Source organism: Dermacentor silvarum, chromosome 11 (genome assembly GCF_013339745.2).
Source record: "Dermacentor silvarum isolate Dsil-2018 chromosome 11, BIME_Dsil_1.4, whole genome shotgun sequence".
In the NCBI taxonomy this organism is placed as follows: Eukaryota; Metazoa; Arthropoda; class Arachnida; order Ixodida; family Ixodidae; genus Dermacentor; species Dermacentor silvarum.
The window spans coordinates 20,401,678-20,505,402 of record NC_051164.1 but is presented as its reverse complement, the minus strand read 5'-3'; the positions used below and the strand labels follow the sequence as shown (position 1 = coordinate 20,505,402).

Genomic DNA, 103,725 nt, shown 5'->3' with positions numbered 1-103,725 from the left:
CCAAGTTAAGTCGTAGGCTCGGTTTGAGCGGTGAATTAAATTTTATGCGTAAGTTTCAATGCAGCTCCACCAGTGGCGCACCGACGGGGGGGGGGGGGGGGATTGGGGGGTTGTAACCCCCCCCCCCCCTGAGGCCGGCTTAACCCCCCCTTTTGTTTAACCCCTTTTCTTTCCTTACGCATTTGAGTATTGCAACTAAGATGTAAGACGCGCAATCGTCTGCACACTCGCAAAAAGCTCATTTTTTTGACAATTTCCCGTGAAGAAATCGAAATTAGTGCTGGTTAGATGGTATTGGCAAACTGTCAACCCCCCCCCCCCCCCCCCTGGCAGAAATCCTGGGTGCGCTACTGAGCTCCACTAACGTGAAACCTGGGGAAGTGCAAAGCATGCAGTGATGCACCTCTAATGGGCTCACTCAGGCGCGGATCCACGCGGGATGTCCTGACCCCTCCCTCAGATTTCTGCATGGCCCTTCGCTGACAGGGTAATGGACCTGTCGCGAAAAATATGGCCACCATCATTCTTCAAAAGTAGTTTTTCGCGAGTACCAATGGTAGCAGCCACGTACAAGTAAAGCTAGCTAGCTCGCTCACAAGCTTAGCTATTTTCCATAGGGGTGGTGTCGCGAAGTTGCCGTAGTTATTTGTTTTTCATGAACACCTTGGATCTCCTGGCGCCGGCCGTACCTTACTCGTACAGTCGGCGGCGTCGAGCGAACGACGGGACGTCCCTGCTGTCAAGCACGGCGATGTCCGCGCGAGCGCCTTCGCGCCTGATTACCTTAGTCCCCCTCGGGGCATCATCGGTTGCCTCTTAAGGCTCATTCACACTAGGCCAACACGACATCGATTCTGGTCTACCAACTGTTGGCGACAGCATTTTCCAATGTGTTCCTGTAAACTGCTGTCGGCAACAGTCGGCAGACCAAAATCGGCGTCGTGTCGGCCTAGTGCGAATGAGCCTTTACCGTTACATGAGGGGTGCGGCGTAGCGCGTTCACGCTTAAGAAGAAAAAAATTCGCAGTTTCGCCCGAAAGGCGAAGCATCGATTGCGCTAGCAAATTAGTGGACAGCTGTACTAAGTGCGGATAGTAGTTTTATTGACCGCGTAAACTAGTAAACATGGGTACACGAACTAAATTAACAAGCATGGTGTCACGCGCGCACAAGCAAACATGAACGCATCTCCCTCGATGACTGCGGAAAGTGGCTGTCGTTTTGGCAGCGACTTTGACAGCGACTGATTCAGCTGGAGTGAGTCAGTGCAGCAGCTGCAGCGAGCGAATTGAGCTTCGGGCCGGCGCCCGCATCAACGCGATCTTAGCCGCAAAAACACAGGCAGGGAGGGCGGACTCTGCCCCCCGCCGCAGATGCCTTTCCAGATACAGCCGCTCGGGCGGAAACTCGCAGCGCAAAACATGCCTACGCCCCCCCCCCCCCCCCTTCGGAGCCCTCCATCCCGGCGGGGCCGCGCGGCCGCAGTAATGCGCGACCCCGCACCCTCCTCCCAGAGACTTCCGGCTCGGCGGGAGCGCACGGCCGAGCAAAGCGCGGCTCCTCCACCTCCCTACCCTTGCTCCGGAGCGTTGTGCGTGACTGAAGGACTGCGCGTTTCCTTCCCGCTTCCGACCCTTGTGTGCGCTAGCCGCGATTGCCGGCTCACTGCCGCATGCTTTCACTCGCACATATAGCGCACGGCGCGCGGCGACAATTTTATCACCCGGGGACTTTATACATAACCTCACGGCGACGGCAGAAATTCGCCTAGACTGTCCATATAATTGCTATCGCAATAAAAAGCTAACAAAGAGGAGAGGCGTCGACAGCAGCAACGTGAATACAGAAACGTGAACGCAGAGAGCGAAAGCGGGTCTGTGCAAAAGCGTAGAATGCGTCGAAGGACCATGAGTCCGAGGAAGAACGTCACCGGTCTGCACTCGTTCACGCCGGACTTCAGGTTGATGATGATTGTGATTTATTTGCATCCCCTTTGAAACGGGGCGGCGACAAATAGTCACCTAGCCTGCTTGATTTAATCAGGTATATTATACATGTTTAGCATTTTTGTATACCTCTCATTAATCTTTTTCTTTTTTTCTAAATTTTACCTTGTACAACTGCCTATGATATTAAGAGATAAGGTCGTATGAATCTTTTCCCTGCTTTTTTTTTTTTCCACCACTACTCTAATCGTCTCTTGCTGGAAATGTTAGCGGCGGCGCCCGTAGAACGTTCCGGAAACGGCGGCAGAACGCTCGCAGGGCGTTGCGCGCCTTGTATACGTCGTCGCGTGGGCTCAGAGCTTCATTGCACATCGCTATGGGTAATACTAGGGGCGCGATCTTCTACGCGTTCCAAAATGGAACGGAAGCGGTCCGTTCCATCGAGCCGCACACGATTGGTCAATTTGATCGTCACGGTTCAAATTGACCAATCGTGTGCGGCGGTCCATTTTGGAACGCGTACAAGATCGCGCCCTTGGCTTTCGCCTTCACATTCTTAGAATGTTCTAAGCATCCCCCGTATTTTCTTTTTCTCCTGTGTCCAAGCGTTCGTTTCAAGACACTGAAGCCAGCAAAAGTAAGTATGCATACCAAAAAACCGTATAACTACGCTCTTTGTTTTACAAGTTTTCTGTTCCTTCGTGTAAGTCCACACGAATGTATATGAAAAAAAAAAAAACAGAAAGACAAGTTGCCGTTCTCCATTTTGAATTTCACTTCTCTTCTGTCGTAGTAATGGGGAGGCCTCTGTGTTGCGTGCTGAACAGCTTCACTCGTCATCTACCTTCAAAGATTGAATGACTCGTGCTGTTTTTTCTTTTTTTTTTTTTTTTTTTTTGGTCGTTGCTTCACGCGAGTTCTAGCCAGTTTTGCACCAATAACTTCATACCATGTTGTTACGCAATCTGTATGTCACATATAAATTGTATCGTGCGTTTCTACAATAATGAACGAACTGCCCAGCCGTACCTCAAATGTATGATGAGCCTTTGTCAATGAAATATAAACGAAGCGAGGTCCACTCATCACCTCTCGTTGTTGCTCTGCGTGGATTGTCAAGGAGTGTCAGGGAGCAAACAGTGCACAAATGCAGCAGTAATATTTTGTTATACATTGTTTTATTCCCGCGTTGCTTTCATTTTCTGTGATAAACTGAATAAAATATTAAACTGTTAAGCTGTGCACCCTTTATTTTTAAGAGTTGGGCGTTTTGTCTGACTTATTCAAAGAAGTAAATCTCCCCGTACTCGTTTTACACCTCATCTGTTCTTCGGGAGGAGTATGCAGCTTTTAATTTCACAATTAATAAGGTGATTCCGAGACCAACCTGCTTAATGAAAAAGATCTCTCGCTGAAATGTTCATATATAAATAATAACAACTAAACTAAGAAGTACGCATAGGCAAATTTTATAACTGTAACCCTCATTGTGATCACTGTTACACGTTGACGTACAATATCCACTACAAGCACAGTGCCGTTCATACGCTATACAAGTTTTGCATTATAACTTCGCATTGTTATATTGTCTTACATTATAAGCATCAGCTCAAACCCACCGCATTTGTTTGTCAACAGAGTGGACGTTCTCGCGGAGCGGGCGAAGCCTAGCTCGAGCCGCGGCTGCGCAGTATGGGGCGTGACGTCAGCGGCCAACGCCAGCGCGCGGGCCTAGGATGGCGTCGCGTGGTAAACGAAACTTAAATGAAACGGGAGCAGATGCGCGTTTTGTGTAAAAGGGTGATGTCGCGTGGGAAACAAAACATCCAGTAAAAGACGCTGGCTCGCGCTCTCGGCTACTACGCCACATCGTTCTTGTAGGTGGCGTCGTGAGTCTTCATACGCGGTGATTCGCATATCGTAAACAACCAGCGCAGTGGTTGGCGCGTTGGAGCGGAAGCGTTAGTCCTCCAAAGCAAACGAAGGTCTCAGCCGAACACAAAGAAGCTTCTTAAGGAAATAAAAGTGTCCCAACAGAACTCGAAAGACGGACCCGTGCTTACGCACCTATAACGAATCTGCAACAGCTCATCCCAAATTTTATTATCAGAAACAATACATACTTAGAGAAATTATGAGGCACAGCCGCGAAGCACATGGCTGTGTTGGGCAACGTTATTTAATGCTGTTATTTAACACTCCGTTATTGCTGTTATTTAACACTCAACGTTATTTAACACTCCGCCCCCCCCTCCTTCCGCGAACGGGCAACGCGGCGGCGTCGCTTCAACGGAAACTGAGCGGCGAATGCACAACGCATACAACGGTCAGAGCCGTGAGGAGATCGATTTTAAGAGACGGTGCGGGCGACCGCCACATCCGGGCAAAGTACAAGCGCATTGTTGGCAGAGTAAAAGCTGCCCCCCTCTCTCCCTCCCGCCCTGTCTTCCCGCTTTCTTGCTTTCGCGTAGGAGATTTAGTGACCAGCTCCCCTTGCGACCGGTTGCAAGATACGCATTTGGTGCCGCACATGGTCCATGGTGCCGCAGCACAGCGTCGCCCCGCCTCCCTCCCTCCCATACCCCCACGGCCTTTCCCGCGACGGTCGCGTTTGCTTTCCGCCGATCGTTCGCTCTCCATGATAGCGCAAGTGGGAAGCGCGCTTTCACTCGCGCATACGGCGCGCGGCGACGATTTTATCGCCCTTGGACTTTATCGGAACCTCACGGCGACGGCGACGGCAGAAATCCGGTTAAGTTTCCATATAATTGCTATCGCAATAAAAAATTGGCTCTGGCTTAACTCAGTTATGCCTGGGTGTGCGTAGCGAGAGGTACGATTATGCCAAAGTCTTTCGCAAACGCCACACGCAAAATAAATCCAAACGGATTGTCTGTAAAGTCCGTTTGGAACATGCGCGTCGCACTTGAACTTTGAGCCAGCCGAATCACATGGTCCGTCACACGGCAAGCCTTCACGTCCTCCAACTGCGTTGTATCGGCGGCTAGGCGGGGCTGAGCTGCATCACTCTGCCGTCTCTGTTCGATACGCCGAGCACGTTCTTCTTCTGTCCCTGCAGCTCGTTGCCTCCTCTTGGTTTCATTCCGTCGTTGATCCGCGGCCCTGGCACGAGATGCCGAACTATAGACGACGAAGCATCCTCATCTGAATGCACTCGCCTGGCCGCTTCGTACTTACGACGCTTCTCGAGGCGTGCGGCTCGTTCTTCATCCATCTCCTCGGCTCGCTGCCTCCTCTTGGATCCGTTCCGACGACGAAGCCTGGCTTCTTTAGTCTCTCCGACTCACTTTCCATATCCGCCGACGAATCCCTCCGAGCCGCCCCTTCTATATATACGATGCAACGCCGGCTCCTCCGGCGATACAACGCCGGCAACGCCGATGCAACGCCGGCGCTTGCTAGGCAACGGCTCAGCTTGCGGTCCTCCTCTGACGTCATGCCAGATGGCGCGGCGAGCGGCGCTGCCAGCTGCGGCGGTAGCTAGGCAACGGCTCAGCTCGCGGTGCGGCCACCGACCACAGCGAAACGGCGAGAATACGGCCAATGTAGCTCTCGCTACAAAATTGGTCGTACTCGTCTCACGCTGAATGTCGACGTTAATTCGATTAGCAGTGAAGCAATGTAGCGACGACACCGCTTATACAGGGTTTGTCCGAAAAGTAATGTCAGTGTGTGAAGCGACTATACATCGCAACGCGCTGGGGCCGCGGTTCGAATTGTTAGAGGGGAAACTTAGCGTACGCATGCGCGGTCGCTCAGTCGGCTGCGACTATCTGGAGAGTAAGGACGGGCTTTTCCGTGAAACTCGTTTTCATCTCCAGTGCAAGCCGTAATTCAGCGCTCGTTGTAACAAAAAGGGTTGCCATCAAGTTTTGTGTGAAACTATATAGGCAAGTCCACAGTGGAAACTTTTCCTATGATAAGGGCGGCCTTTGGTGATAATAGTTTGTTGGAACGTCAAGTCTACCGGTGGCACAAGGCCTTTTTAGAAGGTCATGAAGAGGTCAGCGATGAAGCCCGCGCTGGGCGGGCATCAAGAAACCGTCACCAATGAAAATGTGGCGCGTGTGAGAGATCTTTTCAACTCAGACCGGCGTTTGAGTGTCCGTTTAGTGGCACAGACATTAAATATTCAAAAAAGTACTGTTCACGAGATTCTGACAAATAATTTGCAGAAGCCAAAAGTGTGCGCCGGGATTGTGCCCAAAGTGTTCATGGACGACAAAAAAATGGCGCCGAGTTGAAACATGCTAAGAACTTTGGGACTTGTGTGAAAGTGACCCCCACATGTTAAACAATGTCATCACAGGTGATGAGTCTTGGGCGTTTAAATACGACCCCGAAACAGAAAAGGCAAAGTACCGAGTGGCCCACCTCAACCTGCCCTCGTCCCAAGAAGGCCAGGATGAGCAAGTCAAAGGTCAAGACCATGCTCCTTGGGTTCTTTGACATGAGAGGGCTCGTCCATCATGAGTTTGTGCCACATTGTACAACCATCAATGCCAAATTCTGCGTGGAAGTGCTCAAGAGACCCAAACAAAGGGTTCATCGCGTCTGGCCTGGCATTGCAGGCGATTGGAAACTTCATGACAATGCGCCAGCCCACACCGCCTTTCTCGTGACCCGCTTCCTGGTCGATTCAAACGTGCCAGCGGTTCCCCAGCCGCTCTACAGTCCCGAAGTGGCTCTCCCAGACTTCATTTTTGTTTCCACGCTTGAATACTGCCATGAAAGGGCATCATTTCGGGACAGTTGACAAAGCCAAAGAGGCTTGCACCAAGGCTCTAAAGGACATTCCGGACGAGGCTTGCTGTGACGCCTTCAATCCCTGGAAATCTCGCTGGAAGCGCTGTATCGACGCAGGAGGAGTCTATTTTGAAACTTTTCAATGTGCTGTACTAATCTGTTTAGCCATTTCTTTTTAATTTACTCACTGCCATTAATTTTCGGACAAACCCTGTATTGCCACTGCCGAAGCGCGTCATGTATGAGCCGCGCGTACTGCAGCCCGACTCCTCTCTCGCATTTTTTTTTTTTTTTTCTGGACACGGTGCATTATCTAGCGGCGCGCACGTGAAGTCTCCCTCCGAGACCGCACCGATGCATGCTAACGCTGACAATTAAGCCCCTCGCTTTTGTGGCGCAGCGCTAAAGCGTCGGGCTGCTATGCTTGAGCAACCCGTGTGACGCGGTTTTGAAACCACCCAGCGCCGGATCAATTTTATATGGACCCTGAAACGATTTTCTACAAACGTACTGAGTCATTAGGGTAGGTCTTTCTGATACGTGACTCATATATTGACCCTTCTCGTGGAGCAGTTTGCTCGAGAGGAACGAGATGGCGCTTTCGGTGGCGCGCCATACGTTGCGTCAGCGAATACGCACGAATACGAAATCATTACTGCTGTACTGTGCGATCAGCTGTCGGAAATGCAACTGGGTGTTCGCTAACGCATTGTGTCCTATTCGTGCTGCAAAACGTGTAACGATAGAGGGAAGACGTGTGCGGTAGTTAGCTGCAAAAATAGTGATTCGCATATTAAGGAATGGAATCAACCTGTGCCGCCGCTGCTACATAAGGACTGCCTGTGTTTCTGGCCCTTCGCGATGCATGGCTTTCCTCGAGAACAAACAAAAGGTAATTCCTCCGCCAGTGCTGTATCGCTAACCTCCAAAGAAATGACTTTAACTCTGGAACGTCGGCACTTACCGCTCGTTACAAAAGGAAGTAGCGCCACTTACTGGCATAGTAAGTTTCTCGCACTTTATACACATCCACCCCTACTCGCACGCAAACTTACGCCCACTCTATCAGCAACGTATCAATAATACGTGAATAGGCGCACACTTGAACCACAATGTGCCGAAGCATGAGTTGGAAGCTGAACGTTTCGTGACGGTCCACAGAGTAAGCGACGTACTAGCGATAATACGTCTTTGCTACAAGCCACCACAAAATACAGAACATTTACATCCCAAGCCTTGTGGGCAGCAAGAACAAATCTATCGCAACAGAGCACACCCTCGAGCGATTAGGCTGAAAATAAACAATCAGATAGTGGCCGCACCGAGGAACTTTACTGAGTCAGATACATGACAAGCCGCGGCTTCAAAATTTTTGCCAAATAAAGAATGAAGAGCACACTGACCTTGATTTAATTCATAAGCGGAAAGTTATTTGGACAGTTTGGAATACATTTCTAGCCCCGCATTTAGAACAAGTACCGTATACACTTATTCTCTCGCCGTTTGGACAAAGCGTAATGCGCTCTGAAAGCACTTACATGTCCTCTGAAGCTGTGGCCAAAGCTTCGAGTCGTCCACACAGTCACTGTCTACGATATCCGTCGGAACGGAGGTCTGCTGCGCCGCACCGGCGTCACGCGCTTGCATTGCAAACACAAAGGGAGCTGAGGCAAGCAATGGGCGCGTCACCACGTGATCAAACATGGCAGCGCCCACGGGATCGCCGGGAAAAGGGTCAATAAGCGCTCCGCATAAAGCGTGTAATTATAAGGTTTTCAAAATGTGCATCGCTACCGATCGCAGCGGCGCCGCTCCCTCCCAATTGACGCTGGTAGCCCAATTGACGTCAGTTTGGCGAGCTATCCGATTGGCTATCCCAGATTGCGTCTTAGATAATTTTTTTTAACTTTATGGTGCACAAATGTTGTTCGTAATAGATGGAATGTCAGCTAATTTGCTGTGATTAGAAAAGTAACAAAGAGAATACACAACGACAATTTATCACTACACTCAAGCGCTTCCAGCGCACAGCAAGCTTCGCCTGCTTAATTGTGTTACAACGTTCTCCGTGGTGACGCAAGTGTTGGTCTCGAGCTTTCTTTTCGCAAACACCATGGATCGCCCTGTTAGGTTGTGGGCTGCAAATCTAGCGATCGGCGACATGTCCAGCTACGACATTGTGTCCCTCTGCGAGGCAAAATGCGAGCGGAGTGGCTGCAGCGCATCGGGCGACGGCTACGTGCTATTATTAGAGCAAAGGCTGACCAGTGACAACTATAGATTAAACAAAGTGTTTTAATGATGAAGCAGTGCACAATTGCCAAAGGGCTCGCAGACCGCAGATAGAGTTCACAGAAAACACTCAAGAGATTGCGCCCTTTTAATTGCTGCCAAATCACGCTTGTCGCTATTACAGCGTTTCGAATGTGCACTTAACCACGACAATGCTTCTCCTCAGCTGGTCCTGCAGTGCGCTTCTTCCTGAAGCAGGCCACCATTGAGTGGACGCGCCCATATGCACGAACTTGATAACCTTGTAACTGTGTACGTAAGGGCCACTCGATATCCATGCGACACGGATTAAAAGAACGCATGCGAAAAAAAAGAAAAAAAAAAAACGCGATTTGACTGTCTATACAGCTCGGCACTTGTCTAGCTGTCTCAAGTCTGGTCTCTGTGTTTTGTGTTTTCGAGTAAAAAATAATGTATACCAAGCTGGCGCGATGACGAGGCCACGCTTGTTATCATAGGAAATGCAACTGGTAGCACATACGCGCTGCAACGCAAACGGGCGTGCGATCGCTCCGACGGGTCAAGAGGTGACCTTCGACATTCGAATCTGCCCGCTAGGGGAGCAATGGGCACTGGTGTCGCGGGCAGAAACTTGAGGTTGCCTCGTCTATATTTCAGTAAGGCCAGATGTCAGCGTTTGAGCTTTCCCACGTACGGCTTCAAACATCAGGGAAACAGGCTCGTTGTTGCTGAAAAACCGATGTCACCTTCTCAGTCCTTGGGTGGACGTCCAGCTCTCCATGGAAACGGTCAAGGCATTCAAATATTCTCCTGGTCTGTTCTGTTAAGGTCAGGCCAGCGTCTCCAACTCGTTTCTCCCGACGTCATCTAGCAATATATAATCCGTTGTTGTACTTCCCTCATAACTTGACTTCCTCGCATTTCACTATGGCATCACTCAAATGGGGAGATGCCTGCTACGCCCTAAGCGCGTCCTGCAGGACCCAAATAGAGTTTGTCCAGTCAAATCACCCAAATGGGTGATGGCCTTTTGCACTACTTCAATATGTTGCCTCTTGCAAGAACATCCTTTATGATTTGAGCTTTAGGGTGCAGTGCTGGAGGTTGATTCCTGCTGTCTGCACATACTTCTGCAAGTCAACCAAATTGCCGAACTGTCCCTAGCCCATCTGCGCTGGGGGCAGTTCAGAGAAAATTAGCACGAGGGATCGAGGGGTAGAACACACAAATGGTTTTGAATAGAAGGGCTGTGTCCCTCCTCAAGATTCCGGATATCACCTGATGGGTCTCCCCCATATAGCACTTTCTAAATCAAGAATTCAATCACTGCACATGCTTTCAAATCCTTAATTATGGCTTTACTTTCCGCATCACCACCTCCTTGAGGCTGCCGTAATCAGCGTCAGATTTATTTCTGTAGGGCACCGAAACCACTAAGATGTATTTGGTGTCACTGCACGATATTTTGACATTATGCAAAGGATTTGTGGGACAGGCCTCGCACAACACAAAATGTGCAGTGAAATACATTATGTTCATTTGTGCAGTTCCTATTACTAAAGACGCGCCAACTGATCAGTCATATATGTGATTGCATGGTTAAAGCCATGAACAAGACGGCAGACCTGTAGTGCAGTTTTTAGTTAAAAGCGCACATTGTGTAGTTTCATAAAGCGGCATACTGTTCCAAAGCCTGTCTTAAATGTTTGCAAGCTGTAGCATAGTGTATAAAGGTACACAACAAAGCGTAGAGACAAGAAAGTAATCAAAAGTCATACCATAAAAGCACTTTATTTTTTTTTCTTACTGGTGACTGTGTCTAAATTTGTCAGCCCATTTCGTACAGCTTCCAAGTACACACATAAAACCAAAAGCTACACAGTGCACTCACTATAACAAGACGACAAAAAAACGCAGTTCTCCCTTTCCACAAAAATAAAGTTGGCAAACCAATACTAGAATTGGAAACAGTGAGAATACGTAAAGAAGAGCTGGCTTTTTACATGAAAAAGAAAGAAAAGATGTCAAGGATATGAAGGAGCTCTGACAGAAATTTTCGAAGTTGTTTACGTCATGCTGTGAACATTATTTTGCACCTGTCAGTAATAAATTACGATCAAATTATACGGTGTTTAACATCGAAACATGACACACAGGCAATTGGGAAGCAGTAGTTGGGGTCTCCAGATTAATTTTAACCTTCTGGTTTTCTTTAGCATGCACCTAAATCTATTCGGCCCCCTTCAGAAACCAGCGGCCACAGCCAGTAACTGAACCTGTGACCTTGTGATAATCAGAAGTACGCCCGAGCCATTACAGCATCTTGGCAGGTCACCTATCATATTTAAGCACAACATGGCCTGTTTCCAGCAAAAGTGGACAGTAAGAATGTTAAAGATACACCAAATGGCAACACTAAATTAGTTTATTCTGGTGAGGCACATTTTACAAATTCTGAATTCGTGTTTATTTGATGGTTGGTTACTAAACAAAAAATATGAAGGGCAAAGTTTCCGTTTTTGAATAGCATCATGCCTCAGCCACAATGCTAGCACATAGGTACGACATCACCAGCTTCGAAGTATTTTTGCATGTGTGGCCTGTTCTTTTTTTTAAGAAAAGTTGTTGAAATTGCTAAGATGAGTGTTTGGTTCCTATAGAATGAAACATAATCTTTGCTTATCGATAAACTAATAACCATAGTCCCAAGCAGAGCCTGTCCCAATCTCACTAACCAAGACTCAACGCAGTAAGACTGCCATTTCTTGTATTCCAGAAGTATAATGTACCAATTCAATTTTCGTCTAATGTTCCTCCTTAGTGTCCATTTGAGCTGTTATTTCTGCCAAATTAAAATTAAAAGCTGTTACGGCTGAACCTCATTAAATAAAAATTGCACCTGACACAAAAATACTTTCGTTATATCCGAATTCATTATAAGCATATTTATTTATTTATTTTATATATTTTTTGCAAGCCAATATCAGCAGAAAACATTTTAAAATCACTTTGTTACATCTGCTCATTTGTTATATCCATGTTCATTATACCGAGGCTTGACAATGCTTAGAGGAAACAGTGCAGTGCCATTGTACACATTGGTATGCCAAGGAAAGGGAGCTTTGGATTTCCATATTTTGGGGGGGAAGCACGACACCCTGAACACATGTTTGCAAATGGTTTTCTGTCTGTCACAATTATTTTCTTTCTCCTAGAACAGTGTGTAAGATGGTATTCTTGCTGCTTTATTATATAAGGATTAATTTGTTTTTGAAGCTTAAGCTGTCATACTAGGGTGTACCAATTACATCAAATATGAATAGAATCACTACCAGGTAGTAGATAAGTTTGGAGAAAGGAGGAGAAAGTCTGTGCTCATTGTGTGGCACCTTCAAGTACGTCTATCCGTTTTCATTGTTTACATGTTCTAAGTGAGGAAGCATAAATGTGAGATGTATTATGGGGCCACCTAGACTTTTAAAGAAGACTTGATGACAAAAAAAGCAGGCCATAGGCATGTTGCTCAGGCTGACCTCTCCACTTTTCAATTCCTCACTCTCTCTCTTAATGGCAAGAAAGTTTGATTGCACAGGCCATCAACATGCTTTAGGCTAAGCCACGTTCAAGACAAGCTGAACATTCCATACCGTGGCTTGCCGTGGGGTAACAGTACACTTAACGAATTTGCACGGATAGTGGGGCCAAGTTTTCCTCCAAGTAGTATTGTAAGAAACTCTCTGGCTTGTACTATGAGAACAAGATGGAGGCAAATGCTCCCTGCATTGGACCTAGACGACGATCCATGCCTATACCTTACTGGTACAGCACACCAGATATGGAAAGAAGCCTGTTTGCACAAATTTACATTTTGATTCTTTGATATGTGTGGTTTGACATTCCAAAGCTACGCCTTGGCTATCAGACAGAATCTTAAAAGAGCTCCGAGTTAATTTTGGTGATCAGGAGTTCTTTGATGTAAATTTCTCAATATATTCAGGCATCCACATGTTTCACTTGAACATGGTTACCATGACCACAAGTGGAACTGGTCACCCCATGCACAAGAGCAGAATGCCATAACTACTGAGTCACTGTAGCAAATGGGATCTCTCATACCATTTACTAGTATCAACATCAGGAAATTTAAATGTTATATATAAATGCTAATCAGTTAAATAGTTGAGAGATATCTATGAAAAATTATTCGCAATGCTAACACATGTAAACCACCCACAAATGAACATATTTTCACTAAACTTATAGCTCACAGTATGATGCCACTCCTATAGTGATGTATAACAATACGCCATAGGCTGGTATGATCCCTTCAAAAAGGTCAGTGCTCAACATTTGTCCAAGTTTAACACAGCCTCCCACAGCAAACAGACCGGACACACTCAGTAATGACTAATTTACCAAAAAGAATGTGCAAAATTTGATGTCAGAGCTCCCTCACATCCTTCAGCGCTCTCCGCAATCTGTATTGTACAGGCATGGCCAACATTTTCGCAAGAATGCAACGAGCAAGAAACGCAATGACAGCGTGGTGTCACTTAACAGGAGTGCAAAGAAGACAGCAAGTACGTGCCGCTGAGTCGGGACATCACTACAGAAGGAACTGCGGACTAGGAAGAACCGAGAAGCACGCCGTAGCAATCACAAGTGGCTCGACACTACTATCACCGTCCCCCAAAACCCTCTTTGTGGCGCAAACCACTCACATGGCCGGCGGCGATTCATGGGCACATGAATCGAATCACAGACTAGATTACCACAGCACAAAAGGCGCCCCAACAAGGGTGCGATCTGGCATCGAACAAGGCGTGGCCACAACTACATGCATCCATCTACTATCACTTTGCGCTGGGCCGACAATCATCCAGTCAAAAAGGCTCCCATTCCGCAGAAAAAAAAAAGCGTATGTATACATATAATATTTATATATATAAGTAAAATGCTGTATAGAGTTGCAAAGGCACAACTGATCCCCTTCGGCTAAAATGGGATGGTCAATATTCAAGGCACGGACATCCGCTGCATTCTAGCAAGCGAACACATGTCCAATGTAGCAGGAAGGCAATGTTTTCACGTTCATCAAGAGAACAGGTACGTTTTCAACAAGTTCAGGCATGATTTAGGGTGCACATTTGTAGTTCAGCAGCCATATACCGGTGCCACGCAGACACTTTTGACCGCGATCGAGCCCGATTGGGATCAAGTTTGTAGATCACAATTGGCTCCTTTGCACAAGCAATCGGGAGCCAATGGGGCTTGCGGATTTCAATTGTTTTCAGGGTAAACATCGTCTGAAAGCTTGAGTGTGACAGAGGTATTAGAAGACTGGTCTTTTCAACACAGCAAACAATGCAGTGACAAAACTCTCTAGCACGCTGCAAATATATTTCCAAAATCAGCATGCTGTCAACTCTCTCTTGTTATCGAAGAGCAGTGTTCTCTCCCACTCCATTGAAAAACAGAGCAGCAGTGACAGATATCTGTCATCAACAGTAAGAGAAACGTTAAACGTTGCTTTCTGTTGCTTTCACGCAACTTTGAACTACAGTTTTCTTTAAAACTCAGCATTTTTCTAAACATATGACACACCGTGCTCTATACGTGCAAACAACACAACGTGGCTGAAGTTTCAAAAGACATCAAACACCGGTTCGTGAAGAGAATAAAATAAATATGCCAGTTAGATACGGCCAGTCAATCGAGGAAATAAAACTTGGCCGTCACTCTCCCTTTAGCAAGAATATGCACAACTACTATAACTTAAAAAAAAGACTTCGTTACCGTCATGTACAGAAACAATCACACTTCGTACAATGACCAGCCTTCAATGCATCACAAAACGTCCACCAAATTCAGGTCTCACCGACAAAAAGGGGCACTGGGCCCACGTTGAAAGTCATGTCAGCACAAAATGAGCATTTTTTCATTGTCATTTTGTCACCACTACTGCATTATCAGCAACACAATTGTGCATCATCGTACACACTTTGATGGCTCATCACAGGTAAGCTGGGCAGCCATCTATGCACACATCACACCTACAGTTTCATTTCTAAAGAGCCTGTATGGATGGGTATTTCCAACGTTTCCTACATTTTTCGTACATGGTGTAGCCTTCACGGCAATGAAACGTTGCCATGGTGCCAATGTTTCAAGACCCACTGACACGCCAAGTGCCAATCAATACCGACGTTATCGGCATACAAAACCAAAGATGATTAAGAAATAGCATGCAAAGAAGCACAATATAAGACAAAGACAGAGGGTTACAGGCCAACGACATATCCTGTCTGTGTCTATATACATGCGCTGCCGAGTACTAACAATGAGAAAAGTTGCAACGTGACAGACTGAGATATAGACAGTTTATCAGGCCATCTAATTATATTCAGAATGAACTGCGAAACACAAAGCCACACTAGACAGTTTTAAGGACATCTAACGAGTAATCACTGACCAACTTCCAACGTCACTTTTCTGATGGGCTTAGTGATGGACTTACAGGTGGCCTCTTTAAAAGGCTGTTCAGGTGTCTGCACGGATGAGTGCGGACAGAAATTATGCCAATTAACTTTCTGATCTTGTTACTTGAGAATGAAATATATTAAAGGTAAAACATAAGCAACACATTTCTGCGTCAAACAATACTATAATGATACTTTCAACCTGTCCCATAAACTTACAGCGGACATCACAAGCACATTTGCACCACAAAAACAGTTATGCAGCTAATAAAAATGGTAGCGTAATTAAAATGAAAGATCTCGGTTGAGAGACAGAGACCAGACACTTTGGAATGTTGCTCGAGCAGCGACAACACACCTGTCAGGCAGTCAAATGTGGATAAATCAGCAGTTGAGGGCACTACGTCGGCGCCCCTTTTTACTATGTCTTATACCATAAGCTTTGCAATTCAGCACCTGCATTGTGAGCCAAGACCAAGCAAGCGCAGGATTTGCAAATTAAGCACCCAGACTTAAAAGCAGGCTTATCTTCCAAGATGCCTATCAAGGAACACCGAAGAGAAACACCAAATCAGTTTAGATTGATAATGGTTCACAACTCTTTTTCGCACTTCTGTGACAGAAAAATGTCATAAAGAAAAAAACAAGAAAAAAAGATGTCATCGGTGACACTTTTAGCTGGCATTCCGCATGGTGAACGAATGGCACTGATGATGATGATTTATTGGCATCCCCTTTGAAACGGGGCGGCGACAAATAGTCACCTAGCCTGCTTGATTTAATCAGGTATACTATACATGTTCTTTATCTTGCATTTTTGTATACCTATCATTATTTTTCTTTTTCAAAAATTTACCTTGTACCGCTGCCTATGATTTTAAGAGATCAGGTCGCATCCATCTTTTCCCTACTTTTTTTCCACCAGTACTCTAATCGTCTCTTGCTGATCTCTACGGCTGATCTGTTTATGTTTCCTTCCACTTTAAACCCAAGCGCTTCTGGGAGTTGCACGTTACCTACGGTTCTCGCTGGGTGGATCCCGTCGCATTCCATTAGGATGTGCTGAGTGGTCTCTGGATCTTTACTGCAGCATACACATGTCTCATCTAATTCCGAATATTTGTTCCGATATGTTTTCGTCCTTAGGCAACCGGCTCGAGCCTCAAATAGCAAGGCACTGCCCTTTGTGTTATCGTATAGATTTTCCCTTCTAATTTCTTTCTTCTCATTCTTGTAAATCTCCATTGTCCTTTTCGTTTCCATTCTTTGCATCCAATTCACGGTCTCTATTTCTCTCACTTTCTTTCTGATGACCCCTGGTTGCCTATTTACAGTTTCGATTATCCTGTACTTGGTTGCCAACTTCCTTGACCTCTTCCTCCATTCTGTGTCCACGCTTTTCATGTAGAGATACTTGTGCACTTTAGCCGCCCATTTATTTTCATCCATGTTCCTGAGCCTTTCTTCAAAACTAATTTTGCTTTGTGCTTCTCTGACTTCAAAAGAGGCCCAACCCATGTCTCCATGCACTGCCTCATTTGTCGTATTACCGTGTGCTCCCAAAGCCAACCGGCCTACTGATCTTTGGTTAACTTCCAAACCCGCCAATATATCCGATTTTAAGCATATAATGGCATTTGAGAATGTTAGCGCTGGCACCATTACTCCTTTCCAGATTCCACGCACCACCTCATACTTATTGTGGCCCCACAGTGCTCTGTGTTTCATTAATGCTGCATTCCGCTTCCCCTTTATTTTCAGAGCCACTCACAGATTGTGGTGGCGCCATCTGGTATACAAAAGCCAAACTACTTTCCCATCAAGTGCCTGTTAGGCCTGGCAGCACTAGAACACATGGCTGATCTCAATAATCACGACAAAACATCACCAATGCTTGGTCCTCGAGAAGAGATAAGACTAAGCAAAAGATTATTTCAACATTTATGTTTTGCTGGAATGACAAAGAGCAAGTAACAAGACCCATTTCGGATAATAGTGTGTGACCTCGGTGCTGAGATGTTGTAACATTAGCCACGCTAACTAGGCAAGGCCTGCAATGCTAAATCCAAAAGTTACCGTGTATATGTAACCCGCAAAGCTTTTCATAGCATTCTGCGCATGCCTAGCATACACGAGGGTATTGTGTACGTCATACTAAAACTGTTCATTGATAAACAATTTGCCAGCACTGAAGAAACGCTGTGAAAATCTACGACATCACAGCGAGTTGGCATGACAATTTCAATATGGTGTTGATACCCTTCTCGCTTTTGTGGCTTCTCTGGCTTCCTGGCTCATTGAATCTTTGGTCACAATAAAACTGCCCTGTTCGCAATTTCATAAGTGAAATCTACCAAACTAGCTTGAGTTGGTATTTCTTCTTAGTGTTCCTTTAAAATCACAGCTAAAGAACACAACATGAAAGCATGCTCGTTTGTATACACATGATGCCTATTCAGTGTTCTAGCGTTTGATACACACTAGAACACTGCTTATAAGAGCCCAAATCTACCAATTACCCATTATTACTGAATCTTGCAAATTACCACCATGAACAAATTTCAAGTTCTCATGCATATTTTCAATAGGGTGCCGGTTGATTTTATAAAATCGGGTATGTAAGTTTTAAACACATTACATCAGCACGGACAGATTTTCCCTTCGACAAATCACTGTCATTTCATTCAACAGTGAATAGTGAGCAGTGTAGTGAGGTTACAAGTCATAGCCAATATTTCAGGCTAGAAGTCCTTGAAAACTGACTGTCCCCTTTTGGTGTCAGAGCTCTTGGTTAATGGATATGGTCAGGTGACAATATACAAAAGTGTGCCAAACCTTCCTCTTCCATGTCAGCGTTAAGTGAAAAACAGTCATATAAAGCCAAACTTAAGTCTATATGTGCTGATGATAGGATGTGAATTCACTACACCAGCGTAAAAAGAGAAAAAAAAATGAACTAGGCTCATAAGAGGCCAAGAAGTTGGCACTATGCATGGCAGTGGATGTGTCAAGTCGGCCATGGGAAAATGTCCATGCCCATTTTTTTTTTTTTTTTTTTGCTGGTCCTTACAAGTGCTTAAGACATGGTAATAAAAAGCCTCACCCTCAAACCCAACATTCATCTGATGAATCAAGCAACTAGACCATGAGTCAGCAATGGTCGAGTAATGTAATGAGCAGATAGACGAGATCACAACAGTAACTGTGACACTAGATGAGCCTCCTCATAACCCTTGCCACAATTACACAGCACCTACAGGACATCCAGCCCTGCATACTGCAGAACTTTTATGAATTGGCACATAAAGCATGGATGTAGAGAATGGATGTAGAGAATTATACTGCATGGATGTAGAGAATTATACTAAAAGCTATGCTAGTGCTAATGAGAGTCACTAGAGGCATTACAGCAACTTTATTTAACAGATAATCCAGTAGCTCTCTGTAAAAATGCAAGAACTGCTAGAGGAGTGTGGCTCCAAAGCCCATACTTCATCCCACCAATTTTGCACAATGCAGCGAAACTTATCGGTCACATCAGCCAACCAGAGCAGAGAAACAAAAGACCAAAGATAAGACAAACATCGAACAAAGATTTTTTAGTAATCATAATGTTTTGGCTCTCACCTAGAAGACTTGTTCGCAGTGAGACTAAAAAGTGACAACATAGTCGCTTAAAGTACATCACATAATATGGCTGAAACACTTAGCATATACAGGCGACAAATTACCATCATTTCAGTTAAGAATGTCTACCATGGTAACGATGGTAAATCGCCACCTATAAGTGTCTCGGTCACTTTGTATGACATACTTAAGCAACTGTTTCATCACTTCTTATTCTCACTGTGAACTAGTCTCCTATGTGGGAGCCAAAACATTAACACTGCTAAATCTTTTTTGGACAGTCGTTTATCTTCATCCTTCATGTTCTGTCCCAACCTGACGGGATTCCATCATACTCTCGATTTCAAAATCAGAAGAAGCGCTCTTTCATTTTCTATCACTCATTGCACTTTGCGAAACGGCGACTGAAGTTGCCTGTAAAGACCAACGATGCAAAATCGGTGAGCTCCATTCTCATAACACGCAGACAGCTCTCACTACTGGTTGGCTGACCCGAATCATAGTCTTCGGTTAACCGTGCGGAATTGATGAGACGGAGGGTAGCTTTCTTTTGTCTGCTATTGCTTGAAGAGTTCATCACATCTCAACTGGCACATGAAGTACAAAAAAGTACTATTTGTATTGCTGTGCGCTTAGCTCAAACAGAATACAAGATTTGATGCTTTGGTTGACACTTTGCTACCCAAGGCACTTGTTAAAGTTGGGAAGGCGGCACAGCCAGCCTTCAGACGGTCCTAGTCACAGATCGCAGGGCTTGGCTGAATGCAATTAACAATTTGAACACAGCCTCCAAAGGTTTTAATTAAAGCCCATCACTATGAGCATGGCCATGTGACGCACATGTGATGTCCATCATTACAACCACACCAGCTAAGCTGAGCTGAATTTCTTCCAGCCATCACTGGTTGTCAACAAATATGTACTTGAAAAAGAAGTTGAATATATAGCTTGTGTTGAGTATCAACAGGTAATGGCACAGATCATGCCTTCCATTTGTTCTCCAGCAGAGTCAAGTTTTCTGAATGCAGACACTCCAGTGTGTACCTAAACAGCCTTCTGCATTGACAGGGGGGGAGAGAGAGGGGACGTACCGAAGCTTGTTGCAAGCCCATAACCATCCACCACAGCAACAGCAGCTTAGCAGTGGGTAGTAGCAGCAAAGACACTTGAAAGGGCAAGATGACCGCATCCAACAACCTGCACGCCCAGACGGCACCGCATTGCGCAAATGGCAGTAGAGATCGGACAATCCTCCAGCCTTCACCGAGAAGCAGGTTGTCAGGTGCCACTGGCCACCCGGAGGCAGTTGAGGTCGCTGCTGTGCACTCCCGACACTCCGAAAACTCCGGGCCATTAGGCACTTGAATGGGCCATACGGACGGATCATGCTACGGCATTAGGGTGACTATTGGCTGCGTAGTCCAGCTAAAGTCACTCTCTCTCTGTCTGGAATAAAGCACAGTGGCAGCCACCACAGACTGCCATGACGTGCGCTCATCAGGGGCTCAAGGCCACGGTTGGGCCGTCGGCACTCATGCGCGCCGCCATTGCAAGGATACGCTGCTTCTCGAGCGGGAAGCGCAACTCGCGGCCGGCGAGGCGTGCTGCTTCGAGCTCGGCACGAGCGGCTGCAGCCTCGGCAGCGACGCGGCCCGTGGGCCCCAGCTGGCGCTCACGTGCTGCCCAGTCGAGCGCCATCTGGGTGCGCAGCTCGTCGTCGAGCGGCCGGCGAGAGTAGTGCGCCAGCACCTCCTGACGCGAGCACTGGCGCTCGCGCATCGCCTTCAGCGAGCCATTCCAGTGCAGCAGCTGGAAGACGCTCATCAGCTCCTGGAACTCGAGCATGGTGCGCCCTCTGTTCGCCTCGAGCATGAAGCGGAACGCCTCCACTCCCTGGCTTCCCTGCGTTACCGTGGTGCGAAAGGCGAAACTCATGAGACCCGCGTGTTGTTGATAACCATCACGTATAGTGCTCAGCTATTCAAACAAGTTAATTGGCTGCCATAGCAGCCAGTGCTTTTTGTGCCATCGGTGACTGCTGGGTGACCCCAGTGCCCACCGGTGGTGCAGAAAGCACCAGCCGCCATTCCAGTTGGTTATCTCGTTTCAATAGCTGAGCACTATACAGTATGCATATCTGCCAACCTGCCAACTTTAAAATTTGTAAAAATTGCAGAAACACAATGACATGCATTTTTACAGCAAAGCTGCATACCTCTACCAGCCAAGGAAACTTTCGTGTCATTGGTGTAAGCAAAAAACGGCAAGCTAAAAATTAAATACAGACGGCATATCTCCTTTGAAATCAGGCATACAGCATATAGCTCAGCACTTGTTTTCAAAAGAAAAACCACAAAACAAGCATCAAAACCACATGATGGATGATAAGACGTGTGTGAACAATGGGAACACCCTCCGACGCGTCCCAGTAAAGGTTAGGTTTGCAGCTGCTTCGAAAAGGGTTGACGTCATTCAAAACCCTCGTGTTAAGTGCAAACCATATAATGAAGTCGAGAGTGTGACGGAAGCCCGTCTGGTTGGGTTGATGCATATTTAAATGAAGAGATCGAGACACCGACCAAAAAGGTTTAAATATATTTAAAAACACATTAACATTTCGGCTCCCCCACGGGAGCCTTGTTCACAATGAAACATACAGCAGGGCTTGTGCCCTTTTTATGTACGGCTCAAGACATGACCAAGGCATTTGGCATACATGGACGGCAGATTTCCTTCGTTGCGATTAAGAGTGTGCTGTACCATGTAATGTATGCCAGCGACGTCTGCGAATAATGCGAAGCACGTTCCTTCTCACACGTGTGTTTCCCATTAGAGATTACTGGTTGCGTAAGCTACTCCGAGTGGAAAAGTACCCAACAGCATAGAAATCACGTAGTGACCTCACCACGGTCTAGCAACTCATTCAGTTCATTCGAGGTTACCATGGGTAGACCACGGAAAGTAAAGACGCTAGAAGAAAAGCGTGAATATAATGTCGTTGTGTGGTTAAGGGTGTGGTTAAGTACATTTCACTTGTCTCTGGTTTCACTCTTTGTAGAGCCATGCGTGTGAATGTCAACACAACCATTTTGCATTCTCCAGCCATCAGAATGTGACTACCGTGGAAGGTAATATGGCGGGCAAACATGCTGCCCAAGCATTCAGATAAATCACATATACCTAAGGATGTGTGATATGTCAGTTCGAGTTGTTTATAATGGTATCTGTCTTGTTTGCTAAATGAATAACTTCAGGGTTCTAAGAAAGTTAATGCCACATATGACGCAAAACGTTACCGCTAACAATTGTAGTCCTTGATCTGGGTTGCTTGAAGCCTTGTGACCTCACTGGCTATAATTCGGAAATTGCAACAGGTGCTATGATTTAATTAATTAAAAGTATAATTAGCAAAGCTTTCTTCATTAGTCAATTATACATTTAGATTTCGTGTGCAAGTAATGTCCGCCGCTTTCAGTAATCCAGCACAATAACTACAATTACACTAGCTGTCACAGGCAATATTTTAAAATGTTGTTTAGGTTGAAAAAAGGCACTTCGCATTTTTTGCACTTAAGAGATTGTTTTGTACATAACAGAATGCTCAGTGACATGCTAGCCTACATTTCATCGTTCGAAGCTTTTGTTGTTCGATACTCAATTCCAACAGCCCTATTTAATGTACTTTGGTATTGCTTTTTAATTGTCTTTCGATTTGTTTCTTCCCTTCTCCTAGGGGCCTGATGACTGTTCGCAACATTAATCCCATTGGCAGCCCGATGAAAAGTTGCAATAAAGCTGTGCAAGTTTTACAAGGTTGTTCCACGCATTTGCATGCTAAGGCTACCATGTGCTTAGAACAAGCATGCATCTAATAACATCAATTTTACATGCCGCGCTCATCCAGATAACATCCAAAAAGACCCTGACAGAACCTCCGTGAGACACCTTTCAGTGTTTCCCAGGGGAAGTTTTCTGGATTGACACAGGACATTTTAGGAACATCCCTAGGATCTCCTCAATATCCTTACAGGGACATCCATCAAACATCCTTAGGATGTGCGTGTGTTGTCAGGGCAGCCATTACCACAATTAGTGAAGCAGTTTCCTATGCTGTAAAGAATAACTTAAACATAACTTTCAACTCTAATGCTCCTGTCGGGATTTGTACTTTGCTAACTTCCTGATATCAGCGTCGCAACGACCTTGACGCACCAAGTGCCATTTTGCTTCTGGACTTTGGATTAAACATGAAATGACCGAAGTTGCTATGGTCGGTTGCAACATTGTAAAAGAAAGCCACAAACTGAGGCTAACTGCACCATAGTATGCTTATCATTAATCATGATGTCAGATTAAAACTCATAAATGCATGCATATTTATTTTTTAATTACTACCATAAAATTACTCACATCAGAAGCCTCTGTCAAATCATTGTCATCATGCCAAATGTCATTAAATTTGAATGTGTGCCAAAAAGAAACGTCACTAGGTAACTTAAGGCAATGAAGGTTGAATGGGATTATCTGTCCCCGTGTTGTACAGGTATTAATGGAAAAACGGGGCCCTCGATGTCACGTCTATCACAGCTTCACAGCTGATGCAGCTGTGTACTCTGCACACATTTAAGCTACGAGCTGGCCCTCAACCGCATGGCACAACGTGTGCACATGTTCTGTAGGCGTGGGACTCCACATGGGGCACATCTGTTGCAAATGGAAGGTCGCAGCTCTCACCTATCATCATCATTCATATTAGGGTTAGAATAAAGGAAGAAGATTTTGTCAGCCATGGAGTCTGTCTTGCTTACTTACAGCATCAAAGGCTGTTGTATCCGTTGGACTGATTCTTTGAGTAATGGTCAGCTACACATGCTAAGCTATGGCTTCAGCAAAGCAGCCAACATTATTTTACCTGGACAACATTTTAAAGCAAAGCCTTCTTTGCCTACCCTACCGTGTTTGATGTGACTGCTGCTGATGGCTGCAGTCTGCTGCTAGGTCGGTCAGTAGTTGAGCAGATATATTTGTGAATACAGTACATAACAATAAACCTCGATATGACGAACTTCAATATAACGAAATTCTCGATATAACAAAGTATTTAGCTTTTAATACCTTCTTGACCACAGAACCCCATGTATTTAAAACCTCAATATAACAAAGTGTGGTTATAAATTATTTAAATATAACGAAACTTCATGGCCACCGCGAAGGAATACCGAGACAATAAATGGAAGCTTCTGCAGACGGAGCTGGTCACACGGTTGAATTACACGTGGCTGCTTGCGAATGCAACTCTTAAATTTCACGCTGCGTGACCAAGAGCAACCGCACAAGGCAAGCGGGGTCGTGTTCTGTCTTAGTAGGCCCAAGTGCGATATGATCCTATTGCATCCTGCATGCTGTGTGCTTTAGGTGCGAGTGAAAGCATGCAAGAGTGAGCCAAAAAGGATGGTGGGTTGATAAATGCCGTCGTCCTGTGCAAGCAAGGGGAAAGGGTGGAGGGAGCAAGTTCGTGGTCACACGATCAAGCGCGCGCGAGATGGTAGGCAGGTTGGAGTGCGTCTCCTTTTCTAGCGCGGCTGTGGCTTTGCATGGCTGTCAACGTGGTCATCTGCGGTAATCTTGGTAATCTGCGGTAATGCCGGTAATCTGCCGCATGTGCGAGGAGTGAGCGTGCCAAGATGGCGTAGCATCATGTGCGCTGTCTTCACGTGCGTTTAGTACTGGAGGTTGCGTTACCTCGAGTTTCGGAGAGGCGTTGAAGCGAGAGGCTGACGAAGCGTTCGCTACCCACTGCCGACGCTTTTCATGACAGCGTCGTCCCACTGCGGGCAGCACTATTAACCGCGGGGGCAGAGTGGACGCGAAAGCATGGGTTTCCACCTTTCCGGCGGATTTTACTGACTTCGTTATATTGAGGTTCAACTGTATATAAAGATTATATGTGCACTGAATGCAGGTACCAGCAAATCGGTGTACTATATAACTCCTGTATGCTGACCGACAATGTAGTGCCAGCAAGTGCACCTCTGTTCTGTAAAAAATTCCTACGTAAAACCTGAACGTATAGTGTTGGCTCATGGGCACCTCCAAAGCATACCGTCCTCTGGAATAGTGTGTTATATTCAACAACTTCTTTGGTGTACTCAATTTTAAGTGATTTAGCCACCCAGCATGTACCACTGGTTGTGCGCCCGTTTTTGGCCAATCCTCCAGAATGGGCATGTGCGACCGTGACACAAGACGTACAGAACCTTTGAATGCTGCTAGATATATGCAGCACTGCTCTCTACATATACCTCTCCCCCATCATCTTTTTTTCTTTTTTCCGGGGGGGAGCCTGAACCTGCACTGTAAATCAGAGAGACTTGATCACATTCATAAAGTTTGTGTTCCCCATTGCAGGACAACTTAATTTTCTTTTCAAATTCATTTCAACCACGTACATCCAACGAGTGCAATCGCCTTCCCGCATCACCGGTTACTTCTGAAAATCATGAAGCATTCATGAAAGTATTAGCTAACATTGTATACTTAAACTTGCCTATGTCTAATTCTCATTGTCTCTGTAATTCTTTCTAGAATAACTCTCATTAATGTACAGCAACATTTTGTTTCACATTTATAACATGTTTTGTTATAGCTATTTTGTGTAATCACTACCCTTGGAGATGTCTTTTGATCTTGAGGGCATTTTGAATAAATAGATTAACCCGAGGACGGCAGAAAACAAGGTGGGACGATGAAGTTAGGAAATTTGCAGGCGCAAGTTGGAATACGCTAGCACAAGACAGGGGTAATTGGAGATCGCAGGGAGAGGCCTTCGTCCTGCAGTGGACTTAATATAGGCTGATGATGATGATGATGAGATTAACCCTTACAGTGTACGCCTCTGTACACACGCCCCACCCCGCAATTGCATGTTTCCATTTACCAGAGGAAAATGAGAGGTTAATTTTCCCACGTGGCTCAGATGCCTAGTGGTAGAGCCCACTATACTTTGAGACCTGAATCAGTGTAAAAACTACCGAGTTATGCTTAAAGCATAGTACTGACTATAACGTGACGTGGTGCCTTGAGCTGTTAATTTAGAAAAAAAAAAACAGCTTAGACCATATGCTCTGGCGTTGCCCCTCGTTACGAGGCACGGAACAAACAAATGAGGACAAGTGGCTCTCCGCTATCAAGAGCCCCGATGCCGGGGTGCAACTATGGGCTGTCCAGAGGGCCCACGATGCGGCGGTCGGGCATGGCCTGACTGTCCCAACGTGGGAGCGGCCCGCTGCGCACTGAGTCGTGTACCTCAGGACGTTCATTAAAGTTTTACATCCATCCATCCATCCATCCATCCATCCATCCATTTGCACTATAGTGGTAAAAACGCTGAATTTCTGCAGAGTAAAGTACCAAATCGACTTTTACTCAGAATATGACTTTTGTGAATGGAAATAAACGTATAAACAACCAAATTATAAAAGGAAATTCAGCTGCAGAGGCTGCTGCTACTGTGCATTGCCAATTTGATGAGTTTTATACTGAGAACTGTCATCAGCATGCTCAAACAAGGGGAGGATGAGATGCTGTATGGATGTGCTGGGCAACAAGAAAGGCCAATTTAAAGTGAAGACTAATTTAACGTCACTGTTGCGGCACCTGCATTACGTTGGTTGAAGTACACTATTCTAGTTGATGTTTTTAATGTCCTTTCCTTTATATTGTGGGGATGCGCGACTCTCACGCGTCTCCTGTGGTTCGGCTTCACCGCGTGGCTAAGTGCTGGCGGTGGTCGTAGTGGTTGCTGCGCGTTGCGAGAGATGGCGCGAGTGTCGCGATGCCAACCCCACCGAACGGCGGGGTGACTTGGGAGAAAAAGGTTGAAGGCGCGCTCTCTCTTTGGCTTGGGATCGGCGACCAACACGCACGAACGCTTCGCGCGTGCACCGGCCCGCTTCGCGAACCGTCTCGCGAGGCATAGGAGCAGGACACCGGTGTGGACGAACACGGATCATTCGAACGCGCCACCGTTCGCGTGACCATAGACGTGAACGACTAGGTGATGGTGTCATAGCATGGGGTGAACATATTCGCTCGCTATCCGGTCGCGGTGAGTCGGACTTCCTTGATTTGTCGCGCGCCCATGTGAATGTTCTATTGGTTGTAATTCGGCTATTGTGTATTAGTGTATGAAAGGTGCAATAAATGCTCTTTTGATTGTTTGCACTACTGTGTTGTCGTTCCTTTGTCCCAAGAGCATGTGTGAGACCCCACAATATATGCTAAGTAGGAATTCTCGCAAGTTAGAAAAGAAAAACGAAAGATGAAACAGAATGTTCACGCCACATTGACTCACGCCAAATGAAGCCCTGGCATCGTGCACTGCCTGGGCGACAAACTCGTCCGAGATGCGACGGCTGGGGTGTTCGTTGAAGACAGAGTTGACCAGGGCGATTTTGGCAGCACTACGACGAGCTTCTGCTTTGGTCGGACAGTTCTGCAATAACAGAAATGTGACGGTTGTCAAGCCAGGCACAACAACGTGAGTCCTTAACTAGAGCCGATAATCACAAAGCTATTACTACAGGACTATATAATGATCCTGATTAACCGCTTCAGGCACAGTTTGCATAAATATGAACACCACTTAAGATAGTGCAACAAAAGAAAAAAAAGCCACTGATAGAAACAATAATAATTAACCCATTAAGTACACGAAGCATCTTAATTTATAGAGGTTGAAAAAAACCGCACCCCACTTGCCCCAACGTGCCTTTCAAGAGCTTAGGCTACAGACACCAGGTGGAAGAAATCGTCTATGTTTATTTGGGAGCTGCTCAAGAAGGCGGGAAATGGTGGTTGCAGTTCGCCACGTTGAGATGTAATGCTCGCGTGGGTAAATGTCTTTTTTTTTTTCGATATTCATTTCAGCAATAGCATGATCTATGTGTCTCTGTATACCTCATGCAATATGTGACTTCCGGTGATAATTTGGGAGATATTGTTCATTTATTTTGTGTACGAGCATTTTATTTTACGTGTTCATATGGTCACTCTGGGCCTTTGGGCTCTTTATATTGTCCAATGCCAGCCTCATTGGTACGAAGAGCACGATCTTTCCGACGACAGGATTATCTTTGTGCGCTGGATGGAGAACACTGTTGTAACAATTGCAAGCACGGTACACAGTGTAGAGCCCATGTCATCTACAGACAGGTATTACCATGTTCAGAGGAAGAGGATCAACGTGCCTTGTCCAGATGTTGTGGCCCGTTATAACTGCTTTATGGGAGGCACAAACCAGGTGAATGCATACATAGGGGCCTACCAGATTGCAAATCATGATAAAAAATGGTGGTGTCCAATATTCGCTTGGCTTTGGAATGTGGCGATAAGCAACTTATTCGCAGCACAGGGTCCAACATCACTCAATTTGAATTCCGGAGGCAAATAGCCCAAAGCTACCTCACAAGGTGGGACACACACGCTAAAAGGACCAGTTCTCAAAGAACGTCAAAGCCTGGTGACATTGTTTTTGTAATGCGCGATATGACAAAGTGGCCCTTTTTGTTGGAGCCGTACCTAACGGGGAAAGGCGCAGGTGTGCTGGAGACAATTGCAACAGCACGGTGCGCACACAGTGCACTAAATGTGACATCGGCAAGTGCATCCCATGCTTCGAACCATACCATACTAAATAAGTGTCCCACAGGTCCCTAATTATATTTGTTGCGATGTATCAAGGCCTGAAATAAAATTTGTCACTTTGTGCTTTTTGCTGTAGCCCAGGAGTCCAGCGTGACCAAATGGTCACGGGCCATATTTTGTAAACTAAGAGCTTATTTTTTTGTAAACTAAGAGCATATTTTGTCACAATGAAAGCTTTTATGTGACTTACTTAGACGCAGATATGATACAAAATAACATTTGTTGCGACAAAGCACGAAAAAAAAGAAGCCGGCCCTTAATGGGTTAAAGTGTGTTGAATACTACTTAAAACACATCTGATTGGACCTGTGCTGCAAGTTTCATTAACACTTGTAAATTGTTTTAGTAAAAAAACCTGGTAGGCAGACACCTGAGGGTTTATACCCGGTGTCAGTTATCATCATGTAGTGGGTTCACTTCTTTTATTGCTTTTCACAATTTTCGCATCAGGCATATTTTTCAAGTGCCTGAATAGGTACTTTCCAGGTATATGCAAGACATGAAATGGCTGGGTGTTCTCGCATATGATGTTCCCGTACAGAGCAGTTGCATGGAATTCACATTCTGTAAACTTGACAAAACTCACTGCAGAGTTTAAAATTCTTAACCCGTTCTTCAGCTGTGTGCTTTTAATGATTCTGAAGACAAAAAAATGTGGTGAAAAAGAAATTTCAATGTACAGAAATTATTTGGTGCCTGAGTGGGTTAACAAGAGTGTTTTGATGTACAGTCGGTGAAAAATGTTTCTGGAACAAGGGCTTCACGACAAATGTGAATTTCTGCTCCATTAGGCATAGAAGATTGCTGTGTAGGTCAGAAAAACTATTATGTATTGAAGCTCTGAATACAAGGCTATGCTGGCCTGGAGTCCAACACCTGAAGACCCAGTAAATTGTCCCAAGTGTTCTGCTCCAGCTTCTACAGCGGACATTCACCTCTTGTAGTGGTTCTGCCCAGGAACGAGGGCTACTCGAGACAGAGTACTACTAGCCAGCAAGCTACAAACAGTTCAGGCAAACAGCTACAGATATTGGCTTGTGGACAATGAGCTTGCAAAGCCACAACTGCAAATTCCGTGTGAGATTGGCCTCCATATTTTCTATTTAAACAAACATCTATGCCAAAGAGCAAGCTTCATGAAAACAAAAGTGCAAGCAGCACTGCACCAAGCTCTAGCAGAAGCGGAAATTTTTTTGGTAATTGATTTTTATCGTCCAACCACTGCTACAAAGTTATCACTCAGTACAAAACACCCCTATATGTATCGGAAGTTTCCAGAATGTTGTGATCGATTCTGCTTCCAGCATGCGACATACTGGTCACAAACACAAGTGGTGCACTGCGGCTGCTGGTCGCAACGTGTCAATACACTCGTTCGGTGGTAAACAGGTTCAGATATGTGACGTACTCCATGTAATAAGTACATCATTATTTGCGACATTAAAATATGAGACATAATGTTACATTGAATTACGTGACATGTTTATGCCTTTCTTTCACGTGTGATGCACAATCTCCTGGTTGCAAATGTGAGCGGTGAGATAAGTATCTCTTGCATTCGTAGCATTGCTTGCTATGCATTAGATGGAGCATAGTAGATACACATGTTCAGCTATAATGATATACTTGAAAAAAGAAAAATCAAGAATAAAGTTTTTTTTCGTAATATATGCTTCGATTCTAAACAGAAGGATTCAATTCATACTTGGAATGTTGAATACTCTCACACTTCTGCTCTCGATTAATACTGAGAGCCTGGCGATCTCGCGATGCTTTGGGCAAACTCGGGTCGTCCATCTAACTTAACTGATAAGCAGCTTCAGATAATATATACAGCTCGTTCAGTGCAACTGCGTCTGCACTTTGACGCTTGACAATGTGCAACAGCTTATGGCAGGCACGCCAAGTGGTTCAGAAGGACATTCTTTTTATGGGACTAGGATATCCAATACAATCAACAAAGATCCTCCGTAAACAGCGAAGTCCTGACGAAACAGTCTCACCTGAAAGCTGCCAAAGCAGCTGCCACCTGGTAGCGTGACGTAGCACACGTAGGGCGGGCTGCAGGAAGGAACCAGCTCGTACGTCACAGGCTCGCCGGGACGCTTCATCTGCCAGAACTCCTGCAGGGCCTCCACCACGTTCACTGCAGGCATGGCCAATAGAAGGGCATGAGGCACGCACCTTCACTGTTCAACAGGTGCCTTCTCGGAACATCGTTACAGAACTGAAGGAATTGGGAGCAATGCCCGTTCGATTTACGTTGCAAGATAGTCCACGTGATGCAGGCAGTGGCAGGACAAGGACACAGGAGGGGCTCTCACTAGTACATGAACAGCTAAGGTGATCGTGTGTGAAGATGAAGAGGGCAGCTCACAACACAACCACCTAACTATACAGTGCCGTACAAGCTACCCTTTAACTCCACTATGCCCGAACACCATTTTACATCGAGAAAAAATTGGAACAACTTGATCGCCTTTATTTCTGGCCATGGAGAGTACAGTCGTACCAATAAAATGCTCCTTGACTTAAAATTAATTAGTGCAGTAATAAATTAGTAATTTATTTTATGAACTATTAAAGATTGAAAAATCACTCTAGCATGTCAAAAATGCTACAATGGGTTTTGTGTTAAGTTTCCCATGCTTAAATCAGCATTAAGAGGTATTAAGAAGTATCAAACTCGTCTATGAAAATTGATACAGTGGGCTTTGAGGGGTTAAGGAAGAGACATCAAGGAGATGGATTATTCCAATCCCGAGTACATATATTTTGGAATATTTCAATAAAAAAACACACACACATTTTACTTGTACCTAAAATTCATCCAAATAATTATATACACAAACTATAGGCCAGAAAGCATGGTACATGCATGAATCAATCCTGTGTGTGATCACACCAAAAGTGGGAAGAGGGGAGTACACATCCTTTTTTTTTTATTTTGCCCTGAGCACACGACTTTCATGGGGCATATATGCATGTCATTAGCGATGATTTACTTTTAGATGCAGTACATGGGCAGAAGCAAATTTGGAACAGCGCAAATTGACAGGCAATGCACTTTTTTTAAAAATAACAGCGACACTTTTTCAGTGTCCTTGCATTTGCTGATTTCACCTGCTTCAGGAGTTTGTTTGAATAAACTTGCTCGAAGCGGGTTTCTGGTGTCCTTTAATTCACAATCGGGAGACTTCCAAAGGTATGGCCACAAACTGACAAGCGAGACCTTTTCACAAAAATTATTAACCATTAGTAAAACTTGACATAACATTCGTCAAATCGTGAAATGAGCCCGAATGTGTAAACTTCGTGGAAAATTCGGAAATAGCATGACCACAATTTAAGTAACCAGCCAGAAGTTGCATAATTGAGCAACAAGTTATCTTCGCGAAAAAAAGATCTGTATCTCTTTAAATATTACACATGCAGCTATGGATAACTACAAGCACCAAATAATGCGCATTTGTACCGTACACATTTGTCCCACTGACCAAATTAAAATTTGTACAAGGAAGCCACTTAATTTCCTTCAGTCTGCTAGACCGTCGTGCACTGTAGTTTAGGCAAAAGATTCTACTGCTATGACCAAACTTGATGACCAAACTGGAGACAGAAACACCATAAAATCAGGTCGACTTGAGTGAATGGAAAAGAGTCAACTGAAAACTTTTCAAGTCATTTGAACTCGTAGCTGGTGAGTCTAAGAGGTCTCACCTCAATACCAAGTAGTTTTCAGTTATTTTAGAACAGTTCCAATTGGATTCTTACTGGCCCTATGCTAAGCTCCACCCTTCGCATGTGTACAAAGTTTGCACCTGCGCAGATACTGTATAAGTGTAGTAAACTCATTTGATGTAAACCAGCACTCATTCTGTCAATTTCATTTCCTTACCTCTGTGTGTGTGTGTGTGTCTGCTTTAATTTTCTGCTGCGAGTACAAATGCAAGCTCTAATGACCAACTAGCCCTCCTTACTGCTTTGGCAGCTCTAAGCAACCTGAGATTTTCATTCACATTAAATAAACCAACTGGACATGAGAAAGACTTAGTCGCATATTATTAATGAACGAAAAAAAAAATACTGATAGTACGATAAATCTTCCCATTCTGCAAGAATGCAAATGCAAGGAAGGAGGCCATAGTATTACCATATGGCTGATACAGGAATGTTGATTGGTGAAAACTTTGTACTGAGCTATTCAGTAGTAGTTATTAAGGTGGCTGTTGCATGGTTAAAGGTAACTCCGCTTATGAACCATCAGACACACGTGCTTTGGTTTCTATTCAGCTGGTAATTGGCTGAGTTCCTATTGTACTATATGTTAAACATACCCTCTATCTGTAGATCCAACTTTCTTCTGCATCAAGTAACCTGAACAGCCCACTAATCCACGTATTCTTAAACATTCCTCTATTCTGTGTGGCACTGCCCTTCTCTTGAGAGGGTTCGACTCCAATAACATCCCTCTAGTGGTTCTTCTGGTAAATGTATGCAATCGGGTGCACTGAGTTTCTATTCGATGTTACAGGAATGAAGACATACTTCTCAAGTTGCTCTAAATCTGCACAGACGCTACATGCTCTGTTGCAACTACGTACTCTGTTGCAGTAGCAAGCAACGCTACTAGGCTAGAGATACTTCTCTCACTTGTGTTTGTGCTGAATGACTTCTCTCACTCCAACTTGTGTTGCTCGCGTTCACGACCAAAAATATAGTGCACATGCAAAAAAAAAAAGAAGATATAGGCATGTGTCATGTAATTCAATGTAATATTAAGTCGATCCCATACTTTTAAACCTCAGAATATGACATAATTATTACGTGGGAGGCATTGCAGATCTGAACCTACTTACTGCCAAATGAACCGAATGACAATGTTTCCACCACCAGCAGCCACAGTGCATTGCTTGCACTTACAATCAAAGCACTGTGTGTCACATTCCGGATGCTTAAAGGTGTACAAATAATTTCTGACTTGACCTGGTCTTGCATCCGCAAGTTGTAATATATGAAGTAGTTATTCCGTCGTAGATTAAAAGCAAGTGCACTGCAAAACTAGAGGACTGAGACTTCTATGATCGCACTATTTCCATAGCATCCGTAGCATTGCCTGCTAGGTATTAAACGTTGTAAAGGAAGAGCTTGAAAGCGAGGCTCATTCATGGATATAGGGGGGGAAATTAAGCAGAATTAGCCGCTCCAAAATGTGAGCCAATTAGTACAGCTGATGAGAAGATAGCTGGGCCATGGAAGAATGGAACAGACCAATGCACACCTCATCTTGTGTCTACCATTAATGGATGGTGCTAGGCTGAGTAGATGGTGCATAGATGCATTGCATTTCCAGCGAGACAGCCTTCTGCACTCCACAGAGATGATTTCAAATCACATTATGGAAAAATTGCTTGTAAGCACAGGAGCGTGAAACTATTGCAGGATGGGACTGAACTTCTGGTTTTAGTTTGTAGCCATACAGCACAGGTACGATCCCTAAAAGCTAAACTGAAACTATAGACTGAAAAGCTTGCGTAGTTATAAATACAGTCAAACGCCTTTATAACGAAGTGCCCAGGACCTCCAAAATCCTTTGTTATACAGGTCACATAGTTGTAAAGGTTGCGCACCCTACTGCTCACAATAGAGCCGGCTAAGCACGTTCAACGAAATGTTTATTTACCTGAATTTAAGTGAGACTTACTATCGAAATATGTCGCTAATTTTATTGCGCAGACTTTGTCCGACAGAATGTGCAATTGTGGTGAACCTTATTGCACCGAGGTTCACATCATTCTCCATGGTGAAACACAAAAGCTACGCAAAGTAAAGCTGTAGATCATCAAATGCCGCTATACCGCCTCCCTTGCTGCCAAAATTCTTGGTTCGTTAACAGGATCTTTATCACTGTTGCCTTCACTGACATTCCCATCCTTTCCGCCGTCTTTGAATACACTGCTGGTTGCCAGTTACGATTACATCACGTCGTCACCAACTGCAACGTTTTCTTCAGCCGTTGCATCCGCTGATGCGTTACAACAATCAGCGTACAACTTGAGCGATTCCACTTCTGATATCGACCGACCCTTCTGATATCGGCACGCTCGTCAAGTATGTCACTAGCACTTGGTGACGTCTGCGGAGGACAGTGGCGGCCCTGCTACGTGACATTCGTTGTAAAGCGACAAATAAGCAGTCGAGGACGCCTAAATTCCTTACTTGTTCAGCAAATCGTAGTCACAGTCTTCTTTGTACAGGTGTTCAGAATACATATGAAAGATAGGATTTCGGCCGGGGCTTAACAGGTCATTTCGCTGTAGAGGCCTTCGTTGTAGAGGCGTTCAACTGTACTTCTTCAGACCACTTCATGAATTTACTGAGGAGTATTAATTTCAGCGCAACCCCATTTAGACAGTCGCAGTATGGTTCTTTAGCGGGTGCACGTATGACTTGAAACAGGGCAATAAAATTAAGCAGCTGTTCCTGCGTTTCCTAACACTATCAAATAGCAAAAGTATGTGCACAGAGAGAAACAAAATTCTGGCGCTGGTTATATACGCGAAATTCGTTAATTAATGGCAGCCACAGATTTTTGGGACAGGCATTCACTGCTCCGTGCCCCTAGCCATCCATGCAGTGGTTTGTGTTAGCTAGGAGAGCGCCGCTCTCGGGATGAACCCATCCGCGCGAAAGTTTGACCAGCGCATGATATCGCGAGCGGCGGCGCTCTCGAGAGACGCGTCGCTCGTCCTCGGCGTCGTTCGCGAGACATAGCCAGCTGAAAAAAGCGGGCGCGGCGGCGCAGCGTCGCGCGCGCACGTGCGCGTGCCGCCACCCGAATAACCGGTCTCGACCGCGGCAGCGACGGCCGACGACCCTGCGCAGCCGCCGGCGGCGTCGGCCGCGCCGAGACGAACGACCCCTTTATGGCGAGTGGGTCAGGGGCGGCGACGGCGTGATCGCGTTGGCCCACCTCGGCTGCAGCCCTGGGGGCCCCGGGCGAAGCTCTCCACTACGGCGTCCACCGCCTCGCGCAGCATCGCCTTGGCACGCTGGTCGGCGTCGCGCTGCTGGGACGTCGGCGTCGACGACGTCGACGATCCGCCGGCACCTCGGCGTCCGCCGCTGGCACCGCACGACGACGGGCCCGTTGTCGCAGCCGCCTCGGCGTCAGCCGCGCTCCATCCGAATCCCGCGGCAGCCGCGCGCATCATGCCCGCAGCCGGAGCGTGCCGTGAGAAGCGACGCCGCCAACAGAGAGCTCACACACCACACGCGCACGTGAGGGAACGCACTCTTCGTCGTCGTCCCTTGCCCTTGTCCGAGCAGAACCAAAACACACAACACGCAGATGCGCCGCCGACAGATGTTTCCCGTCGCAGCCACGGGCGCAGACGCTGCAGACGCTCTCCGCGCTGGCGAAGCTGGCGGCGCGCAGGAGAGAGGGAGGGGTGTCAGCGCTAAGTGGGAGAGAGAGAAAGAAAAAGTTCGAAAGGAGGAGGAAATGGAGTTGGTGGCGCGCCGGAGAGAGGGCGAAGCCCTTCCTCCATGGGCGAAGCTCAATGAAAGAGAGAAAGAAACGTGAGAAAGAAGGATGGAATGGAGTAATAATTCTGTTTCTGGTCGGAAGGCTGAAGCAGACAAACACCATGGTATTGTTTATGGGGGAACCACGGCCGCCCGGCCGAAAACCTTTCGTAATAAACCGTAAACCTTCACATGCTGCCATACACTACTCTTCAAAATAAAGTGATCACTGACCAAATGTTGTTTATCTTTCCAAAATTGAATGGTCATAGAGTTTAGGTTTGCTTAACGTTTTTTTTTTTTTTTATGTTTTTCCAAACCTTCTCCAAAACAAAGGCGATTATGTTGAAAGAGCAGCCTGCTTAATTTATCCAGCTGCTTTAAAAGCTACGAGGTCATGCTTGGTTTAGTTTTTATAGATCTCTAAATAAACAAACAGAAATGCAGCATATATTCGGGTGGGGCGACTTCATAAAACCAGCAGAAAACCAGCAGGTACGAGTTAAATCAATTATATATTCACCTCATCCTTTTTTTGTTCTCTGACGTTTGTACCTCCATGGTCCTACTCAGAAAATGTACTATATAGTAGAAATAGTAGAGACCACATCGCCCACTTAGGCTGCTATGGCAACGCCACAGCTGTGTGCTTCCTTTTGTCCCTTTAATATTGCTCTTTTTTTTTTTTTTTTTTTTAGTTTGCTTATTTGAGTCACGGCCAGAAACAGTGGGAGCTTCTTCCGGCGTTGGCAACAGTGGCCGGCCCGTCGCCAGAATGAGCGTTCACATCACACGGCCATGGTCGCTAGTTTCTGGTCGCTGCGGCGGACTCCTTCAGCACGGACGTGATGACTGAACAACGAGACCAAATCTTGGCCGATTTTCAGGTGAGTGGCGCCCGTCGCAGGGCAACCAGCCGGCCGCAGCTGCGTCACTCCGCACCACTCGTGGTTTCGCTGGAGCGGACGCTCGCGGAGCAGTCTCCGTGGGCTTGGAAGGATTTCGCGTCTTCGAGCGCTGACACGGACCGGACGCACCAGCGAAAACGCGACCCTTGCCGTCGAAGAACTCGGAAAGCGCGACGTCACGACGTTTCACGGCCTCGGTGGTAGCTCGCGGACTGTAATCTCCTGCGAACAACCACGTCAGGCGCCCTCAAAACGCAGGACAGACTGATTGCGCGCATCGTGCAATTTGACGCTCGGTTCTTTTTGATTGATAAAAGCATGCAGCGCAAGCGAGAGAAATGCCTTCGCGAGGTCGGGAACACTGACTGCGTCCGTTCACCTGTTGTGAGTGGGCTCGGCGCTGCCTCTGGTTTGTATGTGACGAAAAAAGAAGAAAAAGAAAAACCTGACTCGATGCGTGACTCGTTGTGCAATCGGGTGATTTTCTGCCGAACCTTGAGAACGAACGTCAGCGCTCGCCCCCGCCTCTTTGTTCTGTGCGAGGTGTTCGAACAGCTGTAGCGCACGCGATTTCTCGCGGATGACGCGCAAAGTCCCCGTCACTAGTCGCAGTGACCTCCGCGCTTGCATTTCGGAATGTTGCCCGCTTCGCTTCTCGTGCGACGGAATTTAGGCATCCGATTACTTGCGGCGAGGTTCGCCTTGTGTCGGAATGTCCCATCGTTGCAGGGACGTCGTAGCAGACGTTCCTCTAAAATAAGCAGTCGAGCCGTGCATAAAGTTTGACGACGCGCATAAGTTGCGATGTTGAGTAGGAATTATAAATAGCCAAGGACAAACGAGCTAGCACGATCAAAAGCGAGAAAGTGGAGTGTGGGACGCATTATGTTTGGTGTTTAACGAACTCGCGACGAGATCATAGTTAATTCTGATTTGCCATCAATTCTAGTGTAAGCTGTAGTGTAGGCCATTGCCTTAATGCTTGTGCGAAAGGAAAAGACGTCGGCTACCATTTGTTTACCTATCACTGCCTTGATGACAGACTTGCCAAGTTGCCTTTAAGTCAGTGTGTAAGTGTCAGCGACGTGTTTTGCAATCTTTATGATGTAGCCTTTGACCTCAAGTAGTAAAAAAAGAAAGACAAAATAGAGAAGCAGTTTAGGGAGCTGGGTGCATGACGTCTCAAATCGAAGCGAGATGGAAAAATTCCAGCAGGCTTTTAAAACAGCATAACTGTAGTTGTGCTAAAACAGCAGGCAAGAAATGTTTGGCCTTTGTAACTCTTGCACTGTGTTTACTATGCACTGCTTTAGTATAAATACCAACTTGCCCATATTTCCGTTCTTTTGGAAGTGTGCTGTCGTTGGAACATTATCTTAGAAAGCTTTCTTCTGCCTTAATGCTTTATTAAAATACATAACGCAGAGTTAAGCACGAGCATTACTACTGCAATTGGCCGTCGCAAACATCTGACTGCTCTCACTTGCTCTCACTTATCAAAACCATCGCATTTTATAGTGTCGCCTAATGGGACCTTGTGATGTGTGGGCCGCAACATCTATCATCGAGATATGCACCCTCCTTTTTTGCAAAGTATCACCTTTTTATAGCACACCAAGATATTGCCTACCTTTGCAAAAGCTCCTGCCTTCTGCATAATTTCATTCACCTATTAAACTTTCACATATGCACATTCCAGTTGAACCAAGCATGTGCGTCTGCAAGTGATTTTAATACCATTTTTAGCACTTCAAAACAGCAGCGATCATTCACATGGCAATGCCTTGTATTTTTATTTGCTATCATATTTCTACATAATAAATGTTTGCTCAGGCATCATTCTCAAATGTTTGTTAAAGAGTTGATTAGCTATGGGTTGACACCTTCCATTTTTCCATGCATTGTTCAGAGTGTTTCTTTTTTAAAAAGTACTAACGCAATATTTGTAACTTGTCTTTCCTTTGCTTTAAATGAAGCATCAAACCCTCTAAATAACCCTAGGAAAATTATGGAAAGCGTCAGAGCACCCTACATAATTTACTTTACTTGTAATAATTGTTCTTGCAGACCAGTTTTTGTTTCGGTATCTAGGAGTTTGATATGTCATGATACATTGATAAATTGACTAGTTCCATTTAGCATTCAGAGGAAATGCGTGCAACACTCCGGTTTATTTTATAAAGAGCAATGCTGTGATATCTATGCGTATTGCTACGTGACGTCGGCAAATACTGCTTTGTGCCATGACATCATCATAATGTCAGTGACGCCAGGTCCGGCATTTCGAGACCAACTTTGGTAGGGAACTAAAATAAGTTTCTTAACCCTTGTGCTTGTTGTGTGCCATCTCTTCGCATGCAAGAAATGTGGGGTGAACTTTCTTTAACTTATAAAATTTTTATGTGTCGGAACTCCTTTAAAGGCCAACTTCAATAAAATTTTGGGCCGCAGTAAAGGTTTGCTTTCAAATGGCATAGATTGTAGAGCAGCCTCTGTTGAAAATCTTACGTTTTTAATGCAAGTGGATGCATGACAAACGATTCACAGAAGTAGACATTTCTGATACCGAATTTTTTTTTTTTTTAAAGAACAAAAAAAAAAAACGCCTTTATTGCTTGCCAGAAGCGACGAATGACTAAGGAAGCGCGGTTCCCCAGCGTGACCTCAGAGGTTATCCGTTTACCAAAAATTTAATTCTGGGATTTCACATGCCAGAACCACGATATGATTATGAGGCTCGCCATAGTGGATGGGGGAATTTGTAATAATATTGACCTGCTGGGGTTCATTTTACGTGCACCTAAATCTCGAATGCAATGCGGTTGTCTTTTTTTTTTCTTTTATAGTGTCAGTGGTTGACTCCTATTTACCAGTTATGAATGAGACATAAAGGTGTCATTGAGATGGGGTTTCGTTCATTTATTTACCATCTCACACTGGCAGCACCAGTGTTTCTCTACATCTACATGACGACGAGCAACACGAGAACAAGTGGAGAGCAGGAGCCTGCTCTCGCCTCGTTCTCGTGTAGCTCATCCTCTTGAATTTCCATCTCCCGCATTCCCCGTCTTTTCCCGGGATGTCTACATATGCATAACTTTCCTTGCTTGCAAAGGCTTTGTTCGCAGCAGGAGTGACATATTGGTCATTTCTGTGCAGTAAACTATTACTCTAGCTTGACTTAAATTTTAGCTTTAGTGTCCACTATTTTAGCTGCTGCTGTAGAAACTGGCATGACTCAGTGATGCAGTGTATTTTTTCTGCTCAGATGGCACACAAACTGTCCTTTCAGTGCGCTAATTATCGCGGTTTTGCCAGTGGTATTAGTATTGATTTACAAGGACAGCTGGTAGGGCCTACACCTTCAAAAATTTTAATTCATGTGCTGCTGCTCTAGGCAACATTGTGGAGCAAATGAATTGGCTAATTTGGATAAAGAATTTAGGAGCATAGATGTAATATCGTACACAATTGAAATGCAAACAAGTTAGGGCTAACCAGAATTTCATTGTTTTGTTTCTGGTTTCACCAATTATACAAAATCTTTCGGTGCAAGATCGCCAATAAGTAGTGATGAAAAATCTTGCACCGGAGCTTTGATGAGAAGTGTCCTACTTTGTCATTTGTCCACAGTAGGAAACTCTGTGCCATTGTGAAAGAAAACACTTAATTCTAACAGCAGTTATTGCAAACATTTAAGTCAGAACCTCAATCACTCCTGTTTCTAGGTAGTCCTCTTCTTTAAGAATCTCGCTTATTGAACTCTTGTTTAGTGTAGTAACAAAAATGTTTGCCGGCTTTAAAAGATAGAAGTGCTTAATGTTGCAAAACACGATTGGCATGATTTAATGAGCCAGCTGGTGCTTCTCGCTCCGCAGGCCTGCACCGGACTTGAGGATGTGGGTGAATGCTTCATGTTCCTGGAACAGGCCAACTGGAACCTACTGGTGAGTTTATTTTATTTATTTATTTTACCTTCGAGGCTTCTTGGTATTAAATGGGGGGAATGGATTGCAGGAAGAAGCAACACTAGGGAAATGAATATTCCGGCGGAACCCATCTCGTGATGAATGTCAACGTTGATGCGATTAGCATTGAAACAATGTAGCGACAGTCCGTGTTGGGCACAGTCGAGATGTCTAATGTATGAGGCATCCCTCCGGACAAGCTGCACCATCCAGTGTCGGTGCTGCAAAACATGGCATGTGTCTGAATGTGTGTCTGATATTCAAACCAGATTGTCTGAATATGCCGGGTGTTATTTTTAAACCATACAGAATTTTGAAATATAGCCTGGTGCAGATAGCATAATTCTAGTCATTGAGTTGGATTACCCAAAGAGGCTGACATTACTTGCTTGAGAAATCGAAATGCATGATTGACTAATTAACTAAATATCACTGATTAACTTATTAATTAGTTACTTTATGGCAGATATTGCAATTTACGAATTGTAGCCGGTGAGTTCGCAAGGCGATACGTATCCGCTTGGAACGAACTTTAAGACGACACCAATTTCGAGATATTCATTCCCAAAGTGTGCACCGAAATACATGGGCGTTCCATGTACTTTTGTGCTTCAATGCATAAAACGGCGGTTTGTTAAAAAGCAGTTAGTGGAACAAAAGTGCATTTTCGCTGCAAGTTTCACAGCGCATCTCGCAAAACCCGTGCAATCCTTAGAAGTCGTTGCAAGTGGATATGCCTTGCAAACTCACCGGCTAAAATTTGGAAATCGCCATGTATGCCGTAAGGTAATTCATGAAAAAGATAATTAGCTTATTATGCATTTGGATTTCTCATGCTTTAACTAGTCCACTGGTTCGAGTAATCCAGCTCAAGGACTACAATTACGCTATGTGAAACAGGTGATTTAAAAAAATTTTGTTTGGTTTAAGACCAAGGATGTGGGTTTGATTCTGTCCAGCATCAAACAAAATTATCAACGATTTTTTTCTTTGTCATTAAGCAGCAGCACAAAGCCAGTGACCTAAGTTGCTTTGAAAGAGGTTAGATACAAACATACATGGCCGCAAATTGTGTGAAGTTCCCAAAAAATGCTAATTGCATTAAAATGTGAGATTATACACATTATTTACTAATTATACAGTATTAACTGAGGGTTTCCTAAATACATCATTACAACACAGCATAAAATAAGTAGCATAAGAACAACCAGCATTAGCTCCCACAAATGCTCGCCATTGTGCATTTGTATTAGCTTATGCTTTGCGAAAGTTCTCATTAATATTAACCTCCTCAGGCCCAACAAAATCGTGGTGACAAAGTGCTTTTTGAAGTAGGTGCTGTAGCAGCGCTGCAAAGTGTGAAATTTGCGGGGCTCGAAACTGCGCAGGATGCGGTACACAATGCACTGCCTCGGGAGACACAGTCACTGCCATCCGAAGACGACTCTGTCCAACGAATTCAGCTCATCTACCGGGACCGTGCAGTGGCCCTGACGCTTCCACGCCGTGGGCTCACATGCGGTGAGTTTTTGCACTGGCACGCTGGTGCTGCTGCTACAGCTGTCAGCCGATCTTTCAGATGCTGGACCTGTCCGATTATTTGGACTTTCTGATGATGGCACTGCCACCTACTCTGTAAAACCTGTGTGCAATGGAAACTGCTATTTGCAGCATCCGTAAGGCGTGCCGCTCAATTTTTCATGCTTGATTCTTGTACACTGTGCTGCAAGCAAGGCTTTTGGGAACAAATTTGCTGCCGTTGAGGCCATAGTCTTTACTTTCATCTTTTATTGGTGAGGTGATTTCTTCTCTTTTCCAATTCTCTATGGCTTCTGTGATGAGATTTTTGGAGCCTCTGCACCAAACCACAGCTCTTTGGTCACCAACTCCAACCAAAGTGGCTCTGGTTAGGCCTCACAGCCCAGTTGTGAGGAAAACTCTATACTGGCCAGCACAGTTGGTAGACAGGCAAACTGTTATGGGAAGCTTCCTATTAATGTTTTCACACCAGCAGACATCAGCAATCGGTAATGAGACTGTGCGGACAGGCTACTCTGACAGTGATGAAAATGCTGTGCCAAACTACACCATGAATTAAATTCTGCTGTGCGAAATTGTCGTTTATCGCAGGTATTGCGCCATGCCTGCACCAAAACGTACCTGCTCCAAATAATCGAGCAGACAAAAAAGGAAGGGAGGGGGAACTTTGCAGTAGAAATCAATTTCGTTGCTTTTTACAACGCCAATGGTACGAAGAAAACTCCAAATTTGCTCTTTGTGGTGCTTTGCTAAAATAGTCTCTACCTAAAATAATGCAAGGGTCATGGCTGCAGGATCACTACTTGTTCACCCGTCATCGCAAAGTGCGCGACGCGCATAATTTTTGTTAGTTTGGAGCTTCTTGCCTACACCGTTCCGTCCAGTAAGTGCACTCGTGGAAGTTTCCATTTATCGCCTCGTATTGCTTCACAGCGGTAGTGAAATTTCGTTATATTGAAACTGTGTGTAAACACACTTCGTTATATTCAGGTTCAAAATACATGCTGTTCTATGGACAAGAAGTTATAAAAAGTTAAATACTTTGTTATATCGAGAATTTGATTGTATTGAAGTTCGGTATATTGAGGTTTAACTGGTATAATACATAATGAATGCAATTTTTTTTATAAAGCGCTAACTTATACAACACCTTTTTTTGTTAATTGCATGTTGCGCTTCCTGTTTGCATGAGAGCAGTTAGTTACTGCTCCAAAGCATTGTTTCTTTGCTCGAAACAGCAGATTTTCGTGCTTCAGAAGCATCTATTTCTGCTCTGAACTGCAATTTTTCGTGCTCCAAAAGCTGCTACAAAAGACCGAGTGCCACTTCCATCACTGCACTGATCGCTGCAGAAGTGGAATTGTAGTCGGCGAGTGGTCAGCCAGCAACTACTGCAACCACCTACCTAAGTTCCTGTGCTTACTGGACAGAATATTGTGAGCTCGCATGTGTCCGGTGAGCTCCATAAATGAATTTGTGCAATGCAGCCTAAATTTAAGCATCTTGCAGTCAGGATTACATGTGGGGTGTCTGTGCTTTGCAAGGACACACGACACATGTGGGACGACAGGCAAGCATGGAAAGACTTTGTGGCTTTGAACATCATGAAATGTGATGTGAATGTGAACATAGAGCAAAATTCTGGTAACAAAATCTCTGTACTATAATGGCGTTGTAATAGAACAACAAAATAAATTTTATTGTTGCATTTTTTAATGCAACAATAATGCATTTTCCATGCTGCCTGATTATTTGTAACTTTTTCGTAGCCTCATCTGTGATTGAAGGATTGGTTGGGGACTGCATTGGCTTGACCACTTCTTAAGCGCTTATGCATTCATCGCTAGCCTTGTCGACCGTGATAGGTTTAGTGGCTGGGGCATTCAGCCGCTGCACACAAGGTTGAAGGTTTGATTCCCAGCTACAGCAACCCCATTTCGATGGCTCTCTTCATTGTCTGTCTGTGTCGTGGTAGCAAATGCAACGAATATTTCCGAGAGGTCACAGAAGGCAACGTAAAGGCATCATAATTGCACGGTGCACCAAAGTGGAGTATGAAAACTGACTGAGTAATCTTGCTAAGGAGATACTGGTGGGCTATGTGGTTGACCATTGTTGTTTTGGAAGCAGCACAGCTCTAGTCACATAGACTAGTATGGTCTGTTTTGTCAGTTTCTGTGTCCATCTACTCGGCTAGAAGCCTGTGGCTTCTGCAACAGCTGTGGTCAGTTGACTATCTCTATGCCCTTCGCAAGTTATTTGATCAGTTTTCAAAACTTCATCTTGAAGCACTGCACAAACACAGGTATTGCATCATGTCACGCCATGTCTTAGCCATGATGTGGCTAGAAGTATGCTGCTTCTGCAACTACAAGTATGACCTTTAGTACTCTTTTTAATTCTTAGCAGGTAGTGCTGCATATGCCACGCAAGTACTTTGAAATCTCACTCTGCATGTTCCGCAGCACAGTTGTTTTTTGATCTGCAATGCAGAATGATTACCTCATGTATTATAACTACAACTTGTGTATGTAAGGTTACATAAAAACACATACTGTTTGTGCACCTTTTTGCTTCATTTGTGCAACATACTATGTTTTGGTCATGAGTGCAAGAAGTGTGCTGTGGCTACAGGTGGCAAAAGAAGTGTCATTCCACTTTTTTTTGATGGGGGTAGGTTCAGATATCTGAGGATGCCTTCCATGCAACAATTACATCACATATTGTGGCATAGAGTACGAGACATAAAGGGGCCCTGAAGCACTTTCCTAGCTAATCACAGAATGGCGTCGCTATTAAAAGATGTCGTCCCATGAATCTCATGCCGCAAAAATGTTTTCGTATTCTTCAGCTATAAATGGAGTTATTGCACCAGTACCCAGCTTGCTGTCTCTTTTGGTCTCCACCAGCACGCTGTATGGTACACAGCGGAGAAGCCAAGAGGGCAAAGTCCTCGCCAAAAGTTTAGTGTCGCCGCAGCGAAAGGGCTTGTCGCAGCACCCGTGGCGGCCGCAATAGACTACGCTACGCAGCATGTTGCTGCCATCGTGGAGGCCATGCGCAGCAGACGCAGCTATGCGCAGTGCAAAGATGAAATTATTTTTTCTGTCTTCTTGGGATTGGAGACACATATGTGTTTCATTTATTTAACTCAAAATTAGCAACTATGTATTACCGATAATGTTCTCGCAATCACGAAATCAGCCAATAGCGTTGGTAGACCAGCTGTTTTCGATGAGATTGTGGAAGCAAGAGCAAGCGACTGCTCACTGCTTTGACACGAGATTGTAAATTCCCTGCTGCATGCATTGCAATAATATTTGGCTCACCTGTTCTCAGGAGCCTCGTTAACAGATCCGCAACATTTTTTTTTTTTACTATGTTCAAGAAGTGTTTCAGGGCCCTTTAATCTTTCATTTAATTACATTACATCTTCGTTTCATATTAGGCACAATATTTTTTGGTTGCAAGCGGCGAGAGAAGTCTGTCAAGCCTTCCTAGTGTTGCTTGCATATATGCAATGCAGTGTGCTGTCGAACCCGGATATAACGAACCCACATATAACGAATTATTGTGTATAAAGAACAGCAGAAGAACAGCAAATTTTTACTTCATATATCAAATTACCTGTATATCAATCTTTTTTGTGATCTCTTACAAATTCGATATATCCTGGTTCGACTGTACTATGTTGACCATTAATAGTGGTTATTGTAGTTGTCAAGCAGTTGAAGCATCTGGCAAGCCTCTGGCCATGTCAAAGCCAAAAGCTCTGTATTTCTTGCCCCATTTGCGCTTCCCTAACTCTACTGTCCACGCTGTTTGTTGTCCAGGCGATGTACGGCAACTGATTGCACAGGAGACCTGTGTCCCACCGTGCCGGCAGGCACTCCTGGGATGGGACCACGTCACGGACGAGGTGGGTTGGGGGGGGGGCGTGCTAACTGCGTCGATAATGTGGTGTCTGAGAAAGGCTCATGGGATGTACAGTTTGCGAGGACCTGCCTGCAAGTTCCCGTGTCGGCTTGCCGTGACGTCGTGCATTTGGAGAGCGTCTTCTCTGGCCCAGTTCATTTTTTTATTGGCAGAGGTGGACTACAGTGTATGGAAGAGCCAGGCACTGAACTTAACAAGTTTGAAGAACCTTTACTGACCCTCAACAGTTCACGTACGATAAAGATGTATCGAAATCTGTGACATCAAGCTGACAAAACTGCAGATGGGGTTTCAGCGCCAGATTTAAGTATTGCAACTTTGACCTTAGCTTTTTCCTCTTATAATTAACCCACTGCTAAGAAACTAAAGAAGATAGAGTTTTGAAAAGACTGCTTTAATGTAGTTTAAACTGATCTAGTGTATCTCTTTAGTGCCCCTTTAAAGGATTGAAGAAAGAGAGCATCTCATTCCTCCTTCACATGGGAAGATTTAATGTCATTTGCATTCAGTTTATTAGTTGGCTGCTACACAAAGATAATTAAAGACCAACTGGAACAAAATTTTACTTTGGCTAAATTGGTTAAGGGTGAGTAGTCTATCCCATTGAAGCAGTCGTGGCAGGTCTGCTAATTGTATAATTTTCTTATTGACAGCGCACAGCGGGTGCTGTCTAATCGTGGAAGTCACACCAAGGAGCCGTGTGTTCTTAGTCATGCGTCACTTGAGTGATAACGGGGGCATCGTTTTTCTCCCCAGTTTCAGTATTTAAAACATGTATGTTTTTGATAGCTTTTCGTGACTCATGCACTTGTATTTCAAGCGTAAGATTTCACACAGAGGCTTCTCCATATCTGCGCAATCTGAAACTGGGCTTTTTAAGTGGTCCAAAGTCCCGTTGCAGTTGGCACTGCTGTTAGCTGAAGATGACTTTCGCGATCAAATGAGTGTGCGGAGCACTTGAATGTGAATGCACATTTGGCCTGCAGACACCCTTTGTGGCATCAGAGCTGGCGCCCGGTGGCAGCTTGATGCTCAGGAACAGCCAGCCGTATGCAGAATCAACCGTACCCAGCAGAGGAGGGTGAGTCTGTCTTTAAACAAGGATAGCTGTACTAGGGCTTGATTCAGACTGTGTGCAACATGGTTAAATGGTGCTACACAGCTTTGCTTAAGTAGGAGCACTGAGTATGTTCCCTTCAGGCTCGAATTATAATGGACCGTCGATAGACACGTCAAATTTACATTATTCCAAGGCACTGGGTACTCCGTTGCAAGAAAGAGAAGGTGATAGGATGTTGCTTTGTGCATTTGCTAATGAGTCCTCATAATTAGGCAATAAATGGGGTTGTTCTAAATGCATACTCATCTGGCAACACTGGTGACATCCACCAGTCTTGGTTAAGGCGCCGTTGTGAGGCTTGGCAATTGTCGCCGTGCTGCAATTCAGGACTCTAAGATGCACCAGTGGCCTTCATCGTCCAGTGATTAATGAACAGCAAACTTCACTGTGCTGCCACAAATCAATGAAGCCGACTCAGCGAGTTTTTGCAAGCTTGGATATTCATCCGAATGGCATTCGCTATAGGCTTACTGCTTTGAAAGCAAAATGCTTGTTGAGCCTCCTTTCGCACTGACGTGCGCTTCAAACCTGAGCTAATTGCCCTAAAAAAATTGCTCATTCGCTCTCGAATTTTTGCGTGAGGTCTCTATAACTACCTTGCCTTGTAATACGATGCCCCAGACTTGTTGCATCCGCAAGTAAATGCGTTGGATATGAAACATCAAGGCTGTGGTAGTAGTGCTATATGGCAGAAGCTGATAAGAACTGGGGTTGCTCTGTCCCCATTGGGTTCTTCTCAAGTGTGTGAACTGAGATTTTGCAAGTCAATAAACCCAAAGTGCGCATCATCCGCATTGTCTCAAAAAAAACATGATTTGATGCCATGGGACAATGTCGCCATCTGTCATTGCTACATGGGAACCCGTAGCAATGACAGATGGCACCACCAACATTTCTAGAGTGGCATTGCTGCAGACTAACGTACTTTGTATTTATCATGGATGAACAAGGTGAGCAACACATGCGAGATGTGGTATTAAGGGGAGATGCTCCTCAGAAACATTTCTTTTTAAATAATGATGCTGGGCGAATGAAAATTTTACCACTTATAGAGCTTGATCTCTTCATTCGAAATTTAATTCGAAAGCTTTAGGGATATCTCGATGCTTTCATGTCCTAAGTACCATGCATAAGTGAGAAGCAGTGCATGTTTGTGCAGCTACTGGACTTAGCATGATAGAGCAGTGCAAAATTATTTTTCTTATCCCTAACACTCCACTGAGTACTAATAAGCAAGATAATGTGATTCCCTTTACAGGGAACATTTTAAGAGAATTTCGTATCTGGTGTTTCATATTCAGTGGCTGGTGCCCGAGTATATTAAAAATGTTCATCCTTAAAAAATAAAGTGATTGCAGTAAATCCTAGATAAGTGCATTCTGCATATCCTAAAAATTACGCCCATCAAGTGTGGTCTTGATTGGACCACAATAAGTACATAAAATGTTGTGCACAAACGCCTTCTCTTGCCCAAAATATGAAGTTGAGAAAAATGCGATTGAAAGTTTTAAAAGTTGTTTACTTCTGTTAATTATTATTAGTAGTTAGTAGTTCCCACGGAGATTGTGATGTGGCAAAGCTAACCTTGGAGAGAAAAAGCTTTGGCCTACCACCTTGCCACGAGCCCAACGGCGTGTGAAACCGCGGTTTGACGCATCGCGCGCTTGAAAATGTGTCATATTTGTGCCTTTTCTTGCCACCTCGAGCGCTTTAATCGAGTTTATTGTACTTTTCCCGATAATTTCTGGCTCTGATTTCTTCATATGTGAAATAGGAGAGATCAATGTTGGTGAAACAACTAAAAACACAAAACCTATTTTTTAAATGAAAATCGCAGTTTTTTGACCCACGTCTCCCCTTAAACTGCACCCACCACAAATGCTACTTCCTGCAACATTTTACTGCAACCTAGCAGTGGGTTAGCTGAAAAGGTTATGCATATGCCCAGTACTCCTATTTAGACAGATGCAGTGTGGGATTGATCTTTACTTTAAAGCTGGGCTAATCATGTTGCATAAAGCCTGTTTTCGCCACAATATGGGTCATTCCGAGTTATGTGTGAACATCGTGCAATGTGACACAGTGGAAATATTTCTTATTGAAAGATTTTTATTGATCACAAGAGCATTTGTTGGGAGTGCAGACCGTCACCTAGCGTCCGGGGAATGTTTTCTTACGGACGGGCTCGTTTTGTTGTATGTGTGCACTGTTTTTGCCATAGGTTCAAAAAAGAAGAATCAGACAAGTAAGTACTAAATGTGGTCATCCTTACAGGCTGGTTTTGGGCGTCGTAAGAATATAAATGCGTGGCAGAAGCTTTCTTTGCTAATTTTCTGTCAGTGTTGCAAGGAACAAACATACAACGCGAAATTGACTTTTGTTTCTTTGTGGTGATGAAATTATGGGTGTTGATCATCTTGTCCAGCTTATTTTCTGCTCTTATAATACCAATGGCTGGTTGTGGTGTATTGCATCAGGCAGATCTCGTTGACTGGGCTGGGTTCCTGCCGCCTTCACTTTTTTTTTTATCCTTTACGCTTGTACAAATATAATTTTCTTTCTTTTTTTTTTTTGTTCAAAGCAATGTCGAAGCAACTAGTAATCAGCGTCAAATAATTTCGAAGCGAATAGTGCGCATAGCTGCTGGACTTGCATAAAACCTTGACACAAGTTCCAGATGTTACCAAATGTAAAAAAGAATTAGCTTTTTTACTTGCAAAGAAGGAAACAGATTCATCTATGAAACCAGTTTACTTTTATTATGCTGTTATTCAAATGTTTTCATGCAAAAATGCAAGTTCAAAAGTTTTTACAATGCCATCAGCACAGAAATTTCGTTTACAGACTTTTGCTCATGGTTGAGCTTCAGACTACTTGAAATTTGGTGATAACTGAGGCTGCGGGAGCGTATCACATTCGCCCGTCCTGTGATGTCGCAATGCGATGAAGTGTGACCTGGACTGTGCATTGCCAGCAGTTGAGGCTGTGTTCGGCAAGTTCAGCTTGGTGCTTTCCGTCGACATGCGAGCTTATCCCGTTCCGTCCAGCAAGTGCATAGATGAACTTGGTAGGCACGCTCGCCACATTTGCAGTCCTTGGTCTAGAGCGTGCACACAATCTCGGGCCTGATCACCGATAGGCAGCAAACTTCCCGTGACGGTTTGCTGTCCACCACCACGCCTGCCTTGGCTGTTAGGCCTAACCAGTGCTCCGGTTTAAAAAGTAATGGTTTAGTGCCGAGTCAACGAAAATCTCTTCGTGGCAGTCGCACGGCTCTTGGCAAGTTGAGAAACTATCTCATCAGCGAAAGCGACAGTACGGGCAGCACCTGGTATGGGGGACAACCTGAATGATGCTTTTATGGCCACCATTTCGAACGACATTGTGTGCGCGGATCATGTCCGAAACCGGTTGCCGGTATACATTAGTTCAATAGAGAAAGTGGTGATGCTGCAAAATCTATGTTCGAGTCAGAGCAGGAATAATCGAGCCAATAGACTTTCCTTACATTTTTTTAAATTATCAGGCAACGGAAAAAGCTAATAATTATGTTGAATTTGATAGTCGGCGACGGAAAGATACAGTTTCATGCCGTGTCGACGATATATTCACTTTAGTGGCACGACGCAAAGACATTTTCAAGGGGATATTACAACTGTTCCATATACACAATAATTCGTTATACGGTCAAACCTCGATATAATGAAGGTGCACTTGCAGCTAAAAACTTCGTTATATTGAGAATGTCGTTATATTAAGGTTTCATTAATTCAATAGAACTAAGATGGGAAACAAAGATAGTTTGTTATATCGAGGTTCGTTATATTGAGGTTTGACTTTATGTGGGTTCAATATATCCAGGTTCGACTTTAGTGTTGCATGCAGTGGGATGAAGCTATCGTGAATCGCGCCAGCCGTGGGGAGCAAATGCTTCAACGCCTCTGTGAAACACAAGATTAAGCAACCGCCTGTACTAAGCGTACAGGAAGACTGCACACATGATGCCACTCCATCTCGGCATGCCCACTCTTTGCTCACGCGGCAGATTACCTCTAAAATAGGGCACGCGGGCTGCGTACGCGCTTACCCGCACTAACAGCCATTCGCAGCCACACCCACACTAGAAAAGGAGACGCTCGTCAACCTGCCCCCCTCTTTTTCACGCGCTTGATCGCGTTACTGCAAGCTCACTCCCCTCCCTTTCCCCTTTACCGTTGCTCACGCAGGAAGACAGTACTTATAAAGCCACCATCTTGCTCGGCTCACCCTCGCAACCTTTCACTCGCACCCAGTGCATACAGCACGCGGGGTGCGATAGGATCTTATCGTACTTGAACCTCCATTTATTGTCTCGACATTCCTTCGCGGTGGCAGTGAAATTTCGTTATATTGAAATCATGTATAGCCACACTTCGTTATATTGAGGTTCTAAATACGTGGTGTTCTATGGACAAGAAATTGTAAAAAGTTGAAAATATGTTGTTATATCGAGAATTTCAGTTATATCTGAGGTCGTTATATCGAAGTTTAACTATAATATTTTTGTTGCGTGGTTTGTTCCTCCAGAAACCAAGTAACGCTCCACATCCGGGACGAAACCTCGGGCAGTGAATACTCCATCACTTTCCCTTGCTCCAAGACTGTTCTAGAGGTAAGCAGGGTGGAAGTGTGACCAAATTCTTTGCACATTTCGTGTCTAAGTGAGCACCTCGAGGGAATGGTAAGACCTGCCAATTCGATTCTGGCTTCTGCTTTGCACAGTGGTTATGGTGGCACTCTGTAGTTGTTGATGTCTGTAGTGCCCTGTGGTCAGTGAGGAATCTTGGGAAAACTTGTTTGTTAACCTTTGCACGCTGTCACATAGAAGTGATGGCAGGTTTTCTGCCCATCAACTTAGTTTCTACTTCAGAGTTTCCTTCAAATATTATTTGAGGTAACTCTGACGGTGCGATTGTTTAGCTACCATGAGGATGATTGTCGGTACATGAATTTGCTTAAACTTCATGCTTACGGCTTCAAATATTGTTGTGACACTATTAAAGCGCAAGTTTTCTTTGGCGAGCTCGCCAGCCCTGTTAAGTGAAATGCATGCCTTGTATCTGCACAAAAAGTGTAATTTGCAAAGTTGAGACATTTAATTGTTATGATAGTGTAAATGTAGAGGATTGGTAGCTTTTTTAAGCGATAAGGAACAATTTAAAGCAAAAAAATTAATAAAAAGAGAATACCGATAGAGATACATAGGGCTCCTTAAAAATGCATGGGGAAGCTTATAGTAGGGGTGGGCCTATTGAAATTTGGGGTTGGGTGAACTTGAAATTTGTAGGTGGGCCAACTTAAATTTGGGGTGGGCCAACTTGAAATTTGTAGGTGGGCCAACTTGAAATCTGTAGGTGGGCCAACTTTAAACGTGGAGAGGGGCATACTTAAATTAGAGGGGGGGGGGGGGGGGGGGCAACTTGAAATTTGATCATGGGCCAAATATAAATTTGGGGGTGTGGTCAACTTAAATTTGGGGGTGGGCCTACTTAAGATGTTAGAGTGGCCCAATGTCCAATTGAATGCTCCTTCGAGTTATAAACACCTCGCGGGCAAGCGAGCGTGTTGAGACGCTTCGCGCGTTTTTATTTGGTCTTACCGAGGCGCAGTCAGAACGCAGGCGGAAACTTGTGTTGACAAGGAATGCGTGCATAACACAGGCTTGCTAGAGCGACAGCGGGGGTGACATGCCATCGTGGCAATGCACTCTCCCCGTTGCGCCTCACACTCTACTGCAACAGCTGGTGCTCTCTTTTGAGCGACTGTTTTTAGGCTTCTTTACAGCCATGCCACATCTATTGTTCATGTAATTCACTATTCATGTACCACTAACAAGTCATTACCATCGCCTTGGCGCTCTTTGGCCATATCTGGCCCTTGCGCCAATAAACCACAATAATCATCAATTCTCAGAATTTCTGTAGCTTTTTTTTTTTTTACACTTTATCTTTCTAAACTTTCGAGTGCCCTAAACACAGCAGTGTAATTAGTCTCTGCACACATGCATAACGAGTGCAAGTTGTTTTCACTTCAACATAAAATTTCATTGAGAAAGGTCAATTTGCAAAATCGCTAAGCTGCTTGAAGCCAGAAGCATCATGTTTAGACAACTCCATGTATTCTTCTCATCATTCACTTGCTGGCCAAATGGCCATACTTTCAGCTCTTGCAGACGCTAGTTCCAGAGTTTTCTCTTGTAATTTTTGTAGGAAACGCTTTGTCAGGCACAGGTGTGGCAGTTCAGTAATTGACAGTTAGTCTGAAAGCATTGCCTCTCCTTGGGCTAGGGAAACTGGCCTGCATCGTTGATTCTTGTGAAATGCACGCCAGTGAGACGGTTAACTGTTGTGCTTCTCTGTGCAGCTGAAACAAGATGTGAGCGACCTGACGTCCATACCCGTGCGACATCAGCGGTGGATAGGTTGGCCGACAGTAACACAACCACCCGACGAGGTGAGCACCCGTTCACAGTTATATCTGGAGTCCTACTCTCAACTGGCCACATTCGGGACTATCACCTTCTTGGTATGCATTGACTGGCATAGCCGACTAGTAATTGAAAGGAAGGGATGGCACGCCTTCCATCCGCAGTGTTTGCATACTGCATAGATCTCCAGTGCGTGGGCAGCAAGCCTGTTGCATTGCACTGCCGAGGAAGCATGCTGGACATTGTGCCATGAAAGCAAAAGTGGTCCTCGAAAGTGATACCCGAAAGTGATCCATGGAAAATATGGCCTGTGTTTTCAAGTTTCTTATTTGTTAAAAATATTGCAGAGTGCAATTACAGTAGAACCTCGTTGATACGATCCTCTTTCGTACGATTTCCCGGCACCAACATTCGCGATCGAGAACACAAAAATTAATGACCCAGCCCAGTTACGCTTCTTTTTTGCCGGTTGATACATGCCCAGAAAAAACACTCTTTTGGCACTAATGTTCAGTACATCGCCAAACTGCGATCGTATGATATTGACGCAAGACAGAAACCATCTTTAAATAACGCACGCAGGCTCATGTGCCCTCGAAGAGGACAACGGCGTATTGGTGAGAACAACAAAGACGAAGACGTAATGCCATTGTACGTGTATTCGCCGCACGCACTCGCATCATATGTGGCCATTGTCGGTGAACAATAGGAGAAGAGGAAGTGAAGCGCCGCTCGAGGAAAAATAAAAGGAGGCTTCTTGATCCCCTGCTTCGAAGGCTGCAGTTATTTATTTACTTGCCGGGCACTTGTTAGACCACAATAAATAGTTGTATCTCAGAATTCCTTGAACCATTCGTTACAATATGTTTTCTGGCCTTTACATCCCACGTAAACAAGAAAAGGCACGAGACAAGCACTATCGAGAACAGCAGTAGCCGTTCACCATGGCAGCTTCCCCACAGTACTCACTGGCCTGTGTCTCAGGAAAATGCTGGCGTACACTCATTTCCTATTCTAGTACCAGCAAATCTTCACGGGTCATGGCATGCCGCGTTCACAGCTCTCATTGCCAACCCTATTGCAATAAGCATCGTCACCTATCTGTGTCATAGCGCGCAGTAGCGTAGTGTCATTTGAAGGGTACTGCACACCTTTAAAGGATCCCTGAAATGGTTAAGTCAAATTTTGTAGAAGCATAGGGTGCAGCTACAGTAAAACATTAGCGCTTGAATATAAGCAAAGCATCTCATAGTAAAAGAGCTATGGAAGATTACAAGTTACCCTCCTCCCTAGCCGTGCCTTTTCTTGTCAACTCATCCGTCAAGTGATTGGTGCTAAGCTCCGCCTTCACTGGCTCAGCGTCATGATGTGACGTCGTGTCGTCACCTTCTGGTTGTCTTGGAGCCAGCACATGAAACCTCTCCGCTAGCCGCCTGGCCGTCAATCCCCCACGAGAGCTATTCAAGCAGCGCGCATTCTGTCGCAGCGCCGAGTGTGTCTGGTATTATGATAACCGCAGGTGAGCTTGGGCGTTTTTGACGAATGGGTGGAGGAGTAAACTAAAGCCCCTCGGTCTATACTACTACTGCTGTAATGTAGGGGCTTTAGCATAAATGAGCGGCCTAAGCAGCCTGGACGGTGCAGCCACCTGGTGGTGCAGAGCTTAACCAGCCAAACGCTACTATTGCTGTAACCATTTTAGACATTCAAAATGACAACATGTTTACGATTACTCCTGCCTAATATTTAGCAAAGTAGAATACACTTGGTTACTGCTATATTAGCTCTATGCCACCAGGTGGCTGCACCGTGTCAGGTCGTTCACGTTTGCACCTCCGCTCAACCGGTAAAATGCGCAGGCCGCTTGCGCTTGTTTTTACCCAAGTACCGGGCACACTAAAACTCTCTGTTGTGGTTGTAATCCTCCGGCGTGAAGTGATGCCTGCAAATGCCGATCAGATACCGACAGCCCGATGCGCTGCAGCGCAGCTCACGTCAACACTGAGTACGTTGTAATACAAGCATACGATACTTGCTGTGTGCCGAAAGTACTTTAGTGTAGTGATAAATTGTTATTGTGTATTCTCTTTCGGTTACTTGTTTTTTTTAATACAAACAAATTAACCAACATTCTAAATATTATGAACAAAATTTATTCGCCATAAAGTTGGAAAACTTGTCGATGACGAAACCTGGGTAACCAATCGGATAGCTTGCCCAAGTGACGTCACTTGGGCTAACTATGTCAATTGTTGGGGGGGTAGCTGAAAACTCAAGGGTGCAACGCCGCTGCTATCGGTAGCAATGCACATTTTTAAAACATGATAAATTGCACACTTTATGCGGAGTGCTTAAATGCGTCACCTAATGATCAGAAGGACCTACCCTAGTGACTGTGCGTTTGTACAAAATCATCAGAATAGTTTCGGTGTTCCTTTAATAGGTGATAACATGAACACGCCGCCAGGTGGTGTGAAGTAAACATCCTGTTTCACTGGCGAAGTCCACCAGCTCAATTTCGTTTTAAAAACACTACGCAATAAAAAGACTACAACACACGTCTCGGGCTGCTTGAGCCTACGTCTCGTACCGCAACTATTTGCGCCGGGCGAGCAGGTAAAAAATTGCCGGCAAAATGCCCTGCTCAAAAAAGCTGCTGACCTAGGCCGAATTTGAGGAGCACCAACGTATGCTTGTCGAAGCTGCCAAAACAACGACACGTGTCTCGGGCTGCTCGGGCCCCGCCAGCTTGGTGTGTGTCGGCATCGCGTGCCGCAACAATTCGCGCAACGCTTGGCATTACGTAGTTGTTAACTACAGTTTAGTCTGCCAAATATTTTAGTGACCTTGGGTCAGATGTTATCCTGTTCATTATGTTTTTTTTTTTTTTTCTAACACGTATTCATGAGGTTCTAATGTTGTCTGTTCTTCGGGCTGTACATGAAAAGGTTTGGTCTTTTATATTATTTTCTGCTCAGATCTCACACCTTAATAGAAAAAGAAAAAAAAATCTGTTCACAAGCTGCTTTTCTTCTTTCCCCCCTCCCCCCCCTCTTTATTCAGGTACTCAGCATAATTAAACAGTTGTTTCGAGGTGGTAAAACTTACGTAACACATTTAAATGGAGGTGGCTAGTACACTATAACCAAGCTTGCTTTACTATTTTATTTTTTCCTTTTGTATTTTTCCTTCATGTAGAGAGGTTATATAGACATGTTAATTTGTTTAGTTTGATTATGTAACCTCCACTTTAATGCGGCTTCTAGCATTGTGGTGTAACACAGAATACACATGCCCTGCTACTATTGTAGATGCTCTATATATAAAAAATGCATTTGCATGCGTAAAAACTGTAGGCCAAGGCAAGCTGAGGCAAAGCGAAAGAACTCCGCACCAAGCATTTGTCATGTGCATTAGTGCTGTGCTACGTTGTAGAGCAAACAGTCCCCATTTTTCATTGTTTATGTTATCAGACTTTGAGCACACCTTGGATTTATCGTGGAGAAAACAGAAGTGTTGCATACAAATGCGGTATTGAACAAGTCCACTGCAAAACTGCTACCTCTGCACGGAAAAACTGGAAGCAGGCTTTTCCACACTACTAGGTTGCACACACAAGATGGCCGACCTGCATTACTCGCGGCACCATTGAATAGCCTAGGGTAAGCTAGCAAACAGCGAGAATGTAGTAAGGAGAAGCGAAGGAAGGATCGGGACACCTGATTACTGCACGTCTGCTTTATTTCTGCTTCTCTCTCGGAGACTTTTGCCTTCTTGTCTGGTTCAAGCGAAATGTGTGTGGAAACACAGTTGCTGAATTTTGCATAACCGCTATAATTAGCCAGTGGTTTAACTCAATGAGTCATGCTTAGCAGGTGCTCCAACACTTTGTACAACGCCTACATCGTCTGCTTTGTGTCCGGTGCAGATGGCACTGTCCCTGGCCATTGGACGCGCTGACGAACACTGGCTGACCGTGACGAACGTTGGGGGTACGAGCTCAGCAGCGGTGAGTCTTTTCTGCGACATTAGAAATACACCAGACATAACTGCTGAATCTGTCTAGGTTGTCAGGTTGACCTTTTCAAAAACTCGCAGCGTTTCTTTTATATGCCAGCAGACGACACATGAGAGAGCCACATCTGGGTGCTGTCAGTGATGCATTTTTATTCATGCAATTTGTGCTATTCATGCAATCTGCTTTTGCAGGCAATCTTTCTTTTACCTCCTGCACTGCGGAACGCCACCAAATGGCCTTGTAGGCAGCATGCCGAATAAAAGCTCCTGGTCTTGGGCTTCAGAAATCTTTCTTGTAGCAGTCCCGCCATGATGAATGAAAACATCAGTTTTCTTACACGAAAAGTAGTCTTGCGCAAAGCTCTGACGATACCTTGTGGAATATAACATCGGTCTTTTGGGGTACCTAGGGGAAACTGATGTGCGTGTGCGTCTTTGCAGGCAGAGTTGCTGTCGAGCGACAGCAGTAATGCTGACGAGTTCGAGGATGCCACCGAGTGCCTGATTGCATCTGAAGACACGACGACCACAGCAGCTCTGAGTGAGTGGTCACTGCACTGCTGTGCGAAGTCCACAGGGACACATGTAATGTCCTATGGCTATTTTGTGCACTAAAAGCAAGGCCCTTTGGTGCTAGGGAACCCGTTAATAGTGCCCCCTCTTTTGCCTCATTATCATAAGTTACTACCACAGCTGGTACCTACGTTCTGAGCAGCTGCTCGGAGGAGGAGTGCTGTGCATTCAGTGTGGGGACTGGACTTGTGGCATAAGCACTGTGTCAATTGGCATGACACTAATGGCATGAGGTGGCATTTAAAAAAAAAGGGTATGAAGGTTTTCACTTGACTTCAGAGGAACAACCACACCTGGAAGGGGTGAAGAAAAATGCAGAGGGCCCAGAACAGCATGTGAAATATTTGGCACATAAAATTTAGTAGTTTAGAAAACACTTCAGGAGCATGTTTGTGTAAGCAGACAACATGAAGGAAGCTTTAGACGTGAATTTCAGAAGTGAAGTATAACCTGGGATCACTCAAATGAGGACAAAGCCATTTGCACACATGGCACACAAGACATTTAATGCCTTCAGAAAAAAATGCAATAGCAAAGACTTGACATAACAGCTAACAGTACGACGTGTCCTGAAATTACATTAGCAGAGGATTAGAACAGAAAACGGGTACAAAACTAATCAATTGGAAACATGCAGATCTGTTAAATCAAGCAATTCACCACTGTATGGAGGGCAAGGTGAGGCAATTGGCAAAGTGAAGCGACGATTCGCTCACACTAGCAGTGGTTGGGCTCAGCAATGGACAGGATACAGCTGGAACGCGGTTGATTCAAGCCAGCCGAGAGAAAGCAGGCACTGCGCCTGGAAGCTTAGCACCAGAAGGAAAGGCTGTCCTGGCCAGGCAGCTGTATGTAAGCTCGAACCTGCAGCCTGCCCACAGGCACAGGCGTCCACAGCCCTTGGCGTAGAACTCCGTGACCTGGGGAAGTCATGAAGCGTGCCATCGTATGAAGGCATTGATCAGCTCTTGATCGGCATCCTCAGTCTGGTGAAGTACTGGTGTCTCAGGCCCGAAACCTGATGGTCCGTCTTCAGCGCCTCGTTCGGTTGCTGACCTTCTTCTTGTATGGCTTCCTGGAACTCTGCATTTCAACAACGCACTTTACTCTCTTTCTTCTCATCAGGTCCTCCTGGTTCCTCCAGATTGTTTTCCTTCAGAACTGCACGTTTTCCAACGATTGGTTTCTTTGAGCTCCGTGGATTCGCACGATTGGTTCTTTTTAGGAGCGAAGCTCCTTATAGCGGCACCCGTTCCGTCCCCGTCGTAGTAGTAGTAGTGTGTAACCAGTCTGAGAAAAATGAGAAAAAAAATTCCGAAGTTGTGTCCGTAGCGCGGAATCGAACCAGGGACCCCTCGCTTCCGAGCGCGCGGCGTTAGCCCACTACTGCCACGAAGCGCACATAGACACACGCACCACGATGGCAATAAATACCCGACATTAACGAAAGGCCGCGTTTCTAGCGCGTTTCTAACGCGTTTGTGCTAGCGCGTTACGGCCCGTGTAAGAAGCTGGTGTAAGACGCTGTGGCTTCTCCGCCTTACCTTCAACGCGTTTCGAACGCGCTGCCCAAGGCGGTGGCAAGTCAAGTTCAAGTCGAGGAGCGTTTATGAATACGGGGGGTATACTCTCTCAGCAGTCATGTGATGGCGTCGGCAAACGCGGTGCACGTTCCGGCATGTGTAAGACGGGGCTGCGTAAGACGCTGTGGCCGCTCCCCCTTACTAGAGAGTACTGCACGTTTCTAACGCGTTTGTGCTAGCGTCCCCTTAAGCGGGAGATCCGATGATTCCCTCCGGAGCTTCGCCCACTCATCATCATTCACCACGTGGATATGCTGTGATTTTTTCCTTTTATTTCTGTCTTGCGCCGCATGCCCTCATCCTCGGCTCTTCTCATCAGTCTTTTCCCAAAGCACTGCAGTTATATCTGCGCGCACACTACTTGTCACATTCCTTTTCCTCTTTGCACAACTAATTGCACATGCTCATACACTTCCCTCATAACAGTGGTACACACCTGCATGCCACAGAGACTCGCAGCACAGCAGCCGTGTGCCCTGACGTGTCTCTCGCTTCACTGCCAGGCGTCAACACTCTCACTGCAATGACCAAAGGAAAGCCTCAGCCTATAGCGAACATTTTGAAAAGGGAATTAGTCGGCTTGTTGAAACATTGGCTCCATAATTAGGCTTTCCTCATTTGCCCACTGTCGATAACTTCCAGCGTTTGTCTTCCTGTGAACCATTTGTCTTCACTGTGATGACATCACACAGACACTCGGGTGCCTTCTGTAGATTTTGATGGGTGTTGTTTGCCAGGCACCACACAGGGGGGCATACCACAGTGGTGGCAGTTGTAGTAGCTGTGCTGTGTGCAGCTGGAGCAATGGCCTGCTGCTGTGCTAGCATTCCTACTGGGGATATTTCCGCGGATGCTTTCTTATTTTGGTGTGTCGAAAATTTGTAATTACGGTGAAGCTCCAGCACGGTCTTGCAGTGCTGGAACTTGATTGTGCTGGTTCAGGCATGAGGACAGAGGAAATGTAAGAAAAACTCGACTTAATCCTATAAATCTGAACTTACCGTTTATGCTATGCTTACTTTGATGCATCAAAACAGTGATTTAAACATGGGAAATTTAGCGTGGCCCCTAGCGGTGTTTTTGATATGCTGTAGCAATGTTTCAATTGTGAATACTAGTTACAATTATGAAATTATTATACTGATCCAATTAAGCTTTTAGTTAGAGAACATTTCATTATGCAGAGAAGTTTCAGTTCTGGATAGTTTGTAAGCCAATTTCGAATTTAAGTTTTTAGTTAAATAACTTAATTGTTTTTGTTTTTTTTTGTTTTGTTTAACATGTGCTCTCCATACAATGTTAATGTTTTGACTTCACTGTATGTTCTTTCATATCCTGAGTGATACCAGTGCTGTGAAGAATCTCAGCTCTGTGAACTCGCATCAAGACCTCACCATATGTTTTTTGTGCAGTGCCCGAAGGTCTGGAGAACGAGGCAGAAGCGGTGGCACATTTTTCCAGGGCATTTGCGCGGCGGTAAGCATAGCGAGAGGTCAGCTGTTGGCCTTCTGGCGACATTGAGAATGAACAACTATTGCTTTTTTTTTTTTTAGTTAGGAAAATGCAAGATGCATGTTTTGGCTGCAGCTTGCTGTATTTTTGCATATCTAACCTGCCCTTGCATAAACAATCACCTCAACCCGCCGTGGTTGTTTAGTGGCTATGGTGTTGGGCTGCTGAGCACGAGGTCGCGGGATCGAATCCCGGCCACGGCGGCCGCATTTCGATGGGGGCGAAATGCGAAAACACCCGTGTACTTAGATTTAGGTGCACGTTAAAGAAGCCCAGGTGGTCGAAATTTTCCGGAGTCCCCCACTACGGCGTGCCTCATAATCAGATCCTGGTTTTGGCACATAAAACCCCATAATTTCAAACCATCACCTCAAGTTACAACTCTGCGAAACTTAAGAGGGAAATTCGTGCATGCAACTCGCACAAATTATCCTGTAGAACAATGCTCAAGCCTTTGCAAAAATAACCTGTCATCAATAAAGAACCCCAGGTAGTTGAAATTAACCTACAGAGTCTCTCGTAACCTCAGAGTTGCCTTGGCGCATAAGCCCTACTGAGCTGTCTGATTGAAGGGCTCATGTTGAATTGCTGTATATGAATCGCCTTATCCTGATAACCATAAGACTGCATCGAATACTACCCGTCACAAAGTCTAATTGTGCCTCTCAAAGACTATCAAATACCATCTATAACAAACTCGTCGGATTACTTTGGCTGACCTCTGAAAACTTTTTATTGAATTTTCAGATAATTGATTGCAGCCTTCCCCTCACTGAGTTAGTCGCTAAGCCCGGTCACCATGCGTTCCTGTACTAATCGTGCATAACACTACCTGATATATTTTTAGAGTCCACTCTAATGTTTTTTCTGCTTATGTTGCATTTGCATGCTCAAACAGTACTGCTTGTGTGTCCCCTGTTGCCACTGATTTTGTGCAGGGGGCAGGAACTTAGTCAAGCAGATTGTCTCTTTTTGTTCTTGCCTCCTCCATTAACATGTATTAATAAAAATAAATGTTAATATTATTAGAGTGTTTGAGCATAATGTTACTGTTCTACCATTACCGTTACTGACTGCCACGACTGTGCATGCACAAAGTTTGAAGAGTTCTCGGTGTTAGTCAGTGCTGGTCTGGCAAGTTTACTGGGACGGTTCCTGCCAGTTAGTGGGACTGTGTAACAACATAGGCGGCACCCAGGCTGCCTACTCAGATCCCAAATCACACTTGCTCGTTCCTCTCCTTTGTAGCTATAAGAAATAAATGGTAAAATCTGCCTTTGTTTAGTGCTGCCTCAGGCTCAGGACAAAGTGTTGGCAATCTTTTTGTTATTCTTATTGAGATCAGCTGCGTTTGTTTTGGTGCTGTTAGGGCCTAAGAAAAGACAGCACAGTATCTATAAAACTGCACAATTTCATGCCAAAATCTGGCATACTTGTAGCCAAGACAAGACAAAATAATAGACAAATCAACAGTAAATGCTGTGGTGCCATCTGGTGGGCAGAAATCGCAACACTGCTAGCTGCTTCAGTTGCGTCTTAGGCCTAACATCGTCAGAGCAAGCAGCTCAACAATAACGGTAAATCATTGCAATTGCTTTGGCCTCAAGTGTGATTTCAGAATGACTTGAGTGAAGTCTGATTTTAGAATTTATTTCTTTCTGCTACTATGAACAGGAAGTGGCAAGGGCGAATTGGCATAAAAGTGGGCAGCCTGGGCGCTTCCATGTTGTTTCACAATCGTGGTAGCCGGCAAGAGTGGTCCCGGTAAACTCGGCGCATGCGCAGTCGTGCCAGAAGGTATCGGGAACAGTAGGATGACAATGCTATTCTAAAGCTGTCATATTATTATTTAGCTTTTGGAGCCAGTGGTGGCTTGTGCGGCTTCTCACGTGTGTTGACCGTGAGCACTGCATGACACTGCAGGTACGGGGAGTGCTCTCCAGCCTTCTTTCAGGGAACGCTGGCACAGGCTATCGAGGCCTCCTGCTACAAGCCCATTCGAGAGGTACGGTCCACGTGCTTCCTTGTTCATGACGATTCTCTTACTTTTGAAAAAACAGTTGCTTTTAGAAGTTCTATTACATTACAAGGGCATACATAAGTGAATTGACTTCGCTGACGAATTTCGGGTGACTGCCACATGTGCCTTTATATTCAGAATGTGCCAGCATTCTGGTTTTAAACTTGATTCGTACAGTAAGTTGCATTTCGTGTTTAACCACGTCAGTAAAAAGACCTTGTGCTTGCCGCTGCTTTGTTCACGCTCATAAGTTCCAGCAAGACCTTTTTTTTTTTTATTTTTTGTCCACATGGTTCACTTGCCTCATTTGTCCATAAAAAATGAAAAAGCACCGTCGTATGAGCATAATTGAGCCACTGCAGGGACGTGTACTGAGTTTGCCACCTGGTGACAACCGAAGGAAACAGCAAGGATAATAGACACAGCAGGGTGACTTTGCAGGCTTGTGGTTGATGTGAAAATTCGGTTTCGTCTTCATACCTTGATTGATATCACAAAGTAGTTTTACAATATTGAAACACAAAGCACCTCTGACTGCAAAGTGACTCAGCTGCATTGATTCTCCGCTCTGTTGTCTTTAGTTGCCACCAGGTGACGCAATAAGTCATTGTCCATGCAGCATATTATTCATGCAATGATGCTTTTGCATCTTTTTTTGGACGTACCCAGGAAATCAGCTATGTAAATTGTTACGTTGCACAAATGGAGCTTAAAAAAAAAGAAAACTAAATCTTGTAGCAAAATTTGTGCACGAGCAAAGCAACTGGTGAGCATGAAATTTATTTTGAGATCATCAAAATAACAAGCTACGCCAGTCTTTGCGCTAATTTCGAAGTTGGCGAAGCTAGTGGACACTATGCAACTACCTACAACGCCGTGCAAATACGTACTATCAGCTCAAACCTAAATACATGCAACAACTCCAATACACTGATTCATTTCCAGCTTCACTTGCATTTGTAGCAGTGACTCGCCATATTTGCACGTAAATAATGGACCACGAATATAACGCGGGAGGGGACTTTCAGTCTCCCAGAAAAAAATATATGCGGATTTCACTGGGACTGAAAAAAATGTCAAATTAAACTAATGTTGAATTATCGTAGGGTATCAAGAGAGCAATAAACTAATGCTTACTGTGTCAATATGCTTTTGTTTACTGACTTAATCAGCAAATCCTGTTTTCATTTTGCACAAAAGCAGTGCGGAAGCTGCAATTCGCATCATCTCATGACTTAATTAGCACTCACAGTGATGAAGGCCTCGTGACTTCCTTGACAGGCCTTGGCGCATGTCTTCATCTAAGACAAGCTTTTTACTACCTGCACACACATCCCGATTATTTTTTGTCAGTGAGGTAATTGCCAACTGATTGTCCATCCATCGCGATGTTGTCCGTGTTTGTGGCATTGCGTGCACAGTCATTGCACCGAGTCAAACTGAAACTACTATTTGCCTGCGGATGAAACTGCAGCCGCTATCAACTCAGTTATGGACGGTGACCATGCAGTTCGGAAGGCATGCAGTCAACATGTGCAAAGAGTCAAAACGAAACTGCTGTTGGCCGCAACCACTGTGGACAAAAGCATGGTCGCTGTTGACGTTATCATGGATGGCGATTAGGCAGTTACGAAGGCATGCACTTAATGCGGTGTTATGCACTGCACGAAGTCGCTTGCATGGGGTTTATACTTTATCTGCACCTCTAGCCAGTAGAGTGGATGCAGCTGTCTACCGCGTGCTATGACAGCGACGACAGCGATGATAACGAACCCACCCGCACGCCTGATTTAGCGGCAGTTATCGATTCTGTGAACATCGTCTGCAACTTTGTTGAGTGCAGCGGTGGTGATAGCGGCGAACTACCACGCCAAGCAATCCTGCATCAGTGATTACTTCGAGTAATCTTTCTCGGACATGAAAAATAAAGGTCATTTCTTTTTGCGGCAGGTTCTTGCTTATTTTCTTTCTCTTTTTTTTCTTCTTAATTTCGGGTAATTCGAAAATCCACTTAATTCGAAGAATTTTCGTGGTCTGGTGGCCTTCGCATTATTGAGGTTTTACATTACAACAAATAAGCCTACAGTGTATATTGCCAATATTACATGTAGCAGTTATGTGGTTATAACGAATAAGCACATATAACGAAGTTATTTTCGTGTCACATGCAACTTCGTTATATTCACTATTCTGCCAATAAAACCCAAGTCACTGTATGCTAACTGGCTCGACAATCCACAATTCAAAAGTGGTTGACAAGGTCACAGCCTGGTCGAGCCCTGTCTTACTGACTGCCACCTTTTACCTCTGACCCCAGCGGAAGCCATTGGTGCTCTACCTCCATCAAGAACAAGGAGCAGGCTCCTTCTGCGGCCAACTATTATGCTCTGAAGCAGTGGTCTCCTACCTGACGCTGAACTTCATCCTCTGGCCATGGGACTTGACACTACCCTCTAACCGGGACAGGTATGTGTCCGTGCAAGCATGCATGTGTAGTAGGGGGGGGCACTGCTCCCAGCCTTGGGAGAGAGAGAGAGACAATAATTCCCTGACTCGGATATTTAAAAATTTCTATATTCCCTAGATCGTTGCTAGCAGTGCGTGGTTGTTCAGTTCGTCACTATGTTTTCCTCAAAGACAAACTAAGGTTGGTTTTGGTGCAAACCAGTGGCAAATTTTAATGTCTAAACTTTCTCTTTTTTTTTTCAGTTTTGAAATATTTCACATGTGTAATCATTGGAATTAAATAGGGGTGTGCGAATATCGAAATTTTCGAATATGAATCGAATACTTAGCTTCATATATTGAATAATGCACCTGCACTTATTAGCAAGTTGGGGTATTCTAACATGTGGAACTCACAATTACATTGTAAATGACTTAAAATTAGACTAGTAAGCCATTATACTAAAAGATTGTGTATTTGGCTCATGTTAACTTGGAAAATTGAGGAATTCCCACGAGCGCTTCTCGAGCACTTTTTGTGCTGACTACAGTGAAGGTATTTGCCTCATGCTTTAGCAACTGTCACTGGCAACAGACTGAAGAAATTTGAAAACTGTGTGCTTCACAGCTGCAGAGAGAAAAAAAATCAGGCACTTCGGGCAATATTTTCTGTTGTTTCGTATTTGTCTTTTTTTTTCTCTGCATCATGACTACGATACTTCATGGTAAATAATTAAAATCAATGCTATTGACCCTCAACCTATCTCTAAATATTTTTAGAGCCATAGCCATAACAGTTCTCCTTTGGGAGCTAACCATAATTCGGATTTGGCAAAATTTGCAAGAAGTGCTTTTGACTGACTGGGCGTTTCTATATTTTTTTCGCGAAGGCAAATTTCTTTCTTGCAAAATTAAGATTGATTTCGTTGTCTCTGGCGCTCGGGTGACAAAGTATAATTTTTTGATCTTGATCAAAATTGAATATGGCCTGCCCGAACTGATCTGAACTTTCGTGAGATTTTACTTGACTGCATCAGACTTGTCGAAGGATGCGGCTGACAGCGTTCCTATCGTGGCTTTCGTTTGATTAACTCATCAACCTCTAAAGATGATTTGCTTCTGCATGAAAGCATTGATAGTGTTGGCAGTGTTTTCTGTGCTATAGACACATCGACTGACTCTGATGTCACCAACCTGCGATGATAGTTTTGATATGGCACGGCAGTGAACAAAGTTAGATGGACGAAGCCTTCCGCCAGTGCCTCCTCGTTTTAAATTTGTGTAGTTGCAGACACAAACTGAGAATTTACTATCCCCATGTCTTAAATTTCGAATCTGCAAAAAATTTGTGATCCAGATGTGCAATAAAATACATATTTTCTGAGCACATCCTTTAATTTTTTGTTGGCACTTAGAGGGTTAATAGATCCAGCATTCTTTCAGGATGTTAAACCCCAAGAATGAATCGCTAAATACTTTTCCAAGACAGAAGTGTGGAGCTGACTCACACTTCATGTTGCTTTCTTTCTCTCTTTCCTGTTTCTTTTTTTTCTCCCCAATCAGGTTTCTGGAGTCCATTAGCCGGTCACTAGGGGTCAGTGCGGTCAGTGCAGTTCGCAGCAGTGCCCTCGACTGCCTTCCAGCGCTGGTGGTGCTGTCGCGGATGCGGGGCTCCCTCGAAGTGCTCTCATTAATCCCCGGTGAGCATTCAGCCAACCATTTCTGCTCATCATGAGCACTTTTTCTTTACCTTGACGAAAAGACAGACTACGTTTCTCTATTTTTAGCACATGCAGTATGTTTTTTCACAATTAACTATCAATATCAGTTTTATTTTTATCCCTTGCTTGGCTACACATGCGCAGTTACTTCTGTGTGTGTTTATGTGAAGCTTCACCAATTAATTCTTCAGTTGCAAGTGAGTATCTTGTCCTGTGGTTCCACCATGTTCTTTTCATAACACTAAGCAGAAGTAGTCATCAACTAGTGCACTCATTCATCTTGCTGCACTTCTGTTCAAAGTTGCCCCCGGCAGTTGCGAAAAGCAACACCATGCGGATTCCTTCCGCGACAGTACCATCTGGTGAAAGACTCATTTCTGTAATGCTTAAAGGGTCCGTGAACCACTTTTTATCGAAGTCGAGAAAGGCATTTTAGGTTAAATAGACTATTTCAGAAATACTTTGCCCCAAGAAGTACTTCAATGCGTTCACCAGAAGTGGAGTTATTGGCAATCAAACGTGCCCTACGCGGTGCTACCGCTCCTTCAATGACTTGCACTGCAAAGGCTACGGCAGAGCGGTGCGTGCCCACAACGCTCCACCTACAGAACGTCACCGTGACGCGCAGTTCAAATTTGATTTTGGATGTTTACATAGATGCCCCTAATTCTGAATTTGGAGCCTACAACGTGCCAAATGTAAGCCAAACACGGTTGTCCTCCGCGATCCGCAGTACGATCAGCCATCGGACTAGTCACGGCATCCCGCGGCAGCCGCCGTATCTACGCTGCGTAGCAGACCACAGCTACATGCAACTGTGTATGCGCAGTGTTTGCTTTGTGCACCACAGGGCTTGAGTGCATGCTCGCGCTCATATGCTCCAACTTCCTTTGCCGTGCTACATGGTACACACCGACTTCGTCATGCACCAGCTTAACCGGCTGATAGTAACCACATCCAAATTGCGCATTTTGGGTTCAGAACCCCTTTAAGGCAAATTCCAATCGTTGATTTAGAGGAACTGCGTGAATTCTATAGCAAGCGCTCAGACTTCCCAGTCCCTAATTTGCTTGAGAAAGAAACAACACTCCTCACTGTTAACGTGAAAGCATCGGTTAGTTGGTTATTCATATTCAGGCGGGAAAATCACTAAGGACACAGACAAAGGTGAAGGCACATAGCAACACGTTGCACCGACTGACAACTGATTTATTTTTGCGACAAACATCTAATAACACTGCAACGCTTCGTCAAAAGTATAAAAACATGAAACACATAAAAAGAAAGGTGCAGGGCCGTCACATACAGCAGTGCATGCTTGCGGGAGCCGTAGGTTTGCATACAAGTACACCATTCCCTCGTCGGAAAGCAAAACAGTTGGTGCACTGATACATTTCTTTTTCAGTTTTGTTACTCTGTGGGCTTCAATTCTTTCCCAAGTCGTTTGGTTGCTGTCGCCAAATGTGCCTTCACTTTGTCCGTCTGCTGTAGCTAAGCCTGTTCCCATCTGAATACGACTCTGCGCTGGATTGCTGCCAAAGTTGTGTCGTGAGCCACCAGCAAAACGCGACCCAGCTTAGAATTTCCAGTTGAATCTGTGCCTTGGTGGCAGAGAAAGAGAAAGTGATCCATCATGGGAGTAAAAATAGTTGCCCCACCCCCAAAAACAGTGCACGTGCTGAAAGGGACACTAAAGGCAAATACTAAGTCGACGTGGACTGTTTAAATACATTTCCAGAAACCTGAAAACGCTTGTCTCGTGCAAAGAAAAGACTTAGTTTACGAGAAAATTGGATCTGAAGGGTGCAAATACCTTTATTGCAATTCAAATCACCCGCCACGCCAACCGAGTAGTGGTGACGTTGCATACGCCATTTTCTGCCGTTGGTGAGTGTAACGGCGCTCGACAGATGGCGGTATAACGAGTGGTTCAGTACTAGTGACAGAATTTAAATGAGGAGTGCCTTCGTCATCGGGTGAGTACTTGAATGTCCCGGGGGAGTCGCTAATCGTGTCCTACATTTACCTCAATTTCTCTATTACTAAGGCTCTGCTCGCGATAATATTGACGCTTTAGAGATACTCGCGCACTAATACATCACTTTAGCTTGACTTAGTATTTGCCTTTAGTGTCCCTTGAAGGAATGCTCCTCTCCTTGTGAGAGTTTGCACGTTTGCCTGGAGTGGGCTGTCAGATATGAAGTGTGCGTGTCTCTGTGGTTTCTTTCCTCTGTTACCCTCTCAAACTGAGGCTGCAGTTTCATCATTCTATCTAATAAAGGGAATCAATCAATCCTGACCAACCAGTAAAATTCAGTTTCAGTGTACATTGGTAAGTTGTGGCGATGAGCACTGGTAGTTCGGAAGCAGAAACGTCAAAGTGCCAAAAATGGGGCAACTTGGCACCGTATTCTATCAGCTACAGCAAATACATGTGCTTTTTTTTAAACTGTCTTTGATTGTGCATACCATTTGCTGCTGGGTTCATGTCTTATGGCAGGCCAGCGTCTGCCTTGGGTGGCGAAACACATGCAAGCATGCTTTTGCTTACGAAGGAGGCTGGCTGGGCAACTGTGTGTATCAGGCAAGGTTTGTAGAAATTGGGTCACTTTTCTTCTGTGTGCAGGATAATCTTTTTTATTTAATTTGGAGGACTTGCTGTAGGGTGTTATAAGAAAAAAAGAGTAAAAAAATGTTCCTGCATGATGCAGAGCTGCAGAAACTTGGTGTTGAAATTTGTGCCATCAGGGGGCATCAACTGAGCTCTTGTCATGTTCTAACACCATAGAAATCAGTGTTGCACTAGTTGCACTTTTAGGTGGCGTCATCCAAATTGGCAGGAACACTGACAAGAACACTGGAATGTCAGTCGACCGAATGAAGTGTCGAGAAGATTCACTGCCTTTCTATGCAAAAGTAGGCAAGCTTCTGTTGGTCCCATGGAATTTCGGCAGGGCAACCCGGTGTAGCTGTTGTAACCCTGGAACGCTCCTAGTGTAGGCCAGGAATTTCACATGACTCAGATGAATCCTCATTATGGTAATGCTGTATCTAAGAGCTGAGAGGGATGGCAGGATGCATGCATGATGGTGGAAGCCATTTTCTTTACTGATGGTGCGCTCCCGCTATGAGGGATTAGCCAAGAGTCAAATGACAATAGAGATGTTAAGTTTTTACTGACAAACAATGGATATCTTGGGACGAATCAAAGGAGATTAAAGATAATGTGATGTGCTAAGAAGTTAACAATAAAAGCACCTTGAAACAAGCAGCAAGTAGAAATTCCTCAACACATGACCAAGCATCGAGAGGAAGCTCCTGAAGAAAGAAGGTTGCGCATGCAAAACTTCAATCCATATTGTCAAGGCAGTACTTCTTAGATGCCTTACCTTAAACTAGAGAAATATCGACAAAGAAAAAAAGACCAGTCATCTCGGCATCGCCACAGAATAGGGTAGCATTCCACGCTTTGTCGTCATCTTCACTATACGAGGGCGGTCCGATAAGTACTTAGCCTCACTGCGAGAGCGCGACGCTATCGCATGAGACATATACTGACGTTGAGTACGCTCTCTTAGAGCGACACATGCAAAGGTCCAGTCGAATCGGGCTTGCGGTTTTGTTTTTGGCCGCTTGAGGAAGAGGAAGCAGGTGATTTTTCGTGTGTCCGTTAAAAAAATGGAAAAAGAGCAATAACGGTCGGTGATTCGATTCTTGTTTTTGGAAGGGAAATCGCGCAGCGAAATCAAAGAGCGACTGAATGCCGTCTACGGTGAGTCTTCTCCTTCAATGGCAACCGTCAAAAATTGGTTCAACGAGTTTAAACGTGGTCGCACGTCGGTTTTTGATGAGCCTCGCCCAGGGGCCACGCAAACGGCTACCACGGTGATGTGGCAAAAATCCACGACCTCATATTGGCAGACCGCCGACTGAAGGTGCGCGAGATAGCTGAGACAGTACGCATCTCAAAAGATCGCGTGGGTCATATCCTGCATGAAATTTTAGGCATGAGAAAGCTGTCGGCACGATGGGTGCCGCGTTTGCTCACTCCAGACAACAAGCGCGTCCGTGAGACCACTTCAGAGCAGTGTTTGAAGCTGTTTAAGCGTAATCCGAAGGAGTTCCTGCGTCATTTTGTGACCGTCGACGAAACATGGATCCACTGGTACACACCAGAGACCAAAGAACAGTCGAAACAGTGGACTGCACCCGGAGAACCTGCTCCGAAGAAGGCGAAGACTGTCGCATCGGCCGGAAAAGTGATGGCCACCATTTTCTGGGATTCTCAAGGTGTGATCTTCGTCGACTACCTTGAGAAGGGCAAAACGGTGACAGGACCCTACTACGCCGAATTACTGGGCTGATTCAACGCCGAATTGCGAAAAAAACGGCCACATTTGGTGAAGAAAAAGGTGTTCTTCCACCATGACAACGCACCAGCTCACACCTGCGCCGTCGCCACGGCCAAGTTGGTCGAACTGGGCTACAAAGTGGTGCCCCATCCGGCGTATTCTCCAGATTTGGCCCCGAGTGATTTCTTCTTGTTTCCCAACTTGAAAAAGTCACTCGCCGGACAAAAATTTGAGTCGAATGAAGAAGTTATCGCCGCCACAGAAGCCTACTTTGCAGCTCAGGAGAAAACATATTTTTCCGACAGGATAGAGTTGAGGGTATAGAGTTGAAAGGGGACTATGTTGAGAAATAAATCGACACCATTCCAAAATTTTCGTTTTTCTTTTGAAGGCTAAGTACTTATCGGACCGCCCTCGTATGTATCATCAGGTCAATAGTTCAAATTTAAATGCTTGACAGTTTTTTTTTCCCCTACTTTAATTAGCGGCAGAAAATGCTAGGTTTCTGGCAAAAAAAAATTAAAATGTGCACGTGAGTGTGTGATTAATGGCTAAATAAGTGTTGTTACATTTGAGAAGAAAGAAAATTCTGAATAAGCAAAGAAGAGAAGTGTGGGCCGTCCTGTGCTTGAGTAGTGGAAGAGAAAGAAGAGGTGTAATGGTGGGTGCCCATTGTGGTAGCATCTGAGGCAACAGCAGCAGCAGCATTTGATCTCTCGCCGACTGCCACCGGGGTCAGGTTTGGGTCAGACTTCAAGGACTGTCTTCCGGCATTATCCAGCCAGACGGCAGTTGTGAAACCAGCAACCAACATGTGAGGCTGGTTGCCTTCTCGGGCATATTGTCCTTATTTCGCTACCAAGTCGCGTTGCTCTCGATCGCTGAACTGCGTGTTATGACTGTGCCAGTCCACTTTGTTAGTTTGTTCATAGTATTTGGGCCGAATGATGGCACAGGAGACCAGCAGTTTAGAATTTTATACGTGTTTTACGTTGCTTCTGGGCATGTGGATGAGGGTTTGATTCCCAGCTCTGGCGTTTATATTCCAGTGGGGGTGAAATCCAAAAAAAAAACACTTGCGCACATTTAGGTGTACAATAAAAAAAACCAGGTGGTCTTAAATTGATCAGGTGCACTGCTTGCGCTGCTGTGGTCAGCCTTTTTTGTTTATATGTTTTGCTCGAATAACACAGCAATATGACGGCTATAACTTGTCAAGCTAGACAAAGAAATAAGAGTTATTTTTGTAGCAGAAATTGGACGAGAGCACCAATGTTTACTATGTACAGTCGAACCTCTATATAAAGAAGTTCACAATGTAATAACCTTTTTTCGTTTCCATTGAGATGCATATATTTTTTTCTCTCAATTTGACGACGAAGTAGTTTCATCATGGACCATCATGAAATGTCAGAGATATTTCAGGGGACCACAACACAAAGTGCATTTCTGTGTATGAATGTTTGTCTGTGCTGACATTGTAAAAGCCAACAAAATTGATTTTATTATTGATAATTTTTTTTTGGACTGCCTGATTATTGGGACATTTCTTGCAGCTCCATTCATGTTTGGAATATTGGTCAGAAACTGCATATACACACAATCTTAGTAGAACTTGGAGTGCAGAAGTCACGAAAAAGCTCAATTTTCTTGTGCCTTGCAACTTGGCCTTGAAAAGGGGTATGCGATATGGATGTCACTTATAAAAGTATCCAGTTCACCTCTCAAATCTGTGTTGGATGAGTTTTTTGTCTAAATCATGTTTTGTGGCTGTGGGACGATAACCTATTGCCATGCTTTTCTGCCACCTCAACAAGAGAGGTGGCGCCATCTGGCAGTGTGTTCTAAACATTGTGGCGGTACAGCGAAACAGAAGCGACGAGCACAGCTGTTCGCGACACACGGTCAGTGCGACAGACACGATTGGCACTGTACGCGGCATTAACAGCAGTTCGTTTTGAAAGAATAGAACCAGCACGACTGTCTGCCTCTCCTCTGTCTCAAGCCAGCGAAAGTTCGCTTCTAAGTCAAGTGATGGAAGCTTGATGTGGTGGGTGTGAGGATGCAAGCATGTTCACGCAGTTGCCACATAAGGGTTACAAGAAGGGCTCATTGATAGATGTGTAGAGCCTGCTACGAAAAGCTTTACACTTAACATTGGAAAAAAGAGAGAGAGAGAGAAAGAACTGCACGTGTGTGGCCTGGTTCTGACCTCGTGTCCTTTCCTCGCCCTCCAGGCAGTGTAGAGCTGGATGATCTCATGACAAGGCTCATGCAAGTGGTTGAAGTGTTCACCAGCGAGATGGCCAGCGAGAGCAAGGAAGAGGTGAGCTTTGCTCAATCTGTCTGATCTGATGACAAGGAGCGTTTGCCAAGCCACGTCATTTCTCACTCGCTTGATGTGCTACTTGATGTGTGCATTGTAAAAGGGCTCTTAAAGTGAATCTCGAGTTAGCCCCTAAGAGCATTACCATAGGTGAAATTTTGCGCAAGTAATACAGTCGAATAGTATTTATTTGACCTTTTACTTAGTCTGATCGCACGGGAATGTCCCAGTAAGAAATCATACTTTTGGGGGGTCTATGGGCCAAAAATTTGTTCAGTTAGAACAAAGAAAGGATGCTGAAAAAAAAGGATGCTGGTTCGGTTAACTCGGGACACCCCCCTCTCCTTCTAGCTCCCTCTCATGTGCACAGGGGTTAGTAAAAGCTTGAAAACAAGAACTTTGTGTGTTCAAGACCTCAAAATGTGAATATTGAGCTCTTTTGGCCGGTCGCTGACGTGTAGTTATTGTAATACTGAATTGAAGTAGTCTGTTGACTACAACAGGCATATTCAAGCAATAAAAAAAATTTGAGATCGTTCATTTTTCTGCTGTTCGGTAATTTGATCTTTTGGATAATTCTAGCAAATCTCACACTCCCACAATGGTCGAATTAAGAGGAGTTGACTGTATTTCTGCGGTCTCCAACTTACTTTCAGGGACCCACAAGGTGTAGCGACAGCGTGAATAATTGCACACACAAAGCCTGAATAGTTGGATTTGGCAAGATGAGATTTAATTATATTTTTCACTGCTCCAGCAAAGGCTCGTTAATGTATATTTTGCTCAGTCTTTCACCCAAGTGTAATAATGTCTGAAATATCTTTGTAATTGTGTGTTTCATGTTCACCTGACAAGTGAGCTCGATTCATTGCACACTGGTGTGATATAGCATTGTCTAGATTTTTTGATGCAGCCCATGTACATAGTGGCAGAAGTGCACGAATTCACTAGGGAGTTTGTGGCGGCATGCAGACTTCAATTCTGCTTTCATGGCACAAACTTGCGAACAGTTGTCAGATGCAAACTGGTGCACTGACTTGTGATAAGCCACAGCAAGCCGAGGGGATGTACTATCCCCTACTCTGTTGACAGCCAGCTGATAAAACCAGTAATGCAGTATAACAGCCAGTGTGATAGCCATCATAAAACCGCTGGATGATAAGGGTGTCTGTGCAGCTGTGTAAATTTGGCAAAGAACAAAGTGTGTGAACACTGCAGTAGTAAACAAAGAAGTGGGTAGTTAAAATTATATTGGTACATTGCGTGACTGTGATGCAAGTAAATTTTAGTGCACTAAGACTGATGAGAGTGTAACTAAAAACTTGGTTGTCTAAAACAGAAGAAGCTTTACATACCTTAAACCTCTATGCCTCCGTATAATAAGGAGTTAGGCTTAATGCGGTTGCCCTTGGCCCAGTTTGTCTGTGCATTTCATTGATTTCAGCAGTGTGTGACAGTGCCTGCTTGTTTACTCTTTCTTATAAGTTTATACATCTTGTACAAATGGTTTAAGCGAATCTTGGGAACGGATTGGTGTGGGTCAGTTCCCGGGATTTGGTGTAACAGCACAAGAGAGAAAAAACACATGAAAACAGAAGAGCTATTCTTGCATCTTTGTTCATTTCATGACCAGACATCTGCCCTTTTTTCTCTTACGTAGGATCTTTGCCATAGGTACCTCATCAATCCCCACTCCTTATGGTGTTGTCTAGATGCACAAGTGCACATTAGATTCATACTCTTTGAAGCTCCCACCCTTACCCTCCTTTCAACGCATAAAACGCTAGTCCACCACACCTCGTGACACTAATTGCACAAATTCTTTATCCTACAGACCTGGCATTTAAATTAAGCAGGGATATCAAGTTATGCTGTATTGGTAAATTAAACTCCTGAAGAAGCAGAATGGCCATGCTTATTGTTAAAAGGAGGCTTTATAACCCAGAAAAGTTTTAAACAAATAAGAGTAGTGTGGCAGTGTCGTTCTGAAATTCCCTCACTAGCTTGCCGTGATGCCATGGATTTTGACAGCGTCTGCTTTGATATATTTAATTGTTCATTGGTGAATAAGAATTGCATCACTTTCTAGAGGAATCAAAAGATTAAACCTAGCAAATTTTGATAACTTTTTCTGCGCCAAATCAGCCCAGATATGAGTGAATAACTTGATATTTGTGACATCACACCAGCACATACCAGCACCAAAAATCCAGTATGAAATTCAAAGGAAACTTGTGAAACTTCAAGGGAAACAGTATGGTCAGGCACAGCAGACACACTGGCGCATTTTCTTTTTTTTTTTCTGAATGATCACGCATGACCTGAAAAATCAGGATTTCTCTTGCTTAAGCATCCAGTTTGGATTTATGAGCTCTGGTTCGGTGTGTCGCGAAATCGCGGCAACAAATAGGAGAGGTTTGAGTCAGTACCGCCATGCAGACTTGATGACTATAGGCTGTTTCACATGGCGTGATTGTGGCGAAGAAAATCGTTCTGCCATGCACGTTGCAGAGCGATTTTCGCTGACAGCTTTCACATGCTTGCGATTTCCGTCGCAGCGACGCCTAAGGTCGACCCCTGCTCACATAGCATTCAAGCCTGCATTGTTAAATAAAAACGTAGAAAGTAGTCAAATATGAAAATTTTCTTATTAATACTTGAAAATAGAATGAGTACATAATTTTTTAACGTTTAAAAGTGTTAAGACTTTACGATCACTTAGTCTGCAGCCGCGGCGAGTGAAACACTGCACAACACCGCAAGTATGAGCGTGTGGCTAGTGTGGCATCGGTGGGGTGGTTTCGTTTAGTACACTGTAGTTTCATTGTTGCCGTATTTCATCGAAGCCGCAACTGTTCTCCTGGAGGAGTATTTGCTTCTGCAGAAGAAGAAGCTACCATTGAGTGTGCAAGCAGCTGGCACAATTTGTAGCGATGAAGAGGCTCTTGACGCCAATGATCAAGTGGGTACGTGCCGTATGTAGGAGGCGGCGTCTGCTCCCGACCTGGATAGCACACAGTGTCTCCTTTTAAACGAATTGTGTGAGTTGGAGAAAACAAAAATTGCTGATGAAGCTTCTAAGCCACGGGCGCTGGTGGGTATGCGCTGTTAAACATCATTGTAACTGGCGTGCGGCATTGCTCCACTGAGCTTCCAACACGCGGTAAAACAGGAAAGCGCCTATTTCGACGGCGCTCGCTGTTGCGTCACACGTTGCCCCGCCCACATTGCGCCGATCGCTGCGACTCAGCGACGGCGCGACCAACATGTTGGAATCTCGTCGGGGAGAGCCCGCGATGTCGCGGCTGTCAATGAGCGACGGAATTCGCTTTGTCGCTCAGCGAAAATAACGCCATGTGAAACAGCCTTAAATAGAATCGTAGGTGGTTAAAATTAATTTGGAACCCTACTTGTGTAACGTTGTGTTGCCTTGGAATGTTAGACCCGTAATCTGATTCTTATTTTTTTTTTTTTTCTCAACCACGGTGATTAGGAATCAATACACTAACTTGCTGGAGCCTGCACCAGTTACATTTGGAGCAGCCTGTGTGCTTTGGGCGTAGTCTGTACCTTGGTGCAGTGGACTCGCTGCACATATATGGTACATTCGGCTGGTTCCTACCGCACTGACTCAGACTGCAACAATGGGGAGCCCGCTCCAGACTGGAGCCGGAGAAAGCATGCCCGAGCTGAACGTACCGCCGCTCACCAAAGCAATCGGACACCAGAAAAGGAAGCGCGTCGGCACTTCTTCTGTTGTAAACGAACAGTGCACGCATGCGCCGAGGCACCCACCAACCAACACCGGTAGGGACGCGCCACGCCAACAACGGCAGTGGCAGGAGCCACGTGGCCAGAACTCCGCCAAATCTTGGTCGCGCTCCCAGGTTGAAAGCTCCCAGCCTCCGAGCACTCTGAAAGAACCAGCCGAATGTGTTCCTAGCGCTCGATTTCAACCAGCCGAATGCAGCGCGTGCCACCAGAGCACTCTAGAGCACTGAAAAACGGCCAGCCAAGTGTACCAACAATTTGCTCTTTCATGCTTGCTCTTTCAGGAAGAGCGGGAAGCTCGAGACCAGGTTCGGAGGGAGCAGGACGCAGCGTACGTGGCTTCCCTCAAGGCCGACCAGGAAAAGGTGGGTAGTGAATGCCTGCCACCTTGTTGGGTGCATTTGGTTCGTGTCGAAAATGTTGCTGCCTGTGTTCTTGCTAGGTTTTTCGATTGTCACCTTTTCGTCTTGCACTTCCCCGTCAGAGCAGATTCTAGCGAGCGGTGCTTGTACAAGTTCGCATGCATTATGCAAGTGATACCATCCTGTGCAGTTCTCGGAAGTCTACCCAGAGTGTGTCGTGATGGCATAAAATGCACGTCACACGTTTTCAATTTGTGGTTGGCAAATTACTGATACGAAAAAGCACCTCCACCAGTTGTAAAGGGGGTTTATTCGGGTCGTAGAGCGGCAGCAAAGAAACTAGTACTATACAGACAAGCTGCATGATTGTAAACAAGCAGGCGTAAACACTAAATAGAGCAGACTTGAGACTTTTCTCTGCTGTTCACTGTAGCTTCAAATAACATTCTCTATAGTGTAACTTTTGAACATGTGGCTACATTTAAATTTTACCTGCGGAGAAGATTTGCAAAAGTACACTTTTTTTTTTCTTTCCTGCGCGGATTGTGGTGCAAGTGTTGCCACATGTTGTCATGTTGTTAAGAACGAAAGACTTCCAGAAGTGCGAGTTAAAAATCTAACTCATTTATGAGGCTAACTTGTTCGCAGAAAGACAAGCAATGCTAAAATCGGATTGGTAGTGAGCACAGCCATCATTCGTCAAATCTGAACTCCGAGCCGTCTGTAATTTGACCACGTTTAACCACACCTTCCAGAGTTATTGCTAATGCTCCCGTACATTCAAAATTCACAACACTATTTGCGTTGCTTGGCACTCTGATTAGACGAGGCTCCTTTGGGGTAGGATTAGCCACGACATTCAAGAAATTTCTATTTTTATGTGTGCCTTCGTTTGTGTTCTTTGTTTGTGTTCCTTGCTTGCTGCTTGGCCTATAGTTATGCAACACCTTCCTGTTCATTCTTGAGCTAGTGTTTACACATCCTGTTGTTGGTAAAAACAAAAAAAAAAAAACACAAAGTAAGAACGAAGCATGGTGTGTTTGTGTGCCCAGGACAAGCAACGGCAGATGTTGGAGCAGGCGCAATTGGAGAAGGAGACAGAAGAAGAGCGACAGAAGGCGCTGCAGCGGGACGAAAAGCTCCACCAGGAGGAGCTGCAAAAGGTTAGCCCTGCTTCAAGTCCCTTGGTTGAGGCACCTTGAAGAAATACCGTGTATTCTTGTGTAAGGGCCGCACCATTAAATTGTGGTCTAAATAATTCAAATCCCGCGGGGATGCTATGAAAATTCAAATTATAAAAAATTGGAACTAATGAAAGTCAGAGAAATAATCACTTGGTTAAGGCGCGTATATAGTCCGATGTAGCGCAAGCGTGCGCGCACATGCTATGTCATGTCGAGAACGTCTGTAGTTGGATGCACTGCAGCAGCGAACGCACCCGACCGCAGCTAACATGCTCCGACGTGCCCGACGTCAAGATGGCTCTTGCTGCATCAGCGTGTTCTTCACGCCAACTGCGCCGACCCACAATGCATTGCATGAGGAAAAAAGTGCCCACGCCCCTTTGCCGACGGTCGCAGACAGCTGTCAAAGCTGTGCGCGGTTTGTCTTGCAACCACGGGCCACTTAGCCTCCTAGCCTCTTTCTTTTTTCTTCCCTCATGGTTCGTTGCCCTCTCATTGTTAGTGTCCCTCCCACTCCTCACGTTGCATAACCACCGCCCACCTTCGTACCTTCGTTGCCATCTCATTGCACTTTCTGTCTCTCACCGTTTTCTCTCAGCAGCACCTGCTCCTGTCACCGCACACATTCACGTATACTGCCGACAGCGTTCTTGGCGCTGTGCCTAGAGCACTGTCGGCTGCATATATCGATGCGTCCATTGCCGAGTCTCACAAAAGTGAAACTCAAAAGTAATCACCCGACAGTATGGCTCTAGTGCGTATGGAAAGCGCAAAAGCATATATAACCATCGAACCATTAGCCTGTTTCTCTGGTCCCTTGGTATCTTAATTAGTTTATACTGTACATAAACAAGCTAAAGCTCTAATAACTGCAGGCACAAGTTGTATCAGAACTTGGCTTTTCCACAAAACCCATGCCATATAAACTTTTGGCGGTGCCGTTAGGACATGCGTAACGGCCACTGGATAACAAGTTGTGGCCTGCCGCGTCAAGCGGGCTGCAGTGGGAGCGAACGTGACCGCTGCATTTGCGGCCACTTGGCTGACCCAAACGGCACTACCTGTTGAGGATGGGACGCGTCGGCTTTCACAGGCGACGGCGTTCCTAGCACGTTCCTTACACTTTTCCTACGCCGATTCCAGACAACAATCCTTGACTGTGGCGCTGCGGCGGATGACACCATTTTTGGCTGTGGCTGCCGTGCCTGTAACACTGTCAGACTGCGAGCCACATTCTCCTGTTGCATGCATGCAGGCAATGCTGGAGTCCCTAGCAGCGCTCGTTCCCGCCGAACCACCCGAGGACGGGTGTGACAATGAGCCTGTGACCCATCTACGGGTGCGGCTACCCACGGGCGAGGTGTTGACGCGGCGCTTTCTGGCCAGCTCTCCGCTCAGCCAGCTGATGCTGTACGTGGCCTCCTGTGGATACCCCGCGCAACGCTACCGCCTGCTGGCTTCGTGGCCCCGACGAGATGTGAGTACCCATTTCTGTCTCTCTCTCATGTCTCTTTCAGTGCAGGGTTCTGTGTCCCTTGAAACCCTTTAGCATTCTTTAAAGGGACCCTGAAACGATTTCAAAGATTGTGTTCAAAGATTTCAAAGATTTTTTTTTTGTTTCTTCATTCTTTTTTTTTTATAAGTTCTGGAATAGGCAAAAGGTTATATCAAATTTCACCACATTCACAAGTTAGCAACTGCTCTTGCCTAGATGCGGCGGTGCTTATTTTTTTCCACTGACGGCTACAAAGAAATTTTGAGCGTAATATAATATTACTATGTATTATTAGCTATTTAATGTGGCGATTATCAAACTGAAGTAATATACGGAATTAGCTACTTTGTAGTTTGTACATAGTGCTTCCAAATGAACTATAGCCATAGAATACCATATTTACTCGCAAAATGAACGCACCCTGAACTCGCTGTCGTGAAGTAGAAGAGACATGGTACGATTCAGCATCCGATATGGCGTCCAGTGGGTACGATTGTATTGGGCGCCCTATCGGACGCCGAATCGTACCATGCATCTGCTGCTTTTATTGCAATAGCAATCCTATGGACACTCCAGGCGCATTTCTTGCCGTCGGTGCCGACGATTGCGGCTCAACTTCCCGCATTCGAGAGAGGAAACGCACCGTATTCCGTTGCGCACATGGTGGCCAGGGTGAGAGGAAAGAGGGGGGTGGCGCAGCAACTGCGCATTGCACGGCCTCGCTCGTCTTATCTTGAAAGCGATCTCCGTAGGGGGCTGAGTCTAGGTGCAACAGCAGCTTATACCTTTGTGCGTGCTCCGTTCTCGCTGCTCAGTTTACGTTGAAGCGATACACGGCACGAAAGTCACTTCACTCATTGTTGCTGCCACGCTTGCTCACGCCAGCGTTTTGACAGTGAGTGTCCGCAGTCATCGAGCATGATGTGTTCATGTTTGCCTGGGCGCGCTGACACCATGCTTGTTAATTTACAAAGCTGGCGAATGTTTGCAAGTTTATACGGCCGATAAAACAACTGTCCTCACTTCGTATAGCTGTCTACACGTTTGCTATCACAATCGATGGTTCACTTTTTGGGCGAAACTGCGACTTTTTTAGAGGGTGGCCGCGAAAGAAAAATCGCTCAAAATTTTGACTCAGCACCCCAACTTTGCGCATATTTTTCAGGAAAAAAGTGCGTTCATTATGCGAGTAAATACGGTACTCAATTTTCGATTGTCTTCACTGTTAAATATATTACTGGAAAGATATTTTCATGTCGCCTCAGTAAATGTGAACCATGAGTTTGATTTTTTTTTTCTTTACTGTATCTATGGGTTGTTTTGCATGTATATAACATTTTTCTTTTTTTTTAACATTTGTGTTGTGTGGAGCTAGGCAAAGCTTGCATATTTTCTTTTTATGTTGTATATATATTATTCTTCAATGCATTAAATAATGTGTGCGTATGAATTTGTTTTTTGTTTTATACTTGTGTGCCACCCATTAGTTGTCATTCTTTCCATTTTTAGTATTTGGTGCTGTATTCCCACTGGAAATGTCAGGGTGTGCAGTCCTTCATCAAGCTGCATTAGTGTGGCTTTTTGTGTGTACACCTGACATTATGAAATGATGTCAAAGGAATTGAATATACGCTCACAGATAGGCGGCGAATGCTCCCGGCGGCATCAGTCTCTTTTCACTTCATGTAACGCAAGGCAGCGTACATTGCGCGAATTGCCGCCGCGCAAAGTTTGTTCTGAAATGTTACATTTTGAGGCGATCGTGAAATGATGTGTGCTGACAGAGTGGCATAGTGCGAGAACCTTTGTTTATATGATCACGTAAACTAACGCAATTTTTGCTGAAACAAATTAGAATAAATGGTGCCTGATGTCATGTCATCAATTAAAAAGTTAATTCACGAAAATTTGTTAAATGGCAGCCGTGTTGGCAACTATCATACAAATTCTGACATCCACCACTGCCACGAAGTTCCTTCACCAAAAATTATCATTTTTCTCGCAATATCATATTTGGGATAATCAAAGACGCTGAAACGTGTGGTATATCACAGCATAAAAGTGATTATAGGATCAGTATGCATTTCCAAAATTCATTCCAGAGGAATCTAGTTCACTGAGATCGTTTGTTCAGTTGAAGCACTTCGTGGCCTTAAATCCACTGTAGCCACTTATGCAACTGTCGGCAAAAGGAAAATAGGACAGATAGACGGAGACACATGTCACCTGCTGTCGGTGTGCTTGCATTTTTGTTGCATGTGAGACATGCCTACTCAATGACATTTGACGAGACCACACACTTCAGGCTTCAGATGTAATTGCATGTGTGTTTCATATGAGAGGCACACCACTCATCACTGCCACCAGGCCAGCCACTATTGTCAACTGGGTAGTTAGGCACAAGCACACATGCTCTTCAACGACTATCGGAGCTCATAACCATTTTTAGGACTTTGAAGTTCTTGGGACTATTTATTTAATATTCGTCCTGGTACCACGCAGTTCATCATATCCCTCAGTTATGCACCATGATAGCAGGGGTGGGATCCGAACCCATGCCCTTGAAAAGGATAACATCGGTGTCACACAGACCTTTTGGGGGCCTTTGAACCATTAGTCCATCGCTGCAGTGGCAAAGTAGACACTGCTACATGAGCATTTTTAATAGCTGTTAAATCAACAGCATATCAATTCAACGGAGTTGTGTGGAACTCGATTGAAATCTCAAAGGCCTTGCAGCGGTGGTTGTGGAAACTCATCAACAGCGTGTTTACGATAGTAGCGCACCGTAAGAAAGTCTTTTGAAGAAACAAGAACAAAAAATGTCGCAGTTTCGCCCGAAAGTCGAAGCATCAATTGCGATAGCACGGGGTAGGGATAGTAGTTTTATCGGCTGCATAAACTTGGACACATTCGCTTACTAACTGAATTAACAAGCGTGGTGTCAGCGCGCACAAGCAAACATGAATAGATCACAACCGATGACCGCACACAACCTGCTGTCAAAACGCTGGCGTGAGCAAGCACGCCAGCAGCAGCGAGCGAATGTTCATGCGGTCTATCGCTTCAAGGGAAACTGAGCGGTGAAAGCACAGCGTATACAATAGTCAGAGCCTTGTGGAGATCGCTTTCAAGATACGGTGCGCACGACAGCCTGCACCGGCGCAAGTGTACGCAGTTGTCAGAGTAGAAGCCGCCGCCCCGCCTCTCTCCCGCGCTGCCTTCCCGCTTTCCTCCTTTTGCGTGGGAGATTGAGTCGCCAGTTCCCCTTGCGCCTAGTTGCAAGATACGCATTTGGTGGCGCAGCACAGCGTTGCCCCCCTCCCTCCCTCCCTCCCTTCCACCTGTACGCCCACAGCCCTTCGCGCGACAAAAGAAGTCGCAGTTCGCTCTCCGTGAAAGCGCACGTCCCCCGCGCGCTTTCACTCGCACATATAGCGCTCGGCGACAATTTTATCGCCTTTGGACTTTATACGGAACCTCATGGCGACGGCGACAGTAAAAATCCGCTTGAAGTGCCCGTATAATTTTATCACAATAATAAACTCTTTCCCTTGTAAACATTTTTCCTTGTACCACCAATAAACGCCAGTCCCACAACGTGAGAAACACTGCAGCCAACAACACCAACGTTGCCAGAGTGCTGAAAGGAATACAACAGCATTCTGCACAGAATGTGTAAACAAGGCATTAGATTAATCAAATATAATACATTTTAGCATGACATCTAAGAACCTTACAGCAATTAAAATGTGCTTTTGAAGTATTTAGCGTGATTTTCATGGCTAGTCACTTTTGGGGATGGACAGTTGTTGCTTCCAAAGTGGTGCCACTTAGCACTTGGTGTCAGATTACCAAAACATTTGAACAGCCATTAAGTTTATTATGTCGCAGCGATACAACCCATTCGGCTTAGTAGAACTTGAGAATTTCTAAGGCCATTGATTTGACAGCCATTAGGCGCATCTCTTGAACCCATCACAGCCTTTGTGTAGCGACTCGCATCATTTTTTCCATGTGTCGTTCCAAAAATAGAGCTAACAGGTGATCTGACCGATCCTTGAAGAGACCAAACAGCCTTTGTAGATATTTTTTCCCAGTTTTACAGCACAAGTTCTCTTTGCCACAAGCATTTCTTTATTATTTATCTTTTGCACGCGCGAGACTGCTGGAGTTGTAAGTGGTGTGTGCTGACTGGTGCTTCTCTGCTGTGTTTGCAGCTGTCGGAGGTGGACGGCAACAAGACCTTGAAAGAGCTTCAGCTGTTCCCGAAAGAGACACTGACGCTTGAAGAACGGCCTTCTGTCAGCCTCGATTGAAATTAAACACATTATGGCACTGTCGTGTGCTTCTGTACATTTATTTCATCTGGCTGCGGCCACTTGACCCCACTGCATTCGGCAGCATTGCCACGGGCGAGTTGTTTGTACTACTCGCCAGTGATAGGGCCTTCACTGAGCCTTTGAAGGCCTTGCTTTGTGAAAGACCTGCTTGCTGTGTCATTGCCTTGACTACCATTTTGATTGCGCGATGGGCCTGTTTATCAAATTGTGAACACAGCGCAAATGCTGTGGTACATTCACAAATTGACACGGGCATTTCCAGCTGCTCTGGAATGTACAGTGATGCATATAAGTAGTGGTTGGACTTCAGTGTTGCTAAACGAAATACTATCACATTCTCATCCATTAAGAATATATATATATATATATATATATATATATATATATATATATATATATATAGGAGCTCCCAAGTCATTTATTTTATAACTTGCTTGTTGTGTTGTGACATGCAGGGGGTTATAGATGACCCCCGAACATGCGAAGCAGCTATCCTTCCATCATGACAATATTAAATAACTGCAGTTGTGATACTGTCAAGCAAAAGTGTTGTATTATAGATTTCTTGACCACAAAGCATAATTTTCCAGCAATCTATTTGTTGTGCAATAAACTTGCTTATTTTTTTTTCCATGCCTCTGGTTGGTGAAAAAAAATTTCATCTTTGCTAAACCGATACTAGTATTCGTATTCGAAAAATATTTTATTCAATTCGCACTTGTTTTTCATTATTCGAATTCGCTTCTAAATTCAAAATTTGATATTTGCACACCCCTAATTTATTTACAAGGAAGGAGCCATAAAATTTTGCGAATTGTCGGGCAATTGGAAGAAAATTTGAATGATGAAAAGAATTTCATTTTGTTGAATTTCAGGCAACCAAAGATATGGCTTCATGCGGCGTTGACGATATTTTCACATCGATGGTGTAAAGCGAAGCCTGCGGTGCTTTCGCGTCCACTCCGTCGCCGCGGCTGATAGTGTCCGTACTGGGACGACACTATGAAAAGCGCTGGCAGAGGGGAGCGAATGCTTCATCTGTGTCTCACTTAAATGTGCCCCCGGCCGCGGCGGCCACATTTCGATAGAGGCGAAATGCAAAAACGCCGATGTGCTTGTCTTGAAGTGCACGTTAAAGAACCTCAGGCCGTCAAAATTAATCCGGAGCCCTCCACTATGGCATGCCTCATAATCAGAACTTGTTTTGGCACGTAAAACCTCAGAAAGATTCTATGTGCCCCCAAAACTCGATATTATGCGACCTCCACCACTAAACGCACGGTAAGACGGTGCACATGAAGCCACGGCCATCTCTGCTCGCCCAGTCATTGCACCCACTGCAGGTCGCCTCAAAGATGGGGCTTGCGTGCCGCGTATACGCTCAGCTGTGCTTACAGCCATGGTCGAGCTAGTGCAAAAGACACACTCACCTGTCCCCCCCTCCCCTTTCCTTGCTCGCGCGGAAAGACGGCGCTCATCAAGTGGCCATCTTACTCAGCTTGCACTTGCACTCGCAGCATAAAACGCACGGGGTGCAATAGGATCTCGTCACAATCGGACTTTATACGGAACACAACGGCGAGAAGGTCTTGCTGCTGCTAGGCTGCTCTGTTTCGGTGGACGCTCTCTGTCGCGGGGCGCACAATTTGAGCGGTACGTCTGCAAAGAGCTGCATGCAATTCCATCTGAGTCTGTGGCAGTTTCTATTGATTGCCTCAGTTTTCCTTGACAGCAGCAGTGAAATTTCGTTATATTGAAATCGTGTATAAATGCACTTCGTTCTATTGAGGTTCAAAGTACATGGTGTTCAATGGACAAGAAGTTATAAAAAGTAAATACATTATATCGTGAATTTTGTTATATCAAGGTTAAAATATTTGTTCTGTGCTGATATTGGTGAAAAATATTTCAGATTCACTTTCAGAAACGTTTCAGAAACTGAAACTGAAACTTTGTTATACCTGATAATTCCTTGTTTGTTTCACGTATCCTCAACTGCCATACCACTATAGGGAAGGGTAGTGGGGTTATAGGATACAAATAAATTTTTATAGAATTCAATTCAATCAACCAGCGGGGGCAGCAAACTTGGAGCCTCTCCTGCTTTCCTGCAACGAGCAGCGCCTTTGTAGCCCTGTACATAGAAGACGCACGAGGCCACGGGCCCAAGATCTTCTCCTCCGTAAAAGGCCTGTCGTCTAAGTGCCCCAAAGCAGTTCGAAGGGCAATCCTCTCTTCTTCGTATCTAGGACAGTCACATAAGATATGTCTGGTGGTTTCCTCAATACCACATGTGCTGCAGTTGGCACTGTCCGCCATTCCAATTAGGAATGAATAGGAGTTTGTAAAAGAAACTCCTAATCGCAGGCGGCACAGTAAGGTTTCATCATGTCGTTTAAAACCGGGTAAAAGTTGCAATTGCATCTGTGGGTCCATGGCATATAAGCGCCGGTTAGTAAACTCTGGTGTATTCCATTTTCTTAGAGTTACAGAATGGGCAAGACTGCTGAGGTGCCGCGCTGCATCCGTTCTTGACAAACAGTATGACAAACAGCTAACAGTATGTCCCATAGGACTGAACAGCGAGACACGTTTTGAAGAATATGTGGTTGGTGAATACAACCCAGCTGCCAACCAAGATGCTGGGACTAAGAAATTCTTGGAAAAGGACGTTCCACGACGCTTCCACACGGCCGCTGCTAGCTGCTGAAGCCGATCGACAGACCTGCTTGCTAGCTGCCAAGGCCGTTTGACAGACAAACCCGCTAATGGCTGGGCCATCCCAGGAACAAAGACGCGCCAGATTGAGTCAAGATTGCTTGCTCTCTTTCCACTTTTTTTTTTTTTTTGCCTTGTGCAAAGTCACTGATGATGAGCTTTGAGGTTTGGCCTTGTTCGTAAGACATACTTGGGAATGTTTAGGCGCAGTGACACACTGGGATGAGCAAGTGGACATCCACAGAGTCACTGTGTGTCCACTTGCTTGTCCGTGTCCGTAGCTGTGTTTAAACATTCCCAAGAATGGTACAGAGAATTTATTTAGGATGCAATCATCCATTGATGCCAGCTATTCGGCACACGCATACCCACACCCTTTCCAATTTTCTATTTGAAAGCGGCAGCTGTGATGCATCCCAGCAATCCTGTCGCTCTCGGCCACTTTTCTCAGGCGCCAATCTTGCAAGGTCCCTGTTAATGCACCATGGAGAGCAAACAAATTAGTGATAGGCACACGTGCCAACTCACCTGAATTTTTTTTTTTTTTAAGCCTGTCAATTCGGGCTGCTTCTGCAATTTTACAGAAGCTTTACGAAAACAAAAATCTGTTGACGAAGAAGTTTTAAAGCTGTAGAATAGTATGGGATAGTGAAAAATTGCAAAAATCTATGCTGAAAGGGATTGTGATGGCACCAGCGCAGCTCGCTGTAGGTGTGCAAGAAACCATTTCCAGATAGGTAGCTGCTTAGAGCAGGTTTATTTAGACAAGTTCCTGAAGCAGACGAAATCAGCAGCAGCGGAGTTGCTAATGAAGTGGTTACTGAGGAAAGAACGTTGTCAGTCTCTGCGTTGCTGCATCTAATGGTAAATTGTAATAAAGTGTGTATGTATCCTACAAAAGGTGTGTGTTCACTGCAAACTTCTTGTTGTGTCCGTGCTATTTTTACTAATTCGAAATTTCACGGGTTGGCAGGTATGGGTGGGGCACTACTGGCTAATATAAATAGTGTCTGGGAATTGAGAAAATTAATATAATTGCAGTCTTTAATTTCTGTTCAAATTAGGCCCTTTTCAAAAAACTTTACAGCAATATATTCCCTGAAATCCCACTTTCGGGCTTCTCAGGACTGAAGAAAGCGTGTTGCAGGGCCCCTTGAAGGCTGAGTGAATGAATGCATGACAATGAGCGTGACCTTTGAAGCACAGTTCATAGTTTTATTCCACCATGTCTTCTGGCTCGTCGGTGCAAATTTTCCGTCGCTTGGCATGTGACGCCATGCGTTCTTCCAGGCTCCCTGAAAAAGCATATGTTAGTGTGAGCCTTCCTACAGCTACTCCACGGTGACAATATGTACAGGACATGCCAGTACGAAAAAAAAAAACAAAAAAAAACAGGCGTGTTAGTCAAATACTCGAGCACCAAATAACTGAACTGCAGCCATAGAATTTGCTGACTAATGCTTGCTCTGTATAAAATATTGGCACGCATATAAATTATGTTTTCGGTGAACGTTTCTCACCGGCCAATCTCTCTTAAGATGCTACCACTCGGCGCAAGATGCGCCTTTCTGTATCGGAAGTTTCTCGAATGTTATCACTGGTTCTATCTGTTGTCCATGTTGTCGCCGAACTTTGTGCAATCAGATTATACGCACGACACAGATAGTGTTGTACTTTCTGGAAGGCACGCGAGCCTTGCAAATACAAGCAATTACACTGGAACCTTCGTCGAGTCATGTATAAATAGCCAATGCGTCTGGCTCGTAAATCACATTTCGACGATCAATGAGTTAGCTTGTCACTATCGTTCTTCCCAAGTGTAACATGTTTTTGTAGGCACAGATGTACACAATAAAGAGTTAGTTTTGTGACTTGTCATTCATCTCAGTTCCAATTCTTCACCGTCTTGACATTTACCCAAATTCCAATGCGCACCAGATTTTATGCTCAGACCAATCTAAGAAAATTATGCGCACCCAAACTTAATGCAAGCCAGATTGTTGCAGGGTAGGTAAAGATAAGAACAAATGTGGTCTAACAACATTTTTATACGAGATAGAAAAATATGTCTGATGAAAGAAATGTACATTTGTTTTATGAATACCACGTAGGCTTTCGTGCACAAATATTTGCTAATCTGAAGAAAGCAACTTTTCACTTACAGCGACATACCATGCTTCACTGCAGAGTCGCCCACCGTCATTTTTGCATGAGTTTCAATGCTGATTTAAAAAATTATTCCTTATTTATTTGATAAAGGTATGTTTGTTCCTGTCATAGTGCATCACAATCTTTCCATCGGCACAATAATCGCCAAGACGCATTCTGGGCAGTTGTCAGTCCCTTTAAAGCTAGGAGTAAATGGTGGTGCCACTAGAAAAATAATCACACAAGTCCAAAAAACAAAATGAATTTCATTTCGATTTTTTTGCTGATGTCAGCTGATTCACACTGCGCTGACATGAGAACGGTATTGGTCGGCCGAGTGATGATGCGAGCACTTTCCAGGACAGGAAACGCTGTGGCCAATGGTTTAAAGGAAGGAAAACGCTGTCGCCAACAGTCGGCAGAAAAATCGGTACCGTGTCGGCCTACTGTGAATCAGCCTTTAAGGGTTAGACGGCGGTATATGCGACGTTTCCCCATTTCACAACATACCACGTCCCTAACTTCGGATATAACATACCTTTTTCACTGTATTGTTACCACGGTCATTTGTAACGCGCATTGATTTTATTTGCTTCTTTATATCCGGTAATTCGTTATATCAGCGTTCGTTATAACAGGTTCGACTTGCACGTTTCGGAATGAAAAAGAACAAACAAATAAGTAAGAAGAGCAGCACAGATCAAATACCAAAGCAAACGTACGACTTGCTATTGCCTATACCGCTTGCTCGCACTTCTCTGGAAACAAAGGCCTTCAGAAAAGCCATTTTTGCCACGGTAAGGAAAAAGCATGAAAAGTTGCTTGGCAGAGAGGTGCATGATGCCTAAAGGTTTGAGAATCGCCATTGTAGTGCGATGTTGAACGGCAGCATAATGCCTCGGCACCGAGTGGCATGGAAAGGAAAATGGCAACGCACCACACAGTGGCCTTTCAAGCAGCGGCTTGTGGCTCCGTGCAATGCGGGGCAGCAGGCAGCGGGGCTGGCTCCGGACGTCTGGCAGAGTGGTCAGCATGCTCTCCAACAGTGCACTCCTGCACAGCAGTGTAGTCAGTGTTTCAGCGAAAGCATAAATGACGACCAACTTCAATCCCCTCTTTCGTTTCTGTGCCTTTTCTGGCTCACCAACACTCTGCTGACGGTAAGGCTGACATTTCTGGTATACCAGAGATGTTAATTTACCAATCCCTCTCTGGGGGGGAGTGATTCACTTTCAGCCTCGGCACGCAAGCAGCAGCACATTTGGAACAACAAAAACTGACAAGCAACGCATTTTCAGATCCTAGTGACATTTCCAGCAACTTTTCCATTGCCAGTTTGATCTGCTTCAGGAACTCGTCTTAATAAATTTATCCGAAGCAAGGCATATGGCATCTTGCACTGCCATTAGAGGGTGGTGCTGTGCCATTATATATTTCTTTTTTTGCATGCACGTTTCGCAACCTTGCGCCTGCCACATCTTTAAACACCCTTAAACCTTTTTCGCAAACAATTTATTTTTCAATAAACTTGCCACAATATTTGTGAAATCGTAGAACGTGCCCAAATTCATAAAGTATACAAAAAAAAGTTGTCGCAGTTTCACCCGAAAGGCGAAGCATCAATTGCGATAGCAAATTTGTAGAAAGCTATACGGAGTAATGATATCAGCTTTATCAGCTGTATAAACTTGGACATGCAGCAGCATCGGCAACACGCAGAACTGTTGTCGACGCCGTCGGCGTTTTGCCCGCATTTGCACAAAACGTGTGCGGCGTTGGTGACTGTTGCCGGAGCCTCTGGGGGCGGCTCGGAGGTTTTCGATGACATCAGAACGGGACATTCGGCGAGCAGTGTTGGAAGCCTTTACCACCTTCTCGCCTCACAACGTTTTAATATAAATAGGCACTTGGTGCCGCAGCTAAACGTCGCCTCCGTCCCCCCCCTCATGGTCTTTCGTGCGTCGGAAGAAGGCCTACGCAGAACGCGCGTTTGTTCTCCGCCGTAGGTTCACTCCCCGTGAATGCGCGCGTCCCTCGCGCCCTTTCACTCGCACATACAGCTTTCCGCGCGCGGCGACGATTTCATCTTCATTGACGTCATACGGAACCTCACGGCGACGGCGACGGCAGAAATCTGCTTTAGAGTGTCCATATAATTGCTATCGCAATAAAGTTTGTCGCAGTTTCACCCGAATGGCGACCAATTGCGATAGCAAATTAGGAGAGAGCTATACGGAGTAAGGATAGTAGTTTTATCAGCTGTATAAACTTGGACATGCAGCAGCACCAGCAACACGCAGAACTGTTGCCGACGCCGTCGGCGTTTTGCCCGCGTTCGCACCAAACGCGTGCGGCGTTTTTATATAAATACGTATTTGGTGCCGCAGCTAAACGTCGCCTCCCCTCCCTCCCTCCCTCCCGTCCTCCCCACAGTCTTTCGCGCGACGGAAAACGTTGCGTTTGCTCTCTATATATGGAAAGGAGAAAAGAGACGCTTAATTCTGCAGCCCTTCAGGGAGCACGGCACAGAACGCGCGTTTGCTCTCTGACGTAGCGTTCGCTCCCAGTGAAAGCGCGCGTCTCTCGCGCCCTTTCACTCGCACGTACAGCGTCCGGAGCGCGGCGACGATTTCATCGCCGTTGACGTCATACGGAACCTGACGCCGACGCCGACGGCAGAAATATGCTTTGGAGTGTCCATATAATTGCTATCGCAATAAGAATTTGGGAGAGTGGGCAGGTATACATATGGTTCATTCTGAAGGATGATGGTTTGAGGAATCAGATACTTGCTCACAGTGAAGAAGCCCTAGAAACACAGCCTATGAAGAACGGCAGATTCCGGCATTCCCATTTTTTCCTTTTTGTTTTCTCTTTTTTAATTGTCAGCTATGGTTACCATAAAGTCACACCAAAAGGCAAAATTCACTTGTGGATGCACTCCACACTGCTGTTAAGCCCGCTCCGCTGCAAAGGCATCATCAGGGAAAGCAGGCATGTCTTGATATCTAAAACAAAGCTGTTTTGTTTCTGGAACTGTTTTACATCCAACAGTTGTTCTAGATTGCTTTAGTAAAAATTTCATAGTTGCACACGATTATCTGCATCAATTAGATGTGCACATTTCATTTTTTTTTTTTTCAGAGAGTTCAGAGAGTAACTGTGGTGCAGGAAACCTGCAGAAGCAGATTATCCATGTGGAAATACTGCGCTCTGTTTCCAAACTAAATCTTAATATTAAAATTTTTTCTATTTGAAGTTTAAATTTCAAATATTATCTGCACATGCCTGTCGGTCGTGCATTTCTGGCTGTTGTCAAGAAGAGTTTGTCTGGACTTTTGCTTTGAAGCTTTCACTGCAACAACTGAAAAGAATATTCCGGTACAAGCCATCAATAATGATTGTCAAAGACGGCGTTAGTTTCACTGAAATCTGCTAGAATTCCATTGAGTTGTAACACCAGTACACAATTTTCCCACCTCAGCACCCTCTCACCACATCAACATTTCCTTTACATAGGAGCAGCCCAGTTTTGATTACGCCATCTCCAGGATTGGGCCAGTTTACTGTTATACACCATCTCGTTGGCAAGAGTCGGCACTTTAGTTGGCAAGAAACTGAGCTAGCTGACAAGGCAAAACCCAGGGAGGAAGGCAAAATTAAAAAAAGCTTTTCTTTTATAAGGAATCATGCTTTTGAAGCTGTTACAGTAAGGATGTTTAGGCACCATTTGTTGCTTTATTAAGTAAATCCGCAGAGAATAGAGCCAGTCACTGTATTTACAATACATCTTTAAAGGTAGCACAGTTGGCTATTATAAGGCAATTTCAGTGGAGCCGGAGGTGCAAGATTCTTCCTCTTGCTGCTTCACGACCACCTCACTGCAGCCCCTTAATTCCTACGCACCACCTTTCGGACATTTCTCCTCGCATTCCTTCTGACCAAAGATTGAAGGATCAGATCGTCGCAAAGCCAACGCTTAAAAAATTCAGTGGCGATATAGCGGCAAATGCGAGAGAAATGCATTAGCATTACGTCACACCTCTTTGAGGTCCCGGATGCATGATTTAAACCACGTTCACCACATTGCAAAGTGTTCTTCAAGAGCTCACTCAACGCACGTACTGCCTTTTTGAGGAGTGAAGTGCAACTGACGGTGCTCCGGAGCCGATCACCGTCATTTGCACTATACTGTATATACATATATATGCGCATGCACACACACACACACACACGCGTGCGCATGCTCTTCTAAGTTCTCCCATCCCCTCCATACCTCTACCATGTGACCAGCTTTCCACACTTCAGGCACATACACTTTTTTTTTCCACTTTGACACTCCTAATGCAAACGCATTAACAGGAGAGACCTACTTGATTCGGGTTTGGGTCCAAAGTGCTTGCAGGTGCATGGCAACAGCCTCTGCCTCGGCCGCGCTCTGCTGCCACTCCAGTCCCTCAAACTGGCAGTCGTACAGCACCAGAGGGAGCTCTGCACATCACACACACACGTGCTTTAACAGTGAAACTGGGAGACGGCCTGCTTCATCAATGGGCACAAAGAATCGGAGGGGAAACCGAGGTGGCCGATTCTTAGTACGAACAACATGATGCCAATAAAGGCATAGGGAGAAAACTTAAGTTCTTGTTTTTATTGAACTGTAAAATTAACAATGAATGAAAGTTACATTTACAATAGACTTCACGTTCTTGATTGTTTTTAAAAATTGAGGCAATAGCGTAAGAAAAGACGACTTGTCAAAAATGTTATAGCCATGCCGTGCGGTAAATCTGCCCTCACCAAGTCGTGTGTGCACAAGACAAGCATCAGCTTCAGTACGCATGTTACGCATTTATTAGAAGCTGGTTTTCATCATGTTGCCATAGCCACTGCTTTCGAACATAGGAAAAGGTATGTCGTGTCTTCCAGTCCACACATGGTTGCAGAAAGCACTCGGATAAGGAGAAGAGAGTCGTTGGTGTACATAACATACACTCTCTGTCACATAAACATAAGTTGGGAGTCAATACAGGGTCAACGCTGTGTTTACTACTGACAATAAGTGAGGAAAAATATGCATCACTATGAAAAGCAAGACCAATTGAACTGCAAAAAAACAACTGGTCATAGTTTATAAAGTTTGTTTTACCTGTGGTTGGCTTTTATGTGGGGTAAACAGGGTGTTGAATCAATTGGAGATTAATTGAGCATAATAATAGTACAGTAGACTTCCTTTAGTTCAACTTTGGTTAATTTGATTTTTCAGTTAGTTTGATCCCAACCAACGGCCCCGGCCAGTGCCCATGCATTTCTATGGGCCAAAACTTTCGTTACTTCGATCCTCAAATTGGCCTTCAAATAATTCGAACTGACCAGTCAGCGAGCATGCTGACTCCACCAAGACCGTCTCAGCAGAGCTTAATGGAAAATGAATGCGATAAACACACGTCATCTCCTATAGAAAATGTCTATATTCGGCCTGCTTTAGGAAGATTTTCAAGCAATACAGTTGCTCACAATGTCTGATTAGGATAGGTATTTACCGCTATTCTAACACACTTGTTTTTTTCTGAAAACAATTGGGCCGAAAATTGCCTGCGCGGTGAAGTCTGACATGAAACCAAAACCGCATTCGCAGCATTCCTATGCTTTACCACATACCTGCCGCAACCTGCAGGATAGTAATTAGATTAACTTTTCAGTCCTGTAGGGGTCAAATTAACGAAGTCATCTGTACTGGTCACACAGTTTTCTATTAACTTTTCTAGTTTCCCACAAAATTATCCGTGTGCTAGGCTAGACTGGGCATGTGGATGATGATACTGACCCCACTTCAAGCAGTGCTTCCTGTAAGAGTGCAAGTAACGAAGGTTAATCGTTACTGGGCTTACCTGCTGCCATGGCATACTGTGGCTTGCGAGGGTTTTTGGCAACGTCCAACAGCTCCGATATCACCTATGGATAAAACAAATGCTTCTGCTGTAAACACTGGCAAGTTCAAATCCTTGGCTCTCCATACATCAAGTGCTACTTTGTGTCCATAATATGTGGAATGCCTTATCAAGCAGTTTCACTAAAATATTGTATTGCTTTTTATTCCTTTAATTCATCCCAAACTTAAATTATGGGCTATGGAACATCCTCTGTGTTTGTTGCAAATTAATTTTGAATTTTTTAACCAGTACATTAGGGCGCATCATGAACGAATTGGTTACTTACCATACCCACTGCCAATTAAGCAGCACGTAATGTTTCTATGGTATACACCATCCTTGGGAATGGACTATCTCCCCCCCCCCTTTTTTTTGGAGGGGGGAGGATCCAAGGGTTGAGCAGGTTTCAGGCAATACATTGGAGTTCCTGGAGTGGGGCAACATTTCCACGATACTCTTGAGTCATGCGCGTACGTGAGCTGCTGTTTAAGTTTTCAGCTGTTAATGTAGCATCCGCAGCTGTAACATACTGCAGACATGATCACCACCAAGTGATCTATGCTGCACGTTGCAATATGCTTATTTCCTTGTTATGCCCAAACGTGGTGAAGGGTCCTTTAACCCTTTTCCTACAGAGATTTTTGGCCAAAAATAATACAAAATACAAAAATACCTAGTTTTTTATTTGCCTAATTAATTCTACGCATCTTGAAACAACCAAAATATAGTATCTCTAAGGGCACTTTATTTGTAAGATACATGCAAAATATTTTTTTGAAAATATAGAGAGAGGGTTGGCTTCACTGCACTGCACACGGGAGATTGTCTGACCTTCTGTAGTACTAATACCGCCCGCACACAGTTTCCATCCTCTGTCATGGGTACCTTTATGGCAGGCGCGGCCGTGAAAACAAACCTAGGAGGCGGTGATGGGGGGTTCTTTACATCTATCGGCGTCCACTGCCTACACGTCGAGACGCTGTCGTCGTCAGAATCCGATGATCCCGAGAAGATATGCTGCTCAGTATTGTCGCTGCCACTCTTGGAGGAGAACCAAACTTCTTCGACTCTCCGAGTCCGACAAAACGTCCGCAAACAAACGTTTCCCCACCCCCCCCTTTTTTTTTCCAGGGCGAAGCCGTTGTAGGCACGCGCACGCACAGAGGACAAGCCATTTTTAAATCCCAGTTGCCAGCTACGAAACGTTTTTCGGCCAAGATGCAAGCTTTGAGCACGTTATTATTTTTTTACTGCGCCATCTGTTGAAGCCAAAACGAACTAAGCAAAACTTATCAGGATAGCTTGAAGGCAGCAGTGTGCAAGCGCTTGTTTCAGCGTGGACAAGCCCAGCGGTGGGAGCGGTACCAACCACATGGACTAGCTCAGCTCATCTATGGTACGGAAAGGGGTAAGGTACACCTGAAGGGTCGTTAACCCAAAAGATGCATGAAAATAGGTCTAAGATGAGGCACTGCATGCTCACCTGTGGTTCTTCGAGCCGTTGACCAATGAGCAGCAGCACGGCCACAATGCATCGCACCTGGTGCCAGAGGAAGGCCTGGCCCACTATTTCCAGGCACAGCAGGTCGTAGCTGTCTTCTGTGAAGCCGTCCCCGTGTGGTGCGGCAGTGCATGAGCCATCCTCACTGCAAGAATAGGACATCGGCACCTTGATGAGAAAAAAAATTCCTGGTACACCAGCACAGCTTCACCATAAACAGACACTAAGCATGAAGACTGGTGAAGCGGCACGATAAGCATGGACAGAAAAGGAATGATTGAACCACACGCCAGGTTCAGGTTAAAGCCTTTTCATTTGTCCCACATGCGTAAAATACTACACCATAATACAAACACCAACACAAGAAACCCAGGTGGAGCTGTCTTTCTTAAGCAGACGCGAAAGGAAATGGGTGGTGACAGTTGACATCGGCCGGACATTTGCCGAGATTACGACAGTTCCATTTGCTTCACTGCATGTTTTCTTCTGTTCTAACGGGCTGTGATAATATCATTCAAGCTGACAATGAACAGAATCACTTTATTTCAAAGTACTGCTACTGATTGGCGACGGGAACGGATGGCATGCTGACACACCCAGCTCCCAACAACAGGATTTATTTTGCTCTGTGACATTTGCTGTGTTGTTTCTGTGCACCGTGGTGTAACTCCCCTGGTATACACACGCCTTAGCAAATAATGTGAAATTGTCAGCATCTAAGTGAGCGAATGTGTGTCATCCATTTATCTGTGCTCTTTGTGCTGCTTTGTTGGTGCTGATGTTGACTAATTACTAATTAGTGAACTTCCATTCTGGTCATCCAGAGGGCAAGTCACTGACGAATTACTTTACGTTTCAAAAACGACAAAACAAACTCTGTAATCACTTGGAACACATCTCCCCCCCCATCACTATCCTACCAAAAAGAAGCAATTCCGTGCAGAGTTAGTGCATGTGGCTTCCAGTGGGAGCACGGCTATGCACTTGTACTCCATGTGCCATTCAATAGCTATCATGCTTGCCAATTGTAATCACATGAAAATTTGATCTTTCTATGAAACTTGAGTGCATTTGAGCAGTGTTAAGCACAAAATCTTTTAAAGCTGTCACAATCAAAGTACTGGTCACTGTGCAGTCACTCTGGGCTGCCTTACCCAGTTGGCGAGACAGTTGGCGAGGCAGTGGGTAATGGCCTTGGCGGTAGCCAGCGGAAGATGCTGGTACGGAGGATGCGCCGCATGTAGTTAGTTACACCATTGGCCACGTCCATCTTACACAGGTTCCTGAAGTCATGCTCGCCTACTAAGAGTGCTGCCGCTTCTCGCATCCTCTGCACGCAAACACACGCTCTTAATACATGACACTTCATCTTCTTACTGATCTGTACAGATTCGTTGCATGCATTGATGGCCAGCCTAGCAGCAGAAGCTAGTTCACATTCATAATTCTGGTACTATCATCACCAAATGAAGCCTGAGTGAGAAATTATGAAGTAGAATGCTTCTTACGAGTAATAAGTCAGAAAGTGTGACCTTGCATTGCTACGTGTGCAGTGCCTAAAAGGGTGTTGGTGCCCAAATAAGTTTAGAAGCTGAAATCAAGTTGAAGTCACATTAAATGGTGAAAGTGGAAAGGAAAGAATACACTCTAATTGGCCCTAACTTTTTTTTTTACATTTCAGCTATCCACTGCACTATGCACCTATACAAATGCAACTGCACAAAACACAAAAAGCTTTCCACAAGAAACAAGGCAAATAATAACATATCAGAGTATCATACATAGGAAATGAAACGACGCTTTATAAAAAAAAAAGGGGGGGGGGGGGAAACAGTGAGATGATACAACAAGCATATTGGACACTTACAATTAATGAAAAACTATTTTCAAGAAGTGCAAACTAAACCATCAGAAACCAACAGTACAAATGAATTGAGAGCTGGATAGTGATACTAGATACGATAACGAGAGCTGGATACTTTTTTGAAATATGCTGCAGGAGAAATATATTCCAAAAACACGTTTTTACGAGACTGGCGATAAACAGTGGTTCAATCGAGACATCAGGCGATGCCTAAACAAAAGAGCGTTTGTACTCAAAGGCACTGCGCAGTAAAGATGAAGCTGATTGGTCAAATTTCGCGACGGAATGTAAGCAGAAAATGAAGACAGCTAAAAATAAGTTCTTCAACATCGACATGCCCCTTTTCCTCAAGAAAAACACCAAGAAATTTTGGAAAGTTGTTTCTCCTGCAGCTGCAAATGAATCGCCTGTTTTAACTTCAGATACCGGACACCCTTGATGATGCCGACATATCGCACCAATTCATTTTTTGTAGCGTCTTAAAGGACGAGCAGCCTTCAACAGTGGTTGACACATGTGAAAACGCTGTGCACACAATTCCTAGCAAAGTTATAAATTCTGATGGCATTCTTAGGGCTATCAAACTTTTACCATTATCTTCAAGCCCTGGGCCAAATAAGATGACAACAAAGCTCCTAAACCTAACCAAGCATTTTTCATCGTTAAAACTAGCGAAGACCTTTCATAAATGACTCGCTATTAGTGTAATACCTCACGACTGGAAAGATGCTTATGTGGTGCCCATGTGCAAATCAGGTGATAAGGATCTAATGACTAACTACAGGCCGACATATCTCACATCAGTTGTTTGCAAGGTTCTTGAACATGTCCTATCTTCCCAAATGATGTATTATTTAGTTGATAACGGAATTCTTTTTTTTAATCAGCATGGCTTTTAACGTGTTCAATCTTGTGAAATGCAGCTTTTTGAATTAACCACTGACCTCCACAACAGCTTACACAAATATCAACAAGCTGATGGCATTTTCACTGATTTAGCAAAGGCATTTGATCGTGTGGCTCATAAGCGTCTCATACATAAAATGAGATCACTCAACATTATTGGAAATGTCATCTCATGGGTTCAAGAATATTTATTTAATAGATGACAACCTGTAGCAATTAACAATTTTTATTCGCCCTTCCAAGTTGTTGGATAAGGGATCCTTCAAGGCTCTGTTTTAAGAGCTATATTATTTGTTTTCATAAATGACGTCCACATTGGCATTACCTCATTATTGAGATTATTTTACTATGACTGCATCATTTATCATCATGTGTGAGACATAAGCAACTGTAATAAATTATAGAATGACCTAACACAAATAGAAAATGGTGTACACAATGGCAGACATGTATTAACGTCACAAAAACTAAACTCATGCAGCTTACTGCTCACAATAGCCTAATAGCATATAATTATAAAATTGGAAATGATGTGACTGAGCCCATAGATTCTGTTAAACACCTAGGCATGATTTTAACCAATCATGGTGAAACCCTCCCTCATAACTATCATCCTACATGTTGACTGCCATTATCATCATCGTCAGCCTATATTTATGTCCACTGCAGGATGAAGGCTTACAGAACTTACAAAACACTTGCCTTCATCAGTCGTTCCTTGTTCAATGCTAACAAAGATAGAAAACTACTAACCTACATGACCACTGTATGTTCGAAGCTCGAGTATGCCTCAATAATCTGGGGTGCCCATCTAGCTTACCTTATTAATAGATTAGAGTCATTACATAATAAAGCCGCTCGCTTTGTCACTGGATTGTACTCATCATATTTAAGTGTATCTGCGATTAAACACAGCCTTTACATTATCGCGCTAGCGAAGAGAATACACATTGCGCGCTTAAGATTCATTCAGAAAATTTATCACAACCCCACTAACTGTTCTGCAACTCTAATTAAACCTGCTAATCGGATATTTCACCGTATTGATCATAAATACAAAGCAGAACTTCCTTTTTCACGCACTGACTCTCTCCAATCTTTCTTCCTGTATTTGGCTATTAAGGAGTGGAACAATTTACCTAAACATATTGCTGAAATTACTGACCACACTACATTTACCAAGTTGCTTCAAGCCACAGTCACCTGATTTCCATTTTGTGTTTCGTAGCTTTTAATCTTGTTATGTGGAATGTATTATGCGTCACATGTTTTAAGTATTCCCCCTCGTAAAGTGGTCACTTCTGCTTGAAATATTTCTCTTTGTCTTTGCATCTTTGCCTCGACATTGCATTTTTGTATTTCGACCTTTGTTGCTTGCTCAATTGTAGTCTTTCTCTCAATTGTTGTACTTCCCCCTAAGTAATGCCTTAACAGGCCTTGGGGTAAATAAAAAATAAATAAAAAAATAAAACCACACTAGACAACAATATTCATTTTATTTTGCCAAAATAAAACAGTTTTGCAAACTTTCGAAAAAAAGCAAGTCACTATCATCACATTAAGCATGCGTAACATACTTTGGCTACCCCATTTGCATTTGATCTTGGTTGCATTTCGAGCCACTTCCTCACTAAAGCTCTGGATGTTGTGCATGAGAATTATGAGCCTGAAGTTTTACGAGGGCAGTTTGAGTGGTTTAAGATTGAAGGAACACTAGACAATACAGAAGTCAGTAGCAGCAGGAAATTGTTAGCTGATGAGCTGGTAAAAACTTTTGCGACAACCACAGGTGAGACGACGATCAGCTTCCAAACCAGCCGTGGACGCAGCGATGCCTGTGAGATCAAAAGAAATGCAAGAAGTGCTCACCTGAACATCCAGGCTACCTCGAGGGAAGAAATACCGGTAGGTCCGCTGGCGACAGTCGAAACTGCAAATGCAAGTAAATGCGGCCACCACGACATTGCAGACAATTCTGGCTGGCTTGCTGTCGTTTGAGTAATATGGTTATCTTTTAACTGGCAATTATCACATTATTCTGCTTTCAATGATCAGGACCACTTGATATGACATTGTTACATATGGCAAAAGATGACTATGAGGTTAGAGATAGGACAGAGGAAGCAGAAGTGATCAAGACAGTAAGGAATCATTTGTTGAAATTTTAATCAATGCTCGGCTCCGTTACATTCTTGTAGCGAAGGCTAGAATGGTTTAAGATCATAAGAACACTAATCACAATACAGATTATGTAGCACTTTAGATACAGTGACAACAGAAAGGCACAAGTGATGCACATGCGATATTAACTTACAAATACTGTATTTTACTTTGAAAACGCATGACCATTAATATACATGGCAAAGCAGGTACTGCGCACGTCACAAGGTAGAAAACCAAAAACCCAGAAACACAAATTCTTTCACTGACGGTGATGCCACACAAGTTGGAAATATTTTGAGCCTCTGTATCACTCCCCATCAAATCATTTCTGTTTTTCGCAATTAGGATTTCATTTTTCGCAATTAGGATTTCATAAGTTTGCCAGGTGCAGAAAACAGCAATCCTACCTTTGCTTCCTGGGTCACCTTCATCAAGTTACATGCCAAGTACTATACAGAACAAGCCCTATTTTTTTTTTTTTTTCTTGCTTTCTTGTGTAGGGTGTGCACGTACTGTCATTCTGAGCTTTCTTATTAAGAAGCTTTTT

General features: G+C 44.7%; 3 protein-coding genes across 4 annotated transcripts in view; 1 reads left to right on the top strand and 2 right to left on the bottom strand.

Moving 5' to 3' along the window:
* Positions 1–17,215: 17,215 nt before the first annotated feature.
* Positions 17,216–36,202, bottom strand: LOC119434111 (protein limb expression 1 homolog). Its single transcript, XM_037701429.2, has 4 exons — positions 35,751–36,202; positions 30,781–30,923; positions 27,426–27,566; positions 17,216–20,974 (listed from the first exon to the last, which is right to left on the bottom strand). Exons 1-4 carry the CDS (start codon positions 35,989–35,991, stop codon positions 20,570–20,572), a joined length of 930 nt encoding a protein of 309 aa, XP_037557357.1. The 5' UTR covers positions 35,992–36,202; the 3' UTR covers positions 17,216–20,569.
* Positions 36,203–37,033: 831 nt separating this feature from the next.
* LOC119433700 (FAS-associated factor 1) lies at positions 37,034–85,944 on the top strand. Its single transcript, XM_037700951.2, has 18 exons — positions 37,034–37,191; positions 41,091–41,159; positions 42,569–42,701; positions 46,553–46,638; positions 47,642–47,736; positions 52,342–52,426; positions 54,178–54,267; positions 58,170–58,250; positions 58,700–58,799; positions 61,827–61,890; positions 63,850–63,931; positions 66,264–66,412; positions 67,955–68,091; positions 74,702–74,790; positions 78,846–78,926; positions 79,976–80,086; positions 81,363–81,584; positions 85,823–85,944. The coding sequence occupies exons 1-18, from the start codon at positions 37,153–37,155 to the stop codon at positions 85,919–85,921; spliced, it is 1,812 nt and encodes a 603-aa protein (XP_037556879.1). The 5' UTR covers positions 37,034–37,152; the 3' UTR covers positions 85,922–85,944.
* A 3,911-nt stretch (positions 85,945–89,855) lies between these two features.
* LOC119433892 (tRNA pseudouridine(38/39) synthase) overlaps positions 89,856–103,725 on the bottom strand; it is a 24,124-nt gene continuing 10,254 nt past the window's right edge. For both annotated transcript variants that reach the window (XM_037701175.2, XM_037701176.2), the window contains exons 6-12: positions 102,885–102,945; positions 99,400–99,575; positions 98,228–98,390; positions 96,703–96,766; positions 95,185–95,302; positions 91,749–91,864; positions 89,856–89,958 (exon numbers count right to left, since the gene is read on the bottom strand). In XM_037701175.2, the coding sequence (XP_037557103.1) occupies positions 89,879–89,958; positions 91,749–91,864; positions 95,185–95,302; positions 96,703–96,766; positions 98,228–98,390; positions 99,400–99,575; positions 102,885–102,945 (778 nt within the window). In that variant the 3' untranslated portion in view covers positions 89,856–89,878. The remainder of the gene's footprint in view (positions 89,959–91,748; positions 91,865–95,184; positions 95,303–96,702; positions 96,767–98,227; positions 98,391–99,399; positions 99,576–102,884; positions 102,946–103,725) is intronic.

What these genes read in the sequence shown, in the direction of transcription:
- LOC119434111 (XM_037701429.2), bottom strand. Translation starts at nt 35,991, where the DNA reads ATGATGCGCGCGGCTGCCGCGGGATTCGGATGGAGCGCGGCTGACGCC. An exon ending in CCCCCAGGGCTGCAGCCGAG is followed by an intron (nt 30,924 to 35,750) that starts GTGGGCCAACGC and finishes CCATGCCTGCAG; the next exon opens with TGAACGTGGTGGAGGCCCTG. An exon ending in GCTGCTTTGGCAGCTTTCAG is followed by an intron (nt 27,567 to 30,780) that starts GTGAGACTGTTT and finishes CTGTTATTGCAG; the next exon opens with AACTGTCCGACCAAAGCAGA.
- LOC119433700 (XM_037700951.2), top strand. Translation starts at nt 37,153, where the DNA reads ATGACTGAACAACGAGACCAAATCTTGGCCGATTTTCAG. An exon ending in CTACCCTCTAACCGGGACAG is followed by an intron (nt 66,413 to 67,954) that starts GTATGTGTCCGT and finishes CTCCCCAATCAG; the next exon opens with GTTTCTGGAGTCCATTAGCC. An exon ending in AGTGCTCTCATTAATCCCCG is followed by an intron (nt 68,092 to 74,701) that starts GTGAGCATTCAG and finishes CTCGCCCTCCAG; the next exon opens with GCAGTGTAGAGCTGGATGAT.